This window comes from Salminus brasiliensis, chromosome 4, assembly GCF_030463535.1.
Source record: "Salminus brasiliensis chromosome 4, fSalBra1.hap2, whole genome shotgun sequence".
Lineage (NCBI taxonomy): Eukaryota > Metazoa > Chordata > Actinopteri > Characiformes > Bryconidae > Salminus > Salminus brasiliensis.
Window position 1 is genome coordinate 2,642,337 of NC_132881.1, and position 121,896 is coordinate 2,764,232.

At 45.4% G+C, this 121,896-nt stretch overlaps 4 protein-coding genes across 5 annotated transcripts in view; 1 reads left to right on the top strand and 3 right to left on the bottom strand.

Annotated features, from left to right (window-relative positions):
• The window catches only part of syne2b (spectrin repeat containing, nuclear envelope 2b), a 123,356-nt gene extending 90,162 nt beyond the window's left edge, over nt 1–33,194 (bottom strand). Inside the window, exons 1-37 of the mRNA XM_072677330.1 lie at nt 33,097–33,194; nt 25,045–25,106; nt 23,623–23,718; nt 22,718–22,795; nt 22,520–22,612; nt 21,302–21,498; nt 20,522–20,721; nt 20,320–20,417; nt 20,141–20,230; nt 18,637–18,750; nt 18,385–18,522; nt 17,750–17,914; nt 17,382–17,494; nt 16,934–17,102; nt 16,114–16,210; nt 15,622–15,821; nt 14,646–14,810; nt 14,049–14,186; nt 13,057–13,158; nt 12,762–12,938; nt 11,603–11,761; nt 8,684–11,488; nt 8,447–8,581; nt 7,724–7,920; nt 6,876–6,963; nt 6,434–6,513; nt 6,227–6,344; nt 5,993–6,138; nt 5,100–5,250; nt 3,479–4,074; nt 3,217–3,384; nt 2,947–3,097; nt 2,450–2,608; nt 2,104–2,271; nt 1,906–2,007; nt 732–935; nt 1–179 (exon numbers count right to left, since the gene is read on the bottom strand). The exon at nt 1–179 is cut by the window's left edge and continues 32 nt beyond it. Of these exons, the coding sequence (XP_072533431.1) occupies nt 1–179; nt 732–935; nt 1,906–2,007; nt 2,104–2,271; nt 2,450–2,608; nt 2,947–3,097; nt 3,217–3,384; nt 3,479–4,074; nt 5,100–5,250; nt 5,993–6,138; nt 6,227–6,344; nt 6,434–6,513; nt 6,876–6,963; nt 7,724–7,920; nt 8,447–8,581; nt 8,684–11,488; nt 11,603–11,761; nt 12,762–12,938; nt 13,057–13,158; nt 14,049–14,186; nt 14,646–14,810; nt 15,622–15,821; nt 16,114–16,210; nt 16,934–17,102; nt 17,382–17,494; nt 17,750–17,914; nt 18,385–18,522; nt 18,637–18,750; nt 20,141–20,230; nt 20,320–20,417; nt 20,522–20,721; nt 21,302–21,498; nt 22,520–22,612; nt 22,718–22,795; nt 23,623–23,718; nt 25,045–25,106; nt 33,097–33,184 (8,186 nt within the window). The 5' untranslated portion in view covers nt 33,185–33,194. The remainder of the gene's footprint in view (nt 180–731; nt 936–1,905; nt 2,008–2,103; nt 2,272–2,449; nt 2,609–2,946; nt 3,098–3,216; nt 3,385–3,478; nt 4,075–5,099; nt 5,251–5,992; nt 6,139–6,226; nt 6,345–6,433; nt 6,514–6,875; nt 6,964–7,723; nt 7,921–8,446; nt 8,582–8,683; nt 11,489–11,602; nt 11,762–12,761; nt 12,939–13,056; nt 13,159–14,048; nt 14,187–14,645; nt 14,811–15,621; nt 15,822–16,113; nt 16,211–16,933; nt 17,103–17,381; nt 17,495–17,749; nt 17,915–18,384; nt 18,523–18,636; nt 18,751–20,140; nt 20,231–20,319; nt 20,418–20,521; nt 20,722–21,301; nt 21,499–22,519; nt 22,613–22,717; nt 22,796–23,622; nt 23,719–25,044; nt 25,107–33,096) is intronic.
• Nucleotides 33,195–41,941: 8,747 nt separating this feature from the next.
• On the top strand, nt 41,942–44,830 carry gphb5 (glycoprotein hormone subunit beta 5). Its single transcript, XM_072676758.1, has 3 exons — nt 41,942–41,970; nt 43,130–43,328; nt 44,639–44,830. Exons 1-3 carry the CDS (start codon nt 41,942–41,944, stop codon nt 44,828–44,830), a joined length of 420 nt encoding a protein of 139 aa, XP_072532859.1.
• Nucleotides 44,831–52,666: 7,836 nt separating this feature from the next.
• kcnh5b (potassium voltage-gated channel, subfamily H (eag-related), member 5b) lies at nt 52,667–97,433 on the bottom strand. Its single transcript, XM_072677331.1, has 11 exons — nt 97,307–97,433; nt 94,086–94,209; nt 92,788–92,894; nt 91,578–91,706; nt 86,360–86,478; nt 83,144–83,536; nt 76,723–77,152; nt 72,435–72,634; nt 69,724–69,976; nt 63,738–63,934; nt 52,667–55,374 (listed from the first exon to the last, which is right to left on the bottom strand). Exons 1-11 carry the CDS (start codon nt 97,377–97,379, stop codon nt 54,343–54,345), a joined length of 3,057 nt encoding a protein of 1,018 aa, XP_072533432.1. The 5' UTR covers nt 97,380–97,433; the 3' UTR covers nt 52,667–54,342.
• Nucleotides 97,434–102,241: 4,808 nt separating this feature from the next.
• Nucleotides 102,242–121,679, bottom strand: ppp2r5eb (protein phosphatase 2, regulatory subunit B', epsilon isoform b). Of its 2 annotated transcripts, none has more exons than XM_072677333.1 (14): nt 121,558–121,679; nt 114,327–114,487; nt 109,726–109,922; nt 109,100–109,201; nt 108,187–108,279; nt 107,932–108,062; nt 107,382–107,441; nt 107,184–107,292; nt 106,437–106,490; nt 106,048–106,098; nt 105,752–105,871; nt 105,418–105,545; nt 104,969–105,070; nt 102,242–104,541 (listed from the first exon to the last, which is right to left on the bottom strand). In XM_072677333.1, exons 2-14 carry the CDS (start codon nt 114,481–114,483, stop codon nt 104,442–104,444), a joined length of 1,404 nt encoding a protein of 467 aa, XP_072533434.1. In that variant the 5' UTR covers nt 114,484–114,487; nt 121,558–121,679; the 3' UTR covers nt 102,242–104,441. The 2 variants fall into 2 exon arrangements, with proteins under 2 accessions (XP_072533434.1, XP_072533433.1); XM_072677332.1 differs by having other exon boundaries at nt 121,284–121,679.
• Between the last annotated feature and the right edge of the window lie 217 nt (nt 121,680–121,896).

Sequence of the window (121,896 nt, forward strand, 5' to 3'; positions counted from 1 at the left end):
CCCTGCTCTTTCTTCTGACCGATGAGCTCCTGCGTTGTTGTCACGCTGTCTTTCAGACGCTTGCAGTCATTGGTCAGTGCCTCGATGGCTTGAGGTCCAGTCACGCTGGACATAAGAGTGACTTCCTTCATCAAAGAGTCTGCCTGGTCCTCCTGATCCAAAAGCTCCTCAGTAAGGTCCTACAGGACAATGGAAGTGGTAAAAGATCAGAAGGAGCTTCTGACCATTTGCACCTCATCATTGACCAGATTCTGTTTACACTTGTGACCAGATGAGATTGCAATCGTAATTGTCCTGGGGGACAAGTGAAATCCCAATCATTAAAAACACATTTAACTGCTAGGTGTGCTTGACAGGCTCCTTGATTTGACATCCGGTACCAACAGTTCTTATCTCCCTGGACAAAAAAACATATGGTTATACGGGTCAGCAGTGGCAAAAATCCCTGTCTACAGGAAATCCTTCCTATTCTCCTCATTCGTGAGCAGAAGTCAGCAAAGTCCTCTTTGCATGCCACTTTGGTCCATATGTGGATGGTCTGCAGTTCCTTGCGGAGTGCTCTATCAGAAATTGGTGGTGAAGGACCTGCACGGACCTCTAGAAGCAGTTCTCAGTCTGGAAGCGATTTTCATTCACAAGCTGTGAAACCCTTCTGCCTGTTTTTACTAGGACTGTTAAATGTGCAGTTTAGTTTCCTGACTGTAGGTGAATGCCGCTGGTTGGAGTGGTACCTGTAACTGCTGTTGTAGATGAGCTGTATCGTCTGCAGTGACCGCGCTCACTGAGGCCTGGATTCTCTGGATGGCGGATCGACAGGCATTGATCCTCTGAACCAGGTGGGCTCGGACAGTCAGTAGCTCTTGGAAGACTTCCGTGCAGCCGGAAAACACCTCCTTTACTTCCTCTATCTTCTTCTTGAGACCCGTCTCCATCACCTGAGGCAAGAAAGAAAGAGTGAGATATCCTGGAAATATGCTGAAATTCTTGTCTGCTGGAACTGACGGTATGACACAAATGCAAATCAAATCAAAAAAATCAAATCAAATTTTATTTGTCACATACATAGTCATACACAGTATAACTTGCAGTGAAATGCTTTTTTGACAGTCTGCCCACATCAAGCTATACAATAAAAATCTACATTTAAACTTAACTAAACCTTAACTTAATGAAGTAAAGTGCAAAAGTGCAAAAGAAAAATAGAATAAAAATGAAGAAAATAAAAATAGAATAAGTTACATTTAAGTTAAAGAATAAAATATAAAAATATGAAAATAAGCAAAAAAAATACAAAATACAAATATATATACAGAGATGAAATAGTGCGTGTCTGTGTGTGTGTGTGTATATATATATATATATATATATATATATATATATATATATATATATATATATATATATATATATACACACACACACATACACACATATACATATGTACATATTTATCTGTATGTGAGTGTATGTGTGAGTTAAAAAGAAATATTTTCATTATTGTCCGTAGTGTGTTTTCCGTGAGCCATGGTTGTGTATTGTAGTGAGTGAGGGTCCAGCAGACAGAGGCTAGGTTTGGAGTATTCCTTTAACCAAGGGTGGGCAACTGGGGCCAGATTCCAGCACAGACCTACTAAACCTGGCAATTAACAGGTGAGCTGACTCAGGTGTGCTTGACCACCAGGCCCTCCAGGACCGAACAGGGAGCTGTATGTGACCCTTCCTCAGCATTCAAAAACAGCACTAAAACTGGGGAGTGGAATTAGCTCATGCTATACTCTGAAATACTGCCACTGGTGTCCTTATCTCCTGCCAGCCTGCCCACCTATATCCCTCAGTACAGCACTCCAACACTCTTGTGTATTACTGCGCAAGCAACAATGAAGTCAGGACAGAATGAGAAATGACCTGTAGCTCCAGTGGAGCCTCTTTGCTCTGCAAAAGGTCTTGGATCTCCAGAGACTTCCTGTGGAAACGCTTGATATTCTCCTCCTGCGTCTGGATCTCCTCCTAACAAAATAAAAACACTAGTATTACTAAAAGAAACAATGGAGAGGCAAACCGCTTAACAGATACGTCTAGAGGGGTGGGCATCTTTTTCCGGACCTTCATATGCAGGACCTCCGTTTCAGTGGTAAACGTGTGAGATTGGGCGAGCAGGTTGAGTTTAGCAGCAGCCCAGGCCTCCAGCTCTCCGCCCAGAATCAGCTGCTTCTCCCACACCTCCAAACCCACGCGCAGGTTATCCATATAGGTGTCCGTCTTCTCTGAAACCTACACAGCAGGACACAACTCCTAATTTCCTAACATTCCTTTGAAAGGAGTGGTTCAGTGGGAAAACATATTTACATCATTTACATAATAAGTAAACGACTTGGCTGAAGGACTAGACATGGAGTAAGGGGAAAATGTGTAAATCTGGGTTTAGGAGTATTGATTTTAACCCACTTACATCCAACCAAGAGTCCACCAGAGCATCTGCCTCACTTTCAAACGGCGTTTCCGAGCAGTCAGGGATCTTCTTCAGCTGAGACTGCAGCTGCCGGCACACATTCCGAAAGTCTTCCATCTTCGGACCCAAACTGCTCAAATCGTCCTTTATTCCACAAAGCTGAAAACAAGATTTCAGTATGAGCACAATCCGTACTGCAGGTGACCTCTAGTGGGAAAAACATACTGAGCTATTATATTCGCTGGCCACTTTATTAGAAACCCCTACTCTGTGCTTTCACTCACTGGCCACTTTATTAGAAATATCTTGCTTGTGCTTCCACTTACTGGCCACTTTATTAGAAACACCTACCCTGTGCTTCCACTCACTGGCCAATTTTTTAAGAAACACCTACCCTGTGCTTCCACTTCCTGGCCACTTTATTAGAAACACCTTCCTTGTGCCTTAACAAGTGGTACAGGGTGTTACTGAGTGTTAGACGGTGAACTGTGGCCCACCTTGGTTATGAGGCGCTGCAGGCTGTCTTTACTCATGTAGGAGGCCTGCTCACTCACAGTCTGCTCCGCCTTCTGGAGGGTGCCGCCCAGGTAGCTGCGGCAGCTCTGGAACTTCTTTAGTAGCTCCATTAACCTGCTGCACTGCTCTTGTCTGTCAAACACCACACACACACACACACACACACACAAATATGTGTATATGTATAAATATGTTCTGAGTGGTGGAGAGGTGGAGACGTCTGACCCTCTATGAGCAGCATTTCCGTTCACCTGTCAGTCACAGCTCTCTCCATCTCCTCCCAGAGGGAGTCCAGCTCGTCCCCTCCCAGCCCACGATGCTCCGTATCTGGGGTAACTTTAGAGTCACTTCCCCTGATGGTCTGGAACTCTGGACGAAGGGCGTTAATCTGCATCTCCAAATCACACAGGGCACGTATTCTACCAAACACACACACAGAAACACACACATACACACTTTCAGTTAACTAAACACATTATAGATCCCCTGTGGGTTTCAGAGTGAACAACACACCTCTGCTGCACAGCCGGCATGGTGGGCTCCTTTAGCCCCTGTTTCTCTGCCGCCCCCTGCACCTTCCTCAGCTCAGCCAGCAGAGTCTTCCTCCTTAGCCTGAGGCCCTGACTCTGTTGCTCCTTTCGCAGCTCCTCCTGCCGGATCATCAGGCGGTCTTCTGCATCCTCCGCCCGCTGCACCAGCGCTCCCACCATGTCCAGACACGAGGCTGCATGCCCCTCCCTGGTCACCTCCAGCCTGGCTCCACCCAGCAGCATGTCTAGCTGCGGCGCCTTATCCTTCAGGCTCCCCACACCCTTCCTGATCAGAGACAGTTTACCCCTGCTGTCCTGCAGTTCCGCCACGTCACTGCAGGGGACGCCCTGTACAAACGAGATGTCCTGGTCGACAGTGCGCAGGGACATGAGGAAGCGCTCCAGAGCACGGGCTGCTGCGTCGCTTTTGCGGACCTGCTGCCGGAGATGGTCCAGGCTGGAGCGGTGGGTCAACACCACCTGAGTCAGAGGGGAACGGTCCCGCAGGTCAAGGTTGCTGGGCTCTGAGTCGAATCGTGACAGGCGGTCCATCTGTGTCTGGATGCTCTCATCCAAGTCCTGGAAAGGACAAAGCAAGACAGGTCTAATGCAGCACAAATTAGAGTGAGGAAAATTTCTGCTGAACAATCTCAGGTTGATCAGACCACTAGAGGGCACTAAACTATTGAGTCTAAAAAGAATAGGAGTATTTACACATTGCTGTCAATAGTTTGTCCCTCTACAGAATAGCATAAAATCAATATTGTCCTCAGTCTTGACATTCAGACTGAGGACTTCTTTATGTAATACATTCTTTTGGTGTCCCCAAAGTTCCTGCACAAATGCCAGGAAACCATTCAATTTGCAAGAATCACTGGTTCGAATCCAAGGTTATTCTGCCTGCCATCAGCAGCCGAAGCCTGTGAGAGCACAACTAGCCAAGCTCTCTACAAGTGGGTAGACTGATCGCTCTCTTCCCACATCACTGCAGTGTGGCACTAGCTGGCAGAGGCATCTGTAAGCTGGGGAACTAGGTGCTTTCCTCAGAGCACTTTGGTTGCCTGGTGACATTGGCGGTGGCTGGTTGCTCATGTGTTGGAGGAGGCATGTGTCCGCCCTCACCATCTCAGTTTCGGAAGCATTATATGTCATTGGAGGAGACACTACTTTGGGTAAATAAACAAACAATGTAGTATGCAAAAAAGCATTCAAAAGTTTGGGCACTCCAGATCACCAGGTGCAGGCTCTCTCCACAAATCCATTCAGAACTACCTCTGGCTCTTTACCTTCTCTGAGTTAACCCACTCATCCAGCCCGACCTGCTGGAAGACTGATCACTGGGGGTCCCCTCTACCTGAGTCAGACCAGCTGCCACCTACCAGTCCGACCACGATTCCCCCACCACCACCCATGCCAGACCAGCTGCACACCCTCTTGTACCACTGCTACCTGCCTAAACATCATCCACAATCTGTGGAGAGACCCCCAAAGAGTCTCTGAACTGAGAACTGAGGGTAACAGTGGCAGGAAAGCTCCCTAAGGGCACCAGGATGAGGAGCCAAGACGCAGAAGGGGAACCACACCAGGACAGTGGCATGTCCTACCTTAACCTCTTTGAGGACGTTGCTGTTAACCAGTGTGTATCCTTTAACGTCTTTGGGTTCTTTGATGAACTTGTCGAGGTGCTCGGAAATCTCGGCAATGTGGTGCTCGATAGAATCCATGAGCTCCAGAGCAGAACCCAGAGAATCAACCCTGAGAAAGAGCACAGATCATAAACACACATACACACACGCTCAGAGCCAAGGCACATGATGGCTGCTGCAGAACACTGTGGTTTGAGTAGATCTTGTGATCCTGGAGCTGTAATGAAAGCAACGCATTGAGCTTAATCAGAGCCTTGTGCCTCCATTGTATACACTATATGTCCAAATGTTTGTGGACACCCCTTCTAATGAGTGTATTTAGTTACTTTAAGTTGCCCCCACTGATGTGCAAATAGTCCCTGTAGAGAAGTACTGCCAATACAATAGGACTCTCTGGAGCAGTTAATATTATGACCCTATTGGCACCATGCTGCCTAATGCCAGGCATGGGCTAGAGGGGTATAAAGCCCCCCAGCATTGAGTTGTGGAGCTGTGGAAGATCTTTGCTCTCTGGAATGATGGACGGTGCTCCATTCAGTACTTCTGAGATGAATTGGGGATGAGTTGGGGAGTTGGGGATGAGGTGGGGTGGGGATCATCCAACATCCTGACCTCATTAATGCTCTTGTCGCTGAATGCAATCAAATCCTAATAGCAATGCTCTAAAATGTAGTAAAAAGCTTTCCCTAAACAGTAAAGACAGTTGCTCCAACATAAGTAGGACAGACTCCTTTTTTCTGAGAAGAAACAATGAATAACCAGGTGTCCCTATACTTTTGTCCACAGTGTAGAATCTGCATCAGAGTATTTATGACCCCAGGACCCTGGTAACTGAAGGTTCTAGAGCGTACCTGCTCTGCAGCTGAGCTCTCTGTTCTCTGCACTTGAGCGTGAGCTCAGCCCGGTCCTGCTCCACCCCTCTTTCATTGAACTGGACACACTGGGAGCACTGCAGCTCATACTCCGCCCACAGAGACTCCGTCTCGTCTCTCAGAGCCTGAAGCACAAAAAGTCAGAGCATGAAAACGTATTCGGGAAAACGTGGAATCCTGTTGTTCCAGGAGTCCGGACCAGCTTGGCCGTACCTTTAATTCTCTGAGCCGCTTTCTCAGGTCCGTGGCTGATTCTGAAGGCCGGTCTCCCAGCATGCTCTGCTCATTCCTGTTCAGCTGAGCTTGAAGGGCAAACCTGGAGCTTCTGTACCTGCAAAAGGTCACCAGCAACAAGTCAAGCCGCTACGCTAAGAAACACAAGCACATTTCAACAATCAGCTTCACTCGGGCCTGATGTACCTGTCCTCCTCCGTGCTCGTCTGCTTCATTATCTCCTTCCTGTCCACGGGTTTGGGCCGCTGGGTTGAGACCGGAGCGACCTGCAATGCAACCTGTACATCAGTGCTGCTGATCAACATTCACAAACTCCAAACCACAAGGGTTCTTCTAGCAGCTGCTCAGGACTGGCCCAAGCCTTCATGGGGCTCTAAGAAGATTTTCATTTGGGGCCCCCCCAGTACCACCACCTCAGCATCAGATGCTTCATCATTCCATAGGCTGCACTGTGTGTGTAACGTACCCACTATTATTAGCATTGTCTGCATTTGCCCAACAGTGGCAGCAGCCAGCAGCAGAAATTGATTAACCTAGTATTGGTGAGCCAACTATGGCTGATGCCTTGGGCCGGCTCAGCATAAGCATTTACACACTCAGTGTCCAAGATCTGGCTGTTCATCAGTACCTCTGGAGCGGTTGTTTCTGAAGTTTTCTCCACAGAAGCTGTGAACATTTTTGGTGGTGAGGACTCTTTTTTCTGTTCCATGGGAATTCTGGCACAGAGGGGGGAAATGAACAAAAGGTAAATGAGAGTCTGGAATATGTCAGCAGATTTCAAACAGCAGAGACAGAATTTGTTAGAACAACTGTCAAATTCAGGAGAAATATTATTGAACTACAGTTGGACTTTTTTTTAGTTAAGTAGTCGGGTTTTTGGATTTTTTCCCCAAAACAATATTCCGACTCAGAGGGAATTTACTTAACTTCAATTATATTTTTTTAAGCTATAAGTTGGGTTCAGGAGGAAATCTGTTGGAGTACAGTTGGATTTTTTTAGGCTACAGTCGGGTTCAGGAGGAATTCTGTTTGGCTACAGTTGGATTTTTTTAGGCTACAGTCGGGTTCAGGAGGAATTCTGTTGGAGTACAGTTGGATTTTTTTGAGATACAGTCTCAATTTCTTAACGTTGGAAGGTCAGGTTCAGGAGCCATATTTCTACTGTCGAATTTAAAGTTGTAGTTGCGTTCAGGAGGGTTGTAAAGTTCTGGAGGATCAGAAGGAATTTCATCAGAAAGCAACTGAAACCGCTTAAAATGTCTTGGTGGATTTGTTTTAGATAGAGTCGGGTACAGTTCGAATTTTTTTATTCAATAGTTGGGTTTAGGAGAAATTTTACTAGGCTTTTTTGTAGTCAGGTAGTAGCTGTAGTCAGCTTCTGAAGATTTTTTTTGAGTTACTGTCAGGTTCAGACTCAAATTGTCCCAGACTACAGTCTAGCATTCTCTTTTGGCTTCTTTTTTGTCTCTGTCTTACCCAGCGTCTGGTGGTGGTGGAGTGTCCCGGTCTCCGCTGAACTGACGCTGGATGGCAGCGAGTCTTTTCTCACACTCTCGGAGCTGAGCTTGTGCCAGCCTGTGGGCGTCCTCTGGGCTCAAGGTGTCACAAAGCTCCTTCAAGGCCTCCAGCTGCTGCCCAGCCTGAACCAGACTGCCATCATCAGAAAAACAGGCCTGGAGGTGCGTGAATGGGGAGATATGGGGAGGATCAGATGAAGCACTTCAAGTTGAAGGACTTCATTAGTACTTAGGCAGTACAGTTAAGTTAAGTGAGGTGGGGCTTCCATGAGCATCATGGAATACCCATGACCCTGTCGCTGGTTTACCGGTTGTTCTTCCTTGGAGCACTTTTAATAGGTACTGACCACTGCATACCAGACAAACCCTGCCTGATGTTTTGGAGATGTTCTGATGACCCAGTCGTCTAGAACACCACAGTTTGGTTCTTGTCAAAGTGTGTCTGATTCTTACACTTGTACATTTGTCCTGCTTTTAACAACACATTGCCCTAAGTGTAGAAGCTTTTTATGAAATCTGAGCAGACATTTGAGTTTTGAGGCTCAGTTTATACCTGGCATTAGTCACCTGGCCCACCTTCTGTGGTTGCATCTGAACATTCGGGTACATCTGGCCACACCAGCCAATCTCAAGAATGAAACAACAAGATGCCCAAAGACCAAGAAAAACACAAGGAGCCTACCTCCCACTGTGTTCTGACTGACTGGGCAAAGAACTCCATGTCCTGGAGCTGGGATGGGGTGCAGAAAGCTTCCATTACTTCAGCAGCCCGCAGGAACTCTCCCAAAAGCTCAGCATCCAGGGCTTTGAGGGTTTCCTGGAAAACATTCACATGCAATATCTTCATGAACCTGATCTAAGTACACATTCAAGGCCACTCACAAATGAATGCAGGGTACTCAAAGCAAAGCAAGCTTACTTCTTTGGCCAACGCCTGCTCCTCAGTTATCCTTTTGTCCTTGAAGATGTTGATTGCTTCTAGAATATGTTCTTGGAGGCAATGCTTGGCCTCCTCAAATCTGTTCCTAGCCAGGGCTTGTGCTTTGGCATAAGCCTCCGTATAGGCTTGAGGGGGAGCCTGGGCCAGGGATGGTGGTTTGATCCGAGGAGCTGACTGTGGGGCCTGCTCCGACACTGAAGACTGCAGCTTTTGTGAAACCTGAACTTGAGGTTGTGTCTGGGGAGCTTGGCTTCGAACTTGAATTTGAACTTGAGGTTGTGTCTGGGGAGTTTGGCTTTGAACTTGAGGCTGCGTCTGGGGAGTTTGGCTTTGAACTTGAGGCTGCATCTGGGGAGTTTGGCTTTGAACTTGAGGCTGCGTCTGGGGAGTTCGGCTTTGAACTTGAGGCTGCGTCTGGGGAGTTTGGCTTTGAACTTGAGGCTGCATCTGGGGAGTTTGGCTTTGAACTTGAGATGGAGCTTCAGCTTTGTTATGTGCCAGCTGTTGCTGTCGAACTTGAGCTTGCTGTGGAGCCAGACCTTGGGATCTTACTGGGGCTTGAGATGATGGTGGTGACCATGGCTGGTGAGCCACTGGTTGAGAGACTTTCTGAATCATTTTCTGAGACTGAACTTGGGATTGTGGCCCCGGCTGGACAGGCCCCCAGTGCTGAGGAGGGCTTTGTGGTCTCAGATGTGCCTGATGTTGAGCATGCGGGTACTGAGATACGGATCCCTGGTCTTGCGTTTGAACCCTCTGGTAACTATGGCTGATCACCTCAGGTCTGACAGGTCTCCAGTGCTGTGATGGAGCGATTAGCTGAACTGGGCTTCGAGGTCTCATTTGTGCATAAGGCGGTGACAGCGGTTCAGGTCTTATAGAGCCCCACTGCTGTGGTTGCATTTGAACATTCGGGTACATCTGGGACTGAGAATGAGGCTGGACTTGCACTTGACCTAAGCTCTGGACACTGGAGTAAGTCTGGGTCATGGAACGTCCTCCTAACGATGCCCATTGCTGAGATGGTGGATATGGTTGGGCTTGCATTAGTCCCTGGGCCTGGACCTCATAATAGCCTGGATGAGCGACTACCTCAGGGGAAACTGGCCTCCACTGTGGATGCTGGACAGGCACCTGTGGTTGCACTACACTTTGGGGTTTAAGCTGAAAATTAGCTTGAGCCTGACCTATTACCATTATTTGGGATTGAGGTGGAACTTGGATTTGTGGTGGACTTTGAGGCATGGTGATGATTCGTGGTTGGATAGGGGCTGTCCTTCTGGGCTGAGCAGGTGCTATTGTGGCAGGCTGTAATTGATCCTGAGGTACAGAATGTCGTGCCTGACTTTGGGTCATTATCTGGGGCTGTGTGAGTACTGGAGGATGCCTTTCGGTCTGGGTCAAGTTTTGTTGAGCTTCTCCCATTTCTTTAAGCTCTTGCTGACTTTTAGACATAACTGGGAGTTGGGCCTGAGCCATGGCTGGTGGTTGCCTTTGGACCATGACTTGTGGACGAATTGGGGACATGGGTTGTGGTTGGACTTGCTGTGTAGTTTGTGCCTCTGGTTTCTTCTGGGTCACAGTTAGTGTCTGAATGAATGCAGTTGTCTGTGGTAACGGATGCTGTTGGATCATCACTTCTACTGGACTTGCCATAATGGGTTGAGGCTGTTTCATTGGCTTAGTTGATGCCATAGCTTGTGGGTGTGCTTTTGGCAGCATTTGGGCTGGAGGTTGCTGCTGCTGGACCTGACTCACTTTGACTTGCATCACAGGTTGCTGCTGCTGGACCTGACTCACTTTGGCTTGCATTACAGGTTGCTGTTCCTGGACCTGATCCAGTTCATCTTGTTTCACAAGCTGTTGTTGCTGGACCGGACTTCCTTTGGGTTCTGAGACAGGTTGCTGTTGTTCAATTTGACCCACTCTTGGTTTTGCCATAGACTGTTGATGCTGCTCTTTACTCAGTTTAGCTTGAGTCTGAGTAACCATTTTGACCTGAACTTGGCTTCCATCAGTTGCAACCATGGTAGTTACTGTGGACTGTGACTGTGCTTCAGAAATCACTTTACCGTTGTCCTCTGTCACAGGATGAGCAATGGCCAAAACGTCTGCTTGGACCTTCTTCTGAATCCAAGGTCTATTCTCTGAACGTGCCTGAGACTTCCGTACTTTAACTGGCTGCTGGGGTGGAGACGGCTGTTGGCTTGCACCCTGTGGCTGCACTTGCACATGCTGCTGTTGATGCCGAGTCTGTTGCTGAATGTCCGGTTGTGCCTGTTGTGAACTCAGCGGAGTTTGTGGTTTTGGTACCTGCTGCACCGTAGACGTCTTAACCGCTCCTTTAGGATCACGTTGTTCTTGCTTCTTAGATTCATGTATTGTCTCAGCTTTTGCCTGATCTTTGGCCACTGGCTGTGCTTGGCCATGGCCCTTAGATTTACCCTGATGTTGGGAGTCTTCCGTTGACTCTTGAGACAGTGCTTGAGTTTGAGTGTAGGCTTGTTGAGGAGAACTCTTCTTCTCCTCTTGGTATTCTTGCACAACAATCATAGGCACAGGCTGAACTTGAGGTTGAGTTTGAGAAACAGCAGCTTGGTCAGTATGCTGGGAGTCTGCTTGGTCTGCATTTTCAGAGGCAAGGGAAGGCTGGGTGGTGCTGCTTGTTTGAGACTTCTGATTTTCTGTCTCCTTCTCCTGGACAAAGATCTTTTGTGGAGGCTGATGGCCTGTAGGGCTTCTGTCTCTGCGAGCTCCCAAAGAACTGAGCATCCCTACAGCTTCCTGTTGAGAAATGTACATGGCAGGGTTCAGCAGGAATGAAGCGAGTACTAATCAAACCACCAGCCCATCTTGGTCTTGGTTGACTTGCATGTTTATCAATGTTTAAAGACAGACCTGCGATTGTGCAACAGCGGCCCGAACTCGGTCCTGCATGGTTGAGGCGAGGAGGTACTGCAGAGGTGAGTTCTTCTGCCCCGACATCACCATCACCTGCAGGTCCTGTTCCTCCATCACCACTTGACCCTCGAGCTGCAGGCCTCGAGAAATCAGTAACTGAAAGAAAGGAAAGACAGAAATAGTCACCCAGGACCAGATGTAGTGAGGTTGGGGGCACTAATTTGAGACAGTTCTGAGGCAACCACTAACCAGTTCCATAGCAACCACCTAGCAACACATACAGCCACTTGGCACCATCAGAGCTATCACCTGGAATACCATAGCAGCTACCTAGTGCTACCAAATTAACTATTTTAGCAACCACCTGCAATACCTAGCAACCACTAAGCAGCACCATAGCAACCATGAGGTATACCAGAGAAGCACTATAGTAACCACCTAGCAATCATTTGCCAAAATCATAGCTACCACCTGGGATAACACAGCAACCGCATAGCAACAAATATGACCAACCTCATATGGACCACCTGCAATAACACAGCAGCTGCCTAGCAACCACTAAGCAACACCATAGAAACAATATAGGATACCAGAGCCACCACCGAGCAGCAACATAGTAACCATCTAGCAACTACCTGGCAACCACTTGGCAACATTACAGCTACCACCTAGGATACCACAGCAACCACCTAGCAACACCATAGCAACCACCTTGCAACACCATAGCAACTACCTGTGATACCATAGTAACTGCCTAGCAACCACCTAGCAATTACCAGGCAACACCATAGCAACCAATTAGCAACACCGTTGCATCCACCTTGCAACGCTATATCACCCATCTTGCAACTACGTCGGAACACCATGTCATCTATATGAGAGAGCAGCACCACAGTAACCATCTAGCAGCCTTAAAAGCAACTACCCAGTATACCATGGCAACCACCTTACAAAAAACACCTAAGCTGTGCAACCATGATGTGTTACCCTCAGGAAATGCACCTTTACAGTTAACATGCTATCTCTTATTTACTCATTTCACCAGGTGCCGAGCGTGTTGACGGCGCCTTAAAACCCTGCATCCTGAAAGCGCCATGAGAACCACAAAGAGCAAGGTAACCAAAACATCATTCTCAGGAACAGAGGAAGGAATTACCCGGGTGCTTGCGTCTTGCCCTCTTTGATGTTTGTGTGCTCTTTCCTTTAGGAGCTGATAAAACACTCTGGCTTCAGCCTCCCAGTGCAGAAGTTCAGCCAGACGCCCGTCCAGGCCACTCACGCTCTGCTGCAACTCCTCACACACCTGCATGGCCTCGCAGAGTGTCTGCAGCACCTGAGCACATGAACACAAACACAAACACGTGAGAAGATCACATTCTAACAGATCAAGTATCCTTATCTATGTGGTGTTTATGACACGAGGTGAGATGTGGTTGGGTTTTCATATTCACCTCGGGAATGGCCTGTTTCAGTCTGTTCAGCGTTTCAGCTGAGCACTCAGGCGAAGGAGAGACGGAGTCCAGGTCAACATCCTTTATTTTGTTCATCATGAACTAGAAAAGAGAAACACCATCATTAAGTCATCAGTCATGCTTCTCGTCAACTTGTGCTCACCATTATAATTAACATAATACAACAAAAACGTTGGATCTCCGGTGCGGTTTTTCACTTTTTGACAGAAAGGTTGTTCTTTACATCGTGTCAAAATTGTATTGAAAATTGAACAATAAAAATGCTCCAAAATGACTTCCATTGCATTGACGTCCATTGAAAGGCAGCCCCTTAAACCCTTTAAACCCTTTATGTAATCCTGCACTTCATTACTGTCATGATTTCTATCAGTTCAATAAGCCCTAAAATAGAACCCTGTGGGACTCCACAAAAGCCGGTAAGCTAAAAGACTACATGGTAGTTTCTGCTTCCGTTCGTATCAATATCTGAATCATTTATCTAGGGGTTAAGAGGTTTCTTTACAGCAGAGGGGTCCAGTGGAATAAGGTTTGCTCTAGTTCGCTATCTACCCACCCTGGAGAGAGCAAGGCCAGTTGTGCCCGGGCCCCGAGAGAGCACAACTGGCCTTGCTCTCTCCAGGGTGAGTAGATGGCATTTTCTCCCCACATCACTCCAGTGCAATGCTGGCCAGCACTGCTGCATTAGAGCTGGGTACACAGCGCTTTCCTCAGAATGCGTGGGTTGCCTGGTGATGGGGAAGAGACGCTGGCTGGTTGTGTAGGGGAGGGGGGGTATGCATGGGTTGGGTAATTGGTGATCCCAATTAGAGGCGAAAATGTCTTGTAAGCATTTTTGGCGATGCAAGGTTTTTGCGAGACCATTACAGACAACTGTAAAAAGACATTCACATTTCAATCCTCTAAAATCCTAAGAAATATTGAGGTTGATGAATCAGGAAATGAGCATCAGAGAACAAGCCAAAACAGTGTACCTGCAACCTCTTCCTGTAAGTGCGAAGTGGGCCGGATAAAACATCTACTGGTTCCTTCAGCAGCTGGTTGGCCTCTCTGACCAAACACTGCAGAGTCTGAGGACTTGCAGGAGCAACACTGGACTGTTCAACAAGATCCTAGGACAGAGATCAAGCCTCACTGTTTAAACAACTTTGTTAAATTTTAATTTAATACTATTTTAGTATTCCACAGCTGCCTTGAGTGAGTCATGTCAACCAGATTTCAGAACCAAAAACATCTGCATTAAAACAACTCTCAAATACATCAGATTCTGAGATTCTTCACTAGGGATCCTCCCTCCACATGCCCCGACATGTAGGTAAATCTGCCTCCAGAGGTGTTAGAGCACAGGAGTAATCAGTGCATTCTGTGAACTATCATGTTTTTCATTACTGTATAAAAGATGTACAAGGCTTTGCTCTTGTTGGATGTGCTATGTTTTTTTCCAAGTGAGCACACAAGCTCATTTGGAGCAGTTTGCATCAGTAAGATCTTATATTATTATATATTTTCTCAATCATATGTTTTTAGTTTTGGATGCTAACACGTTAAACATCTATGAATTATGAGCTTACAAACTGTGTCCTCCTGGCAAAGTCGGCCCACAGCAGGTTGATCCTGCAGAGGTCGTCGGAAAGCGACCGACTGGTTTGTGGATCCGTGATCTCAATCAGGTAGTTTGCCACTTCGTTCAGATGAGCTTGGCGAGAGCTCCACTCTGACATCATCACTGTCGTCACCTAACAAGTCAGAGACATATCGCATTATTACTCCCAGAAATCAAAGATTTTAGGTACTTCCTGTATATATATCACACATATGGGCCAAATTATATATATATATATAATTTTTTTTATATGATGCTTTGTATATATATGTGTGTATGTGTGTAACTATATATATACAAAGCATCATATCAAAATATTATGACCACCCCTGGTTTTGTCAGACAATGTTGTCTGATTTCTTGTGACGTAGATTTAATGTTATATAAAGGTTGCACTGTTTACGTTCTCCAAACAACAATGTCCCAACTTGTCCCAACCTCTTCAATAGATAACACTGCCTCTTGGTCATAAGACTACCTGTTAACAACTTCCCAAAATTCCCATTTTAACATTGCCAGCACCAAAACAATAGGTTGTCACCACCTTGTCACCTTGTTTGCTGGGTTTGCAGCACATAAATAAATAAGCGAGCACACCAGTCAGTTGTTGCAGAGTGCAAAGCCATCACAGGGAAAGGACAGGAATTGACTGATGTCTAACAGGGTACCGGGCGAAGGGTGTCGCTGAAGGGATGTATGGAGTATTGTACATTGAGTGCCTCCCAACAGCATAACAGTGGTGCCCCATGGGCCATTAATGGCAGAGGGTACAGAGCAATCAATGTCCTACTGTGGAGCAGCTAACCTCTGTAATGAACACCTTCCATCACCTAATACTGCAGTCCATGCCAGTCCAGTCCAGGGGTGGCTATTCCGACCATTAAGTAGGTGCTCATAATATTCTGTGTTTATTTAAATATATTTGTATGTGTGGTAGAGAGTACTTCAGCTCGATGTCCATGCCGGTTTGTCTGAGTTCCCTGCTCCAGCCAGGCGTGCAGAGAACTGTAGGTGTCACAGTAGGAATCCCAGGCTGCCAGCACACGTCCCATAGTGCCTTTCACCATCTTCACCTCCTGGAGCGTCCCTGCCGTCTCCGCCTCCAAATCCTTCACCTGACGGCTCACATGACTGGAGTCGCCCGCTAGCAGAGAGAGAAATCCAGCTGAATTTAATAAATGCACTTCAATAGCAGTTACACCTTAACTGGCCACTTTATCGGAAACCCCTGACTTGTAGCTCCACTTTGCTGGTGTTGAGTTAGAGACTGTAGATCATCTGTTAACGCACTGTTTGTGTTAGCCATCCTCTAGAGCTTCATCAGTCAGTTTCAGTGGGCTATCACACACAGCCATCACGCAAACATTCGTAGCGCACGTAACACACACACATACAGTGATCACTAACATACAATGATCACGTACTGCTGAACTTACCCAGAGCAGACTTGCTAGTGTATTTGCTGGCAATGTGCTTCAGTTTGTAGAGAGCTCCTTGCAGCAATGAAGGCAGTTCCTGCTTACTGACAGTCTCCTACCAGAACATTCCAGCATGAACACACACACACACACACACACACACACACATATATATATATTTACACACTGATCATGAAAAATACCTATCTGCAGCAGATCTAGACCCACATCTAGTTTAAGCACATAGAGTGATGTTTAACATATATACACACACTACATGTCCAAATGTTTGTGGACACCACTTCTAACTTTAAATTGCACCCATTGCTAACACAGATGTGCAAGAAGCATTGCCAATAGGACTCTCCAGAGCAGATAAACTACATAAACCTTTTGGCACTATACTGCCTAATGTCAGGCGTGGGCTAGAGGGGTATAAAGCCCCCCAGCATTGAGCTGTGGAACTAACTGGTTCTCTGAAATGATGGATGGTGGTGTTCCATCCAATATAATACATTTTGGGAGGAGTTGGGGTTTGGATGATGAGGTGGGATGGTGATCATTAACCAACATCCCGACCTCACTAACACTCCTGTTGCTGAATGCAATCAAATCCTCACAGCAATGCTCCTCCAAAATCTAGTAGACAGCCTTCTTCCCTGGTCAGTAGAGACAGTCACAACAACAGTAGCAGGGGAAGAAACTCTTTTTTAATACCCTTGATTTTGTAAGAAAAAAAGAACGAGAAGGCGTCCCAATACTTTTGTCCATACAGTGTATGTAAAAATTATGCCAACATGAATCACACACTGTAATGTGTTCACTGTTCCTCACTCACATTCCAGTCGTGAACAAGGACCCGCACGGCCTCCTGGGAAATGTAGGCTCTTTTCCAGGCGCGTAGCTTGACGTTGAGCTGGGCCAGCAGGTCTAGGACTGTGTGCCTGTGCTCCTGGTACTCCAGTTTAATGCCGTGGTACTTGGCGCTCACGCGAACACTAGTGAACCTGACACACACACACACGCACACACGTAAACACACACTTAGACTCATATATGATATATACATGCACAAAAATAAGCATTTCAATAACCTCTCAATGCTGTTATTCACATAATTTAAATGTAGTGTCATTAGTCTAATGTTATATAGAGGTTTACAGGTAAAGCCACACCCCCAAGCACAGCACTGTATCTGTCAGGTCCACCTTAAACAATATGACCTGATGTAGCCTCGACTATGAGAGGATTAAGAACAGTAAGTTACTGTAAAGTCAATTACTGACCTTCGCTTCATCTCCTCCAGCTTGTCTGTGGGAACCAACATCTCCCCGTATTCGTCCATGTTCTGGAAAAGCTGGAACGTCTTCATGTGGTGGGGCATCTCGTCTACACACACCTACCAAACACAGAAATGTATACAAATATATACAATTTTACATTTACAGTATAAAAATATAATATCAGAATATTATGACCATCAACCTAATAGTGGGAATAACCACCCTTGGCTCGAATGACGCTAATGAGACATTAGGTAATGGATGGTGTTCATTATAGAGGTCAGCTGCTTCACAGGGGCGTGCTGATTGCTCTGTACCGCTTGCCTCAGTGGGGAGCTCATGGATTATGGATTTGTCTGTGTTGCACCAACCTTAAGGAGCTCTTGTTTGTCTCGCGCCTCCTGGGCAGCCCGGCCATGGTCCTGAGGATCATCCTCTGCGTCTGCTAAGGCCTCTTCCACCCTCAGCAACCAGCGGCCCACGGTGTCCAGAGGAGCAGGCAGACTCAGGTCCAGCTCAGTCTTATACTCCCGCAGCTACAGCCGAAACACACAATCACCTTCAATGTCCAGTCATGTAAAACCTCCAGTATCCAGCTGTGGTTATTACAGCTACTAATACAGGAGATATGGTAGAAGACCTCCATGAGCTTCATTCATAAGATCTGCTGGAACTTCTGGGTAGTTACTCATCATGCATAAAGGAAATGCTAAGGTGGCTATGGGCTAACTGTATGCTAGCTACTTTTTTTTGCTTTTCTGTGTTTTGTTATAGAAATATGTTGGTGGATGTTGCACAACGGATAACACCAGTACCTGACAGTGAGCTCCACACCATGTGGGATACTGGGGCTTGATTCATGGTCTGGGTGGTTATGCTGCGCTACACCAGTAAAAGTCCCTGGGCAAGACTCCTAACACTGCTTGTATTTACAGGGGTGGGCCAATATAAAGTCTCTCTGCTCTTCAATGTGGTACGAAGTTCACATACTGATATGACTTCTAACCTTTTCAGCGAGGGAATCCCAGGCATGCCGGAGAGCCCTCTGCTCCTCGCTCAGGCGAGGCGTCCGCTTCATTGCCGTAAGGAATGGCATCACGGGCCGCCGCTGTTCATTAAAGGATACCACAAACGTCTGGAAGACCTTAAAGCAGGAGGCCAGAGTTTATTAACTCACTGACGGACGATGCAAGATCATCATACGACTACAACCTCTGAGACAGCGCTGAAGCTTGTCCTTTTAATTTGATTGACTTACATGGTATCTCTCTGCATAGCTTTCGCCCTCAGTGGAGTCCCACCCCTCAAGCAGCTCCTGATAGGCCTGCTCCAGCCAGCGGGTCACTTCCTGAGCCTTCTGATTGGACGAGGTCTGCGGAAAAAGGTCATGGCAATCAATCAGTCAATGAGTCAAAGAACCAGTCAATTAATCTGTCTATCTATTAGAACCTGACTGATATATCAGTTGGCCAGTGATATTGACTCTTAGGGCAACCCCCCTTTTTTTTAAGGAGACACGAACATTATGAAGGACCGGGCTCTTATAAATGCCCATGATACAAAAAACGATTCTTTGAAAGCATTAGAACGTGATGGCTAACACACTTTGGACTCTTTGTATTTCATTAGAGTGTGAATTTACAGACAGTGGACTGGAGCAATGAGGGAAATTTGGAGGTTGAGGTCTTGGTTGCTTCGGCTCTGCACAGTAAAGTGGACTGGAATTGAACCACTGACGACACTTCACAGCGTGAAAATGCTGATTGGTGGCAGCATCTGTGCGTCTGTAGAGAACATGGCACAGTAATATGAGCACAGTGGGAGTGGAGTTCTCTTGGACGGGAGCGGTCAGAACTTTAAACCCTCTGGCTCTCTTTCAGCAAAGCTGCTCAAGACCTTGCCTGTAAACCGATGCCACTGTATAGAGGTCACCTCTTCTAATGGAGCTACAAATAAACAAACCAACAAACAGTGGTTACGGTTGTTGATGTCTATATGTAATAAATCAAGCTTGGCACGATTGGCATGATTGCCGGTGTCACAAGGCCTGGTTTGAGTGTTTCTAGAACTTCTGATCTTCTGGGACCTTCAGCACAACAGTCAATGGTGAGGGAAAGAATCACATCCAGTGAGCGATAGGGTGAGGGAGGTCAACAGAGAATGGTCAGACTGGTTGGAGCTGACAGAAAGGCTACAGTAACTCAGATATCCACTCTGTCCAGCTGTGGTCGGCAGAAAAGCATCTCCGAATACACAGCGCCACCTCCAACTCTGAGGAGGACGGGCTACAGCAGGTTCCAAATCTGTCAGCCAAGACCAGAAAGCTGAGGCTGCAGTGACTCAGGACACAGGCTCCCAAACACTGGACAGTTGAAGACTGGAGAAACGTAGCCTGGTGTGGTGCATGTGGATTTCTGCCAAGGCTCACAGATGGCCACATGGGTCCGAATCTGGGGCCAACAGCATGAATCCACGGACCCAACCTGCCTTGTGCCAACTGTCCAGGCTGGAGAAGGTGGTGTAACAGACTGGGTAACGTTTTTTTCAGAGTACTGCTGCTGACCATGTTCAACCCCTTGAAGCCAGATTCTATTATGAGAATGTTCTGAGGCTAATCCGAACCTCAGGAACCTCAGGAAGACTTTCTCTGGACTTTCGGCTTGAATGGAAAAGAAGGATGGACGAGAGAGGACAGACAGATATAAGCAGGAGAATAGAGAGAGAGAGAGAAGGAGAGGGAATCAGGAAAGCACTGAAGGTACCTGTCGGAGTGGAGAAGTGGCAATAGCAGGGGTGAAGTTGCTGGGTAGGTTGACAGGAGAGAGGCACTCAGGAGGAGGAACGTACTCACCCTTCAGCAGAAAGAGAGAGAGAGAGAGATGAGTGATATGAGACTGTGCCTGTGAAGCTTTTCAGCAAGTTCAGGAAACATGGCAGATACCTGCATCTCTTCATCAGCAGGGGTTTCTTTGGAGTACTGCAGGAACTGAGCCACGTAGGTCATGATGGACTTCTCATCTGGGTCTCTTACATCAACATCTGAGAGACACAGAGAGAGAAAGAGAGAGAGAGAGAGAGAGTAGTACACTATGTCTACACATTCCACGGCTACAAGCTAATCAATGTTCTTCAGTTCTTCTGACCTGCTGGATCCAGCAGTCGAGGGATGCGTAGTTCTCTCTCAGCGATGCGGAAGGCCTCCTCCAGGTTCTGCCTGTTGGTTCTGCTTCTGGCTTTGGACAGGTCAACCAGGTCTGGCCTCAGAGCGTAGAGGATGGCCAAGAAGACCACACCACTCCTCCAACTAGCCTTGAAGTCCTTCACATTCAGCGTGCAGCCAGCCCTGCAACAGAGAGAGGTAATAACACTAACACTTCAAGCAGATGCTGGATCGGATCAGGAATTCTAAAGCCTCGTCAGACCACGAGACCCAATTTTGAGGGCGTCCATGCGACTTAAACATTGCTGTGCCACTGTACCCCTCTGTCTGTTCAGCCCAGACGGGATAGCATTCTTCGCCCCATGCATTGATGAGCCTCGGGCGCCCCAGCATCCAGTTGTTGGTTGGTGGTCCGTCCATCCTCGCACTATCAACAGTAAATACTCACTGCTGCTCACCTGCTAGCTTTGTCAACACAGTTGTCTGACCATAACAATCTGACGCTTGTCAGAGTGGCTCAGGTCTTCAAGCTGCCCCTTTCTCCCACATCCAACTCATCAACTACGAGAGCTGACCGTTCAATTACCATCTAACAGATCCCTGACCTTTACAAAATTTGGAAATATGGAATAAAACATCTATTAATGGACACATTGCTCCAATATTAGTGCATTAAAGCCACAATCTACAAAAGCAAAAGTAGTAATTGGGTTTAGTTGAGCAGAATTTAGCTGCGGGTTCAGAGTGGCTCTGCTCTACTCACTTGTGGCACTGCTCTCTAACCCATAACAGCAGGGCTTTCTTGGCCGAGACGCGGAAGCGTGCGTGCAGTGGTGAGCCGCGAGGCGGCACTGGGCTGCTGCGGGTGCTGCTGCTGGTCGAATAAGTGTCCAGGCTGGCCAGAGACTCCAGAGATGATTGGCGAGAACTGAAGGACAATGTGCTGGCCAGCTCCTCAATCTGAACAGAGGGTCAAAAAGTAAGGAAAGACCATTGTGTTCACACCTATACCTATTAGTAACCATCTATACCCATCAAATCTATTTGCATCCGTACCCATCCATACACATTCACCTCCACCCATACCTGTCTCCATCAATAGCCGTCTATACCCATCCAAACACATCCATTTCCATCTTTACCATCCCTATATCTATCCCTATCCCAATCCATACCTATCCCCATCCCAATCCACACCATCTCCATATCTATCCTCACCCATACCCATCCCAATCGATACTCATCTATAGCTATTCCCTATCCATAGCCATCTATCCCCATTCATACACAACCATTTCCATCTTTACCATCTATCCCCACCCATCCCCATCCCAATCCATAACATCCCTATCCTAATCCATACCTATCCCCATCCCAATCAATACCAGCCATAGCTATCCCCTATCCATAGCCATCTATCTCCATTCATACGCAACCATTACTATCTCCATATCTATCCTCATCCATAGCCATCTATACCCATCCATACACATTCATTTCCATCTTTACCATCCCCATATCAACCCTAACAAATACCCATCCATAGCTATCCACGTCCATTTCCATTCCCATATCTATCTCCACCCATACCCATCCCAATCCATACTCATTCATACCTATCCCCATCCATAGCCATCTATCCCCATCCATACACGTCTATTTCCATCTATACCATCCCCATACCTATCCCCAACCATCCTATCCATACATATCCTCATCCACAGCCATCTATTACCATCCATATACATCCATAGCCATCAATACCCCCATATCTATCCCCACCAATTCCATCCATACCTATCCATAGCCACCTATACCCATCCATACACATCCTAATCTATACCTATCCATACCGATCCAGCTCCATTCTTGCCTAACCCTACTGATAATGGAAGAAATGGATAAGGGCTGTGGGGGAAAGGGCTGTGGGGTCCTTCATCATGTTATAAAGAGATGATGACAATGATAATAATGGACTCACATGGAAGTGCATGATGATGGTCCATATCAGTCCCAGGATGATGGAGGGTTTGCCATCCATGATGTCAGGAACGTTAATGTTGACCAGTTTGATCTGCAGAAGCAGAAACACAGTGACGAGTGTGAAATATTAACCACTAAACACTGGACTATTAAACACACAGCGCTTCAGAAAGGAGGTCCTGGAGGGTTCTCTTACAGACTTCTTCTTGAGGAAGGCCAGGGCTTTTTCTATGTGCGCTCTGTGCTGGAACATTCCTTTCCCTTTCTCCCGACTCTGAAACAGGAGTCAAACAGTGAACAGTGAACAGCTGGCAAGAGGAAGAGAGCTGACGAGACATTTTACAAGATTTGACAATGGCTTACTGGAACACAGGCAACACACTGGCTAAACGCTGAATAAACACTGTATAAACACTGTATAAATGCTTAATGAACGCTGTATAAACGCTGGCTAAACATTATATAAACGCTGTATAAATGCTGTATAAATGATGAATAAACACTGGCTATACGCTATATAAGCGCTGTATAAACTGTGAAAAAACACTGAATAAACACTATATGAACACTGAATAACTGTTGAATAAACACTGTATGAACACTGAATGAACACTGTATGAACACTATATAAACACTGAATAACTGTTGAATAAACACTGAATAAACACTGTATGAACACTGTATGAACACTGTATGAACGCTGTATGAACACTGTATGAACACTGTATGAACACTGAATAACTTGAAGAAACACTGAATAAACACTGTATAATTGCTGAACAAACACTGGATAAATGCTGGATAAATGCTAGATAAACGCTGAATAAAACGTTATAAACACTGTATAAACACTGTATAACTGCTGAATAAATGCTGTATAAACAGTAAATAATACTTTACAGCACTGGCACATTGTACTCAACAGTTTCCATGTGTGGCTCCGTTACAGCCTGTATTAGTACAAGAACTGTCCACTCATGAGAACACACTGCCCATCTCCTACCAGACCGGACCTCTTCACAGCTTATCTCACTGTTCTTTCTCTCTACTGATCTGAAAGGTCAAGCCATGTCTGAACGTGAAGCTACGGTCTTGACTCACCATCCTCTGCCCACACATGACCTCCAGCAGGTCCAGCAGTTTGCTTCCATCTCTGAAATCGTTGAACAGGTCCAGCACAGTCACTGGAGGACTCCGCTGCAACAGAAGGCCCAAATACTGTTAAAGTCAATAGCATCAAACTACCTTAAAACCTTACGCTTTGAAGCAACAGCTTTCTGTAAATGTATTACAGGCTGGATGTAAATTGTACTAAAACATATTCTGGGTATTTATTTTATTACAATTTAATTCTGTATATAAACATTATTACAGTTTCAGTCTGGATATACATTTATGTCATTGTGGATATTCATTATATAACATTTTCTGTGCATATACATTTTATTACAACTATGATTACAATTTAAGTTTGGATATTAATTGTATTACAATTTCAGCCTGGATTAAAATTACAATTTCATTGTAGATATAAATGTTAATACAAATTATTATAAGTTCAGTCTGTATATTAGTCGTATTACAATTTCAGTCAGGACATTAATTTATTACAATTTCACTGTTGATATTAGCTGAATTAAATTAAATTCTGATTATTAATTTCTGTTACAATTTCATTCTCTGTTTCAATTTTATTACAAATACAGTCTGGATAAACATTTTATTACAAATTTATTCTGGTTTTAATTGTTTTATAATTTTAGTCTGAATATTAATTGTATTGCAATTTCATTCTGGTGTTTTGGTCATTTTATTTCTGAATATTAATTAATTATCAATAGTTCTGTTCATAATTCATTCATCTCAAAATTCAGTCACATTAATAACTGAGACCAGTAAAGTTGTTGTCCACTACGCTGTTACTGAACTCCACTGAAGCTGAACTGAACCAAACTGGACATATTTGTTATTTCAGTAATATATGATATATATTATATTAATTCTTTTTATATTTTATATATATATATATATATATATATATATATATATATATATATATATATATGTATATATATATATGTTATATTACTGAAAACAATAATTCTAGACTTTTGAACAGTGGTGGAAGTATTGCAGTATTTCTCTCCATAGGTCAATGGAAAATGCCTTTCTCTCTCTCTCTGTGTGTGTGTGTGTGTGTGTGTGTGTGTTTGCCTAACTCCTGTTGCTGTCTATCTCTGGCCCTAACTGTCTTTCAGTAGGTTATATTTACTCCCTCCCCTCCCCCCGTCCCCCAATGACCACAGTGCAGGAATGCCCTTTACTTAGAGAGTAAGTGTTGCACTGTTGAGGGAACTACTCAACAGTGAAACAGACCTCTCATAGGACCGGTCAGTTTTTACCAGGACAGGTCATAATGACCATCAGCCTAGTCTGGACCGTCCTGAAGGCGAAACCATGCTCATATATACTGTAGTGAAGTGTAGCTTGAAGCACATTAGGCCCCTGACCCTCTGACCTCACCTTGGACAGCTGGGTATTCACCCAGTTGGTGAAGGTCCTCTTCTGAATCTGCTCTTGCTCCACTGTTGGAAGGAAAAGAGGAAAAGACATGAGGGTGAGGTGGACTTGAATACACAGCCGTTTGAGGTGGACCGGTCAAAATGGGTTCTACTGGAGCAAGGAATGTGGATATGTACTGTCTTTGAGAGGTCATGAACAATGACCATAATATCTGCATCAGGATGGTCACTACTGGTCAGAAAATCTCAGCACTTCATTGACTGCTTATAGCTGTCTCAGCATTGACTCAGTCATCAGAAGATCAGGAGATGTCCGGTGCTGCCACAGCTATCCGTGCCACAGCCATTCGCAACCCTTCACTTAGCACAATGCTATCCAGTGCAGGTGTCTTTTAGCTGACATAACAGAGTTAGCAGTTCTGTAGATGTAGCAGACCTAAAAGCAGATGCTAGTCATTCCTCCTCCTGGTGCTGGTGGCACTGTGAGACAGGGGAGTCCGGTATAGTGTACGGGAATTGGAAATTTACAACAATTGGAGAGATTGTGGTGGGGGTGGCGCAATAGATAACACCACTACCTGCCACTGACTTACAACACCATGTGGGAGATCAGGGTTCGATTCCTTGGGCAAGACTCTTAACACTACATTGGCCCACCTCTGTAACCACGTAAGTCGCTCTGGATAAAAGCGTCAGCTAAATATCATAAATGTAAACGAGAAACTGAATAAACCTGATCATTCACACATAATTCAAGATAAAATTCTACTTACAACAATACTTTTTGGTTATTGGTTACTTATTAAAATGAAAATATATGACCTTTCTGTCTATTTCTGTAGGTACCAGAATGCCAGAGTGTCAAAAGGCTGCGTAACACCTGAAAAGCCTTCCATTACAAATGGCACAAACCTGCATAAACATTAATAAAGCCTTATTCCAATGAGTGCCATTGTTAAAAAGGCTTCATTGGTCAATTCTGGTGTAATTCTACATAAAATTAAGCCTTAGTAAATAAGTGCTATGTCAGGTAGCCTCATAACCCTCATGAGCTAGTCTCTTTCAGATTTAAGAGGTTTGTGAGAAGAACACTGAGTTGATTGTTGGTGACCAAGTGCATTCACTCCCTCATTCCCTTAAACACATAGAACATTAGAACCTTATTCCACTTTACCATCAAACAGTTCTGCAAAATCATTCAGGTCCTCCACCGTGTGGAGCATCTCCATCGTTCTGTCAGTTCTTCCAAAACTTCCAAAGCTTCCTTCTTCTACCTGCTGAGCCATGATCCACCTTCCTTTTCCAGCTTCCAGCAATGCACAGAAAGCAGAGCCTGCAGAGACCCTAATCTTCTTCAGACAGCACCATTGTAGTCCAACCTGCTCCTCAAAGACAAGCCTTTCTAAGTCTTCTTCTAACAAAACCCTCTGGTTGCCCTGCACTCTCCTCGAAGTAAGAACCAAGCCCACCTTTAATGGTGCTCTGCCACCTCCCTGTTCCTGCCAAACCGAGAGGCCTCTAAAAGCCCCCTCCTGCTGCTATACATGACCACCCTGACTATGAATAAGACTCCGAGGACGTTATCAGGGGAAGTCAAGGAGCTGCCACTCAGGGCAAGCTGAGCCATGACGTGATAGTGCGAGAAGATTAGCAGCAGACCCTCTTGTACCACCCCTGCTTTGCCACAATCTGGCAGTGGAAGAAGCCTCAGGATTGCGGTCCTTCAAACCTGGCGCCAACAAAAAGAAAAAGGTCAAAAGATACCACGCCAGATGTCTGCACGGTTTTAATCAATGGGCTTGAAGTCGAGCTTTGGTCTAGGTCACTAGCTGACAAGCTGGGATAATTCAGTTCCCAGATTTATTTCCAGCTTTGGTTCTAATAAAACCCAACGGGGCAACTCCCTACTCAGGATCACACACATTAGCATGCTATTAGCTTGCTTAACGCTCTGCACCAACAAAAGAGAAGGTTCACTTGCTTGGCACCGGACCTTTCTGTCAAGGAGGTGTCAAAGGATATCCTCTGCACCATTTAAGACTCTGTTGACCTACCCAATGAACAGGAGCACTGATCTGCAGGCAAGCTTTTAAAAGCTTTGGCTCAAGAGCTGCTATCTCATGTGAGCCAAGCAGGCCCATGTCCAAATGACTCATTCAGCAGGAGATGGACAGAGCGGAGAGAACACACAAAGCTAACACCTCTATTAATCTGCAACTGTGAGGACTTCTGGATTATACTACCACTGTTAACTGTAATTAAACATTGGGATAAACTGAGTATTTAAATAGACATTAAATCACTCTGAAAAGAACCCCTGTAATTCATCTAGGAGAAATAAAACAAATACTTGTTTTGGACTGGATTGTATTTGTACTTGTACTGTCTGGACTCAAGTATTTGTCTTTAGACTTGTCTTGCACTCAATATCCAAGACAAGTCTGAGGTCAAACACTTGAGTCCAAAAAAGTATGAGTACAAATACAAGTCAGAGTATAAATACTACTAAATCCACAAAAGTACAAGTACAAATTCTATCGAGTCCAAGACAAGTAAGAGTACAACTACTACGGAGTCCAAGAAAGTACAAATACTACTGAGTTCACAATGAATCTAAGTACAAATACTATTGAATCCAAAAAACTGAGTACAAATACTCTGTTGATCATGAGTCCAAGACAAAGTCAAAATACAAATACTACTGGATCCAAGAAAGTACAAATACTACTGTCCAAGACAAGTCTGAGTACAAATACTACTGAGTTCAAGATGAGTCTGAGTAGAAATGCTATTGAATCCAAAAAACTACAAGTACAAATACTATCGAGCCCAAGACAAGTAAGAGTATACCTACTACTCAGTCCAAGACAAGTCTGAGTACAAATGCTATTAAGTCCAAGACAAGTCAAAATACAAATACTACTGAGTTCAAGATGAGTCTGAGTACAAATACTATTGAGTTCAGGACATGTATGAGTCTGAATACTACTGAGTCCAAGACGAGTCAAAATTCAAAAACTACCGAGTTCAAGATGAGTCTGAGTACAAATGCCATCAAGTCCAAGACAAGTATGAGTCTGAATACTACCAAGTCCAAGACAAGTCAAAATACAAATACTACTGAATCCAAGAAAATAAATACTACTGAGTCCAAGAAAATACAAATACTACTGAGTCCAAGACAAGTCAAAATACAAATACTACTAAATCCAAGAAAGTACAAATACTACTGAGCTCAATAGGAGTCTGATTTCACCTACTACTGAGTCCAAGACGAGTCAAAATACAAATACTACCGAGTTCAAGATGAGTCTGAGTACAAATGCCATTAAGTCCAAGACAAGTATGAGTCTGAATATTACTGAGTCCAAGACAAGTCAAAATACAAATACTACTGAATCCAAGAAAGAACAAATACTACTGAATCCAAGAAAGTACAAATACTACTGAGTCCAAGACAAGTCTGAGTACAAATACTACTGAATTCAAGACAAGTCTGAGTACAAATACTACTGAATTCAAGATGAGTCTAAGTAAAAATACTACTGAATCCAAGAAATTACTAGTACACCTACTACTGAGTCCAAGACAAGTCAAAATTCAAATACTAACGAATTTAAGATGAGTCAGAGTATAAATACTACTGAATCTAAAAAGAGTCAGATTCCAAACACTATCAAGTCCAAGATGAGTCGGAGTATAAATACTACCAAGAAAGTACAAGTCCAAATACTATCGAGTCCAAGACGAGTCAAAGTGCAAATACCATACCGTGCTTCAGTACAGCAGTACACTGTAATACAGAGCCGCTGTAACTCCAGATTTACAGCATCTGATTCAGAAGTGTGAATTAAGATACCTGCTGCCGCAACCCGAGCTTAACTCCACCTGATGTTTCCCTTTACCTCTAATCCAGGACTTGTCCTCTGATACAGTGAGAGCTGTTCCACATCAGCATTGAACATCTGCACCTTACCTTTTGTTGAGTGCCTCGGCCTTGGGGGTCCTCTAGCCTGCCGGTCAGCTCCCAGCATGCAGCCCTGCTTCTTTCTGCTCTCTTTAGGGAGATATTTGTCCAGTGAGTGTTTACACTGACCAATGATCAGGGACTTCTTTTACAGTCTGAAAGGTTTGGGTGCTGACATCACAACAAGGGGACACGAGGTGTGACCTTTGGCTTTTATTATTAAAGGGCCAGAATGACGGACGATTGGGTTTGTAAATAAGTAAAAATTAGATGCTAAAATCAGACTTTTAGTGTGTCCTAATTCAGGGCTGCATCCTTCAGAGGCTGTATTTAAAGGCTGTCACAGTAGTGCGTCTTGACTGTCTCATTTCAAAGGTTTCTTCGTATGCGACCGGAGAAGTGCATCCTTCATTTCCATGGTTACAAAGGATCCGACACTTCGATGCTTCACCAGCCAACATACACTGAGATTGATTGAATGCCGGTGTGGATGTCAATAAGCACACATTTGCTGGCATCTGTTTCATGTTTATTATTATTTAGTGCATATAAATGCATATTACAGTACAATCAAGGACGTCCAAGCCGAAGATCAACGACAAAATTAAGCTTTGTTTTGCTTTGTGACACAGCAGTAAAGGCAGGAACAGCAGTGCTGCCACGCCGTAGAGTAGACTGTCTCATTTCGGTTTGGCCCATACCTTCGTCAACCGTGTCCTTCAAAGGATGCAGCCCCCGAATTGGGAGACACCTTTTTTCAGCCTAGAGCAGTTTAGCCCCGCCCATTTCTAATGTCGCTATAAAGAGTGGTTCAGCTCTAAAAACTTTTGCTTGAGGCACAAAATAAGGCAGCCAATAAGAACAGAGCTCACTTATGTGTATCAGTCTTAAAAGTACAGTAACAAGAACAGTTTGTTTGATCATAAGAGGTGCAGGTTTGAGGTTGCAAAAATTAATTATGACAATTTTTGATACCTAAAGTCACACAACTTTATAAGTGGCCGTAGAAAGAGATAAAATTAAATATCAAAGTGAACAAGCTCAAGGTATGTAAAAGCATTGCATTGCCATTCTAATGAAATCTGCACTCACCCATTGTTCTCTCATAGCTCAACTCACTCCTCAGTGTCCAACAATACTGCAGCACCCTGCCTCATCCTGTAGATGCACTCAGCTTCGGTGCAACAACACCTTCAGGAATGTTCATGTGAATCCGAATCGAGAAATTAAAAGTGCATCTGCAGCTGAGGAACGATATCCAAGGCTAATGTCGGTGCCAGTGCGCTTTCAGAGCTGCTAATCAGGATGCAAGAGCAGGTAATGCAAGTTTTAAGCAAGTGCGTAGGAAAGACCTCACCTTTTACCTGTGCAAGGTAACACACACATAGTAGCACAAGTCCACACAGGTGTCAGATTAATCCTGCAGATCTACACAGCCCTCAGGGTTTTGTGCAGAATATCCAATAAACGAGCGGCTCACTGGATTTAGTGGGGGTAAGTGTGCAGAGCTGAAGAACACATTGTTACTTAAGAACCTGGTTATCAGTGTATTAATACCAGGCAGGGCCTCCAGGCTTTGCTCTCATTATACCTTAAATTCTTAATGGAATGGATTCCACAAGATCCTACAAACATTCTTTTATGATTTTAGTCCAAGTTGATATGATTGGATCACACAGTTCTCCAGATGTTTGCACTGGAGTTGTTCTATTGGACTCGTAAAGCCCCTGAGGAACACTGAACTCATGTTTATGAAACCCATCAGACATGGTGTAGGTATATGAACTCTTTAGCTTCATGATGACATTATTGCGTCACACTATTCCAGCAGGAAGGTTTTCCAGAGGCACCTTCATGTTCTGAATGTCCCATTCTACCACATCCCATCTGGAACTTCTGGCAACTGTGAAGAACTACTGAGAAACTCTGAACTCCTTCTTCTGTTATGACGCCATTCTGAGATTATTTGCACTTTAAAACATTGTAAGTCATGCTGGAGGTAGCCTTTAGAAGATGGTCAGCGACTATAGACAATAGACTAATATTCAAGTGATGACTGAATGGTATTACCAGCCTAAACCACCGGGTGCCAGAATACAGACTCATCAGACCAGGCAACATGTCTTCAGTATTCAACTGACCAGTGTGAACAGGTGAGCCTGTTGACCTCTCTCATCAGCAAGGCCCTTGCTCTGCTGACCTGGTCAAAAGATTTTTTCTAGAAATGGGTCCATTGCAGATCCACAAATCCAATTTACATCCAATTTGAAACCATTGCATTGTGGGTAAATTATGATAGGTACCCCCCTAAAAACCATCATTGAATATGTACCTAATGGCAGAACATGACCAGGAGCGTGGAATAATGTCCTGTTTGACGGGTTATTAAACATGACAGCTTGTAAACAGTCCTTTTCTCCTCCAGCCAGGAAGAACGCAGATGATTAGAGATGGCATCCAGACACGCCCCACCCTATTGGCTATTCATACTGTTTAGAGCAAGCTTTTACCTGCACACCAAGCCCAGTTCTGTGCTTTAAAGCAAACCAATAAACCTGTAGAAACTACTGGTCAATGGAGCGCCCAAATGCCCACCATGAAGACATGCAATATGTCAAAAAATATCTGGACACATCTTTTGTACTTTCACACAGCCTTTTTCCTCCAAACTTCCAGGCAACCGATGCTTGAATTACTGTTTTGTATGGGCCAGTGACTCCAGACACAAATCAGTAGTTCTAGGTCGCAGGACCCAACTTTCCAGTCAGCTTGGTTGTTGCAATGCCAGCCACAGAGAAACCTCACTTCACCACTACTACACATCCCTGTGAGTACAGATCCTAAGCAAGAAGGGTTTTATATAGGACTGAAACAGGGTCCCTTGACTTATTATAATAGTGGAACCCTTTTCGGTGCTTTATCATCTACAAGAGGTTTTACTGTATATTTACATGTATATGAAGAACCACTCAACCTAGAAGATGAATATTTACGCATTCAACTGGTTCTTTGAGTAGTGGTATATATATATATAGATATAGAACCTTCACGAATGCCTTACTAAAGAACCCCTTTTTCACCACATTTACTCCATTACAAAAGAAAGTCAAGCAACGAGAAAAGGCTTATATAACAACAGGTGAACTGAAGAGGACGGGCACCCGTTACAGTGTTGGCTGGTAAATTCATTTAGACAAGGTGCAACAAGACCTTTCATGATGCCCTTCAGCTTCACTGCATTAAACCCAACCGCACAAGAGCTTTTACAGCCTGTTTAATGAATGCACATTCCTGACATATGCCTCATCACTCCAGCGATTACCACGATTCCCGTTTCCACTGAGTTAACAGTCAAGCTGATCTGTTGGTCTTCTGGATTAGGCCAGACCTTTCAGTTTCAGCAGATTAATTAAGAGATGAATGTCTTCTGGTGAGAGACTAAACCTGGGACTATAGAGACCAGCACAGAAGATCTGTCTGCAACCATGATGGGTGTGAACACAAGACTAAACACCAAACACAATCATGGGGCGCTTAAATTAACGAGTGAATGAATGAAAACATAGGAAACCATGCTGTTACTGGAAATAGTAAGTGTAGTGTAAGTGAGTGTAGAGTAACCATGGAAATGTGTGCAGCATAACCATGGCAATGGGTATGCCATAGCTTTAGAAATGGAAATTGCGTAACCATGGAGATGGGTGCAGCATAACCACGGAGATGGGCACATCATACACATAACTATAGACATAACTATAGACATGGGTTTAGCGTAACCATGGACATGAGTGCAGCATTACCATGGCAATAGGTGTACCATAACTATAGAAATGGAAACAGCGTAACCGTGAAAATGGACCATAGCTATAACTATAAATGAGAATATATTAAACATGGAAACAGATGTAGTGTAACTACGGAAACGCAAACAGTCTGCTTACCTATATTTCCCCATATAGCTAACTTTGGGAGTAAGACTCTGTTTATGTATGTAAGTATGTAGGAGGGGATTACGGCAGAGGTAGGATGACAACAACTGGATCCAGAGAGTGAATAATGAGCAAGTGATCAGCTGTCTGGACTGACCTTGAAGAAGGATGTGGACATTGTCGATATCCAGTGGGAGAGATCCACCCTCCACCAGCTGGTCGGCGGCCATCCTCTCTGATGCCATGATGACCCCTCAGCGACAAAGCAGACGAGCTCTCCACTAAAACATGATGTTAATCTATGGAGGAGAAAGAGAGGGGAAGGTCAAGAGTGATATTCATCAGGTGAAGGTTAATAAATGAAATCTTACAGGAATGGTCTCAGCATGGACCGACCAGCCCACTACTGGTTTGAGGTTGTACTAATTCATACTGCGGCTAATTCAACACTATGGGACAGCCTGAACACACTCTGAGGAGAATGCTAACTGCTAGTTCTTTTACATCAGCTAACAACCCAGCATGATGGAGGGGAGTGTATGTCTGCAGAGCATTCATATGCTGGGAAGGGTCTCCTGAAAGACCCTGTACAAATCAGCCTAAATCTATTCTAAATATTTCAAATTTCCCATTTTGATGTTGTTGGAAGACGATTCTCGACAATTCTAACATTAAAATGATAAAACAGCAACAGCAAGAGAAAACAAAGCAAAATAATCTGCCAATAGAATAAGACCATATCTGTAGACAATGACCTAATCAGTTAAAATTGTCCAGATAGATGTTAAGGACACCCGAAATGAGAAATATTAGATATTTCGACTGGATTTAAGGCGATTTTAGGCAGTGTGGGGGTAAACAGAAGAACTAGTGAAGGTCTCCTTCAACAAATATAGATCCCTTAAAGGGGACAGACTGTTAGCACCAAGCAAATGAATTTAGACACACTGTACGGAATGAAGACACTGCATACCTATGGAGTTCAGAGTAGACAGCCAGCACCGACCAGCAACAGTGCCCTCTGTCAGAACCCGACCAAACGACCAAATGCAGAGGTGTGAACCTCTAGAGGCTGTTAGCTTTGCCCAGACTGTATCAATTCTCTGATACACGTTTCTACCATTGAAACCATTACAGCAAGTAGTGTATTTTTCATTTCTTCACTGCAGACGACTCACAAAAGTGCTTCACTGTTTAAGCACTAGTTTGCACCGGCTAGGATTCAAAAGATACCTCTCAGCTTACATACTACAAAACACAGAAGTTACACCACTCGCAACATGCACTATATTCTGCCTGCATGTTAAACAAGTCAAGTCAGACATGAGTACAATCATAAGCCTTAATAAGTGCTGACGTAAGTGGAGGGTCTTCAGTGTGTGTTTGTAGACTGAGGAAGTTCAAATCGTCACTTTCTTATATTTAATGTAAGTGGATGTAAACATTACAATTGATCATTAAAAAGGACAGCTGGGGTTTTCCAACGGTGTGAAAAAAGCAAAGCAAAGAAGATAAATGTGTAATTATATCGTTTCTTAATTTAGTAGAGATTGTAGTTGTTCTAGCAACTGACTGTGACAGGAAGTCAAAAGGGAGGACACTGGCATGAAAACTTATAGACTATAAATGTCTATTTTTCTTACCAATTTAGTCCAGACCAATCCCCCCCCAAGTCCCCCCATCATTCCCCTTCACAGTTATTGCATTAGACTCATGTTACACAGGTACACTCTCAAAAATCACGGTGCTTCACAAGGTTCTTTAAGTGATCCCATAAAGATAAACTACTCACAGGTCCATGAAGAACCATGTTTGTAAGAGTTTAGAAAGGAACCTTTTATTCAACTGAAGGTTGTTTAGAGCTTTAATAGGTTTCTGACACTCACAGATCTCTATTACACTTGTAGTTTGTCATGAACCCACAAGTGGTTCTTCTGGACCCTGAATCCAGTTCCCAATCAAGTGGCCAAACAATTGCATTAACTGCTCTCTTAACTTCCAGTGAGCACAAACTCTCGGCCTGGAACTTGGATTTAAGGTCCAGATTTGAAAGACTTCTATGGTTCTATGGTAATACTCGAATAACCCTTTGTAGCACCTTTATTTTTAAGAGTTTAGGAGAATGCAGCATTGGAAGTCTTGCCCAAGGACGTTCACTGATGCAGTGTGGTGAGCTTGCCCAGCCAGGGAGGTGAACCCCAGTCTGCCACTGGGAAGGCAGTGCTGCCCCCCCAACCATACAACACCAACCACTACATCACCTGATCCTACAATGCTCATGTGCTACCATGCCACTGCATCTTCTCAAACTGCTGCTAACACAACGCTATTCAACAGCCTGACGTGCTTTCAGAACAGCCTCAACCTCTTTACTCTTTACTTTAGCTAGCATGGCTACAGTAATGGGGGGAGGGGGAGGGCCATGCATGTGCCAACTATGCTCTTCTGAACTCCAAACCACAGGTGGCTCATGATCTTCCAAAGAATTGTTGAACACAGACAGTTGTTCTACTCATTTAACTGGTGTTAAATTGAGGCCTGCGACCTTTCAGGCTTTTATATGAAACCACAGGAGACCGAAAGATCAAATCTGACCAAGGTCAATTACTGATGGGACGTCACAGAAACTATAAGAGAGGGGAATGGAAAAGGTCATACCAGATCCACTTTATGCAGCGAAACAAGGGATAAAGAAACAAGCGGGGTAATGAACAGGTGAGGCTAGCTATGTTGGCCATGCTTGAAAAGACACAAATGGAAAAAGGCCAAAGGAAAATATCTCTGATGCATTTGGCCGCATGCGACCTAAAACGAGGTGACCACGCAAGCAGCTCTGGCATCTCACACATCCATCTAACACACATTACAGCGGCCGCACAATAACCTGGCAAAGTTACACACGGACGCAAAAACACAGTCATATGCTGAGGCTAAACTCACAGCAGTTCATCCAACAACAAACCTGAGGTCCAGATCTGAGGTCCAGATCAGTGCTCAGTAGACTAACTATAGAAGGTTCCAGATGTCTAAAGAGCTCCTTCAGAGAAAGCTGTTAAATGAATGGGTTATGAGTAAACTGCCTGCAACACTGATATACAGTAGTTTTAAATAAAAGGGCTATATTCGTGTGGTAGTCATGGAGGCAACGTCAAGGTCCATTCACCAGGTCTATAAAGAAGTCGGTAAACCCGTTCACACCAAAACGAACTCTGACGGACTGAAGGATGCTTCTTAAAGAGCAGTCCAACAACCACCAAAGGCTTGCGGTCATCACCTTTGAGGTATTTGAAGCCCACAGAGAGCTACGAGTCAACAACATCCTACAAGTTCTGTCAGAACCCAGCTAGCTGTGTCCAGCTGAGCTAAATTGACCAACATGACCAGCCTGACCACCCTGATCCACCAGCATACTGGTGAATTAGCTATCCCAAACTGGTCTAGGGTATGTTTTGGCCTAGACGACCAGCTCTCCAACCTCCTTGACCACCAAACATCAGCTTAGATTAGCTTGTACTGTATGCTGATTTTTTCCAGTCTGTGCCAGTCTGGTGCTGGTTTAACTGGTCACCCAGCATAGTTATGTTGGTGACCAGCATACTATTGTCCAAAACACAACATATGCTAGTGTAGCTGCTGATTAGCGGACTTGTATGTATGCTTACTGACTAGCATACTAGCGCCCAGAACACAAGAAGCGCTAGTCGATGCCACGGTTCTGCTCAGATGTACCTTAATCCTTCCTATCTAGTTCTTTATTGGGTTTAATTATGGTTGCACCAGTCCAACTGGTGACTATCACCTCAGATCTCTGCACTACCATCTGGGATACCATAGCAACAACCTAGTAACCCCCCTAGCAGCCACTAAACACCATAGAAACTGCTGGAAATACCACTGCAGCACCTTGCAACACTGTAACATCCATCTAGAAGGCATTTCACAACCTCATAGCAACCACCTAGCAACACCATAGTAACCACTAACCACTGGAATACCATAGCAACAGCTGATAGACGTTGGCTGGACTAAGAAGCTCCACCTAGGTTCTACAGAAGAACTGTTGTTGGCCTGTAGGAGTTTTTGTGGATCTAATTTCACTGGAACAGGGAACACTGGGAATACTGTCTGCTTGAGTACGAGTCTGGCTCCGTCACCCATAGCTGCCGGGAAGTGACCAGCCTGTAGAGAACTGCACTGCTGATCGTAATCACACCTCAGTCCGACTCTGAGGTCCAGCAGGATCATCAGTTCCTTAAAACTTCCCAGTCTGAAGACTGACAGGCCCAGCGCAACACCCGACACTCTGCCCCCGTCCAGAAAAAGCTTCACGCCCTCCGACACTCCGACACGTCCCCACACCCAAAATAGCCCAGCAGCAGCAGCAGCAGGAGCAGCAGCACGTGATATAAAGTCAAATAACAAACTACCAAACTACAAAGACTGAAGAATCAGCACAAATCACAACCGCAGTAAATAAGCTCACACTGGCTCAGACTCAGCTTTGCTCGGACTGATTCTGGACCAACACCAACAGCCTCGGCTCCTTCCCTCTGTGCAGAGAAAGAGCTTCACCTTTGCTTGACTTTCGCCATTCCCCAAACAGCTGCTTGTACGCACTACTACCCAACACTGAAAGGACAGAACGGCCCATAAGCAGCTTCACTCTATGTACAGCAAGTGTAGGTTTGTGCACACAGCTCACAGAACCAGTGTTGCAGCATCAGTGGATCAAAAATGTTCACTAAAACCATATAAACTTCATAAAAAACTAATAAAAAACAATAATAGAAACATTTTAACTCTTAAAAACATTTCTCAAAAAACATTCTGCTTGTTTTAGACATTTATTGTATATTTTTTTGTATTTTATATTTTATAATTTTGATTTGCTGACCGAATGTCATCTGTCATCATAAAATACACATTTCTGTTTAGTAAAACAGATTAATTTGCTGCCCAAATGTCATAAAACCCATTAATATATATATATATATATATATATATATATATATATATATATATATATATATATATATATATATATGTTTATTCTTTTAGTTTTTACAAATATTTTTGTCTTGAAAAAAGACTTTCCCCTAGTTTATTAAATATTTACACATTTTTTACACTTTATAAACACATCTGTTTAGCTATTGTTTTTAAATATTTTGTCATCAAAAACATTCTGCTGGTTTCAGATATTCTATTTTTATATATTAATTTTTCTTTATTTAATTTAAATTGCTGACCAAATTTCATCTGCAACACAGACAAATACAATTAACACATTTCTGTTCAGCAAAAGAGCTTATTTTGCTGCCCAAATGTCATAAAAAAAAACATTTTGGCAATTTTTTATATTTCTATGTTTATATTTTAGTTTTTCACAATATTTTTGTAATGAAAAAAAACTTTCCGCTAGTTTAAGATCTTTGTTAAGTATTTAAGTATTTACATTTTATAAACAATTACATTTTAAACTAATTTCTGTTAAGCTAGATCACTGAATTTGCTGACCAAATTTTTGTATTCATTTATTTTCATTTATTTTTGAACACTTTTACACAAAATATCATTAAAAAACATCCGTGTTTTGTTTATATTCATAAAAAATAATGTTTGTTTTCAATTTACTTTTTTTTTTACTATTTAATTTGCTGACTGAACATCATCAGCAACACAGAAAGGGTTTAGCAAATCTTTGACTGTGCTGATTAAATGCCATCTTCAACATATAAACAATAACAAACAGACATCTGCTGAGTGAATCAGCTCAGTTTACTCTTGTCTCACTTTGGCAAGTAAAACCAATTCTGGTTCTAAAAAAAACACAATGATCTAATGAACCACAAGGCAATCATAGTTGAGTTGAGTTGCTGACTCAAACAGTTTCCCCACCAGTGTAACTTTTGCTCCACTGTCCAAATACTTACAGACCCAATGTTCATAAAGAAAACTCAGTGCTACAACTTGACAGGCTTTCATACAAACCTACGACCTCAGGCTCAGCCTGTGACTGTAAGTCAGAAACTCGAATTGCAGTATTTCATCCACACATTTGCACAAAAGCTCCAGTCACGCAAGATGGGCTACTCACATGTTGAGAAAAGCGGGGAACGCACAGGCTGTGGAGTCTCCGGTTTCTCAATGTGCATTGAATGTGGCAGCAACGGGACACACAGCAAGCAATAGTTGGCACAGACTTGATTTGAGCTGCTTTGGGGGGGAATGTATTCGGTGTGGATGATGAGCCCTCCCACTGGGGGGCTCTAAATATAACCTCCACTCGGCCTGGTTTTGGCACCCTGCCTGCATGCCGGCCTGGGACAGGTTTTTAACAAGACACCCCAAACAGTCAGGAGTGGGTTGTAAAACAGCTTCCTCAGACCCCTCCAGATCACTCAGACACGACACAGGTGTCCGAGCCGAAGGCCTAGTAAAGCCCTCCATGGTGCTAGCACACTAGCATTAGCATTTCCCTGCTCTAACAGGCTTGCTGAAAGGTTTCCTAATCTTCCACATTTACCCCAAATTCAGACTCGGATCGGACCACATTTTGTGCTAAAGCTACAAAGCTAATGTTGCTAACAAGTCAAAGAAGTAACCCCACCGATTAGCACAGTGTCAAATCTGACCTTAGGTGAGCTCTAATAGACTTGCTGATGTAGTTTCTGACAGTGTCCGAAGTCTCAAGTACAAGGAAGGAACCCAGGCTTCAAGATTCCTGCTATCAGTAGAAGCTAATGGAGCTCAAATTAGCTTTCCCCTGACCAGGTCGGATAGATCAATACATCGATAGGTCCAGGATCACCAGGTGTAGATCAGATCAGACCAGCGTTTGACCCGTTGAGACCCATTGAAAGTCTAGTATGTCTAAGCTTTTAATAGGCCAATATCTTCCCTCCTTCCAGTACTTTTTGCATGAGGTGGGATGCTGACCATTCAACATCCTGACCTCAATAGCGATCTTGTCGCTGATTTCAATCAAATCCTCACAGCAATGCTTTTCTGCCCCTGGACAGTTGAGACGGTTACTCCAACAGAAGCAAGATAAGCTCTTTTTAATACCCTTGATTTCAGAAGAAACAATGAATGTGTCCCATTACTTTTGTCCATCAGTAGAAGCTAATGGAGCGCAAAACTAGCAGCTGAGGCTAGAAATGTCTTTCCCTGACCAGATCGGACAGATACGTCCATAGATTTAGAACCAGGACAGGAACACTGATAGGTAGGCCACAGTCACGACCACCAGAGGGCACTGTATCATTATAATGACCCTGATCAGTGTTTGGTAATGCAGCCGTCTCTACTGTCAGCTGATTAATTATCCAACAGGTAATAAATGAATGAATCTATATGGACATCTAAAAGGTCATTCAGGCTGCAGCTGGGCAGCACGGTCCATACTCCCTAACCTAACTCTGCACCCTGCACTTAACCACTGGACCTGGAACTCACAGCCCCGTCACACCGTTCACCACCCAGGACTCTTTCAGCCCACTCTATAAGTGCCTGTATGTAAATAGTAATGTGTAACAGCTGTATATTCGATAAATAATATTAATAGCTTCTATATATGAACAGTGTAATAGTATATATTTTATTATATATATATATATATATATATATATATATATATATATATATATATATATATATATATATATATATATATATGATCCCAAGGATCAGAACAGCAACTCTGATAGGTCATTTACAGCCTCGGCCACCAGAGGGCACTGTATCTTTGTTTGACTATAACCATGGGCATTTTCAATGTATCCCTCTCTACTACTATGAGCTAATTATCCAACTGCTAAAGAATTAATGAATCTATATGGACATCTATATGTTGTAATTACTGATATGGTTGCTGGAACCTTGTTTATGCACTCGAGAATCTTGTTCGAATCCCAGGTCATGCTGCCTGCCACCAGAATGCTTGAGGGAGGTGCGGAGAGAGCAGAGGCAGGATGTTGATCATCCAACATCCTGACCTCACTAATCTAGTAGAAAGTCTTCTTCCCTGGACAGTACAGACTCCAACAGACGCCACAGCAGGTGTCCCAATACTTTTGTCAATATGGTGTAGCTATGCTGGTGAGCTGGTTGGTCAGCATGGTGTATGTTTTCTTTTTTTTTTTTTTTTGGAACAGGCTGGTCAACCAGTATGATCAACTTGAGCACACTAGTTCAAGGTCAAGCTGGTTGACTGCTTTGGTCATGCTAGCATACAGCCAGCTTACAACCCGTACCTGCAATGACCGAGCTTCAACTGGAAAGGCGGCCTGTTATCTCCAGCCGCAGAACCAATGTGTCACTCAAACCAGCAAACCAACAGTGTGCAGGCTGCCGTTAATGCAGCCTAACTTTCATAAATCCCCCCCGATAATTTTAGGCCACTTTGAGTGACGGGTGGCTTATTTCAGCGAGCGCTGGAGATATCTTAAGCCTTCTAGGCCCTGAGGCGGGTCAACAGTGGTGCTAGACTGGCAGGTCTGCTACCAAATGACTCTCGCCACGCAAGCCCGCAGTCGTACACCGTCTCTCTGATAATGAGGACAGCCGCATGGATGGATGGAGGCTTGGATTTGAGGGATAAGGGAACTTCCCTCCACTTTTCTGTGTGGCTAAATCGGAACAAAAAGCGAGTGTTTCCCGCTCATTAGGCTAATGGAAGGGACAGGGCCAGACCTGAACTGCAGGTGAGGCGGCAGCGAGACAGGCGCCAACGGTGCTTATAAGAAGTGCCTGAGGAAATGGAAATAAAGAGGTAGAGACAGCCCTCCTTCTCTTTATAGAAGCGACCGGGATGGTTGTTTCTAATAAATAGCGCTGGAGCCAAGTTCGTGACTTAGATACGGCGGCCTGAGGCAGGGCAAGGAGGCTTTTCCAAAGTTCTTCGGGTTCTCTTCCCTGAAATAGAGGCTAATAGAGGGTCTTTTTAGGCTTTGTCTAAAAACACACCAGAAGAATTGACTGAGCATCAAGACGAGTGGAAAATGGCCTTCCAGGGGTGTCCAGCACCGCGGTAAGACTTTGATTGGTATATATTTACATAATTTTTACTCTGTATAGTTTACTCAATAACTGGACACCTGTATAGTGAGGCTAGAAGGGAGGTGGGGTTCATAAAAGCTCGAAGCCCCGAAGCCTAGGCTGCAGTAATTCCTACAGAACCTCCGTACAGTGTTGAGCAGGGGTTCCCAACTCTGGTCCTGGAGATCTACTGCCCTGGAGAGTTCCCCTCTGAAGGTCTAGATTAGATTAGGGCTGGAGCTAACCTCCGCAGGGTGGTGTATCTCCAGGACCAGGCCAACCCCTATACATTTTATGGCGCTGCTCTAAAGAACCTGTTTGGAACCATTTATCCGATCAACCAATGTTGATCATTTCCTTTAGCTTTAGCTGGTTTCTGCGCTATATGAAAGGATCTTGGTTTCTGATCCAGGCAGGGGTGCCCAATCCTACGTCTGCTGAACCACCACCCTGTAGAGCTTAGCTCCAAATCCCAAACCAACACACAATAGTTCCAGGTAAGGAAGACCTTCAGTGGCATATGGGTATTAGATCCACAGGTGCTGGATCTGAACTTTCCAGGGTGGTAGATCTCCAGAACCTGGACTGGGAACCCCTGTTCTATGACATCGCTCTAAGGAACCTGCTTTAGCCCCATTCCCTATCAGACGGGCTTTTAGGAATCAGCCAGTGTTATAAATCTGTTTCCCTTAGCTGTGGACAAAAGTATTGGGACACTTCACCTCACATCTCATTCATCGTTTCTTCTGAAATTACGGTATTAAAAAAATGAGTGTATCCTACTTTTGTTGGAGTGACTGTCTCTTCTGTCCTGGGAAGAAGGCTTTCTACTAGATTTTGGTGTAAGGATTTGATTGCATTCAGCAGCAAGAGCTGATCAGCTGAAATCCTCACCACACCTCGTCCCCAATTCATCCCAAAAGTATTGGATGGAGCTCCACCATCCATCATTCCAGAGAACACAGTTCCTCCACTGCTCCACAGCTCAATGCTGCTGGGGGGCTTTATATATACCCCTCTATAGAGCCCACGCCTGGCACTAGGCAGCATGGTGCCGATAGGGTCATGTTGTTTATCTGCTCCAGAGAGTCCTATTCTATTGGCAGTACTTCTTCTCTACAGGGACTAGACAAGCTGTGTGTGTGTTACAGGTTTTCTCCACTCACTCTGTGCTGGGTGGCATTATCTGTCTGGCTGTGTGCCGGCGGTCAGGCTGACGTGTCTGCGGTGAATCTGCGAAAGTTCATCGGCTGTGCTGTGAGAGAGTTCAGCTTCATAGCCCAGAAGCCCGGCTGCGGAGGCCTGCAGGTCACCACGGACGCCTGCTGGGGGCGCTGCGAGACCTGGGAGGTGAGGCACTGCTGTCTTTTTCACCACCTGGTACTCACACAGAGGCACAGAGTCAGATGGGGCCAGCTGTGGCTCTTCAGGAGCAGGGTTGGGCACCACTGATATAGATCCATTGCCTTTAGTAAAGAACCCTTAAAGATCTCAGGAAGTGAACTGCTGTAACAGCATGTTGTCACTGTCAGAGCTCAACCTGGTCCACTCATTCTCAAATTTGCATATAATGTTTGCATATAAATTAGGCCTAGCATGGACACCCTTGCCCAGAGCTGGACTACTTTCAGCCAGCAGCTTTTTCAGCACTGTGTAGAAATACTCTCACAAACTGGTTCTGAAAAGCTGAATATTGAATTCAAGGCTAGCAGGGATTCGCTGCATCAGCACCGAAGTTCACCTAACGTTGCTTTAAATTATTGATGGTGCTCATGTAAACTCATGCAACTCGTTTTTTTAAAGCTTGAGCTGAGCACTTACTTACTTACGCTGACCCAAATATCCATTTGCTAAAAATAGGAGTAAAATTAAAGTTTAACTGTGGGGAGGTGATAAAACCTGAAACATTCATAAAGCCATTCTTCAGGGCCTCTCCGTAATCTCATAAGGCCTCAGAAAGGGAGTGTGAGAACAATCTAGTAATGGTTTTCCAATGACGTTATTGACTGAGAAGTCAATGTATACAATTACAAACTCCCCGGCCAATTTATTATTTCTTACGTAGCGCTCCCTTGCTGCCGTTCAGCCCGAACTACAGATTTTGATGAATAGTCCCGACAATATTAAAGCACAGTACGTGTCCAAAGGTTTGTGGGCGCCTGCTTTTTCAGTGTTCTTCTGAATTCAAGGATATTTATAGGACTTAGGTTTGTCCTACTTTGCTGCAGTAACAGCTTCTACTCTTCTGGGAGGGCTTCACAGCGGATTTTGGAACATGGCTATGAGAAGGATCTGAATGCGTTCAGGCACAAAAGCACAAAAGCAAAAGTGAGGACAGCTGCTGATGTGGGATGATCAGTTCTGGTCTTCTAGATCATCCCATAGGTACTGCAGTTTAACTCCACCAGCAGTTGAGGGGCTGTGAACCCCTCTAGGTGATGCTCAGCACTGGGCATGGTGACTCTGCTTGATCTCTTGGCAGTGCTTTTCAATCATGAACACCTCGGTCAGAAAAAGGGCAGCAAGTAGCTGAAGTCACTAATTAGAAGTGGGGGTTTGGAGATATTTGGGCCTGAAGAACAGTGTCATGTGCAGCTAAGGGTTCCTATCCTGGGTTCCTTACGTTCCTCACTCCTGGCCTGTCCTCTTGTGGTCTGCAGAAGCCTGTCCTGGACCCGCCCTTCATCGAGTCCTACCAGAGGGTGTGCACCTACAACCAGACACAGTTCATGACTGTCCAGCTGCCCAACTGCTCGGCCGATGTGGATCCCCACTACACCTACCCAGTGGCCCTCAGGTGCAACTGTGGACTGTGTGCAACCAGCACTACGGAGTGTATCGCCTCTATTTGAGAGGGTTCCTCATCATTGAGGTGGAGGTTTAGCAGGAAATAGCAGCAAATATGATCGACACTATTTGATCTCATTGTTTTGGTTTATGTAGCAGGTTAGTCAAGGTATGCTGGACGTCTTCAGTTTTACTTGTGTCCATGTTTATAGAGTACCATGTCAGAAACCTCTAGATAGATAGATTACAGTGCCTGTTGGAGATCACCGAACAGCTCTACACAACGGAGAATAGTGTGTGATGGTTTAGGCCGGTGGTTAGCATGATGCTAATTGTTAGAGCATAAGCTATTCTTTAAAAATGGAATAAAGTATATACCAATTTTAACAAATAACGTCATGTCCGACAGTGTAATTAGAGGCGTGTGTGGTATGCTTACAATGCTTGTTTGCTACATTAGCCTCAATAACTGAAGAAGCAACTTTCAGACACCAAACATGCCTTGGCTGATTGGCTATGTTTAAAGTCAGCAGAAAATCTATGCAATGTTCTTGGACTGTGCAAATTATTTACTTTACGTCTTGATTAACTGCTCTACAAAGTTCTTAAGCCACTGCTTTACGCTTTATGTTTGACTATATCCTGTATGAAAGCATGAGGAGAGATGGGCGAGTGAGCATTTGTTTGTTACAGCCTGAAATAATAAAAGGGGAGGAAACTGGTCAGCTGTAAATGTGTTATTATTATAAGACATTCATTTCTCCACATACCTGTTTAAACTGACCTACCCAGTGGACCTACCCAGTGGCCCTCAGGTGCAACTGTGGACTGTGTGCAATCAGCACTACGGAGAATGCTGGTCTTAGAGCACCTTCAATACAGATCAAGTAAAAGCTGCCATATTATTTATATTATAGAGGGAAGGAGATTAAATGGCCACTCTGGGTCATGTGGAAGAGGCTAAGACCTGTACCCTCAGTTTAAACTGACCAACCTGTGGTCAAAAAGCCCACGCATTTTATCTCGCAATAATCACCAAACATGTTCTCATCATCCTGGGGGACACAAAGAGATGAATCTAGCTGCTAATGGCAATTACGGGGCTCAAGCACATTTAACTCTATGAGGCCTAATGTGGTTTAAGCCTATGAGGCCTAGTCTAGTTTGGGAATTTGAGAAAAAGGGATAAGTGATGGTCAGTCTGAGGTTATTAGAAGATCTCCAGATGTTTCCATACCCACTTTTCACAGGCCTCACAGCGGCCGTTCTCTCTGCACAATGGAAATGTTTTTTTAATGGTGTAAACCAGCTACCAGAAGAGTTTCCATGTGTGCCTATTCAGACTTCTCTGAAAAATAGATCAAGTGGGTGGAATCCATCATCACTTTCTGAGGGCTACCATGTTTCCTTATAAAAGACAAGGCTGTTGTTCTTGTTGGATGCGCTGTGTTTTTTGGCACAAGCTTATTCGGAGCAGTTTCGAGTGGTGAGGGCTTCTTACAGGATTTCTGACACCGGCGGAGTAAACCTCTAAAAATGCTGGTCTTACAGCACCTTCAATACAGATCAAGTAAAAGCTGCCATATTATTTATATTATAGAGGGAAGGAGATTAAATGGCAATAGCTATAAAGGTCTATAAATGTAGATGTAATAGTGTCTATGTAGGTGTAGTGAGGCCTTGTGAACACTGCTCTTCAGTAAAGTACCTTTTCCAGTAAAGCAACCTTTTGCCTCTAATGCCCTTTTCTTGAAGGTTCCTCCACAGTTTCAGTTGAAGAACCTTCTCAGGTTTCTCAGTGTACAGCTGGATCAGAGTAGTTAGATCAGTGCTGATCTGCACAGAGAGAGAGAGAGAGAGAGAGAGAGAGAGAGAGCGAGAGAGAGTGACTCCGGCTCAGGAAAGTCGTGCCGTCGTTTCTCCTCTCTGTCTTCATGCCTGAAGAGGTAAGAGTCCGCTGGGTTGGAATGAGGGCTGACAGCACTGCCTCTGCTGCTCTGGGCACACACACACTGAGTGTTACTTCACCACTGAGGGGTTAATAATGGAAGAGTGGTTTCATTCACACTACTTTAGCACAGAGTGTGTGTGACAGACAGAGTGAGACAGAGACACTCACTCATTCACTTCCTCCATCACTCAGTCACTCATTCACTTGTGGAGTCACTCTGATAGACTGTAATGTACAGTAGGGAAGCTAGGGGGCATTAACCCTTCTGATTGCTTCCCTGTGGTGCAGCAAGCGAAGATTAGAGAAAGCATAAGGGTTCCATCAGTCGATGGATCAAAGATCGCTTCCAGACTCATTAATTAAAAGAGTGATCGGTAACCGCAGTCCTATTACACACTCCACTGCACAGAGCGCTGACCACAACCTGCTCCTGCTCATCGGCCACTCACTAAAAACCTGCAGACTCCCCCCTTTCCCAACGGCACTGCACCACCCTGTTCCTACATAACGGCGTCCTCCACGGAAACCTGTCCACAGCGGTCATCATTAGCGTAATGCTGTTACAGTGCGTCGTACAGACACTGCTGATAAGTGATTTAGCAACTCACTAATGCACGAATGATGAGAAAAGCTTCTCTGCACTTCCACCCCACCAACCGCTCAAGAGGAACACGCCAGCGTTCTTCGCTTTCCCCTCAAACTGAAGTCCCAGAGATCAGTTACGTAATCCTTCACAACCCAAAAGGCTCATTACACAGCATCAGAAATATTAATTTTAGAGAATTAGCGGCTCTTTAGACTGCTGCTTATTATTACCCTCTATAAAGCCTGCTCGGAAAAGCCATTAACAGAGTAAATCAGCTCAAAATCTAATTTACACACTTTTACCTCCGAATGCAGCCGGGCAGCCAAGCCATGCCTGTGGCCTAAAGTTCAGCCACTGGAGCTTTTAGCTTAATGTAGGTCATAAACAATTTGCTAACTGCATGTCTATATTCATCACACACTCTGTTTATTAATCTCTAATATACTCGAATATGTGGATTTTGGCACTGTATGACACAGGTGTGGACCAAATTTGACACTAGTGAGGGTGGAGACCAACACACGTCCCCTCTGACACATGTTCAGCCAACCAACGGGTCTTCTTCGAACCACCGCTGATGCAACATCACCGGGCTTCCAACTGACTCGCTTGGAGGGAAGCGCCGTATACGGCCAGTGGAGCGATGTTGGGGGATGGTGCCATCTACCCACCCTGGAGACAACAAGGCCGATTGTGCTCTCCCAGGGCCACGGCTGCCGATGACTAGCAGCATGCCCTGGGTTCGAGCCGGGACTCGCCCTATTACACTTGCACTCACTCTGTGTGTGTTTTAGAGACATGGGCTGGCGTGAGGTCATCTCCAGCTTTTTACATTGTATCAGGTAAAGGCCTTTACAGGCTGCATGTACAGAGGGAGAGAGGGACAATGGCATATATGCTTCCAGGCCTTGACAATAGGAGAGGTCAGGAGAAGACCCCTCCTTGCCCTGAAGGTGTGTCCTTCTGCCCAGAGGCTTGATTGCTTGTGTTGAGCTCCAGCTCCAGATGCATCTTAAACAAAGGGAATTGAAGACTGTTATGCTGCCAAACCCTGGACGTCCTTTCTGGTCCAAAAGCTGAACGTAATCTTTGGCCGCGCCTCAACTGCAAACAGCCTTCGCATAATTATCCAAATGATCCCCTCCGTCAAATCACTTCCATTCAATTAACCATTAAAGCGAAGCATCTAAATCTGGTGTGTCACACAGAGCAGAATACAGATCAGCCTTTATTACAGTGAATTCCTCCGGAGGGTGTCAACGTTCTGCATGGAAAAAACACACACAATGATACCTTCATGATATCTACAGTATCCTGGCAACACTATCCGGAGAGCAACATGTTCCAACATCTGGTGGAAAGCCTTCCCAGAAGAGTACAGGCTGTTACGGCAGCAAAAAGGGACAAACACCCTATTAATACTCCTGATATCAGAACACACGCTGGAGAAGCAGGTGTCTACAAAGTTCTGGACACCTTGAATAGCATAATAATAATAATAATCACCCTACTAACTACCTAACGGCCGCCTAGCTGCACTCCAACAGTCATTTAGCAACCACTTAGCAGCACCCAACCAACCATCCAACAGTCATCTCGCAGCACCCTACCCTAACATTTAACAACCACCTAGTAGCCTCAACCAACCATTCAACGGTCATCTCGCAGCACCCTACCCAACCACCTAGTAGCCCCAACCAACCACCTAACAGCACCCAACCAACCATCCAACAGTCATCTGGCAGCACCCTACCCAACCATCTAACAACCACCTAGTTGCCCCAACCAACCACCTAGCATCAGCCTACTAACTACCAACATCACCCTACCGACCACCTGGAGCACTTTCACTTTCAACCAGCAAGCATCATCATAGCAACCACCTAGCAACATCCCAGAAAACATCTGAGACAGCATACTAACCTGGGACATGATAGCAACAACCTTACACACCGGTAGCTGGGTAACATAACAACTATTTAGCAACACCCTAGCAACCACCTGGAAATTGTTTAACCTGTGCAGTCCCTGCATGTCGTCTGTTTGTGGACATGTATCTCTGCGTAAGTCTTATGGTTTGCAATGTAAACCAATATTACAGGCACTGCTTCCCTGGTGGGGTGGGGTGGGGGGGCTGGGGGGCTGCAGCCTGTCTAACTTGATCTAGGGCTGAGGGCTCTTTGAGAGTATCACTCAGCCTGCCTCTCCTTCCCAGTCTGATCCGCACTGCCAGGAAGGAACTATCACAGGACAGGACAGGACAGGATGAGGATACAGATAAATCTTCAATGCCAGAATCTTCTAGAAGGGGTAGAACAACTTTACATACATCTGCCAGACGCCTACATAACCCTTAATAACAACTGACATTAACCTACATAAACACTTCCTCCATAAACACTTCAAGTCATAACACAAGACATTTTCATGTAATTTTATATTAGCAATTGTTATAACTAATTTATTGTGTCATTATGCATTCTTATGCACAGTATTATTGTTATTATTATTATTATTATTATTATTAATAATAGTAGTACTAAATCTCATTCCTATTAATATCAGTAGTAGCAACAGTATTAAAATAAGTAGTAATGCTAGTATTAGTAATAATGGGAGTAACAATAGTAGTACTAGAACTATTAGTAGTATTAGTAATAGTAGTACTAGAAGTAACAGCAGTAGCAGTATTAGTATTGGTAATAGCAGGTTTCGGATTTAGGTTTAGAAAGTAGCAGTAATAGTAGAAGAAGTAGTAACAGTATTAGTCATTATACAAGTGACAGTAGTAGTAGTAGTAGTAGTAGAAGTATTAGCAGTGGCAGCAGTAGTAGTAGTAGCACTAATAACAGTAGCAGTAGTAGCAATATTAGTAGTAGTAATAGTAGTGGCAGCAGCAGTAGTAGTAGTAGTAGTAGCAGTGGCAGCAGTAGTAGCACTGGCAGCAATAGTATCAGTATTATCATTAGTAGCAGTGGCAGCAGCAGTAGTAGTAGTAGCATTAGTAGTAGTAGCAGCAGTAGTAGTAGTAGCAGTAGTAGTAGCAGTGGTAGCAGTAGTAACAGTGGCAGTAGTATCAGTAGTAGTAGTAGCACTAATAACAGTAGCAGTAGTAGCAGCACTAATAACAGTAGCAGTAGTAGCAGTGGCAGCAGTAGTAGCAGTGGCAGCAGTAGTAGCAGCACTAATAACAGTAGCAGTAGTAGCAGTGGCAGTAGCAGCAGTAGCAGCAGTAGCAGTAGTAATAGTAGCAGTGGCAGCAGTAGTAGCAGTGGCAGCAGTAACAGTAGCAGTAAAAGTATCAGTAAGATTTAAGATCATTGGCAGAGTCAGCGTCCTTCATTTCACCCTGAGAGAGAGAAAAACCCTTTAGATGGATTGTAATTACAGAGACGCAGAGGAGCGAAGCGTAGGGCACTGCACCAGGCTGGTTGTCCAAGCGGAACTCCTGTACATCCCCCGCCTGTGGTCAAACCTCTTAAGACACAGCAGGAGAACATAAGCACCAGTCCAGACTATCTGCAGCCCTCTTCAGCCTGACATGATTAAAGATCTTCCTGAAGTAGACCAGTCACAAACCTTCCTACTGACCTAAACACCGATCAGCCATAACATTAAAACCACTGACATGATCTGGGTCCAGTGGCAGCTGTCAAAAAGTGGATACAGTATATTAGTCAGCAAGTGACCGGTCAGTTCTTGTGTTGACGGTGTGGGCAAGCTTAAGAATCTGAGACACTCTGACAAGAACCAAACTATGATGTACTAGACAAGTTCCAGACTTGGCGGTAAACTATTCCTTTAAATAATAGTGAGTTATACGGTGTCAGAAACTACATTTAGTTATTGCTGAAGGTCAGCATTTATAAGCCTTCATTAGGCCTACATTAGCCTTTCCTGACAACTGACATACATGCTGTTCAGTGCTGACACAGACTCAGCTCAGCCTGGTCACTGGTGCTGGAGCGTCTTCATGCCGGCAAGACTGCCTTAGAAGAACTATCTGCTCTGAAGGTTCTCCTGAGAGATGGAAGAGCCTTCGTCTTTCAAATGGGTTTACTTAAAAACTGATCCAATCACTTCCAAAGAATTCTCGGCCTTGTCCGCTGCCGCCAGCCATATGCGCATTTGGCTTGAACGGCAGACTGCCAGACGGAAATCTCCAGCCAAAAAGAAAAAAAATTAAATAATGCAAGCTCACAAATTCCAGAACTCACACCTCTGATGCGTACAAGACCTGACACTGCAACTTTCCAAATTAGCAGCTATAAAAGGCCTGTCAGCTGTGACCAACCCCCCTAAGTCCAAAGCTGCGGTTATAGCACAGTTATGCATTTCTCTATGCTTTACCACACCTGATTCCACTCATCTGCTTGTTATTACCCCATTTAGCAGGAAAATGCTAAGCTGTACAATGGCAAGCATCTATTCCATTAGTTTACACCAATCAGCCATAACATTAAATAAAGCATAATATTGTGTAGGCTCCCCTGAGGCATGGACTCCACAAGACATCTGACGGTGTCCTGAGGAATCTGGCACCAAGACTAATGTTAGCAGCAGTCCTCTGGTCTCTGGACAAGGTGGTAGTAACCTGAGGCTCCTGCAGATGGCGCTGCACAAGGATGATTGGGCTATAAATACCTGCAGGATGTGTGACAGGACTCATACTTTGAGAATAGTTGATACAGGGCAGTGAGTGTCTTGTTGGATGTGTGAAAAATGGGTCACAAAGTAGATGCAGTTAATGATTGGCTAAAATGAGTGATTTTCAGCATTTGGGCGTGGCCAAAGACCATAGTGTGAAGGAAGGAGCTGAATCTGCAGGTGTATGGATGCGTACGGTCATACGGGTCTACCAGCAGTGGCAGAAATCCCAGTCTACAGGAAATTCTCCTCAGAATTGTGGCTGAAAGATGAAACAGATGGACAGGGACCTCTAGATTAGATGGAGCAGAGTGGCACACAAGAGGCATTTGCTCACTTCTGGTCCAGAATGAGGAGAATTTCCTGTAGACTGGATTTCTGCCACTGCTGGTAGACCCGTATGACCGTATGCTTCCATACACCTGCAGATTCAGCTTCTTCCTTCACACTATGGTCTTTGGCCACACCCAAATGCTGAAAATCACTCCTTTTAGCCAATCATGAACTGATCTGCTTTGCAACCCATTTCCCACACATCCAACGAGACCCTTACTGCACTGTACTACTATTCTCAAAGTATGAGTCCATATGAGTCTATATTCTTTGTTCTTTGCGTTTATTCTCATACTAAAGAACTTGCTTTTACATCAGAGTTATTGGTAAACATTGCGCTGACCAGTAATCTAAAACCACTGTATTTTGTTTTTCATAGTTTATTAAGAATACAATCTTTTTTTAACTCATCATGCGGCTTTTTAATCAAAACTCTGGTTCCAGATTCTGAACAGACAGCATTTAGACATTCAGAGTAAATAAGTAAACGTCAGTGGTTTTATACTAACGTGCATGCAGTCAACTGCATAATATACAAGCATTTTTACAGCATTCCAATATCACAGATGCCGTCAAGTTTAGCAACTTTTTTTCGTTTATCTTCGGCAAGCCAGAACCCAGCTGGACATGCAGAGTAATTACCAAAAAAAAACTCAGAAAAGAGCTCCTCGACCTCCCTCCTCGGGAGACGTATGTGCATGATGTATGTGCAAAAGGTGTCTAACAAAGGCTGATTCCAGCAAGTGTCCGCAGAGTCCAGCCAGTCCAGTCGGTGAAGTTAGCCAGCATTAGCTATACGGCTACTAAAAACTGTGCTACCGAAGTGCTACTGATGTCTAATGCAGAACTGACATCTGTAGTTGTCCCCTGCTTTAAAGCTATCTCAGCTGTTGGTGGTGGTGATGTGACGTCCATTTACTTTTACTTAAATAAAAAAAAACTAAAATTTCACGTCAAAGTGGAAAATGAAGAAACCGTCCCGCTGCTTCTGGTGACGGGGTTTTGCTTTTCTATTGGATGTTTTAAGACGTGTGATCAGTGTGATGCCTCGATCCTCTCCGATCCCAATCTGAGTCATGTAGTGTTGAATATTTGTTGATTATGAGCCTAATGCAGGTTTTGTATTCTTATAGATCAGAGGCCTTCAAATCTGGACCTTATTCCAGTTTTCAGTCTTTGACTTGGTAACCCTTGGAAGGTGTGACATTATGCGACCAATCAATTGCAATAACTGTTCCCTTAACTTCCTTTAACCAGAGAAAACGAAACTCCAAATCCAGACTGGAAACTGGATTTGAGGTCCAGATTTAACAACCTTGGCCTTAGATAATACAGTAACCTTAGCAAACCCAAGTCTACTGATACTGGCTATTGATATTTAGTGGTTGTTTTCTCAGACAGGGATTAGACCTGGACTACACTTCCCCTTCCTCAAAGATTCATTTAGTACCCTGCTGAACCAGGACTAAAGATGGAAAAAAAGAGAGAAAATGCTACATAAAACCCCTTTTCGTGCATAGTAGTTTTTTTTGGGGGGGCTACGTTTTTTAAATGAGGAACAGCCGACTCCTTTTCCTTCATTTTGATCGTACTGCTACTTTTATGACTAAGAGGGTAAGATCTGCATATCCCAATTAATCCAAGGCTTATTTAACCATGTTTAACCAGCTTAGTGCAGCAGCTTAGCTGGAACCTTGGCTTTGCTGGTAACAGCCCAACAGTTAAATCGCTGATCAGGTTTCATTTAAGTTCAGATACCCCTACTGTCTCTCAGACTAGTCTCAGCCTCAGACAGACTGATTACTGTGGGCGGAGCATCGCAGGCTGAGGGACACTAGGGATGATACCCGATACCTAATGAAAGATGCTTTCTGAGATTTCGGAGCTGAGTGACTGATGTCCATTACACGTCAATCGGGTCCCAGTTCTTAGGATTTTGTCAGTTGCCTTGGGTACGTGTTTCCAGGCAGCAGCTTTTTATTTCGTCCAATGGGAAAGCCACAATTTCAGGCAGTTCCCGCTCGACGTGCTGTTCTTTCTGCTGGCTTGTGAGGCTACCCTCAGACGGACCCGTCGTCCTTGTCCGAGTCAGGGCTGCCAGGCATGGAAACGGTGAAGATGTTCTGCGCTTTGACCTTTTCTTGATGGGTTTTAGGAGTGGATGCCCGTCCCGGCCGGTCACTCCTTTCAGACAGCAATTTTAGGATCTGTCCCACATGCTCCTCCAAAACAGCCATCCTTCCACTGAGGGCCTGGATCTCCCCCCGAAGCTCCGTCCTGGCCTCCTGCAGCGCCACTTGGAACGAAAGTTCGTGCCCGGGGTAGAAGTTTTGCTCTAATCCCTCTCCTCCGGGTAAGGGACTCTGCACCTCTCCCACGTGATCCAGTCTCTGATCGCTGTAGGTCAACCCGCTGTCCCACGAGTCGGTTTTGCGGAGGGAATTCTTCCTGGAACCACTGACCTCAATGACACCTTCAATCTGCACTTTGACCTCCGGCGTAAGGCGCTCCATGGACACAGCTTTTATGACATTGTTGCGTCCCTCTTTCCTGCCATCCTCCGGCGGAGACCCTGGAGCGCCCATGTTATTTTTCAGCCTCATCCAGCCGCGGGCCGTCCCCGCTGGTTTGGCCCGGGCCGCGTTGCTGACCTTCAGACGGGTCGTGCTTGGGGTCTGGTCACCGGAGGGTTTTATGTCCATGATGTCCCGGTTGTTCTGCTTGACTGGGTCAGCAGGTTTGGAGAAGGACAGAGAATTCTGGATGGGCGTAATCTGGGATATAGTGACCACGCCGCTACAGCAGCCAGTGCTAGCTGCTCCGTTCTGAACGGCGTGGAGTGTGTTGTGGGTAATGGCCGTGTGCGTGTGCTGTAGCTGCGTGTGCTGTAACTGCGTGTGCAGGTGCTGCTGGTTCTTCTCTAGGTCGTGCTGTGCTGAGGCCTCCTGATTGCGAAGCTCCTTCTGCTGTTTGAACTTCTGAAAGAGTTTTCGGACCGGGTGGTCCACAGGGATGGTCAGTGGAACCTCGTTCTTTGAGCGCTGTCGCTCCTCTTCCTCCTTCTTCACATCGCTGATCTTGCGGAAAATTATCTGTGAAAGCAAAACAGGAGAAGACCAACATTACCTTTATGTTACTCAAACGACTGGAAGAAGCACAATGTAGGGGTTTCTAATAAAGTGGCCAGTGAGTGGAAGCACAAGGTAAGGGTTTCTAATAAAGTGGCCAGCGAGTGGAAGCACAATGTAGGTGTTTCTAATAAAGTGGCCAGGGAATGGTACTCTTTGTTTGGTGGAATCAGTGGGCACAGTGGGTAACACACTAAGCCATGCTGAAACTTTAATGGCCCACGTCTGTTCAGCTCTGTTCAGTAAGCACTCTCAGGAGGGCCGGCTTTGGGAGCTTCATCTTAAATTATACATCCACGTTCTTCTCCCTCTCCACCTCTCGTCCTCCTTTCTGCTCCTCGCACCCCCCCTGCTTCGCCGCTCTCCTCCCCCCAGGAGCTCTCCTTGGGCTCGGTGGAGAGTAATTAGTGTCTACATGGGAGGGAGGGTCCAACCAATTGCTCCACTTTTAAATATTAATCACGGCCTTTAGCTTCATCACACACACTTCTGAGAAGATGATGGCTTTAGATGGTCCACAGGAAAAGAGAAGACGGTGCTCACGATGATCAAACATACAGCTGTTGCTACCTCCAATACGTCAGGTCAGAGTTCAGCCCTGATATCCTCCTGAACTCATCAGCAGCCAGTCCACCTGTACTTCACCCTTCTCCACTGTTCTTCACGAGTCAGTGGCTTTAGAGTGTAACTAACCAGTAATCTGAATCTGCACACTCGCTCAGAAACCACTGCAGTGCAGTTCATTCTGTAGAGGCACCTTTTCTTTTCACTGAAAACTATAATCCGGAGAGATGAGATTTCTGTTCGGGTCTGACTGTTTCCTCCCTCTGTTCTCATCATTTCTGTCGCAGAACTGACTGAGGACTAAATAAAGCCCAAATGCAGTTGCAGTCGTCCTCCGCACTGCCTGCGTTAATCTCTCTTCTCCAGCAGCCAGACAGCAGGACGCAGCTCGGCTATTCCAAAAATGCCTATGGCCAGACCAGTACACTGGAGTGTATTCCTGCCTGTGTGCCGTTCCAGTGAACCCAACTGTAACCACAGCAGCTTTGTCCTCTTTGTTCTAATAAAAGCTGCAGATGTCCCCAGATGTTTTCATCATCCTGGGGGTGGGTCTGGTCCTCATAAAGAGCCAAATACACACACAAACACACACTGATTCCAGCCCCCACATCCCTGTGAGAAGAGCTGGGTAGTCATAATAAATTAACAGTGACATATTCATCAGCTGAGGGCTCTGTGAGAGATGCTGGCTTTACTGTTATTTCCTAATAATGTGTAATGATGAGTACTCATTATAACCACAACACACACACACACACACACACACACACACACACACGACCCCTTCAGGCTGTTCTTGTGGCTTTTTTATGGCCAGATGCTGATGCGTAAGTTTTTGGGGCTTCTCATGAATCTGAAGTTGATGAAACTCTCTCAGGAGATATCCATATACATGGACAAAAGTATTGGGACACCACAAGTCAAAGAGTTTAGGAAAGTCATTCTACTCGATTTTGGAGGAGCATTGCTGTGAGGATATGATTGCATTCAGCGGCATGAGCGTCCATGAGCACCATGGGATCAGGGTGCTGGATGTTGATCACCTCCCCACCTCATCCACAATCACCATCATTCCAGAGAACACAGTTCTTCCACTGCTCCACAGCTCAAGCCCACACCTGGCATTAGGCAGCATGGAGCCAATAGGGTCATGTTTAACTGCTCCAGGGAGTCCTATTCTATTGGCAGTACTTCTCTACAGGGACTAGACAAGCTGTGTATGTGTGCATTTGCACAACTGTGTCAGCAATGGATGTAACTTAAAGTAGCTAAATGTATTCATTAGAATGGGTGTCCACAAACATATCCAAATGATACACCATATGGACAAAAGTATTGGGACACCTGCTCATTTACTGTGCCTTCCAAAATCAAAGAGTTGTCAAGGAAAGTCATTTTAGTCGATTTTGGAGGAGCATTGCTGTGAGGATTTGATTGCATTCAGCGGCATTAGCGTCAATGGGATCAGGGTGCTGGATGTTGATCACCTCCCCACCTCATCCATAAAAGCACTAAATGGAGCACAATCACCATCATTCCAGAGAGTACCGTTCCACTGCTCAGGACAGTGGTTTTGCAGCCTGGCGGATGAATAATTTAACAAAATGCTGTGAGCAGTGAAAACATCTGGAATGGCAGGTGGATTCATCCAGATGTGGGATAAGGTTTTGTGTCAAACATCAAAAGTGGAGCTTTTTGGCCAAAAAAAACAAAACAAAAAAAACATTATAATTAATAAATAATAAATAATATTATTATTATTATTATTATTATAGCAGCAATGTTAATGCTAATAATAATAATAATAATAAGAAGAAGAAGAAGAAGAAGTACAACAACAATAATAACCTTCATAATTTTTAAGCCATAGGTCATTTTTACTAAAGATATTTTTACTAATTTTTTTACTTTTTTTTACTAAAATTTGCAACAGTGGCTGGCTGATTCTGGGAGCCAATGAGATCATATTCGTGAGTTGAGGATTACAGGAGATCTGCACAAAGCTCAATAATCAATGTTGTACACAAACAAAGCCAACATCAACTCTCGTTCACATCCACCCGACACCCTCCGCTCACATTTGACACTCGGCTGCGTCAGAGACAGGCGTGAGGTGAAGTCCGTGTTGAAGAGCGTGAGTCAACGAGAGCGAGAGTTTTAAACAAGCACAGCTTGGGCGACAGCACAGCTCCACCCGACTCCGGCCTACGCAGCACAGCGTACCAGGAAAGAGGCTAAAAATCTGTCCGAGATGCCAAAAATAATATTACGTACTGTTAAGATCTTCACTGATGACCACATGGCCTATTTGGGCCGTAGATAAATAGCACTTATACTTATATGCATTATACGTTACTGGCACAGTTGGCACAGGAACTGTACAGTACAGTGAGATCGTCTCCATATGCCATTGTCTCCTTTACGTCCTCATTTCCACTGACCCAATAATTCCTCCCTTCTGTCCGCTTGCTAACAGCCCTTATGAGAAGGTTAAAATAGAGGGACAATTTCTGAAGAGGGCTGCAGAGATTGAGTGGTCATTAGCAGGGCAATTAGTCTGGAGTGGCTGATTGGAAGGGCTGAAGAAAGCACTTATGTGCAGTTGATAAATGCAAAAAAAACCCAAAGCCCAAAAACTAAGAGTTTACAAGAAATGAGCTAAACAAGAAAAGCCAGGCAAGCCTAGTTTTCCCGAACCACCATTGGCTGCTTCGAATGGTCAATGGAATTCCAATAGAGGGGAGTTTGGGTCCAGAGTATCTGCTTTGTATTATTGTGAAAACGGTTCTGTGGCATTAAAATGCCCTTTATTCAGTTTCAGGTACCAGGTCATGTGACCCTGCCTGGTAAAGGACTCAGGCTGTAGATGTGACTAACGCTGCGTAAGTGGTAAACACTGCGGCAGCAATGCTGAGAGAGGCCAGCGGTTACAATGCTAACACTGCAATAGCGATGCTAACAATATGGTAGCGTTGCTTGGCAACACTGCGATTAATAAATTAGCAAAGAGAGAACAGTATAAGCTTAGCAGATGTGGGATCTGAACCCACAGCCCTGTGATCAATAACCCAGCACAGCGAGAAAAGTGGCAGCTTAGCAAATGTGGGATCTGAACCCACAGCCCTGTGATCAATAGCCCAGCACAGCAAGAACAGTGGCAGCTTAGCAAATGTGGGATCTGAACCCACAGCCCTGTGATCAATAACCATGTGCAGAGAGAACAGAGGCAGCTTAGAGGACATGGGTATCGGATATGGGTGTTGAACTGACAACCATGTGATCAATAACCCGGACCTTCAAGAAAAGCAGCAGCTTAGCAGACGTGGGTATCAAGCCCACAACACTCTTAATCAAGCAGTTTGGAAAAGACATGCTTATAAATGTGCAGCAGTGTCTGGGGTCTTGTGTGAGTGTGTGCGAATGTGTGTGTGTGTGTGTGTGTGTGTGTGTGTGAGGACTCTTCACTGAAGCACAATTTCTGACTTAAAGTGACACCCGAGCCTGTTTGCAAGGTTAGCAAGGTAGCAATGATGTAATATTCCTGTCTCTCTCTCTTTACTTCTCATTCGCACACACACACACACACACACACACACACACACACACACACACACACACACACCTACTATGCAGCAGATTCAGGACTCTGGATTTGCAGAAATTCCTCATAATGTGTCTAATAGTGTGTAAGCACTTTTCTAATGACTCCCCACAGTGCGGTTCCCCCGACTGTCAGAGAACATTTATCAGCTGAAGTAAAGAACACGGATGATCTGTGGTCATCCAGTGGCTCCGGTCAAGAGTGTGGATCTATACATGCTTGCCATCGGCAGCCGGAGTCACAGTGAGCACAGTTGGTCTTGCTCTCTCAGGAGTGGGTCGATCTCTCTCTTTCACTCTGCACCAGTGGCAGTTTGAAAAGAGGTGGTGGCTCTGACCGTAGTCTGTGACTGACCTTCTAAATTGGGTATAAAAAATAAATAACATAAATTATATTAAATAAATCCTGAGTTTTGTTTGAATGCATTGTAGCTTCTTTAATACTGCAGGAAAGTTCTAGAAAAGTGACCTGGAGGGGTGGTGGAGTGAGGGGTAGAAAACAGAAGGAGAGAGAGAGAGCGAGAGAGAGAGAGATGGATGGAGAGGAGGGAGAGGTGGTGCAAGGACCATTTCCACAGCTTTCTTTGGGCGTTTCATAATTTAGCACACTCAGCAGAAAAAAAGTAAGGAGCATTGTGTGCTGCTGTGTTCCTCTACCACATTTCTACACACACAATCCCAGCAACACACTGAGCTTATACACTCCTGCCTGCACCTCATCATCATCACCTTCATCCTCCTCAGCATCATGAACAAAAAAAAACAAAAAAAAAACAGTTAGTATTGACTTGAACGCAGTAACACTCAAACAGCTCCCCATCCTGCCGCCTCAACACAAGCGTTTCTGGGCCACATTACTTATGTATCAGCCTTCTGCTTGTGTTTTAGTGTGTGTGTGTGTGTGTGTGAGAGAGAGAGAGAGAGAGAGAGAGAGAGAGACCCCACCGTCTGTTTCCCCCTCAGGCCCCAAAGCTCACAAACACGCGATTCCAACTAGACCACCCTGCACTCGCAGCTGGAATGCTGCTACTGCACTAATGCATGTGTACAGCTGTCCATGAGGGGGCGCTCAAAGCGTGAGCTGTATTTACAGCAATGCTGTAAAAGTGAATTACACTCCACAACTGTAGGAGGACCCAGAACTCTAAATTCTTTAAAGCAGCAAACCGTAACATACTGGTATGTTTATAGACAACAGTGAGTCGTACAGGGTCCCAAACCACATCAGCAAGTCTATCAAAATAATCGAACACCTCCACACGCTTTAAGGAGGAGTATGTGATCGGGATAGAGGGACGATACAGGCATTTTTTTTTTACAGCAGGGTAACTCTTTAGCCTGAAGGCAAAACACAGGGTAGTCAATCAGAAGAAAGGGCTGAAGAGAAGTTGGAAAATGTTGCCATGTACTGAGCATGCAGGGTGCCCAAACGTTTGCTTTGGGGTGTTTTCCTTGGGTGTTATTTTGAAATGGTAAAGGACGGAAATAAGTTTACACCTCTGGGAAATCAGGTCATCTTTTACTTGAGTAGCAGAAATTTAAACCTCTAGAGCTTTGGATCATCGTCCTGCTGCATAACCCAATTGCGCTTGAGCCTCAAATCAGCTTGAGCTGAGAATTCAGATTCCTGAATTAGATTCCCAGGCCCCAAAGCTATATGAAAACACTACCACCACCATGTTTGACAGTTGGCCTGGTGTTCTTATTGTAAAATGCATGTGTGCTGCTTTATAGTCTACTTTTCAGTGCTGGAAATCTTCTTTTTATTTTAAATGGTGTTTCGATTCAACAGTGTGAAATTAATCAACTCTGGGTGCGTCTTCTTTCATTAATTCCAATAATCAAATCCAATTATTCAATTTATTGGTTGATCGAGTAACTACAGGTGCAATTACTTCACACTGGATCAGGAGATGTTCCTTGTTTACTGTAATATATGATGGAAATCTGTTTCTGGCATTTTCACACTTGTCCCGATTACACCCTGGACCCGGGCTCGTTTGGGGGAGGTGCTCATAATCGTTGGTTTACTTTTGTAAAGGGGAATTTGAGGCTTTCCCCTATTTTCCTTGGATATGAACACTCAAGCAGGGAAGAACAGCGCTTTCTGGAGTTATGGCATTATGCACTGCAGGAACCCCTGCAAACAAGGAGACGTTCCATAGGAGAAGGTTTTTAGCCATGCGGGCGAAACCAAAGAAGTCACGTGGCGACGGAGTGGATAGCTTCTCCACCTGATTTTTAGGAGGAGACAGCCCAATGCAGGAGCACTCCCGGGCTGGAAAACTGCTTTCACACTTGACCAAACGAACCGAACGAACTCACGGAGCAAGCGGACCTGAAAAAAGCTCAGGTGTGAAAACACCCTTAAGGTCAAAGCGGCTCTATGGAACTAAAGTTGAGTTGAACTGAGGATGACTTCTCTCCTTCGTGATCATCCCTCCCGCTCCACTCCATTTCTGAAACTGTCTCTTAGCAGATGAGCTAAGACCTAAATCTTTTATTCTGCTGCAGAGCACTTAGTCAAAAATCCCAAAACACACCATGAGACACACCCTGAACAAACTGGGAACTGTCTCACTGCATTAGCTTATTAGCGCACCAACTTTTAGCATGGAGAAGGTCAAAGCAGGTCTGCTCTCCAAAGAGTGACGGGGAACCACAACACACACTCACTGTACATGAGTTCTGCGGACTACGTATGGAATTCAACTTGAGAAAGACTAGATTAAGAATTTGATGCTCTGGAGCAGCCATGCAGCCAGAGACCATGATTCCCAAAACTGGGAGTTGGCTAGAGGGATATAAAGCCTCTGGAGCAGTGGATCTGTGTTCTCTGGAAAGATGGAGCTCCATCCAGTACTGGGATGAACCAGTCATCAGTCAACGCTAGTACCTGACCTCACTTATGCTCCTGTAAGGCTGTGTTGCAATCAAATCTTCACAATTAAGGAAAGTTTCCCAACTGTCCTGAACCAGCAGCCTTCTGAGGCAACACTACCACCACCATGTTTAACTGCTGTGGACTGCAAGTGTGCCAATCGTGTAGACCAATGTCCGCAATTCTTGGTTCCATTCCTCCTCGCCAAAAATGTCCTTGTTGTTAAATGACCAGAGGCGGAGCCAGACTTGCCTACTCATTTGGTAGACCCATCCCCTTCTCCCTGACGAGGTACAAGATCAAGGTACAAGATTCTTGAGGAACGTTTGGAGGTTCTTCAGTTTGAAATGAAGAAAAAGATTCCTTGAAGGTTCCTCAGAGCACCTTAAGAGGTTCCCCCACAGTTTCAAACTCAAGGATCCTCAAGGATCTTATCCTTCAACAGTGGCTTCAGCTGATGCATTTTGGAATAAACCTTTATAAAAGTTTATGTAGGCTTAAGTCAGTTGTTGTGACGGTGCCAAATTCTTATCGGACCATTAACCAAGATGCAGATGGCTGGTAGGAATCTGTTGGCAAGAGAAGTGGAGGAATAACAAGCTAAAGAAGAAAGGAAAAACCGGCAAAACACGAGAGGAAATGAGTCAGAATGAGGAGAAGCAACGAGGAACCCAAGAACGAGGTCAGAACTTTGCTGTTGGACTGACTCATCGGGTTCGGAGGATGTAATCCCTGCAGCCAAGCAGCCTCTGTCACTACTGACCCACATTCTACCCATAATCCTCCTGACGGGTGTGATGCCGCTTTATTCTGCAGACTGTAGCCAATACGATTAGTGCATTGAGGGCTGCAGCCCAATCAGATTGCTGCCTTTGGGGGCTGATTTGAATTCTGAAAGCACAAGAAAAGAAGGAATGCCCACAGGGCTGCTGGGTTTTGGGGCATTTTGGAAGGCTGTGGAGTTCAGAGGGATTGGCAGTGGGGAGAGTCAGCTCAGCAGAAGCAGGGTGTGTTTGGCTCCAGAAACGGCACAAAAGCACACAGTGGAAAAGTTTACGCTGGTAACTCCCGCTGATGTTAGCTAGACGTTACCTTATCTATCTGATGTTAGCTAGACATTAACAAATCTATCTGATGTTAGTTAGATGTTAACTAATCTACCTGACGTTAGCTAGATGTTAACTAATCTATCTATCTATCTATCTGCTCCTAAGCATCCCGTTCTACGCATAATTGTTTTTCTATGGAGATCATTCAAGCTGTGTGTGAACGCATGTCTTACCCGTTTCCGCAGGTTGCAGGTGAGGATGAGGTTGCGCGAGAAGGAGTTGGCGAAGGCCGTGTAGAAGTCCAGCACTTTCAGCAAAGCCTCACGCCGAATTATGTGGAGGTCGCAGTAGGTCAGTGCTCTGACGTTAGCACAGGCGTGGGCTAGCGTCGCCTCCTTCCAGAAAACATCGCCAAAAACGTCCCCTTTACCTAAAAGAGAGTGAGGGCCAGTAAATTTCAAAGGCAATGAGAGAGGCACGAGCTTAATGTTTTAATTAGCACCATTCTTAATTAGCACCATGTTAGCACCAAGGCTATTAATGAATGATCTCACCCAGGCCCCGGTCCCTAGCAAAGTCTGGTAGTTGCTCTACTCAAACTGAAACTACTGTATAATTTAAGGTGGAATGGAAAGTTTCAGTAAGAGGACAGTTCAGCCTTGTTTTGGCTGCTAATTGGTAGCATAGCCGTTCTGATAAATTCAATTAAAGCTCTGGTTTGTGTTGTTCAGTGTTATAAGGGTCGTCCCATAAGCTCACAACTGAACAGTGGTTAGGGTAGTTTTCGAGTTCCTCCCTGTGGCAGACGGCAGCTTAAGGGCGCCTAGAGGGCCTCAGGGAGGGGGGCGATCTTCTACAACAAAACCAAGGAGTGGAAGTGGATCGGGCTTAAAAAATGCCTGAGCCATTGGAACTGATCGAGGCGTCCCCAAATTTAAAAGTAGTAAGAGTAGTGATGTGAACCCTACACTAAAGCTACCAATAGCTCCCAAAGTACAAACCCAAACTGCGTACACCTTCCATTCACATCTGGATAGTATCCGGATCCAATTTGGCCGGATTCCGTTTATACTTTTCTCTAAAATGTGCCTTCAGTGCAGCTGAGATCCAATTTCAACTTCCTGCTTAAAACGCACATCATTTCCGTTTCACTCCTGACATTTTACTGATGGTCTCTCATTAAGGTGGTCCAGCCCTGGGAGAGACATGGTGGAACGACAGACGGGTGGAACAGTAAATGGGTCTTGCAAATTCCTGTAGCAGCTCCGCCAGAAACTGTAAAGGACTGTTTAACCCACAGGAGAGCGAACACTGTTAATACTGCCAGCTGTGGTCGATCATGGTCGAACCAGTATCCAGAACAGCAACAATTCCTAGTGTCAATTTTCCCACTTGCCTGACTGTATCCGGTCACGGAAACACATTCCGTGATCAGATAGATCTGATCTGATCGTAATCCAATCAACAATGGGTCCTGGCTGTGTTTCCACTGGGCTTTTCATGTAGTCAAGTGAGTTCTTCAGGAACAGACCTGAAGAAGCAAAAGCACTCCAGTCGTCCTGATGAGGGATTTGCTTGGGTTTGAACCTCAGGTCAGATAAGATCAGCAAGGCAAACCAGGTTTTCATGCAAATCCAGAGAGATTTGTCTAATTTCATACAGCAGGGATAAACAAGGCAGTGAATGTGCCTCGAAGGGGATTTACTCTGGCGTGACACAATAACGACAAAATGAGATTTTCCCAATTTCCGTCATTCCTCAAAAAGATAGATTCGGAATGGTAATATTTTATAGGGCTTTGCAGACGGTAGAATACGCTGATTCTTGTCAGACAGCGCGAGGAACACAGTGCTGAAGAGAGAAGACTGGCAAGGTGGAGATGGGTAAGATTGACAGACTGGAGAACGAGAGAGACATGTTCTCTTTCAGGTCCTCTCTTTTGAGGAAGGCCTGGAGGTTTGAAGTAACAAAGATCAATGACATTACAACCTTCCGCCGTCTACTCTGACAAGCCCCTGGCGCCCAGCAACCTGGCTGGTGATCCAAAATAGCCCTGCTGACTCTACCTACAAGCCTCAACAGGGAACGGACATGACATAACCCTCCTCGCTCCTCTATGGTGTATCTGCCTTCTTACATTTGGCTTGAAGATCTGCGGAGAGAGCAGGTTCTAAACTTAGATCCATACGGGTTTAACTGTGTCCCATTTCCAGTGCAGGCCACTACCAATTAGATACATTAAACTGCTGGACCAAAGCAGCGGCCATACACAGTGGAGTGTTAACACACTTGGGGTCAAAGTCCAGGAATTTCTGGTCATCTACTCTTCAAGAGTGATGAGGGAATAGCATGCCATCTAACCACCAGGAGAAAGCACTGCTTTTATTGAGGTTAGCTGCTCCAATCTGTATGACTCGCCGGAGTTGTCGTTCCCCTCTGGCATCAATGTCCCATGGGGCACCACTGTCATACCATTGGGAGGCACTCAATGTACAAGAAGTCTATTCTCGGTACACCTTCACTACAGCGGCACTAGAACATCCCGTAAAGTTAGAACATCCCGTTTTCCATGATGCCATCACCCTTTGCCCGGATGTGATTTGCCCAATGTCCAAAAGGCTATGTAAACAGGGCACCAGGTAAAGGGTGGTAGCATCTCTGAAACCGCTGACTTTGGGAGATTTTCTAGAGCCACCATAGTGAAGGTGTTCTGAGAACGGACTTCTGTCACACTGAGAACCTCCCAACGGCATAACAGTGGTGCCCTACAGACCACTGAAGCCAAGGATGGTCACCCACACTATTAGGTAGGTGGTCATAATGTTCTCATATGACTGTGACAGTGGACTAAAGGGTGGCAGCATTCCCGGAAACCGCTTTGTAGGATGTTCTAGAACCACTGTATTGAGGGTGTACAAAGTATGAACTTCTGGCACATTGAGTCCCTCCCAAAGGCATAGCAGTGGTTCCCCACAGGCCATTGATGCCGGGGGAGGGGGGGGTTATTGACGCTCCCCTGTTAAGCAAATCACCTCTATAATAAACACCTTCCATCACCTAATATTGTAAATATGTTTAAAAGCTGGCCATTGGTGGCGATGGTGGTGCTTTACACGTGTGGTCCCTTAAAAGAGCTTGGTCCATCCCTGAGTAAATGATTCAGCTTGCAGGACTGATTACATTCAAATTAGCAGCTACAGCAAACAAACAAACACTTTCCATAATGAACTACGGTACCAACAAAGCCCACTGCGCCCCCGTCTCTTCACAATTCATTTGCTAATGATATTATTGCATTACTGCATCTGTGTGTGGAATACTAACAAGGTATTTCATGGAGAGCAGTTGCTGATGGGCTTTCTTTCTGTTTACACTAGGGCTAAAAGGCTGCTTTGGTGTTAAGATAAGATGTTCTTTATTGTCCCCTAGGGGAGACTTTTTCTTGGACTATACACTTGGTCTACATTGGCGGGTACAGGTATTTTATATATACAGTAATATACGGTTGTATATCTAACAGTGTGTTTTAGGTCATTACTTGAAACCACACTATCAAGTACACACTAACAAGTATCTAGCCATATTTTAGGTCTAGTGGGGACATCTGCAGGAGACGCAAAGGGTCCAGGTGCTTTAGAAATGAGGGTTACTGGGGCCCTGAGTGGTCCAGTGGAATAAGGCGCTGTCACTATGACTGGAGGATCGCTGGTTTGAATCCCGGTCATGCTGCTAGCCATCGAGATTGGCCCCAATTGGCCTTGCTCTCTCCAGGGTGGGTAGTAGATGGTGGGTACCTGGTGCGTTGGCTGGCCGGTGATGTTAAAAATAAATTAAAAAAAAGCCGGAGCTCAGAGGGGGCATGTGTTGGTCTTTACCCTCACTAGTGATAAGAGGATCATAAGTATGGGCTGGGTTATTGGCGATCCAGTTTAAGGATTGGTGATCACAGTCCTATCCAGCAAGACACACCTGTTTTGAGAGATGGTGTGTTCTTGAGTTTAAAACCGAGACGACCTCTGGTGCGGTTCGTTCCACCAACCTGACCTGCCCAGTTAGTAGAGCTGTGTCCCAAATTACACACACTACCACACTACACAGTGGTTTAAAAGTAGTCACCATTAGAACTGCATTCATTGGTGTAGTCACCTCACTAAAGTCATGAACACAGGTGGGAGTTGGGATGCAGTCATAGTAATGTTTTTAAAAAACGTACTCCCACTAGTCATTGCTTGGATCATATAGGACCCCAGACACACCTACATGGATCATATAGGACCTAGCTTGGTCCAGACACTTGCCTTATGCATACTTCTACTCGTAGACTCCAGTCATACGTGCATCATACGTCACCTTTATTCGCTTTTGATTTGATTTAAGTGTCTGATTTTCATAACACTGTATTGTGCATCAGTTAACCAATAGCAACAGAGCAAGGCCAAAGATCACTTTGAAGGAGCTGCAGAGTTCTGTATGTTGCTGACATGAAATTTTCCCGTGCCTTCTTTAAATTTTGTCCAACCTCACACAAGCACCTACAAAAGAGTGTATTAGTGGGCGGAGCTTGTATACATCAAGTCATTAGCCGCTCTCTCAAAAAGAGAGTCCAGTCCTCTACCGTCTATAATCAGCTGCATTCTTTCAAGACTCCATCATCAGCTGTCCAATGGTATTCTTTCAGAGTTGCTCAGAACTTGGCGGGCAGGCCGAGCACCGGCTGGAACCTGGCAAGCGGAGATGAGGAATAATTGAATTCTGTTTTAAAAGGACGGAGACAAACGAACAGATTTCACTCCGTTCGAACCCCTGCAGCGTGGATCCCTGCAGAGCTGTTCTGCTGCTCCCCATCTCGCCATCACCTCCATGGGAGCCAGCCTCCCCCGCCACACCCTCCACCACAACCCCCACACCTCGGCCCTCGGGCCTCCTGTGGGAGCTGATTAGCGCTCTGTGTGACTCAGTCACCATGGCGACTGCTTACAGTGAGGATTTCAATAAAGTTAGTGATTGGAAGCGAAGCGGCCTTTAATGGAAATGGAAACACAATCAAAGTGGTAATAATAGAGGAAAATCCTCAGAGAAATCTAATTTATAAATTTTTTCCCCACATATGGAGCCAATCAACGAAGATATGTTCAGGGTCCAAAGTTTTTCATCATCAATAAAAAAAGAATAAAAGAACAGTACAGTTAAAATAACAGTCAAGCTCAACAGTCATTTACAATATATGTACTCCCATATTAGCCTATATAGCCCATATTCATAAATAACACTGAATCATACAGTGTCTGCAACCACATAATCAAGTCTATTAGAGATTACTGAAAACCACCTCAAAGTTTGAGGACAGTGTGTGACGATTTAGGCCTTCAGTTAGTAGCATGCCTTTTGGGAGCTTCCATGAGCTTTGTATCTCCAGTGTAAATGTGAGGAAGCACACATCTGGTGCCAAACACAGCCTCCCTGCTCAAAAATCCACCTTAAGACCTCACGTGTATGAGGGTACATGGTTCCAGGTCGTCTAAACTGGTCAATGAAGGTGGTTGAAGAGCTGGTCATCCAGGTAAAAACACACCCTACCCAGCCAACATGCTCATGTTAGGCTCAAGGTTGCTCATGTGTTGTTACTGGGACCCATCATTACTGCCCAAATGGGCCCAATCATAATCATTAATCTCACACAGGTCCCATTTAGGCCCCATGCGAGATTAATGTGGGCAGTGTACAACCCAGATCAAGGTTAACCCCATCACAGTCCCATCACTGACCCTGGTGGACATCCGTATGTGGAGCCAACGTGGAACCTGAGAACTGGTTCCCAGTTGGGCTACCCATACAGGCCCGAAAACGAACATGTAACCTAGGTATGCTGGTAAGTCAGCTGGTTAACCACCTCAAACTCTTGGCCTCAGACCATGCTGGTCGTCAAAGTGCTCATACTGGTTCACTAACTAGTTTGGTCAAGCTGCTTGACCAGGTAATACTGGTGGACCATCATGGTCAGGCTGGTCATGCTGGTCAGCCAGTTTGGTTATGACTATCTTGGTCACACTGTTCATGCTTGTAGATCAACAACCATTCCACTCAAACAAAACATGCCCTATGGTGGTCAAGAGGTAACCTGGTCAACCACCTTGACCAGTCTGAGCAGGGCTGGCGGCAGCTCTTTCCCTTGTTTAGAGCAGTCATACCAGAACCTGCCAGGCCTGGATCCACACTCACCTAGTATGGCAATGACTTCATCATCCTGGATGACCTCCAGTGACCCTGACACCACGAAGCAGAGTGTGTCCACGCTCTCCCCGGCGTGGAAGATGAGGTCACCGGGGGCGGAGTGGATGGTCTGGAACTCTACGGCCAGTGAGCGCAGGCAGCCATCACTGGCCAGCCTGAACGCGGGATGCTCGTTGAACACCTTCCTGTTCAGGTGCACGCAGATGTCCGCACGCATGTCCTTTGGACAGATGGACAACACCTGTGGACAGATGTGTCAAGCTCAAATGATGAAATCAGCCGTCTACATCTACTGCAGTAAAGAACCTTTTAAACTTTTTGAAGAACCTTGTCTACAAGTCAACCCGTTCTGATAATATTGCCAGCTATGTAACTTTTCCATGGTTTAAAGAAACTCTATGTAATGTACAAGTTCTTGAAAGAATCCTCAAAAACTAAAACAGAACCTTCAGGTCACCTTTACAAGGTTCCTCACACACATCGTTTTCAAGCATTGATTTTTTGGGGAACCAACAATGGTTTTCTGTGACACTGATGAAAGAATCTTTTGCACCACCAGCTAACAGATAAGTGACAGTTGGAGAAGGGCATCACTGCCTAATGCCAGGTGTGGGCTAGAGGGGTATAAAGCCCCCCTGGCATTGAGCTGTGAAGCAGTGGAGGGACTGTGTTCTCTGGAATGATGGATGGTGCTATAGTCAATATGTTGGGGTTGGGATGAGTTGGGGAGTTGGGGGATGAGTTGACGTGGTGATCATCCAGCATCCTGACCTCACTAATGCTCTTGTTGCAGGAGCATCCTAAAAGCAATAGCGCAACATCTAGTAGAAAGCCCTCTTCCCTGGACAGTAGAGAACAGTTACTCCAACAAAAGCAGGATCAACACTTTTTAATAGCCTTGATTTCAGAAGACACAGTGACTTTGAACTGTGTCCAAATACTTATTCTATGGAACTGAGAGCTCTGAGTGCTTCTCTGCCCTCCATTCAGGACTTGTACTGCTGAAGAACCAGAAAATGGACAGAGAAAATCCTTACGGACTCCTCGCACCCTGGTCAAAACCTATTTCAGCTGCTCCCGTCTGGCAGACACTACAGAACTATGTCCACTAAGTCTGTCAGACACAGGAACAGTTTTTACCCTCACGCCATCACCATCCTCAACAGCTGATCCCCATCATCAGCTACAGGCCACATATCTTACTGATACACCATTATTATCACTCTTATCCTACAGTTACTGAATTACTGCACCATTACTCATTTAATGTTTACACTCTCTTCTGGCTGGTCTCCCTCTGTGCACCATCAGGCCCCTGCAACTTATCCAAAATGCAGCGGCACGGGTAGTCATCAACGTTCCTAAATTCAGCCATGTCTCTCCACTGCTGTGTTCTCTCTTCACTGGCTTCCTGTAGCTGCTGCTCACATCATATTCAGAACCCTGACTCTGGCCTACAAAGCCTAGAATGGACCAGCCAGCCCCTCCGTACTTGATGGCAATGGTTAAAAGCTGATCTGCACCAAGGGCCCTTCTAGCTTCAAGTACGGCTTGGCTCGACCCACCATCCTTTAAGATCCACGGAAGACGAGCGTCCAGGCTTTTTTCTGTCCTGCACCAAAGTGGTGGAACGAACTTCCCCAGGGTGTCCAAACAGCAGAGTCCAACGCTCGCTGTCTTCAAAGCCAGACTGAAGACCCTCCTCTTCTGAGAGTACTTGGGCGAATAGCAGAGTGTTCTCCTTACTGACTTGTGTTTAGTAGAGTATTAACTTAGAGGATCTTTGAATTATTAGCCTTTTCAAACTAGCTGAGGTTTTTCTTGAGTAAATAGCAAAGCACTTTTGTAAGTCACTTTGGATAAGAGCGTCTGCTAAATGCCTTAAATGTGAATATAAATGTACACTGCTGTGTTTACACAATATTTAATCTGTATAGTGTTGCATCCTGCTGTTCTGTGAATAACACTGTAAAGCATACTGTACAGAAATGTCCTCGTATAGTCTATGTATACTGTGAATACTATTGCTCTATTGTTCTCTGTATGTTGTGTATTGTCTGTATTGTAATACTAGAGAGACACTAATAGCCGAAACAAATTCGTTATGTGTGTGAACATACTCGGCCAATAAATCTGATTCTGATTCTGGTCAATAAAGCCTTTCTGCTTTTTCGGTTTAGGAGTTAAAACAAATGGACTGTGCCTCACAATGGCTGGTAATGCAACTGGAAACCAGGCTTAAAAACAGGCTTTTTAAGCTTTCTTCCAACACAAAGACAGTTGGACAGTTGATGCAGATGGATGGAGCAATATTCTGCTCAATATACTGGAGACAAACATGGAAGCAAGCATGAAATGGAAATCAGCAATCTGAAAGTAAAATGAAGGAGTAATTACATAAATTACAGAAACACAAAGTGGGAGGCCGTGAACTGAAGAGTCATCCAGCATCTGAATCAAGGACCTCTTGCATCCTAAGTGGTGCTCACAGACAGCAGAAGATATTACATTGTTTTTTGTCCCTAATTTTCTCCGCTAGCTCCTTCTTCCTCCATCTTCACTCCGCACTTCCGTCACTTTTGAGGTTCGAAAATGTTCTATTATACACACTTTCCTTCCCTTAAAACCTCAACCTGCGCCACCGTTAAGCTTGAAGCAGTGAGCGTACCCCTGTACCCGACCCGCTGAATCACCCTCACCTTCTCCGTGTCGATGCCCTTGGTCATGGACCAGGTGGAGACGATATAGTCCATCACCCTTTCACTCAGGCCCTTGGGCACCTGGTAGAGCTTCAGGAAGTCCCTCACGTTGTTCAGCATCTCGTGGTAGCGGTTGGTGTTCGCATACATCTGCTGGAAGATGGTGGTCACGTTGCCGAAGATAGTGGCATAGAGAAGAGCTGGGGACAAGATGCAGAGACATTAGAAGCAGTCAGTGGGGAACCTCATCAAGCCAGCAGAGCCATATTTGCTCGCTATCTGGGGTATTACCATAATGAGAACATGTGATCAGCCTAACCCTAAAGCTCCAGGACAGGGATTAAGCCTAGCTTTGGACTACACAGAAATCTGTGTAGGCTCAATCCATGCACAGGAACCTGGCCTGAGGTGTCTTACAGCGGTCCCCTTTCTCCCAATTTGGTATGACCAAGCAACCCAGCTGTTCGTAGCTCCCCCTAGCACTAGCAATGCTCCCAACACTAGGAGGGTAAGGACTTAACACATGCCTCCGCCTCTTTTCAAACTATGGAGGCATGCTCTGGGCCTTTTCGGAGGAAAGCACTGAGTCCCCAGCCCCACTACACCAGAGCGAGACATCTACCCACCTGGAGAGAGCACGGCCAATTGTGCCCTCTCTGACTCCGGCTGCTGATGGCAAAGCGCAACGGCTCGGGATTCGACCTCTTGACCCCGGGCCACAGCGGCAACATGTTAGACCCACTTGAGCCACTTGCAGCTACGCTCCTTCCTGACTTTTGACTCCTGTCATCACTGATATCTCTACACAGCTAAAGGTAAAAGGCGAAGGACGGATGACGGCTCATCAAAATCCAACAGTCAATCCAGTTTAGTTCCATTCAGCTTTACTTTTAGGGCGGATCTTCAAACAGGCATGTTCCAAAAGCAGCTTCTAAGAGTCCCAGAACCACGTTTTTAAGAACATGACCTGGTTAATCTGACGTGAAGAAATGTGAGACTACATGAATTTCATCTTCACGGGAAACTTGCAACGTTAGCACGGTACCCCCATGGTAACATGCTGCTTTTCTCCATGGCAACCTCCCCTAAAATAGTTCAGCAAACACTTCAGAGCCACTCACGACCAATAAAGAGAGAATAAAAAGTAGGAAATATGAGGGGGGAGGGTGAAACCAGGAGACAGAAAGACAAGGAGCGCTAGGATTAAGTGATTCAGATCACAGCCTGAGATCCAACTGAGTCAACAACGGCATGCTGCTGAGAGTTGTCTTCTCACCTGTTAAGAGTCACTCAGACTCATGGGAAGGTCATGAAAGTAATCTTATTGATTCAGCCTCCCTGAAAACACACAAACCTCCCAGCCAGGTTCATTTTACCGCTCGCAGAAGTAATCCCACAAGAGACTAGAGGGAGCGCTACTTAACTGTCTCTGCCTGGAGAAGACTGGAATTCCAGAGAACCACAATCTGAGCCATTTCCACCAAATGGAGGATCCCTGGAAATGTTGCAAACAGTCCCTGAAGCGGCTGGCCCACTACAATTCGGTGCTATGTCCAATACTTTTGGGTTAAGTTTATCATGAGTTGGGGGGTGAGCTCATGTGGTAATCAGCATCCAACACCCTAACCTCACTAGTGCTCTTAATAACCAGAACAATGTAAACAATGAACAGGTGTCCCAAAACTTTTGTCTATTTAGCGTATTTAAATGCAGTGAAAGCTGTTCCTTTACAGGCAAACCAAGGCTGAAAGCAGGAGTGGATGTGTTACACAAAAGCCATCAGGAAGACACTGGGTCACTCTCAGGGGGTTGAGCAAACAGCAGATAATGAGGCCTAAGAGGACTTCGCTAATAGGCACAGCGAGAGAAACAGGGAGTAATAGACTGGGAGAGAGAGACGCTTGCACCCTGACAAACAAAATAAAAAGCTGCAGAGGGATTTCAGACAATAACAGTTTAAATGGAGCTGCTTAACCGAGCTTACAAATCCCCATCCAGCCTTCCTTAATCTAGCTATTCGCTTTCTAGTGGATGAAGGACACGATGCAGGCCTCATTTATCCAGCACTGCTTCCAGGAACGTGTCAGAGACCTCCTTCGTCATCTACTTCATCTGCAGTCCAAACGACCCTTAAGTACCGAAGTTCTTCGCTTTTCTGAGAAGGTCGGATAGAAGATAATCTATGTGCATTAGATTCGGAGAACATGGGAACCCTAACAACCCTCTATAAAAGACCTGGTAGACTGCTGCCTGCCATCAGCAGCCGGAGCCTGAGAGGGCACAACTGGCCTTGCTCTCCCGGGGTGGGTGGACGGCTCCCTCTGTCTCTTTACCCACACCACTCCAGAGTGATGCTGACCGGCCCAGGCGCCTGTTAGCCGATGCATCAGAGCTGGGTAGCCGATGCTTTCCTCAGAGCATGCTGGTTGTCCAGTGACGTTGCATTGGTGACAGTTTGAAAAAAGAGGCGGTGGCTGGTTGTACAGGTGTCGGAGGGTGTCAGTCCTCACCCTCCCAGTGTCAAGAGCATTAGGCGGAGAGTACCAACGAGTCGGGGGGGGAGAGTACTAACTACAGGGTCGGGTAATTGGTTACTTGTGGCTCTCAGAATAAGGGGCTGACCACCCCAGAGTCCAGACTTCAAAATCATTAAATGTGTTTGGGAAGGAGTTGAATAGTAAAATGCAGAAAATGCCCCCGACTTCTAAGGATAGACTTTGGAGGTGTTAAAAGAGCTCCCTGCAGATTTCAGACCAGCATCTCCACCATGTTTAACAGGTAAGGTGGTATGGTTTGTATCTCGGACTGAAGGTGGGTCTCCTGAAAGCACTGGAGGCAGGCAAATACAGGCTTCTGCACATACACACACACATACAGCGGTTACTCAGTGCTGACGTCCTTGGACATGTTGTGCTTCCCAAAACTGTCCAGAGTTGGTCAGGTCAGAGGAATAGCGGTCACTGCTTGTTCCAGTAACACAAAGTCCTCTCATCCTGCTCCATCAGGTCAAGCAATCCTGCTGAACTACACTCCATTACGTTTCCTCTAATGTCAGCATGACTCACATGTCCAAGACTTTCCTACTCAAGTGTATATTACATTAAACGTCCACTTTATCAGAAACACCTACCTTCAGCCTCCACTTACTGGCCACTTTATTAGAAACACCTACCTTGTGCTAGACTCTACCCCTACCCTACCTTTATTAGAAACCCCTACCTTATACTTTTACTCACTGGCCACTTTATTAGAAACACATACCTTGTGCTTTCAATCACTGGCCACTTTATCAGAAACAACTACCGTGCATTTTTAAACATCTGGACTCGGACTAACGGGCAGAGGAAGTCTTTATGACTTTGAAGCGAGGAAAAGTTCGTTTATAAATAACCTCAGAACGGCTCGATAATGTCGGTGCTGTATCTGTGGGTCGCACTCACACCCGCTTGCTCAGCATACCAGCGCCTCCTGCTCTCTCACATCGTCCACTGATCGAATTAAACAGGTCATTAAACCCAACTCTAAGTCTGAGGGGTGAGTGGGTGAGAGCGAAAGAGAGAGAAAAGAGGGAAAAGGAGATGGAGAGTGGCTGTCGAAACAGGGCAGACTGTCCTTCCTCCACAGCGTCTGATCTGCCTCTGCTCTGAAGGGACTGAAATCGATCCCGTCTTTAAAGAGCTGAGAAAGGGAGGAAACTTCTCTCTGTGTTCATGATCAATACCGAAGCAGATCAGGAGAAACTCTGCGCGGGAAGAAGAAAGAATTATTGATCCTGAGCTCCCCCTACAGTCAGGACCTGGAATTCTCACTTTGAGCAATCACAACTAAAAGGGACACGCTTTTCACGTGCATTTCTGGACAAGCTGAGAGATACCAACTGATACTGATGTGGAATGAGAAGGGCGGTAGAATGCTATGACAGGATTTTACATGGATATGACTAGGGTTACGCAGCGCTAAGCAGTTCTCGCGAGCGTTTCCTCCTCCAGAGTGCCGTTGGCTGTTAGCCGTTGTACCGAGCCCAAAGGTGCAACGATAGTGGCACTATTCTGCCCATTACAGATTACAGTGGGAGGTGCATCAACATGATTCTGAGACTGTTAAGTTAAAAATGCTACATAATGCTGCTTTAAAAAAGCTTATATTTCATACAAGTTAGCATCATGCTAATTTGGTACTACCAATTAACCCACCCATTCGTAGCTCCCCCTAGAACTATCAATGCTATGGGATGGTAAGGACGGTAAGGCCACTGCCACTGCCAGGTAGTAAATATATGAACACTCACATCCCACCATCATCATGGCCACCGAGAAGATTTTCTCCCCATCCGTGGTGGGCGCGATGTTCCCGAACCCGATGGTGGTTAGACTCGTCATGGTGAAATAGAGTGAAGTGATGTAGAGAGAATGCTTCCCAGGGCCGCCTTCCCATTGGCCAGAGCCGCTGGCGTTGTAGCGGTACGGCGAGCCGATGCTGGTCGCTAACTGGTAGAGCCAGCTGTCCGTCTTGATGGTATTGGTGAGCTCATCGATTACCTCGTAGTCTCCAATGCTGTACCAGATGCAGGCTAGCCAATGAGCCACCAGTCCAAACACGCACACTAGTAAGACCAGGACAGCCGCACCGTACTCCAGGTAGTGGTCCAGTTTCCTCGCCACGCGGCCCAAGCGCAGCAACCGCACTACCTTCAGGGAGCTGAACAAGCTGCTGATGCCCTGAAAGTCAACAAACAACAAATGTTTATTGGTTAACTGCAATTAAGGTACACATATGGACAAAATTGTTGGTACCATTCGGTTAATGAAAGAAAAACCCACAATAGTCACAGAAATAACATGAATCTGACAAAAGTAATAATAAATAAAAATTCTATGAAAATAAACAAATGAAAATCCGACATTGATTTTGAACCATGCTATGTTCACAGACGGAAAAATGAAGCATATCAAGAAAAGAACACTGTCCCTACTGTAAAACATGGAGGAGGCTCTGTTATGTTCTGGGGCTGCTTTGCTGCATCTGGCACAGGGTGTCTTGAATCTGTGCAGGGTACAATGAAATCTCAAGACTATCAAGGGATTCTAGAGAGGAATGTGCTGCCTGGTGTCAGGTCATGGGTCTTTCAACAGGATAATAACCCAAAACACACAGCTAAAAACACCCAAGAATGACTAAGAGGAAAACATTGGACTATTCTATGAGTTTATTTTTTTTAATAATTCTGTTGAAGCATGGTTGAAAAGCAATATCTGACTTTAATTAGTTATTTTTCATAGCATTTTTATTTACCAACAATTTTGTCCATGTGTGTAATTCAAGGTTGACGCTAAGGCAGCTATCCAGGTCCCCAAACCATAATACCGCCACCACCATGCTTCACTGATATTGTTAGTATTGGTATTGCCGGTGACCCCTTGCAATCCCTGTACCCAGACAGCGGGTACCTTCAATTGATTCACAAAGACAAGCTGGCTCTGTAGATGCTGCTTCCTGGTAGTATGGCTTGTCCAGATGACCCTTTAGGCAAAGAATTAGCCTTTTGGCTACATAGTACCTAACTAGCTAAGATTCCAGTAAACTAGCTTACTGCTACTAGCCAAACCATGTACACATGACCCTGTAGTAGGACATGCTCATGCCTACAAACAAGCTGCAAACTAGTTCTTAATAGGGGCGTAAGAAAATATCAATATATCGAAGTATTGTGATATTGTGTTTTGCAATGATGTATCGATTCTCAAAATTACAGTATTGATTTTTAATAAATGGGGCAGTTTGGCCCCAAAAATGCTGATCAGTCCACCTCTCAATCAAGAAAATATCTTATATATATAGAAAATACCTAATATATATTAGCCTGGGCTGGTTAAGGAAATAAAGGGGGCATGAAAAAAACACTGGGACCAGAACAGGAGCCAAAAACCTGCGGGGAACTGAAGTGTAGCTCAAGGAAAGATGCTAAAAGCACCTCAAAAGACCCTTCTGGTAGAAAAGTGAGTAGACTAGTAAAGCTCTGGAGGACTTCATCAGTTTACAGGTCGTTCACACCAAAAATAGGTCCTTTATTTACACCAATCAGCCAGAACATTAAAACCAGTAGCGTGAATTGAGGAAAATTACTTTGCGAATGACCTTGTTCCAATGTCACCCATCAAGGGGTGGATGTATCGTATCCATTAAAGCATCTACAAGGACAGATACGCTACAAACAGACTGAATTTGCCATCCGGCCTGTTTGTTAAATTGCTTCCTTCGCTTCCGAGTGCAGCAAACAGCCTGTGAAGCTCAGCTCATTATGAAGCAAATGCATGCAGCCTGGCACATTATAGCCATTTATGAATTAAGATGAAGTATGAATTTTAGAATGTATGATTTTTTTTTTTTTCGTTGGAAGCCAAAAGCAAAACAGTAGAGATGATGAGGAGGAAAATGCCCTGGAAAATAATTCAAAGCCATATGAAATTCAGAAAACGAGAGAGGTTTGCTTAAGGACATCCCAAGTTCATTAAAAGCAATGACTACTACAAACCGCAAAATCGTAAAACACCCAGAAACGGCTCATTATGGAGAAACTCACCAACCTGCATCACTTTACAGTGCTGATGAACGGAAGCAGGTGTCTCCACAACACAATTTTCTTTACTATCCAAACCTAAAATCGAGCCGACACGCTTCTGGGGGTTATACTAAACAGTCAACAATGGCAAAACAGTGGCGACTAGTAAAGCTCTGGAGGACTTCCTACAAAAACTGTTTTTCTATGGCATCAATCAAAGAAAAACTGATGCTAATGCTAATTCACTGTGTCCAAACTCATTATAAAATGCTTAAAACCCCCCAGCATGAAGTGTGGAGGAGGGGAACTGTGGTCTCTAGAGTGATGGAGCTCCAGCCATTACTTTCGGATTAAGTTTGAGCGTCATCAGTGCTAACTGATGCTCGTATAAGATGCTACATGCAATCAAACCCTCACCGCAATGTTCTAGCACTTAGTATAAAGCTGTCCCAAAACTGTGGAGGCTGTGAGTGGGGGGGAAGAGCACCATCTACCCACCCAAGAGAGAGCGAGACCTCGGCTGTGATGGCTAGCAGCATGACCGGGACCAGCGATTTTACAGGCCTTAAACTACTCAGACGTCTGATTCCAATCACTGCCACTGTAAACAATTCTGACGGGGAGCGTTTCGCACCAAACCCAATGTTACCTGTTTCGTTAAGCATAACACTGTAAAACTGGATGCTTGTAGCTTTTAGTTTTTTGAAGGCTGAAGGCCTGTCGGTTAGCTGACCATGTTTCTGTGGGTGAAGCAGGATAAAGATGTTCGTGTTAGCCGGAAAAAAACCTTGGAAGTGCCGTTTGGTGGCTAAGTGGAAAACACGTTAAAAAAAAGCTAAGCATATTTAGGCTATTTAAGCTAATTCAGGATCTACAGTGAGATTAAAGGATTTTGCTCCGGGCGCTAAAGTGTAGCGGGTGTGTATATACATATATATATATATATATATATATATATATATATATATACACACACACACACACACACACACGTTAAAGACCTCAACCTCATCACAGACCTCCCATAGGAACATATATCTGATCAACTCGTAACGAACAGAGATTAAACCACATGACCAGGAGCTTCAACACTCGATGGCGGCTGTAAACACCACTACACAGGGCTTATTCAGGCTTTTTCAGGTGAAAGAGCCGGTAGGTGCACTGATTTAGCTCACGTCACACATCCCTGACTAACTCCCAGCTTCGGGGATGTGGGTTGCAAAATGGCTAACAACCCTGCCGGTCATATCACTGCTTCTAAATAAGGCTTTAAAGGAGCACTTTGGCCCAAACATCAATCGCCTATTTAACTCCTTTATTGGTGCCACAACAGCCCTGACAGTGAGATTTTCCAGATCAAACACTAAGAAAACCCCCTACTGAGTATGTATTATGAAAGTGAGAGGAGCCTTTGAAAAACTACTATTAAAAAAGTGCTTTGGGGTGGATTACCGGGGACGTTTAACTGCCCCCCCACTTGATGCTAATGCATGCTGGGCATTGTAGTGGGAGACTGATGAGGCTGAAAGAGGCAATCCTGAAATGGAAGAGTAGAGGCTGTTCCTGGGCCAAAAGGGGGTGTTCATAGCCCTCACTTCAGAAGAATGCCAGATCTACTGATAATCCAGCTTCCGCAGCTTCATCGAGGCCTCAACAGACTGGATGCTACTGCTTATATGACCTGTGCAAATGCTACAGCAGCTGTGCAGGAGGGTGACCCCCTACAGCTACAAAAAAGGTCATGATCGATTGAGCCTGGGCTGGATAAGGGAATAAGGGGGCTTGAAAAAAAAAACTGGAACCAGGACAGGAACCAAAAACCTGCGGGGAACTGAAGCAAAGCTGTATTAGGCAGCAAGTGAGCGGTCAGATCTTGAAGGTGAGGAAGGTGTTGGACAAGCAAAAGAACCTGAGACAATCCGTGATGTTCTAGACATCTCCGAAACATCCGGCAGGTCTTGTGGGGCCTTTCCAGTGGGCAGTACCGATTAAAAAAGCGACCCATGGAAGGACAGCCGGTGAACCAATGGCAGGGTCAAGGGTGTCCACTGATTAATGATTAACATTGATGAGGAGTGTTCCAGACTGGTCAAGTCCAGGGGACCCTTGCAAGGGACTGGTACCCTGCCTTGCACTCACAGAGATTCTGGCTAGGCCCCGGGCCCACCGATATCCTGACGAAGATGGATGGACAGTGCAGGCTAACTTGTGGCTAGAAGAAGAAACGTCTGCTAACTTAAGAGAGCCTTCGTGAACGTGAGTTCCACCACCTTCCCAGCTCCATCTCGAGTGCTGAGCTGTCAGCGTGCTCGTCATTAACTACAGAACCTTTTGACCTTCGGTTGGCTGTGAAAGCTGTGTGAAACTTGGGCCAACGCCGTATGGTCAATTAGCCAAACTCAGACTGAGCTACATTTAACAGGACAGACTGATGTGGCCAGCGTTCACCCTCTCCATTACCGCCACCGCTCCACCAACGCTTCCCTACTGAGCACAGTCCTGGCCTTTTTTACGTTCTATCAGGTTCTCTCTCTCTCTCTCTCGCTCTCTCTCTCTCTCTCTCTCTCTCTCTCTCTCCACAAGGAGGATCAATTAATCTCCACAAGTATTGATCTCTCCAAAGCTGTGCAAATCCTCAGGCTTTGGTCCGTTTGAAGAGGCTTGAGGGAGCAGCAGCTCAGCTGTTCTGAGAGAAATACCAGACTCCCAGCAGGGGAGGCCTTTTCACCTGATGCTACGATGCAGAATATTTAACAGACTGAGTGACAGTTAGTGATTAGCATTGCTCTGCTTTACCTGCACCACCTCTCATTCCAGTCCCTCCGAGACTGTTAGAGGTTCCAGCTGCTAAACTGAAGAGTAGCCTGGCTGTATCCAGCAGATCCCACTGATCCAGGGTTTTAGTTTTTGGGTCAGGGTTAAAGTTAGTGCTTAGGTTTAGGTTTTGGGTTATCAGAGTTAGGGTTAGGGTCAGGTTCAGGCTCTGGTTTGACGTCGAGGTTAAGGTTAGGTTCAGGGTTTTTGGTTAAAATTAAGGTTAGGTTTAAGATTGGCCTTAAGGCCAGTTTTAGGTTCTGGTTTTGGGTTGTAGTTAAGGTTTAGGTTAGGTTTAGGTTTAGGTTTTGGGTTGGAGGTAGGGTTGGTGCAACGTTTTGGGTAAAGGTTAAGGTTAAGTTCAGGTTTAAGCTTTGGGCTGAAGGTAGGGTTAGGTTCAGGTTTAGGTTAGGGTCAGTTTTAGGCTCTGGCTTTGGGTTGAAGGTAGGGTAAGGGTTAGGTTCAGGTTTATGCTTTGGGTTGAGGTTAAAGTTAGGATTAGGTTTAGGTTTGATGTTATGGTCAGTGTTCAGTTCTGGGTTTGGGCTAAGTTAGTTTTGGGTTAGGTTAAGGTTTCGGGTTTAAAGTAGGGTTGGTGCTATGTTTTGGGTAAAGATTAAGGTTAGGTTCAGGTTTAAGCTTTGGGCTGACATCAAGGTTAGGATTAGGTTTAGTTTTGACTTTAAGGTCAGTGTTAGATTCTGGTTTTGTGTTGATAAGGTTTGGGTTAGGTTCAGATTGAAGTTTTGGGTTAAAGGTATGGTTAGTACTAGATTTTGGGAAAAGGTTTAGGTTAGGGTTAGGTTCAGGTCTAAGTTTTGGGTTGAAGTTAATTTTAAGGTTAGGATCAGGATTAATGTTGGGTTGAAATAAAGGTTAGGGTTAGATTTAGAATTGACGTTATGGACAGTTTTAGGTTCTGGTTTTGGGTTAAAGGTTTGGGTTAGGTTTAGGTTTATGTTTGGGTTGAAGTTCATTTTAAGGTTAGGATCAGGTTTAAGTCTGGGTTGAAGTTATGTTTTGGGTTAGGTTCAGGTTCAAGTCTGAGTTGAAATTAAGGTTTGGGTTTGGATCAGGTTTAAGCTTTGGGTTGAGGTTAAGATTAGGATTAGGTTTAGGATTGATGTTATGGTGAGTTTTAGGTTCGGGTTTTGGGACGAAGTTATGGTTTGGGTTAAGTTCAGGTTTAAGTTTGGGTTGAATTTAGGATTAGTACTAGGTTTTGGGTAAAGGTAAAGTCTAGGTTCAGGTTCAAGCTTTGAGTTGAAGGCTAGTGTAATGTTTGATGCCAACACACACATATACACATGCCACAGCGTACTGCTCCGTTTACCTCATCCACGTTCTCAAAAGCGTTGATGATGTCGTAGGGCAAACACGAGAGCAGGTCAATGACGAACCAGGTCTTCAGATAGTTCATCCGAATGAGCTTGGGGTCAGAGATCACCTCGCCTCCAGGCCCCACGAACGTGGTGTGGAAGTTCAGCACAATATCCACCAGGAAGATGACGTCCACCACGCTGTCCAGCACCAGCCAGGTCACATTGTTCTGCTTGGTCTTGAAGGAGACGTTGTAGGGCACCATGATGGCCGTGTAGAAGGTGAGGATGAGGATGACCCAGTCCCAGGTAGTCTTGAAGGTGCAGTAGTGCAGGATGATGTGAGGGGGTGTTTTGGGAGCCTCCTGCTTGTACTGGGGCAGAATGTCAGAGCCCAGCTGAAACACCTGAGAGAGCAGAGAAGACCAAGTTCAACAGCAAAGCAATGGTTTCAGTTTCTACAAGTGTGGTGTTTTGTTTCTGGGACTGGACCTAATCTCTACCTCATTCATTCCAAGACCTCCCCCTGACTGTGATTGGTTCTAATAGGGCCTCACTTTTTAAGACCCCCGACTGCAATTTGTCATAATCACCGCATTATTTAATTGGAGACCTCCTCCTGACTGCGATTGGTCCTAATAACTGCCTCGTTTATTCCAAGACCTTTCCCTCTGACTCCAATTAATTCCAAATACCACCTCATTTTCTCCATAACCTCCCCCTGTCTGCAACTGGTCCTAATCACTGTCTAATTTATTCTGAGGTCTTCCCCTCTAACTGTGATTGGTCCTAGTCATTGCCTCGTTTATTCTGAGACCTCCCCCCGGACTGCGACTGGTCCTAATCAATTCCCTTGTTTTTTCCAGAGACCTCCCCCTGACTGTCACTGGTCCTAATCACTGCCTCATTTTTTTCCAGAGACCTCCCCCTGACTGCGACTGGTCCTAATCACTGTCTAATATATTCTGAGGTCTTCCCCTCTAACTGTGATTGGTCCTAGTCATTGCCTCATTTATTCGGAGACCTCCCACTGACTGCAATTGGTCCTAATCACTGCCTCGTTTTTTTCCAGAGCCCTCCCCTGACTGCGACTGGTCCTAATCACTGCCTTGCTTATAAAAAAGACCTCCCCCTGACTGGTTCTAATCACAACCTCATTTATCTCCCTAACTATGCCTGGTCCTAATCACCGCCTTCTTCATTCCAAGACCTGGGGGTGGTCCTAATCACAACCTTATTTATTACTCTTGACAAAGACTGGTCCACTACCTTGTTTATTCCAAGACCTCAGACTGCAATTGGACTTTAAGTGGCCCCCTGAGTGGGATTGGTCCTAATCACCACTTTGTTTATAGTGACACAGGTAGACCCAAGCACTAAGGACTCTAAATAAATACATTAAAAACTTTCCAAATGTAGTCAATCAGACAAGACCTGTTCGGCCAAAGTCTAATACATACAGTCTCAGACACCAAACTATTCAGGATACTCAGGATCCACCCCCCCTCTGACCACCCGACAACAGCCCCCCCACAGAAGGGAACAAATGAGATTGAATTAGAGAAAGAGAGAGAAAGAGAGAGAGAGAGAGAGACAGAGAGAGAGAGTGTGAATAATTAATGTTTCTGCCGGTACAGCTGCAGGAGCTGCACACTGTACACTGACACTCGTCCAGGGAGAGTGTGTGCGTGATTCAGTTGCAATGATGCCCTTCTGTAAATGCATATGCTCTGTGTCTGTGTGTGTGTGTGTGTGTGTGTGTGTGTGTGTGTGTGTGCGTGCACCTGTGGTTCTGTTACAAATTTGTCCTTGTAACAGACGGTGTAACTTTCTGTGTGTTGAAGGGTGTAAGACAATACGCGTGCAAGTAAGCAGAGGCAGCCGTCGTAGCAGTAAAACCTCATATGTCCTTTATGATCCCAAAAAGCTTAACAACAGGTTTTCTTCCTTTCTGGAGTCAAATCCTGAGTATCAGACGCTACCATTACCAGTCCGATAAAACTACTGCACTGGTAAATAAGCTGCTTAAGCCCCTCATACCAGCATCCACCAACTCCACCGACCATAAATACCAGTATCCATCCATACTGACATCCATCCATACCAGTATCCATCCATATAGACATCCATCCATACCAGTATCCATCCATATAGACACCCATTCGTACCAGTATCCATCCATATAGACACCCATTCATACCAGTACCATCCATATAGACACCCATTCGTACCAGTATCCATCCATACTGACACCCATTCATACCAGCATCCATCCATACTGACACCCATTCATACCAGTATCCATCCATACAGACACCAATTCATATAGACACCCATTCATACCAGTATCCATCCATATAGACACCCATTCGTACTACTAACCGTCCATACTGACACCCATCCATACCAGTATCCATCCATACAGACACCAATTCATATAGACACCCATTCATACCAGTATCCATCCATATAGACACCCATTCGTACCAGTATCCATCCATATAGACACCCATCCATACCAGTATCCATCCATATAGATACCCATCCATACCAGTATCCATCCATACTGACACCCATCCATACCAGTATCCATCCATACTGACACCCATCCATACCAGTATCCATCCATATAAACACCCATTCACACCAGTATCCATCCATATAGACACCCATCCAGACCAGTATCCATCCATATAAACACCCATTCATACCAGTATCCATCCATATAGACACCCATTCAGACCAGTATCCATCCATATAAACACCCATTCATACCAGTATCCATCCATACTGACACCCATTCATACCAGTATCCATCCATACTGACACCCATCCATACCAGTATCCATCCATATAGACACCCATCCATACCAGTGACCATCCACAAATACTGACACCCAATAATACTAGCAGCCATGAATAGCAGCCATGAACAGACAGCCACTGATCCCAGTATCCATGGTGATATCCCTGTTCTAACACACTACAACTCACCTGCTAATCAACAAGATAGGGACTGTGGGCAGAAATTGACCAATCACGATAGGGCTATCGGGGGCTGACCAACTGTACAACAGCAAACTGGCCTCAGTTTGTAACTGTAGGCGGAGCTCATAGAGGGAACAGGGGGTGGAAGGTATAAGGTTCTCGTGGATGGTAGACTCTCTCTCACACACACACACACACTTCCTACTGAATCTGAGCATGTGTAAATGTGTGTGCCCACTCACCTCTGCAAGTCGGGAGTGTTTGTGTGAGGTGACATCAGTCTTGTTCATAGGCGTCAACTGCTGGATGGTGCTCTTGCTGTTGGTCAGGGCTCGGGTCAGCCTCGCAAACTTAGTCCAACCTGCAGGACGACACAACCAGTAAAACATTAACACCCCCAACTGGAATTCAGGCTCAAATCCTAAGTAATGGTTTGTGGTGGTTATCTGCTCCATTAGAACTGATGCTCAACAGGCTCTAACACTGTATGGACAACATCTGTCAGGTACAGATGTTGGAAGCTCAGTTCTGGTCCTTAAAGGGCATTGAACCTCATTCCCAAGATCCTGGTTGGAGCTCCGCCACTCCAGAGAATGCAGTTGTTGAGAATGCATGTTGTAGATGCTCTAGATCTCCCTGTTCTTCTGAGAACACTGCACACGACACAGTTTGACGCAAGTGCTTGATGAACTACTTAACGAAGACATCAGTCTCCATGAAGATTCCCATGTTAGCGCCAGCAGTTAGCAGTTTAGGACCCCCGTAACGTTCCTAATGAGCTCCAGGGTCACCACTAAACCCTTCGCACCTGTATAGAGGCTACATCTCCAGTCTGCAGTGCAATCAAACCACCCTCAGTTCATCAACAATTTACAAGAGGAGGAGGCTTTGAGAATATTTGGTCAGGCAGGGATGAAGATGTCTGAGTAAGTGAAGGTCCAGGAGATATTTCTCAGAAACTTCCTGTTCCCTGAAACCATTAGTTGGACCTACAGGTACAATAAGCGATGCCAACTGGACAGATATCAAATCAAAATAGTATTTTTACAGTCGGTTTATTTAAGGCATCTCACTGAAGCTCACTGGAGGAAAGTAGATGTTACTTAGACTGAGGAAGGTTTGCAGAGCACCATGGCAACTGGAAGTGGAGGATTTCTGAGAACTGGGTAACTGGAGGTCCATGCTGAAATGTCACCCTGAGAAAGGCCATGATTTCAATCATTTTTGATTCTGGAGTTTGATCCACTTCATAGGCCAAACCATCATCTGAATATTGTTTGTAAAATGCCCTCACTGACATGACCTCATTGCTTCCACTTAGGAGAATCCCCAGCACCTCCACCACCAAAGGCTGTTCTGTTACTGTATGTGATCAAACGGATGCTTTTAGATCCCCTCCTTGGATCATAGTCCACTGGGCATTAACTACTCTCCTCTAGACGTTGCAAAATGCTGATGTCCTCTAGATGTTAAATACACCTCCTGATGTTCTCTAGATGTTAACTATTCTCGCTGATGTCCTCTGGACGTTAACTACTCTCCTCTAGATGTTGCAATCTGCTAATGTTCTCTAGATGTTAGCTACTTTCACGGATGTCCTCTAGACATTAACTACTCTCCTCTAGACATTGCAATCTGCTGATGTTCTCTAGGTGATAAATACTCTCCCTAATGTCCTCTAGATGTTAACTACGCCTCCCGATGTTCTCTAGGCGTTACCTACTCTCACTGATGTCCTCTAGACATTAACTACTCTCTTCTAGATGTTGCAATCTGCTGATGTTCTCTACATGTTAACTACTCCTGCTTAAGTTTCTTAGATGTTAACTACGCCTGCTGATGTTCTCTAGATGTTACCTACTCTAGCTAAACACTTCACTTCTCTCTTTCAGGTCATCCACACCTGAGGACCTGGCCTGCAGGATGTTTAGAGCTGCACTGGACTCTGGTGTTTCATTAATACTTGACGTCCAGGGTGCTCCTGCAGGGGGAAGGGTATTACATTACATCGATTTTCCTCATGGCACAAAAACCCGCTTATAAAAAGCTCTCATAAAGCCACACTGAGCCCAACATTCACTTGAGTGATAGTCTCCCAATCCTTCCTCACTGCAAAGCAATTCTGCTGAGTGTGTGAAAGCCATCACACACACTCCCGCTGTCCGAGCGCAGGACGGCTACGCAATCAAGCTCTCTTGACACAGAGTCGAGAATCAGGCTAACTATACAAGAAGATTTGACAGGTATCACAAAGAAAGGCCTTTTCACTCAGATTAAGGGAACAATTTGATGAAAAATCTAATTTACACAGCCCACCCCACCATCCCACCATCCACCCTACCCCCCTCTACCCCTACCCCCCCACCATTGAATTGGGTTGGGGAAGGAGTTGGAGTTCACCCAGGCAAGGGTGCCAATCCATATCTGGGCATATAGACATACACGCATTCACATACATACCCTTGCCTGTGTCGGCAAGTCTCGGATTGGGACATCCCTATTTTAGAGTAACTGATTCACCTGATTTACCAGAGTTCCCAGAGAACATGGAAACTCCACCCAGATAGGGACCTGAAGCCAAGACCCCAGCACTGGGAGCAACACTGTTAGCAACATTAGCCTCATAGCTTTAATACGACCTAAAGTTAAACTTGCAAAATCAAACATGGCAGACTGCTGTACACATTCTTATGATGGTTATAATGTAGCCAAAAAAAACGTCCACTTTCCGGACAAACTGGGAATACAAAGGGAAAAAGCGCTCTGCTTCTGCGCTGGAAGTTCAATGAAGGTGGTCTGAGACACTTAGGCTTGATCTGGGAGAAGGGAAGTCTGGCTCCATAGTTGGTCCCTACTGCGCAGACACTGGTTGCAAATTTGGCGGCCAAATTGCAGACAGTTTGGGCTTCATTTGTATAGAATGAATAGGAACAGAACCAGTCACTGGACCAGATAAATACTTCCATCACCTGTTAGCTACCATGGCCTTGTAGCTCCAGCTCCTTGAGAAGTTTCCGGACTTCGGACACCAAATGGGTCTTGGCTGACCGACTACATTTGAGGCAATTGTATACATTTTCACTGAACAATCGGGAAGAAAGGACACATGAGGACGGAATAGGGACTGTCCTGTGTGACAGGGTGTCTGGAAAGAAAGCCTGCACGAAGGGTGCTAGCCTCTGCAACCTCTGCAAGAGTTGTGGCACCCATAAATATTGCCTCTAGCTACGACATCCAGAGCCAAACGAGTAAACGAGTGGCCGTTGGACAAACACTGCTATTCCTGACAGATCATACTCACCAGCACCAGGGTTTTGATATATGGACCCCTGTCACTCCTGATCAGCTCAAATATAGCTGGAGGACCAGTCCATGCCCGTTTGTTTCCATTGCTTCCTTGCTGATGACATCGCTTTGGCAAGAAAGTTCTGCCACTCTGAGAAAGTCATCAGCAAGTCCTGATGGAAGCGGAGAATGCAGATGGTTCCAGAGGGAAATGCTTAAACAGCAACCTGCTCATGGACAGCAGATGGAAACTGACCCTATGGAATAAAAGTGTTGCTCCACCTCTGATGCTTAAACAAGCTCAAGTAAAGGCTGAAAAATGATCATTTTGTGAAGACACTTTAAGCTGGCTTGACAAAGCATATGATAACACGGCCCAGATCATCAAATTATAGGCCCCTGGACATAAACGTGGTGGCCCCAGTGTGGAGGTGACTATATGTGTTATGGTATCACTGGGCCCTAAATCCGTGATCTCCTGATGAGAGGGCCAATGACTAGACACTTGGGCCACCCCTTCTCCCACTAGCCGATTGTTAAGTATCCAAGGTGGTTGTTATGGTGTTTCAAATACTTGCAAAGTTGTTACTTTTTGGTTGCTAAAGTGTTGCTAGGTTATTGCTAGTGTTTCCAAGCAGTAAATATTTTTCAGGTGGTCATTAAGGTGTTTCTATATGGTTGCGACAGTACTGAAAGTGGTTGCGAGGGTGTTACTAGTTACTAGTTTATTACTATAGCTGGTGACTACGTTGTTACTTGGTGCCATGATTGCCATGTTATCGCTAGTGCTTGCTAGGGGGTTGCTTGGCTGTAGCTGTGGTATATCAGGTGGCTGCTAGGGTGTTATTCACATGTTACTTCACGTGATTACTAGGTGTTTTGACATGGTTGATATGGTGTTTGAAGTGGCAGCCAGTGGATTAAAAGTGGTTGTTAGGTGGTTGCTAGGTTGTTGTTAGGTGCGTTTAGGACATGCTAGGTTAAACTAACTGATGCGTTGGTAAAAGTACCATTCCACCTCATACACCCGTAACCTAGCAACAGCAGCCAGCCAATGCAAAAAAAGCAACAAGTTTAACGTTATAAATTAAGCAAATGTCATCATAAAGACATCACAGGTGGCCAGGCTGTTGCCTTAGTGGTGTTGCTTAGCAGCAAGATCTGCATATAGATCATCTTATGGATTGGAAATAATAATTTTTGCATCTTTACAGCCTCAAAAATATCAAGGATGAAACGGAGGACACTGAAGGATGTGCTGTACTGAGAGATAATGGGGCTTTACCCTCATGCCAAATCCAACCTCTAATTATAACCCATATTGCTATAATTAGAGTTCTGTATGGGCATGGGGGATGAAGCCCAATCCTGACTGGTACCAGCAAGCTTGAGACCTGACCCAATCAGGCCTGACTGGCACCGGTCAATTTGTTACCCTCTACAGATCTGCTGCCACCCTTTTCCATTTCTAACAACCAATTGAAATCTGCTGTCATACGTTATGTCAGGTAGTTTCAGGGTGTTTCAATGTGGTCGTGATGGTCCTAAATATGGTTGCTGTGGTACTGGAAGTGATTGCTGGGGTGTTACTAGTTTATTGCTATAGCTGGTGCCTACGGCATTACTTGGTGATTGCTAAGGGGTTGCTCAGCTGCTGTTGTGGCATGTAAGGTGGATGCTAGGGTGTTATTCATGTTACATCATATGATTACTCAGTGTTGCTATGTGGTTGATATGGTATTGGATGCAGTGGCCAGAGTGTTATACGTGGCTGTTAGGTGGTTGCGAGGTTGTTAATAGATGTGTCTAGTTCGTGTTAGGTCCCTGGGCAACCACATGAAAAGCCCAAACTTGACCCGTACCAGCAAGCTTGAGACCTGACCCAATCAGGCCTGACTGGCACCGGTCAATTTGCTACCCTCTACAGATCTGCTGCCACCCTTTTCCTTTTCTAACAGCTGACCGAGACACGCTCACATTCACTGCCAGTGATGTGGGCAGGACTTTCGAACACTGTGGGATGTGCTTTCAGATGAAATCAGCCACCCACTCACACCCAACTCCTGAAGGACTAAGCAGTGGGAGAACTCGCTTGACTGCATCTACCTAGATCCCACAGGAACTGCTTAGACCCCTGAGGGTTCTCCTCTGTGGTGTTTGTGGGTGCAGTCTCACCTCTGGTGCTTTCATCATCGATGGGCTGTTTGAAAGCAGTGATGTCTTTGAACGTGCACAGGAAGAGCACCACCTTGTCGTTCTCATTCCTGATCGGTGCGATCTGCATGTAGAACCACACCGGGGTTCCTGGCAAAAGCAAAAATATAAATAAAAAATGTTGTTGCCAAAATGAGGTCTCGACTCGACCCTATTTAATTTGATAAAATATTTGATTAAATATTTATTAGAATAAATCATATGTAATTAATGATAATGAGTGTAAAATAAATAACAAATTGATTTAATTATATCTATTTTTATTTTAATATAATAAAAAAAAACTAAAAGACATGTCCTGGTCTTGGTCTTGACTGGAACATATTGGTCTTGGTCTTAACACAACGTATTTCCAGTCTTGGTCTCGACTTGAACTCGACTACTAAGAGTCAGACTAAACATTTCCTGGTCTTGATTTTAACTCAGACCAGACTACTAAACATTGAACTCAAGGTGTCCCGGTCTTAATCAGCTACTAAAACTTAGACTCAACATGTCCTGGTCTTGATTTTGATTTGGACCAGACTGCTAAAAGTCGGACTCAACATGTCCTGATCTTGGTCTTGACTCAGACTCAACGTATTCCCAGTCTTGGTCTCGACTCAGTGTTTCCTAGTCTTGATTTTAACTCCGACCAGACTACTGAACATTGAACTCAAGGTGTCCCGGTCTTGCCCTGGAATCATCTACTAAAACTCAATCTCAACATGTCCTGGTCTCGACTCAGACTTGCCTTTTAAAAATCAGACTCAACGTGTCCCAGTCTTGGTCTCGACTTGGACTCAGCTCTAGAGGTCCTGACTATAACACTACAGTACACCACGACTCCACAGTCTCCTGAAGCTGTCAGTCAAACAGAGGTTCTGATTTGTCTTCCTAGCAGTCCTACCAGCAGTCCCCGCTGAAAGGTCTCTCAGTCTTCCAGACCTCAACTTGACCTCTAAAGTGCAGCTACCTAAAGGTGCTCTGCTATCTTCTTCTAAAACGGTTTGACTAAGGACTTAAACAAAGAACTCTGAACTAGATTGGGATTAAAATAGCTAGTACCCAATCCATTCAAATATGCCTGGATGGGCCCCAACATCGCTACTTTTAACATGAATAAAATTCTGGGAATGTTTTTGACATCCAAACAAACATGTAGCTTCATAACGTGCATTGGTCTACTCACTGTTCTTCTTATAGAGCAGAACTTCAAAACAGTTGGACTCATAGTTATCGAAAGTCTGCCTGACCTTCTCTATGGTCTTCTTATCGGTCAGCTCACCATACATAAAACTAGAAAGAGTGAGAGAAAGAGAGAGTGAGTGAGAATACTTAAAAGTCTCACAGGTTGATGTCTTGCTCTGGGGTATATACCAACCAGCCATAACATTTATATGATGAGAAGCATTAAGTAGGTCCCCCTTGTGCCGCCACCACAAATCCGACCAATCGAGGCATGGACTCCTCAAGACCTCTGAAGGTGTCCTGTGGTGTCTGGCACCAAGACGTCAGCAGCAGATCCTTTTTCTTCCTGTAATGTATGATGTGGGGCCTTGGCCAACCATGAACCAATGGAGCACTTTTGGATTGGTTCCTTTGGCAAACAATTAGCATGTGTTTCAGAATGGACGCTGAATCCCTCACAGGCTGGATACGCCGAGGCTGGGCATCACGCTGGAATCAGAGTCAATTAGAGCGAGTTGCTGCTGGCCATTCAGACTCAACACAAATCTCGTTTCAAACCGCGGTTGTACAGAAAGCTGTCATGTTGTCAGCTTCTCAAAGACAAGCGCTGAGGGTCCTTCTTTATTTGGATCTTCCCCCACGGATGACCGAAAGATGTTTCGATGGTTGAGCTGTCCAACTGAACTCACAAATATGAGCTACGAGCTGAGGTTTGGGATCAGGGTTTGGGAACAGGGTTTGGGAACAGGGTTTGGGAACAGGGTTTGGGATCAAGGTTTGGGATCAGGGCTACACCGTGTATCATCTGGTAATCAGCATCATGATATTGGCAAATGAGAAAAATAAAAAAATAACATGAAAACAATGAATGAATAAAAATAATAATAATAATACTAAATACTAAAACTAATTTATCTTCTTGATAAACCAACAAGAAGATAAACAGATACAGCAAATAATGTAATCCCATAAATTAATGAAGTGAAATAAGAATGAAAATAAATAAATATACTCTAATATATAATATAATAAATACTACTAATAATAATAGATAATAAAGAAAATGGACTAAGACCCAATAAAACACTTGCAGGCTAAGTGGAGGTGACTGAACATTAGAAGTTACCCCACTGAGCTGAGCTCAGAAGACGGTGTAGACTCATTGGTGGGTTTGGATAGTCAGTAAAATGGCTGTATCTGTGTTGTAGTCATGGAGACCCCCAGGTTACATTCAGCACCACTGTGAAGAAGTCTGTTGGTGAGTTTCTCTACAATGGACCACAAATCGTATGCACTCACCTGCATGTGCTGCTCTTCTGCATGACCTCGGCTCTGTGGTATCCTGAGAGTTTGCAGAACCCGTCATTACTGTAGACCACGGGCCACTCCACGATCTGAGCGTTCCCAAGCAGGAAACTCGTCTCTGGGAGGGAAGAGATCACACACAGCTCAGGACACACACGTTTCACTACCGTGCTGCCCGAACACACCCTGTACCCTGTTTCCTCTGGCCTTCTTCAGCCGTGGACACACAGCTGCTGAGTGTGAGCTAAATGGGTATAATAAAGCCCCCCAGCATTGGGCTGTGACCCCAACCTTTGAGAAAAGAGAAAACTAAATCATCCAACATCAGAACCGAACCTTGCTGATGATCTTGTTTAGGAGGCTGAATGCAATCAAATCCTGTTCACAACAATGTTCTAACATTCAGAACTTCAGATTAGCCTTCATCTAAACTTTATCTACTGTCAGTTCAGTGAGTGTACACATCCAGTCCATTACGGCTCCAGTTCTGCCTGTGTGAGTTTAACTGAGTCAGGCTGCTGAGGGAGACACACACCACTAATCTGGCGGCACGGCCAGCCGCTGGCATTCCTCACAGGCTGAGAAATGAAAGAAAAAGAAAGAAACAAAGAAAGAATAAAGAAAGAAAGATCAAAGGATATAAAAATGAAAAAGAAGAAAAAATAAAATACAAAAAGAAATGAACAAAAGAATGGAACAAAATAAAAAGATCAAAAAAAAGGACAAAAGAAGAAAGAAAAGAAATAAAGAAAAAAGAACAAAAGAAAGAAATTATAGGAAAAGAAAAAAATAAGAAATGAAAAAAGAACAAAGAAGAATAAAGATCAAAAGAAAAAACAACAAAAGAAAGAAATGATAGGAAAATATTTTTTTTTAAAGATCAAAAGAAAAAATATCAAAAGAAAAAGAACAAAAGACAAAAGAACAAAAGAAAGAATAAAATAGAAAGAAGAAGAAAAAAAGGAAATGAAATGAAAGGAAATAAAGGAGGAGTGTGAGAAGCTTTTTAACGAGTAAAGACTCTTTACATCCACTTTAACCCTTTAAAAGGTTGTTCAGACTCGCGGCTTGTCTGTTGCTCGTCTGTGGCTCGTCTGTGGGAGCGCTCAGATGAACTGTAGCAGCTTTATTATTCAGAGTGGAGAAAGGAAGTCGAGGCAGGAGGGAGGAAAGAAAGTCTTCTGAAGAGCTGTCTGAATACTTTTGGACATTTAGGTGTTCATCACGTTCAAACTCCCAACCAATCACAGCACAGAAAGGGCAGGACCTATCAGGAGAGTACCTCTGCGGGCACTGCTCCCTCTGGTGGTCCTCAGTCCGGTTGCTGTTTCAGTAAAGTGAGTGAAGTCCACGACTGGCTGCTAAAAATGAGGAGTAAAATATACTATGTGTCCAAATGTTTGTGGACACCCCTTCTAATGAATGCAATCAGCTCCTTGAAGTTGCACCCACTGCTAACACACACACAGCTGGTCTAGTCCTTGTAGAGAAGTACTGCCAATAGAATAGGACTCTCTGGAGCAGATAAACGTGAACCCATGGGCTCCATGCTGCCTAATGTCAGGTGTGGGCTATAGAGAGGTATAAAGCCCCCCAGTGGAGCAGTGGAAGAACTCTGGAATCAGGGTGGTGGTGCTCCATCCAGTACTTCTGCGATGAGTTGGGGAGTCAGAGATGAGGTAGGATTGTGGTCATCCAACATCATGTGAAGAGTTAGTGAGGTCAGGATGACCACAATCTGACCTCATCCCAGACTCCCCAACTCATCGCAGAAGTACTGTAGTACGTTTAGTAGTAGTAATTATAGCATTACTATTATTACTATTATTACTATTATTATTATAATTAATATTATTATTACTAGGGATGTGCAATATGATAATATTTGTACTGCATTGTGATCAGTGTTATCTGAGCGTATTGAGGATATAGTCGGTGCTTAAAGAACACGCACTGACCAGCTGCAGGTTTCATTACAGAGTAATTAGACTGGTTTAGCTGGATGAAGCGCAGCACATTTAACATAAAAACTGGACCCAGTATGGGAGAGTATCTGACCAGTAAGATTTGCTACTGATGCATTTTGTCTGCGATTATGTGCATTGCAATGAATATTGTGTATTGTAAAAAATATCGTATATACTCTTCTAGTGTAATAGCACTGTTAATATCAGTAATAATAACAGTAATAACAATAATAATAGCAGTAATAACGGTAATAATGGTAATAATAATAACAGTAATAACGGTAATAATAATAGTAATAACAGTAATAATAACAGTAATAGCAGTAATAATAACAGTAATAATAACAGTAATAACAGTAATAATAACAGTAATAATAACAGTATTAACAGTAATAATAACAGTAATAACAGTAATAATAACAGTAATAGCAGTAATAATAACAGTAATAAGAGTAATAGCAGTAATAATAACAGTAATAGCAGTAATAATAACAGTAATAATAACAGTAATAACGGTAATAATAACAGTAATAACAGTAATAACATCAGTAATAATAACAGTAATAATAACAGTAATAACAGTAATAATAACAGTAATAACTAATAATAACAGTAATAATAACAGTAATAACTAATAATAACAGTGATAACAGTAATAACTAATAATAACAGTGATAACAGTAATAACTAATAATAACAGTAATAATAACAGTAATAACTAATAATAACAGTGATAACAGTAATAACTAATAATAACAGTAATAACTAATAATAACAGTAATAACAGTAATAACTAATAATAACAGTAATAATAACAGTAATAACTAATAATAACAGTAATAACTAATAATAACAGTAATAACAGTAATAACTAATAATAACAGTAATAATAACAGTAATAACTAATAATAACAGTAATAATAACAGTAATAACTAATAATAACAGTGATAGTTTTTTCTTTGCTGTAAAATCCGCTCTGCAGATAAACTAAAGCTGCTAAATGATTCTGTCTCACATCGTTATTCATTATAATAATAATAATGATTATTATTATTGTTATTATGAAAACCCTGCCGTTTTCTGAGCGCGAGGTACTTTTCCCCTTTTTACTTAACTTCAACGCGCGCCAGAAAGTGAAGCGCGCGGACAGCGAGCGCGGGGGAAAGGAGAGGAGGAGGTGAGGAAGAGGAAGAGGAGGAGGAGGAGGAGGAGGTGAGGAGATGAAGAGAAGGAGAGGAGAAGCTCACCGCTCGAGCGCCGCACGATGTTCTCCAGGAAGGTGTTCTGCGGCGCCACGAGGCCGCGCTTCCCTCCGGGCATGGTGCTGCTGTCCGGAGCGCGAGCGGGGAGCCGGACCCAGCAGGACCATGGTAACGCTCCGTCTCCGAGGGTGAGCACGCGCGTCTGGGTGCTCGTGAGAGGCGCGCATGCGCAGTATGGCCGTTACGCGCGCTGGCGAGATCCCTTTGCCATGGCAGAGCGCGCGCCAGGGCGCGAGGGGGTTCCAGCCCAGGAACGATGAGTGTGCAGGATCCGAGAGAAGCGCTCAGCGCTCGCGGCGGAAACACAGCCGATACAGGACCCGTATGAGGCCCGCGAGACGCAGCTGCTCAGCGCCTCCACTGGCGTCGGTCGCCATGACTCAGAACCGGGCCGGGCAGTGTCCTCTATCATTACCATTAGGTGTAAGAACTTACTATGGACCGGTGCGGTCAGGCTGGTCAACCAGCATGGTCACGACAATCACACATTTATGGTCAATCAATTTGGTTATGCTGATAGACCATCATGGACATACTGGACCACAAGGGTGGTCATACTGGTTGCCTAACTTGGTCATACTGGTCCACAAGGGTGGTCATACTGGTTGCCTAGCTTGGTCATACTGGTCCACAAGGGTGGTCATACTGGTTGCCTAGCTTGGTCATACTGGTCCACAAGGGTGGTCATACTGGTCCACAAGGGTGGTCATGCTGGTCCACAAGGGTGGTCATACTGGTCCACAAGGGTGGTCATGCTGGTCCACAAGGGTGGTCATACTGGTTGCCTAACTTGGTCAGGTTGGTCATACTCATCCACAAGGGTGGTCATGCTGGTCCACAAGGGTGGTCATGCTGGTCCACAAGGGTGGTCATGCTGGTTGCCTAACTTGGTCAGGTTGGTCATACTGATCCACAAGGGTGGTCATGCTGGTCCACAAGGGTGGTCATACTGGTTGCCTAGCTTGGTCATACTGGTCCACAAGGGTGGTCATACTGGTTGCCTAACTTCGTCAGGTTGGTCATACTGATCCACAAGGGTGGTCATGCAGGTGGACAAGCCTGGCCCCAGTGCTCAATAAGGTTGGTGATGCTGAAATACCAGCTTGATCACACTGGTCTCCACAGCTGGTGTTCTGGCAGATCAGCATCAACTCAAACGAGTCAAACTGGTCAACCATCTTCACCAGACTAACCAGTATGAGCTGGCCATGCTGATCCTTTTGTGCTAATTAATGACGTGAACATTACAGTGACCTTACTGTACCTCCAGGAATGGACCAGCAGCTGTGCGGTCACACACATCACAACACGGCTCCATCTCTCAGCATCGATCGCAGCGTTAATTGGCCAGCGAGCTCCTCACCCTCCCTGACCGCCAGATTTAGATATCAAAAGGCCACAGCCATTAAACCGCCTAACGTCACTAAAAATAGCCCGTCGATACGCCAGCGGCCTCAGCGGCCTCAGCGTCTCGCTGAAGGATTTCCTCAACAGGCCAAGTCCTGTAAGCTGGGAGGTGGAACCAGCATGAGCATCACTGCTTAAGCCCCGCCCTCGTCATGGCCACAATTGGTGTACGTCTGTGTACAGCTACATCACCCACTGGTTAAACTGTTAAGCCCCGCCCACTCACAGACACAGTTGGTGCACATATATCTACAGACACATCAACAATCAGTCAAACTGCTTAAGCCCCACCCTCTCACAGCCACTATTGGTCTACAAGCATTTACATCTTCATCAACCATTGGTCAAACTGCTTAAGCCCCACCCTCTCACAGCCACTATTGGTCTACAAGCATTTACATCTTCATCAACCATTGGTCAAACTGCTTAAGCCCCACCCTCTCACAGCCACTATCGGTCTACATGCATCTACAGACACATCAACATTCAGTCAAACTGCTTAAGCCCCGCCCACTCACAGCCACTATTGGTCTACAAGCATCTGCAGCTACATCAACCATTGGTCAAACTGCTTAAGCCCCGCCCTCTTACAGCCACTATTGGTGTATGTCTATCTACAGACATATTAACCTTCGGTCAAACTGCTTAAGCCCCGCCCACTCACAGCCACTATTGGTGTAGATGGTGTAGAAATCTACCATCAGGCACAACTGCTCATAATCCTGTGCTCTCTCCCACAGGAGGGTTGTGGTTCGAGGCCCATGCTCTGAGGGCAGTGTTGCGCTAGACAGCGCTGTAGCCATGTTTTCAGTCCTCCTTTGTCTTCATGCTAACGCTAATTACTCCCTCCCTCAGCCCCCCTCAGCCCCCCTCAGCCCCCCTCAGCCCACGCTTTCTATCTTTAGGGTCACATTCAACCCCACGCAAACACGGCGCTCGGCTCAGAGACGCTCCAAACCCGAGACTCATACCTGCCTACCAGCAGAGGAACACCACCACCTCCACCACCTCCACCACCACCACTGAACATGAACCTGAGTGCCTAAGGTGCTCTATGTGGACAAAAGTTTGTGGACACCCCTTCTAATGAATGCATTCAGCTACTTTAGGTACCAGTGGATAAAGCATGTGAGAACAGGTCCAGCCCCCAATATCCAACCAAGAGTGGCTCTGTGGTCATAAACTGACCACTGATGAAGCTCTAGAGAACGGACATCGCGGGCGTGCTGCGGGCCCTTTCTGGACCCTGATGTGGAAACCCGGCATTTTTGCTCAATCAGACGACGGCAGGCATTACTAGCAGGTCCACCCACAGCAGGTCCCGAAATAACCCGCAGAACCCCACCCACACTCCTCCGCGGTCTGTCCTGTGGACAAGTCTCTCACCACACTGTTGCGTAACGGACCCCTCGCAGTGTGAAGCAACTTCAGAGAGTCTTATCCATATAAGGAGGAATCTCCGCTCTCTGCTCTCTCTCTCTCTCACACACACACACACACACACACACACACACACACACACACACACACACACACACACACACACACACACCTTGTGATTCAACCCCCTACCTACTAAAGACACACCTTGGCCACTTTAATAACACCACCTACCTTCTAATTAGTCTTTGGCCATTTTATTGGAAACACCTACCTTGCGCATCCACTCACTGGCCACTTTATTAGAAACCCCCCTACCTTCTACACACTATTTGGCCACTTTAATAGAAACACCTACCTTCTAATTAGTCTTTGGCCATTTTATTGGAAACACTTACCTTGCGCATCCACTCCCTGGCCACTTTATTAGAAACACCTACCTCCAAAAGACACTCTTTGGACAGTTTAATAGAACCACCCACCTTGTGCATCCACTCACTGGCCACTTTATTAGAAACCCCAAAATTCTAAGTACAGTCTTTGGCCATTTTATTGGAAACACCTACCTTGTGCTTCCCCTCTCATGGCCACTTTATTAGAAACACCCACCTCTGTATAACCACTGATGAAGCTCTAGGGGACGATTAACAAACTGCTCAGCAATGGATGAACCACAGTCTCCACCTGAACACCAGCGAGGCGGAGCTCCGAGAGAGGGGGGTTCTGCGAGAGGGGGCCACAGTTTCAACCCCACACTCCTGAACACACCAAGGGTCTCCTCATCATCAGCGTGGCCGACCCTCAGAGCAGGGACTAGACGGGCTGTTTGGCTTTGCTGCCCTCTCGTGGCTAAAAGGAGAAAATGCCTCTTTCTAATATTGTGTACCATCCCGAACGAGGCATGGACTCCACAAGACCTCTGTAGCCCCCTGTGATATCTGACGTCAGCAGCAGATCCTTTAAGTAAGTTATGAGGTGGGACCTCCAGTAATCTCATCAATCTTGGGGACCCACGATCCACGCTTGTCCTTTCTTGGAGCACTTTCGGTTGGCACGGACCACTGCGTACCACGACCACCCTGCAAGGCCAACCTGATGCTTTGGAGAGGTTCTGAGCCAGTCGTCTAGAACCTCACGGCTGGGTTCTCATCAAAGTGTCTCAGATTCTTACGCTTGTCCACACACGCCCCTGGGACGGGCACCTGAAACCTGACTATGGTCCATTTAAGGGTCAGACCAGTAGTTCTTGCAGCTGATTCATAAGCTTCCAATACCGGCCACTTTAGCCTTAAAGCTCCAGAGCAGAGGTGCAGCTGCAAACTTCAGGTCTTAAGAGGCGCCAATTTTGCTTTCCGGCCCACGGACCTTGTTAAAACCGGCCTGAGCAACAACTGTCTCGTTTGCCTAGAGGAGACCTGAGGACGACCTTTAGCCACAAAGCTAACAAGTATCTGTGCTGCTGAGAAGCAGTGATCTTAGGTAAGCTGAGGTTGGGTCCTGAGCGTGTCCGCTCAACATCGCTACCGCGGCATTAGCGACGCACCAGCCACCGGCCTTGCCCAGCATCGCTACTGCTGTGACCACCGGCCTTGCCCAGCATCGCTACTGCTGTGACCACCGGCCTCGCCCAGCATCGCTACTGCTGTGACCACAGGCCTTCCCCAGCCTTACGACACAGGCAATCGCCGACCTTGCCCAGCACCTCTACTGTGGCATTAGCATTGCTCCTACGCCAGCTGCTGGCCGCCGGCCTTGCTGAGCATCGTGATCACAGCATTAGCCTCGCTGCCACGCTGTTGAGGGTCTGGGCCCTTCACACCTAAACCCTAGTAATCATGGGGTCTACAGCGTAAGGTTCTGAAGGCAAGGCTGGAGTTCTTCACCAGGTTTGGTCACAGGAAACGCTACAGGAAACAGAACAGAGGTCAGGTTATATTTTGGGCCCCAAACTGTCCACTGTTGAAACGCCAATGACCATTCTCAGCAGCCAATGGCAGCCCGGGCAATTGCCTGGTTTTCCTTGTCTGGATTAACCTCCTGGTCATCCTACAGACTTTACGTACACCCACTCCGCCCTGTCCCGCCCTGTCCGGGCCCGTCCCCCTCCCAAATAAAGCTCGAGCGAATCGTCAGTTTATCTCAAAACAGATTTAATTTAATATGTCTTTATTTTTAAAATAATTAAACATTTGTATTTCTCCAACCCTTTTTGACTTTCTGTCGTCACGTATTCCAGGAACATCGGAAAAGCACGGGAGGTTTTGTTTTTGAGGTGTTTCTTTTTCTCTCGCTCTTTTCTTTGAATTTTTTTTTATTACTTTTCTTTTTATTCCGGCAGGGCGGATCCTCCACATTCCCACAGTCTCCCTCCCGCTAGTACTTCACCCTTGCTCACGCTGCAGCACTCCCTCCCACTCACCCTCCCCACCCACAAACAAACAAACATCTGCATCTAAAAAAATAAACTAACTCAGAAACGGACAAATTCAACAAGAGGAGTAAAAACCCAGAAATTAAAAGAGAAAAAAAAAAAGAAAAGAAAAGAAGAACAGCATCATTTTAAAATACCAAGACCTGGTGTTCAGTAATACCTCTCAGACGGGACACTCTGCGACAGAACCTAAAGAAAATAAAAGACTCATATAGAATATAGAATATATATAATGCTAAAGTCTATCCAGTGACTGTATACAAGAGCGCTATACACGTCCACACACTCCCATCTACAGTCACCGCCTCTACAGATACAGAACAGAGTGCTGCATTCAGTTACAATGAACAGATTAACACTAGAAGAAACTCCCTCTGCCTGACACACACACACACACACACACACACACACACAACGTGCTCGATACGTCCTCATGACATTTAACCGATGTGAACCTCAGGTTCAGTGCCTGTGTCGCAGCAGTGGTGTGTGTGAGTGTCTGTGTGTGTGTGTGTGTGTGCGCGCGCGTGTGTGATTAACGAGCCGTTCGTTTACTGGTACCAGTGCCAGACTGGTGCTGAAGAGAGGAACGCCCAGAAAACCAAGCCAGGACAGAAGTGATCAGAGCACTCCGGCAGCACCTGCAGAACCGCTGAACGAAAACACAGAAGCCGGGAGCTGGATGGTGTGTGTGTGTGTGTGAGAGAGACAGAGAGTGAACGCAGTGTTTGCTGGTTACAGTTTCTGGACCTTACACACATGGCCAGGTATAATTTGCAAACTGAGGAAGGGAGAACAGGAGAGGGAGGGAACACAAGTAAGTGACAAACTGAAGGAGGAGAGCGAGAGAGACCAGATTAGAGAGAGCACACGCAAAGGGGGGGGTGCACAAGAGAAATGGGGGCGCACGCAAGAGAGCACACAAAAAAAATAGTGTGTGAAAGTAAGCTAGTGTGTGAGAGTGCATGAGAGAGTGTGTGCAAACATAAGAGAGCGAGAGCACCAGCGAGAGCATGTGGGAGGCTGTGGGAGAGTGAGTGTGTGTGTGTGTGTGTGTGTGTGTGTGTGTGTGTGTGGCGTGTTTGCTGGTTACATGTTTCTGGACCTTCTGAGTGTGGAGGTTTTTAATCTGCAAACTGAAGAAGGGCAAAGAGCGCGAGAGACAGAACACTGACCAGCGAGAGTGGGCGCAAGAGTGCAGGGGGAGCACAGAAAGAGGGGTGTATACAAGTGAATGAGGGTGTGTGAGCTAGAACAAAAAAAAAAAAAAAAAAAAAAAAAAAAAAAAGAGAGGGGGGGGGGGGGGTGGCATGTAAGAAAGTGAGTATGTGAGAGTGCACGAGCGAGAGCATGTGTGAATGTGTGTGTGTGGGGGGGGCTGTCCAGGTTAACAGGAACTGAAGGGTCGAATGGCTGGAGGTCCGTTTAGCTTCGCTTGCTGCTGATCATCTGGTGGTTGTTTGCTTTAATCTCCACAGTAGCAGTTCATTTCAAGTCCGACTGTCTGGTCAAGTCCTTTTTCGTCCCGCTCCAGCGAAGGGGGCGGGGCTTCTTTTTAAACTCATTTTCTCTTTTTTTTTTAAAGTCCTTTTTTTAGCCTATTTTATTTTCTTTTCAGTGTTATATTTCCAAGGGAAAAAAAAAAAAATAGCAGGAAAAAAAAAAAAAAAAAAAAAAAAAAAAAGTTATTTACAGTGCTGCTGAAATAATGAAACAGACGATGGGAATCTACTGTAAAGTAAGTCGCACAATACAGAAAGGAAAACAAATTTAATAATAATAATTATAATAATAATAATAATAAAACAAAAACCCCAAAAACGACTCTGCGGGCGCCGGCCAACATTCTGGGAGTGTTTTCCGGAGGTGTTGGGTAAGCGGTCCAGGGCGTCTGGCGCTTCGTTAAGTGGGAATAATGGCGTCGCTCCGCAGGCCTCGCTTCAGCTCCAGGTCCTCCAGCTTCTTCCACAGCTCCTCCCGTTCCTTCTCCTTCTTCTTCTCTCTGCAACATCCCATATAAAACAGTGTAAACTGTTAAAAACGGTAAAGAGACGCCAAGATTGAGATCGAAATCCCATAAAACCTTCCATTAACCCCCCTGGGAGTCTACTGACGAGCTGGCCAATCAAACCCTGCATTTCTCCACGTTTCTATTAATATCTGTGCAATAACACGGAGCAGGAATGCGGTTCAAATAGTTCCAGACTCTGCAGACTCCGCCCTGTCCGCTGCATCGCATAGCCAGATCATATGCGTCTCATAACCAGAGTTAGGAGGCTGCGAAGACAAGCTGAGGTGCTCGGCTCTGCCTCCCGCAGTGCCTGACTGGTGAATACGTGGCGAATTTACGTAACCTGCCCATCAATTGGTGGATCCAAGTGTCAGTCTATGGGTGTGTGTGAAACTGAAACGGGGTGTATGTGTCTTACCTCTGACGATCTGATTTGTAGGTGGCAGTGAGTTCATCGAACAAAGTGCTGTTCATTTCCATGAAGGCTTTCAGAACGTTGTACACTAAAGCTACGATCGCCCTGAAGACGAACAGAGGGAAGAGGGAAATAAAAAAAAAAAAGACAACAATCAAACAGAGATGCTGTGAAGGAGGCCAGGGAATAAAGAAAAACAACATTATAGCACTGGAAAGTGGACCTCAGAGGCCCCCAAAGGCCCCCCAAAGGCCCTGTCCACACGCATCCAGATACCATCAAGAGATTTTCAGGGTTGACGGGAGGCCAAAAACCTCGATCCTGATACGTGTGGACGGGACCAGAGTTTGCTCTTCCGTTAAGTTACAATGCGTCTCGAAACGCATCCGCGGCGCCAGTTCTGGTTTGAAACGTGGGGTGGGTGTGTGGACAAAGCTGAAGCAGAAACTCACGGATTCCAGTGTTCTTTAGAAATCCGGTACAGGCTGGCGAACATGATGGGCAGAATGACGTTGGAGTTCTCCTCGATAAGACTCATGATGTACTCGTTATTCCAGTAGTACAGAGCCCTCTCCGCCACCTACACACACACACAAAGGCGGTCAATGCTAAAACTAATTCTAGATTTATAAATATTAATTAAACCAATAATAGATGAAGAGCACCAGATGTTGAACCTAGAGGATCTTTTTAGAAATCTGCTGCTACTGATGTATTTAGTCTGCGTGTATCAAATATTGTGATGTAGGATTTTCACCATGTCGCTCATCCCTAAATGAAACCCACCTGGAAGTGTGGGCTGGACACGCATCTGGAGATCTGCTTGAAAAGCGGCTCCTGGATCTTCACAAACTGCGTGGGCTCAATCACATCCAAGATCTCCTCCAGCTCTCCCAAGAACATCACCTACACAAACACAGGCACACAGGTTAACATCCCACCATCCAGCCAGCATTAGGTCTGTATACTACTCAACAGTTTGGGGACAGCTTGTGTCCCTTTGAAAGGTTCTTAGTAAAAATCAGCTCAGTTCAGTTCTGCAAGCAAAAGGTTTAGAGCATCCCGACCGGGTCTGAGCGTACCTCTTTTTGACTGCACGTCTTTGGCCAGAACTTGAGAAGGCCTCTAATGACCTGCAAAGAAAAAAAGGGGGGGATTCATACCGGAATAATGTTACAATCATTAGTCACACTGCAGATTCATACTGGATTAAAAGCACTGCACAATTACTACAGTCCGACTGTAAAACCAATCCACTACAGATTCATACTGGACAGCTTAAGACTGTCAAAAAAAAAACTGCACTGCAAATTCATAACGCACAGTTATCACTAATCTCCTAATAGACAGAACTTGGGCAGGTGCAGCTAACCCGGCTCTGCTGCAGTGCAGAGACTGAAAGGAAACTGGAGCGTCAGGCAGAGCAGGTGTGCAGGATAAACCCAGCTGAACAGAAAGCTGAAACACTTACTGGTTCTGTTAATGTTGGGTCTTTCTCTAGGAACTGTACAATACAATACGCCAACTGCAAACAAAGCACAAACACAACGGCATCAGTGAGAGCGGGTCATCGTTCTGGACACCCGCTCAACAAACCTGCAGCCCTGAGATACGGCCATAGGTTCACACAGGACAGCACAAACACACACTGAATTCATACTGGAACAACATCTTCTTACCATCAGACTACCAAAAAAAAAAAAAAAAAACAAAAGAGAGAAACCCATATTATTTATATAGACAGACAGACAGACCCTCTACAGAAAATAAATAAATCAAAATCATCAAAATACTCTGATTCATACTGGATTAAAAGCACTGCAGAATTGCTACGGTCAGAATGTAAAACACACATTGCAAATTTATACTGGAAGAACACCATGTTACTATCAGACCATCCAAATAATAAAATGAAATAAACACAGCACTGCAAATTCAGAGTGGAATAACATCCTACTATCAGACTGTCCACAAATCCACCGCAAATTCATACTGGATTAAAATCACTGCACAATTAAAACACGACACACACTGCAGAACACTGATCAGCCACTCAGCAGAGATAAAGTAAGGCATTTCTGCCTCACTGCAGTGTCTTTTAATAACCAGTAGGTGGTGCTGTTTACGACTGCTACACATTCAGGGTCTACATAACAGCGCTAGATTTCTCCCTCCGTTACGGCCAATTATCTCGGGTCAAGTACCGTAGCCCTCGTACCTGCGCGTGGAAGAGAGAGAGACTCCTGACTGTGTGGAGAGGAATCAACACTTTCACCAGGAACTGCTTGTGCTCCGCCTTCAGAGGTAAAGCGAAGCCATTGATGATGCTGCCGAGAGACAGAGTCGATCAATCAATCAGTCAGACAATCAATCAATCAATGAATCGTGACTGTTCCAATTACATCTGCCAACATACCTTCCCAAAATCTCCAACAACTCGGCTACTCCGTTGAAGTGCTCAGTTTCATAAACAAAACTACACAGAGAGAGAGAGATTAGCATAATATTAGCTTCTATATACAGCATATTTTGCTCTAAAGCATCACACACACATTTATAGATAAGTGTTACACTGTACAGTTCCCAAAATGCTAATTGGTGTACATAGAGATCCATTATTAATTAGCTACATTAGCCTTGTAGCTCCAAGGGCAAAACTACAGCAAATGTCAACTATATTCATACTGGATTAACATCCCTGTTACAGAATAAAAACTACACACTGCAGATTCATACTGGATTACACTGCACAGTTTCTGCTACACTACAAAAATTATGCATTACAGATTCATACTGGATTCACATGATTCCACACGCATTACTGTTACCCTGTAAATACGTACTGGACCCACATCACCCCCCATGTATTACTGTTCCACTGTAAAATCTACACCCTGCGGATTCATACTGGATCCTGGCTACACGTGAGTGAGCGCAGTTGGAGGGTGTGGAAGACGTCGCCTCACCGTAGAAAAATATTATTTATCTGTTTTCGTATAAAAGCCCTCAACCCCAGGAATTTGCCGTAGATTCTGTGTAAGACTGTCTTCAGATAGTCTCGCTCTCGTGGGTCCTCGCTGTCAAACAGTTCCAGCAGCTGCAGAGAGACAGGAAACAGGTTCAGGAGATGAACGAGGGCGACCGAGAGAGAGAGAGAGAGGGGGGGGGGGGGTATAAAGTACAGGCAGACGTCCAGCAGTCACACATCAAACAGCGCTCACCTGTAGGACAAACTTCTGGTCTATGTACTTTTTGGCAATGCTGGGCTGGAACTCCTGACTCTCCAAAAAACGGATGAAGAACTCATACACCAGCTGTGAGAGAGAGAGAGAGAGACAGAGAGAGAGAGAGAGACAGAGAGAAAGAGAGAGGGGTTAGAAATGCACCAAATAATAATAAAAGAAACGCTAGTGAGCGTGACCGTGAGAAAGTGCAAGTGAGACACAATAAGAGGAATAAAAGGAAGAGCGTGAGAGGAAAGTTTAGAAATCAGAGTAAGAGGCACCAAAAGCGAGAGAGCAAACAAAGACAAGACAAGTGCAGGCATGAACCAACACGAGAGAGCGAGTAAACGCCAAACAGGTGACCAGCAGTGACCAAAAGCAAAAGGCAAGTGAAAACAAGCCTGAGAGGCACAGCGAGAATTTAACAAAAGCGAGAGTGAGCAGGAGTGAAAGCGAGCCAGAGTGACCAAAAGCGAGAGGGAGACCAAGCAAAAGTGGGATGAGGGCTGTGGATGTACCTTCAAGTATCTAAACTCCTTAAGTAAATGGGGTGTCTGGATACTTTTGACCACTTTTTAAGTATTGGGTAATCTGGCCGGGCTACCGTCAGATTCAGGCCACATTACAGACAGTGTGACCAACCAAACCGAATCTGGATCCTGGACGCAAAATGGGAGTGTTTTGTCTTTCATAAAGAAAACCCTTCATCAGTGTGTGTGTGTGTGTGTACACTTTTTATCAGCACTGTAACGACACACTCCCATAGTCCACCTCTCAGGCTTCCACAATGAACTCAGTAAACCAGTCCTGTTATCTGGAAAGCAGCGGGGAGAGAGAGAGAGAGAGGGAGAGAGAGAGAGAGAGAGAGGGGGAGAGAGCGAGCTCATGGCAAAACACACAGTGTGTGCACCTGTAAGTGCGGCCACGAGGCCTCTAAAGTGGGCTCGTCCTCCTCGGGGTCGAACTCGTTACTGTCGCTGGGTGGAAGAGTCCGGAAAATGTTGTAGGACACCTGCGAGAGAGGAAGAGAGAGCGATCATCAGTGACCAACAATGACCAGTGGCACCTCCCAACACGTACTGCCGCCTGCATTGGAGCGGCAAGGCTAACGCAACCGCAACGGGCAGTGGAAGTCTACTCCCACCAGTTAGCTTAGCATAGTGCTAGCTACATGCCTCAATCGGCCACACTCCCCTCAAACCATCAGCCGACACACACACCACTAACACACTCGCCACCCAGCATGTCTGCCAGTGTACCTGCAGTGCTGAGAAGGACCGACCCACCACCCCAAGAACACCTGCTCTGTGGTGGTGGTCAGTCCTGTGAGGGCGAAAGGAGGCTGGTTAAGCCTGGAATTACAGAAACCACACAGAGCCCCTCTGTGGTCAGTGGAGCCGATACAGGAAGGTGGTTCTAATGAAGTGGCTGGTTGGTGTATTTGGTGGGTGTGTCGGGAGGTAAAGTGGAGGGGGGTGGGCAGGACCATCTAGGAAGGTTTTGGACATGAAGATTGGGGCCACTTGAGGCGCTCACCATTTTGACGACCTCAGGATAGGCCTGTTCTGTGAGGTAGCCCCGGCTGACAGTGACGTAGTCCACCAGCTCGTTCAGCGTGGACCGCTTGTACTCTTTCATCTTCAGGTCGGAAAGCGTGTCCATGAAGTCGAACACGGTGCAGCACTGCTGCAGCTTCTTCAGGAACAAATCCGGCTGCTCCTGAGCAGGGACGTCTGTTGGGGCACAGGGACAGAGGCATGGTTAACCTGAGGCAGAGTCTAGCCAATCACGGGTACGGCTGGTCAATAGGCTCCGGGACAGCGTTACGAGTTCTGGGGAATAAGATCTCTAGGAAGAGCTGCACGTATAAAGTAACAGCATGTGCTTTAAGCGCGCACACACAGGGAAACCCCCCAGTCTGTAAACGGAGTAGGAGTGGATTTGGTTTACTGGTGGAGAGAATGTGAGTGATGTGTATGCGAGAGATGCACTGAGATTAATGGGGGTGTGTGTGTGTGTGTGTGTGTGTGTGTGTGTGTGTATTTCTGTAGAGAGAGAGTATATGTGGGAGACAGAAGAGGTTTGGCTTGGTTGTGCGAATGCAAGATCCCTAAACCGACGTAAAAGCAGAGCGAGAGCACGTGAGAGATCTTCCAACAGGTGGAGTGTGAGAAGGAAATGATCAGTAGGTGTTCAATGCTTCTCTCTCACACACACACACACACACACACACACACACACACACACACACACACACACACACACACACACACACACACACACACACACACACACACACTTTGTTTTGGTTGAACAGCAGCTTTACTAAAATAAATAAATAAAAGCTGCACATAAGGTGAGGCTCTTTCAAGCTTTTTATTCCCAACTGTTTAATATTTATTATTTATTCAGCATTAACAGGCTAATTATTCAGAATTTTGGCTTCTTAATTACAGCTGGGGAAAAAATAAAATATCATGGGTGTAGAGATCGGGCAAAGGAGGGTCTACATAAACACGGCAGCCGCTCAGGGCCTCGGTCTCGGCCGTTGGGCAGCTGCTAAAACTTCCTTAGATGGTTAAAGAGAAAACTTGGGACCAAAACTAGCATTTCAAAGATTCATCAGCTGAAAATCTAATGAACATGACTGACCAATGACCCCAGCTGCAGCCAAGACACGTTCAAATGAATATCAATAACAACAAGAAATAATCTTTAATAATTTTCTGCCTTAAAATGTATCCAGCACCAGAAGCCTGAAGTCTGAAAAGCTTTTTCATTTAATATCTCATTTAATATCTTATCTGAATTAGCACGTCCCCTGCGATACATGCAAAGTCCTTACCCTCGTCCTTACCCCCCTAGCGTCACGAGCATCGCTGGTGCTTAAGGGGAGCTATGAACGGGTGGGTTTAAGGGGCAGTACCACATTGGGAAGAAACAGAAGAGAATGACAAAACTAATTAAAAATAAAAGGCACAAAAAAAAAAGACACACAAGTAAAAAGTAAACAAAATGACTGCAGGCTAACCAGAGCTGAATGAAGACTGAGCGGTCCAGCGTCCAGATAACAGGCCTGTAGGTTCAGTATCGCAGGATGTGAGAGTTCAACTAAACGAGTCATGCTACAACTTCCTCGATTCGAGGAATAATTGCACAGTCCTCGTTTTCTAGGACACCATCGAGCAGAAGCAGGTATATCTGTTTAATATCATTTATTTTACTCCAGTGTTGGAAACTGACCGGGTCATTAATCATCAGGTCATCATTATTCATGTTAGATCAGTGACGTTTGGAGAAAGCTGGCGAAAATACCTAAACCACAATTAGCAACTTCTCACCAAAACTCTGAATGACTTTACAGCTCAAGCGCTGAATTTAAAAAACGGGAAAAAATGGGTGGACTTTGCCTTTTAGATAAAAAGGTATATGACAAAAACTCATTTTCAAACATAAATATGAAAATAAATAAACAAAAAGTGTCATTTGTGTAAACTGACCAAAGAGACAGTTGGAGAGGAGGACAGAGCAGAAGTGACACGAGAGAAAAAACAGAAAGCACAAGTTTTGATGAGACATGTCTGACCCCTCCCTTTGTCCACCTTGCAAAACACCCCTCACCTCCAACCCCCCACCCCCCAAAACCCACTCACCCTACCCAGTCACCCTTCCCTCTCTCCGTCTCTCGTTCTCTCAGTCGTTCCCGAGGTAAACAAGGCCGAACTGCGACCGAAACGTTCAAAAGCATAGAAAACAAACCAACCAAATTCCAGTCAGGGACAGCGTGCGAGTGTGTGTGTGTGCGTGAGAGAGTGTGTGTGTGTGTGCGTGAGAAAGTGTGTGTGTGTGCGTGTGTGTGTGTACAGAGAGGGAAAAGTGGCGCTTGGTGAACGGGACGACACAGCCAGGATCTGGTTACCGGGGGGCAGAGCTGACCCCACGGAAACTCCGGCCGGGTAGAGAGAGGGATAGGCCAAGAGAGCACCCCCCCCTCCCCTCCTTTTCTCCCTGGTCGCGTTCTGTCTTCAGTTCTATTTTCTGCCCTCCTCTTTTTAACCGCTCGACCCATGCGGTCAGAGACACCACGGGACCCCTGGCCCGTGCCTCCAGCTAGGGTGCAGTACAGCTGCTGGTTTAGGTCCTGAGCGACAAAGACACATCAGGGTGCTGGAAAAGAGCCTGTAAACAACAGCGATCAGCGCTGCACGATTTACTGCAGCTCTTTCATAATTACCTGACATTATTAAACGATCCGGATCACCCGTTTGAAGTTATATCGCTGTATTTGCCTCTGCAGGTGCTTTTTGTTCATCCGGCCCAAAACTGATAGAACCCAGGATTGAAGCCACCACCGCCTCTTTTCAAATATAGGAGGAAAGCACCGGGTCTCCGGGGCCACCGCACCAGCCATCAGACGCCTGCGGTTGAAGAGTGATGAGGGTAGAGAGCACCTACTTACCATCTACCCCCCCCCAGAGAGCGTCCGGCCGATTGTGCTCCCTCTGACTCCAGCTGCCGATGGCAAATCAGCACCCCCCCGGTGACTGCAGAGTCACCTGGAGGCCCAATGAAACCCCCCTTTACAGTTCACAGAATCTTGAATGGTTCATGAAACACATGAAGTCCTTGTGGGCTGGGTGAACAACGAGCTGCTGAGGACGCCACAAAATATTTTGGATCATTATTTTAAGTAAAAAAAGGGGCTTTAATGACTTCCATTTCTGTTGATATAAAGCTCTAGCTGAGGCACATGCAACACTCAGGCCTCTGACTGTGGACCTGTAAACAGGATGAAGCTGCTACATATTTAATAACCGAGTGTGCCCCCTACTGAGCACCATGAAGCACCGCACCCCGGAATTCAGTCCCATCCTCTGCCACAGCACATTTCAAGCCCTCTCAGAACTTCAGCTACAGCCACTTCTTTAGCAAAGCTAGCAGGACGGCTCTGCTTTGGACACCGACACACTGACTGAACTGACCGAATTAGCAACAGTCCAGTAATGACTGCACTCACTCTCAGCTCTGTGACATTTAATTAAACGCCTGGCTGTGAGCTTTAGACACTCCCCCGCTGTTCTCCTCCTACCCGTAAGCCTCGGAGTCTGCAGGAGGCCGGGTCATGTGTAAAGTTTGGAGGAGTATGGAGTAGGAGCCAGACTGCATCACTCATCACCATCGTTACACTCAGTCATTCGCTCGGTGAACCCAAGACACCCCGACAGCCATGATGCACCGGACTGTTTGTTGGTGGGGGCGGGGGGAGACATTTACATTATAGAGGAAAGAATTATATTGTAAGAACAAATGAAAAACAATGAATCAGTCAGTCAGTCGACGGACTCATCATTTGGTCAGTCAATAGGCGAATTAATCAAGTCAGTCGATGGACGGACGGACAAATCAGTCAGTCAGTGAACGAATCAATCAGTCAGTCAGTGAACGAATCAATCAGTCAGTCAGTGAACGAATCAATCAGTCAGTCAGTGAACGAATCAATCAGTCAGTTCCCAGGATGAATCAATCGTGCAGTCCAATCAATCAGTCAGTCAGTCAATGGATCAGGCAGTCAGTTGATGGCTGGATGGATGAATAAATAATTGCCTTCTAGGGGCGTCCAGAACAGATTAAACGCTTTAAGAGCTAAAAGTTGTAACATCCAAAACTTTGTACATAAATCACTGACAGCTTTAAAAAAAAAAACAAATAAAAACAAACAAACAAACAAACAAACAAAAAAAAAACCTACAGCCAGAATTTCATCTAAGAAACCGGACCGAACGCAGAGCTGAACTGGAGCAGAATGAAGGGCTGTTTAACTGCTCGCCAGCACAGTATCATTTAACCCAACTCTCACTGCACACCAACCACCGAGCCGGCCGAACCAGAGAGGGTGAAGTTCTCCGAGCGGAGCAGAGCGGAGTGGAGCAGAGCGGAGTACAAGGAAGGAAAGCAGAGTTTACAGTAAGTGACAGTAAAGCCCAGTTTATAGCCGTCACCACGAGAGCGGCGCGAGGGCTGCAGATTTACCGCTCTCCACAAATGACTGTCCTCTAACTCCACGCAAATTAATTAACGAGCCGTGTGGGGGTGTGTGTGTGTGTGTGTGTGAGCAAGCGTGAGTGTGCATGCGTTACCTTTGAGCAGAGGGAGGGGTGTGAGCTCAATGGGTTTGCCCTGAGAGCGAAACTGAGAGGAACTCTGGGAGCGCTTCTGCTTGGCCTTCCTGACAGATTTTCGGGAAAACCCGTCCACTTTGTCCACTGATGGAGGCGTGGTGGCTGCTGAGGACATAGCCCTGGAAAACGAACACACACACACACACACACACACACACACACACACACACACACACACACACACACACACACACACACAATTATGTTTACATACAAAGTAATGAGATACTCCTTCAGGTTCAGGCAATAAAGGGTAGTAGTATCTCAGGGTTGTGCGTAAGGTCCAACCAGCTTCAGAGGTCTGTAGAGCGGTCAGCTCAGTGAGGTCTTGTTATCTAGACTGTAGATAAGAAGTGAAGACAATAACAACAATAATAATAATAATAAAATATGACACTCATCATGACGCAGCTTCTTCACGAGAACCAGCTTCTCTCTCCTGATTCAGAGCAGTTTAGTATTCACTGGTCAGACTGAAGGCTCAACATTCATTAAACGGGTTAAAACAAGCAAACTGACCACTGTGTTTGATCCATTCTCTGTTTTAAAGCAAGTCGGGATGAGACTGTATAGAAATCATGTAAACGTAACCCCCCCCCCCCCCCACCACCACCACTCTCTCGTTCAGGTTCACTCCCTGACTCCTGAAAGCGTTACCTGACCGTCTAATCTGGACCTTTCAGCGTCCTCATCGTTCCAGCTCTTTATCAGCATCTACTGATAACTGAAATCTGCTTGTCCAAATAACGAGACCGCCGGGAAGCAGCCTATTACTCCAGCAATCAGAACATGATTACAGACAAATTACAGTAAATTAAACAGGTGCTTTGCGGCTTCCCTGCAGATGGGCTCTGATTTGGCCCGTAAGCTAAAGGCAATTACTGATTCTTAGTCTCAAAACCAGAAGCTTCCGAACGGCGCAGACTAAGCCTCGGCCCAAACATCAGGAGGACACCTGGCCTCTTTCCCTCTGGACGGGTAGATGCTGAACTTGGACTCCTGTATAAGGCCGGGCGATATGGTAAACGTACTAAATCACGATATTTATCCCCAAATCCTGTGATCATCTAATTACACTGCTGGTAATGAAACCTGCTGCTGAACAGTATCCTCCCGGTTGTCCATTACGATAAATTCTTTGGTCATCTTGTGGGCTGAACTTGCTAGGACGGCCTGATCTGGCCATGCTGGTCAGATGTTCCTCTCGTCAACGACGCAGCGGACAGCGGAGCAGCTGATTTCTAATTGGACTCTTCTTTTTAAACCCCTTCCCAGACTCCTCTGCATCTACAACCTTCTTTCTGAAGGCCTCAGAGGGCTCTCTGGATTTGACCAGTGTTGATCACATGGTGGTCAAATGTCCAGATGCTTTAAATAGGATCAAAAACGGAGATGACTGTATTTACACCATGCGGGCCTCAGACCAAGACACTGATCTGGCCACATTTCAACTCGTTAAGCGGTTCTTCCTGTAAAGTCCACCGACCTTCGGTCCAACGCTTCTCCTACAGCTGAGGGACTGTCCCCGGCTCCACCTGACTTCCTGTTCAAGTCTGTTTACTTCCTGCTGACCCCACACTCGCCCTTCCCGTCCCGTCCCGTCCCGTCCCTCCCTTTGCTTGTCTCTTAATCCTTCCACATGTGTATAATGGGGTCAGCTGGGCTCTTATGTAAGAGCCATTGAGAGATGGATGGTCCTCCTGCTTCTCGCCGTGTGTACCGTGTGCGAGAGACGGGCCGAGAGATAATCTTCAGTGCCATTCATCTTTGCGACTAGCTTACACACTCAACCGCGACCGTAACGCCGGGCCTGCTGGAATAAGCATGATCTAAGGGATAAAACACACAGCGCAAAAATACAAACACCCCCCCCCTAAAGGAGCGCAGCTCGCCTCGGATGAGCTACATTAGCAATTTTTTTATTTATATAAATATATTTATTTTATAAACATGAAAAAAAAAAAAAACTTTAGACTAAATCCAGGCTTCTACAGCTGCAGTAGCTTCAGCATCGTCACACAGTCTGAACAGCCAGATCCGATTTCACATTCACTAAAATTCACTGACCCCACCCCTCATGGTTTGGATCCGCCACCGCTCGCTAAGACAGCCTTTGCCTAGCTAGCTCGGCTACAGCTCCGCCGAGTATCAGACACCCCCGAGCAGCTGCTGAGCACCAACACGAGTGCTGACCATAAAAACCGAGCCTGTCTGAGAGCAAAGTCGAGTGACCAGTGTTGGGAGGAACAGAAAGGTGAGATAAGAGGCCGGTTCTGCCGGGTTTGATAAGTTAGCTAGCAGGCTAAACGCCACAGCCGAGGCCGTGTTCCAGCTAACTGAGGCTCAAATCCACCCGTCTAGAGGATAAAGCCTCATACCTGAGAGCACAGCGTCGAGGGAATTTAGCATTCTGCCTTTCAGAGCGTTTTCAAAGCGTCCCATCAACAATCAGTGAGCTCCCACAGCGCCCCCACTCTGTGGCTCTCGTAAATGCACAAGAATGAATGGGCTTTTCTGCCACTTTGGACCATGCCCTCATTTTGAGATACCACGGTATGATCGATACACCGCCCAAGGCTTGGGATACATCACCAGCGTGGGACGATGATTTGCATTCCTGCTGCCTTCCCCCTAATGGCCGGCGTGGTTTGTTTCGTATGGTCTTTGACTAAAGCCTCGCTTTTGAATAACAAACTTTATCACAGGATCTGAGGACAGAGCTCTGGTCAAAGTATTGTGGTCACGCCTCTAAAAATAGAAGGCGCCACAATGGGTTATCTGGAGCGGTGCCGCAGCAGAGCCACTTTTGCGTCCATAAAGAAGCTTTCAGGGTCTACAGCTGTGGTCGGAAGCTTACGTACACCTTCAAGCTCGACCGACGCTTGCAGCTGAACCATAGAGACACAGACCTGAGGCCCTCTAGTGGAAAAAAACTTTACGGTCCGATTAGAAAAGATGATGCGGTTTGTCCACAATGACCAGGGGTCTCGTTGGATGAGAAAAGGTGAGGCGTACCAACACCGTACCAACCGTTAGGAATCAGGCTCTGGGGTTGCTCTGCTGCCAGTGGACCGGGCTACATGTCACAGCGTGGAGGTGGACTACCTCAGAGTTCTCCAGCACAACCTCAGCCTATCAGCTACACAGTTGAAACGCAGACAATTGGGTATTGCAAAAGGACAATGACCCCAAATACACACATTAAGGGTGTTTGTGGAATGGATCAAACTAAGGCTAACAAAGCTTTCGGAACGGCCTTCTTGAAGAATGGGAAATATACGGAGTGGCCAGAAGGCCAACAAATTTAACTGAACTCCATCAAATCTACCAAGAGAGACCTAATAATTAAATTAGAGTTCTGCCAGAAGCTTGTTGTTGGCGACCAAGAGAGTGTGGTCGAGGTACGACGTGCTAGGGAACATTTAACCAAAACAATAGATGTGATGTATGTATATTTTGACCCTGTATAACTTGTATTTTTTTATTACTATTAATAATAATAATAATAATAATAAAGGATAACCCTGGATTTTCAGAAAATCACAATGTGCACCAAATTGTGGTGAACTGACTGAAGACACACTGACCATGACTGACTGGCCACAAGTTTTGGACTCCTAACAGCAATATATCAGCAGGGGATTCTTATTACACACAATGCAATTCACCTGCAAGACCTGGACTTCTTCTATAAGCAGCTGTCAAACCTTACGCAGCTCTACATCCAGGCAGTCTTCACATCCCTAAACTGCTGATCTGCTGCAGACTGAAACGAAAACAACGAAACTGTGTGGTGGTCAGTTTGCGTGGTCTTCTAACCTGGATCCATCCTACTTTGATGCCTATAAATAATCGATAGTAAAGGGTTCCAACCGGTAACGTTTGGCTGCTCTACGGTGACGCAACTGCCTACAGTTCTTAGACCCGTTCTCACACATTTCTGAACACTGAGATTTCCCCACCTTCGAAGTGAAAAATATTTCCGTCCACACTGAGGCGAAAACTAGTGTTGCACTGACACGGAAACTGAACCTGTGCCGAAACTGGCACTTACACACAGTATCGGCATCTGCAGAGAGGCAAAAGCTCTGAAACTTTCCTAATGTGCAGTTCCTCAACCAGTAAACGCTGTTCTTTCACACTTCTTAATCAGGATAAGATGTAAAAAGCACAGCCTATAAAAAGAGTATTTAAGTCATTTGGTATTCTGGATCGGCAGGTACTTGAAAACCCGGTATCTGAGTAACCCGGAGAATGCATAGCTCTGTAGGGGGCGAAAACCTTGAAGGAAGAAGAAAACACAGGAGGCTTAATTCCAAATAACACCGCTATGCTCCCTACGTAGTGCACTACTCAAGTCAAAAGGTTACGCACTCTAAATCTAAACAGAGCGTCACTGATATACCTGTAATAGAACAGTATTTACATTTACTCATATGTAGAAATCTGAACTCTAGTAGAGATCGACTCATGCGGGTTTTTCTATAACCGATGTTTAGAGGTCAGGGTCAGGCTGATAGCCGATATGTGCTGCTGACTGCTTACACTAATAACGACAAGTGGATGCACAACATGCCTGAACTTAAGATCATTTATTGAACATAAATAAAAACCAATTAAACTGGTGGGAAAAAAAATTACTACTGTTTTTTTACTACTATATAAAATTGCAACACTATTTTGTCGCAACGACACAAGTCAAAAAAGTGAAACCCCAAATTTGAGATCCGGCCTGATCAGTCCTGGGCAATCTGAACCCAACCTAAACGCAGCTATAGAGCAGAACATATTTGCATGAGAGATGCATATTAAAAACAGAGGCAGGCCTCCTCACCACTTACAGGACCTAGACCAAGAACCTCCAACACTGAAGTTCCTCCTTCAAAACAACATCCAGCAGAACCAAGAGGGATGCTGTAAAACAGGCCAATTCCAAAACCCCAAAACTGTTACATCACAGTCTTGACTCGTTATATTTACACCCCCAAATTGTTAGAGGAACGAGCCGGGTCCCTGCTGGAGCACACCAGCTAACAGGCGCCTGTGCCGGCCAACATCGCTTTGACAGTGATGAGGGGAGACAGCGCCACCTACCCACCCAGAGAGAGCACGGCCAACTGTGCACTCTCGGACTCATGCGGCTGATGGCAAAGCGGCACGGCTCAGGAGTCGAACTCACGACCGCCGGGCCTCGGTGGCAGCGCATTAGACCCGGGCCAGGGGTTTTCAGTCCTGCAGGCGATAAGTGGAAGCAGTCATGTGACAAAACAAACCACTCACTCAACCCCACATGTGGCGCCAGCAGCCGACGGGAGCAGACTGCATCCCAGGGAACCCCAGACCACCGACTCCAGGACGACCAGGGATCGCTTCTTAAAAAACAGGACCCAGAGACACTAGGGTGCCACCTGCACCCAATCAAGCACACCTAAGGGACCACTTAGCATAGTCAGTTCACCTACTGATTTTTGGGAGGTGGGAGGAAGATCTGAGCATCAGCCACGGAGACCAGAACGAGGACTGAACCTGCAGCCCCAGGCCGTGACCTGTTGCCACAGTCCTTCAGACATGTCTCACTGGGAGAAGAAATCCTGCCCCAGACAAAAAAGGGCTCGTCTCAGGCCTCCCGTTCACTGCCCATCATCACACAGGGTTGACAGGGTCACTACGCTAGAAGTGCGAGAAGGTCCAAGGAGGCCGGATTTGAGACCCAGCGGTCACAGCATCTGCTCTGAGGATCCAGCACAAGACGATGGAGGAGACGGTGGTCCATGGAGGCCTGATTAGGGACATTACTGGAAAGGTTACTGATCAGCTTGCTGAGATCAATCTGACATGACACTTTGTGCAATGCTGTTAATGCTAAACACGTCCAGGCTCACTGTCACCAAGTCACCTCCCAATCCCAATCTCACCACCACCTCCTCCTCCTCCTGCACTGTAAATATTCATTAATTTAATTTAATTAATTTTTGGAATTAATGTAGGATTTAAAGAGACAAACACTGCTTACTGAAAAAATTACTGTACAGTCCTGTAAAAACACAGGAACAGCCGGCTACCGCTAGAAACGGGGCTAACGTCCCCAAAATCCGGAAAGTGGAAATCCGCTCCAGGATTTTGCTCCAACCGCCTGGATGGCTCTGCTGCGCAGAGCCATCCAGGCGGTTGGAGCACAATCCTGGAGCGGATTTCCACTTTCCGGACCTGGACTCCCCACCTCTGCGTTTCTCTTACGAGGCCTACACAAAACATTAGCTACAGCCCCAAATCCTTCCCCACAACTCCAGAACCACTCGCAAACGCCAGTTATCTAAAACAACAACCTTATTAGACGCCTAAAAGCTTCACAAATCCTCAAATAACCACCTTTATACGACCCCGAATTTCTAGCTATAGCTAACTCTGCAACCCAGCCTAGCGCTACGCTCGATAAGCCAGCTAGCTAGCTAGCTAACGAGCTACCAGGCAAGATACGAAGCAAATTGACTGAAAAACACAAATATCCACTAGCTTTTAAACAAAACAAGCGATAGTAAACGTTAAAATGCACGGCACGGAGGCAAGTGTGCGCAAATTCAAGCACGGAGAGGGTAAATATAGCTAGCTAGCGCGTTGCGGCTTGTAGCTAGCGGTTAGCCTAGCCTAGCCTAGCCTAGCCTGGAGTGGAGTTCAGGCGAACACTCAGAGAGAAGGAAGCGCCGGAGGAGAACTGAAAGATAAACGAGCGAGAGAAATTGTGTTTAAAAATGTAAATAAAGGATATTTTAATATGTAGGTTATTAAACGAGCGTGTGTGGTGAGTTCGGTTATTAAAAATTATGCAAATAAATAATACGCGCATAAATCGCCGGTCAGCTCTGAGTGGAGCGTTAACGAAGTGGGGCAAAAACGGGGAGAGCGCATAAACTTTACCTTGATCCTCGGTGTTTCGGGGAACGAAGATGATGATGATGAGTGATCCTGTATTAACACTTCTTAAGCAACGCAAAAATATGCTCCCAGTCCCGTTTAAAGTGCGAGAAAAACCAAGAAAGTGGGAGAAAAAATGCCTTAATCTTGGCCTTTAAACCGAGCCAATCCCACAACTAGGTTCGCTTTTTACCTCCTAGTGAAATAATCCCATCAATGCTGAAATATGGATGCATTTAAAACAAAACGCCGCGGCTAAAACACACACATGTCGTACTTCTCTGCTGAAATCGCGTCCCGACAGCGCGCCGGTGTCCTCCGGTTGTTTATATTTTCCTTTATAGTCTGTTTAATTTAAGGGGAATGATCTCCTTTCACCCTATTGTCAATACTACAGGGCTGAGTCCATAGCGCACATAACACGGTGCAGCGCTGGGCCTGCCGCCGCCCGCGATTGGTCGGTTTGAAGACTGCCCGCGATCTGATTGGGCGGCGCGCACGTCCATCAAAGGGCGAAGGCAGAACGAGAGTAGGTTGGCGAGTGTGGAAAGAGGAGGGTGTCGGTTGTTTTTCTTTCCCACCCGTTTTCGTACGAATCCCGCCCCCGCTGCGCCGA

Bases quoted from the DNA above. Each gene is read 5' to 3' on its own strand.
- gphb5 (XM_072676758.1), top strand. From the start codon at position 41,942: ATGGCCTTCCAGGGGTGTCCAGCACCGCG. The intron at 41,971-43,129 runs GTAAGACTTTGA...TGTGTGTTACAG, and splicing joins CAGGGGTGTCCAGCACCGCG to GTTTTCTCCACTCACTCTGT. The intron at 43,329-44,638 runs GTGAGGCACTGC...TGTGGTCTGCAG, and splicing joins GGCGCTGCGAGACCTGGGAG to AAGCCTGTCCTGGACCCGCC.
- ppp2r5eb (XM_072677333.1), bottom strand. From the start codon at position 114,483: ATGTCCTCAGCAGCCACCACGCCTCCATCAGTGGACAAAGTGGACGGG. The intron at 106,099-106,436 runs GTAAGTGTTTCA...TTTTCTTTGCAG, and splicing joins ACCCAACATTAACAGAACCA to GTCATTAGAGGCCTTCTCAA. The intron at 105,546-105,751 runs GTGGGTTTCATT...GTGTGTGTGTAG, and splicing joins TGTCCAGCCCACACTTCCAG to GTGGCGGAGAGGGCTCTGTA.
- kcnh5b (XM_072677331.1), bottom strand. From the start codon at position 97,379: ATGCCCGGAGGGAAGCGCGGCCTCGTGGCGCCGCAGAACACCTTCCTG. The intron at 86,479-91,577 runs GTGAGACTGCAC...GTCGTCCTGCAG, and splicing joins CGATGATGAAAGCACCAGAG to GTTGGACTAAGTTTGCGAGG. The intron at 63,935-69,723 runs GTGAGTGTGGAT...ACTCTCTTTTAG, and splicing joins TGAAGTCATTGCCATACTAG to GTAAAGGGGACGTTTTTGGC.